Source organism: Bactrocera dorsalis, chromosome 1, assembly GCF_023373825.1.
Source record: "Bactrocera dorsalis isolate Fly_Bdor chromosome 1, ASM2337382v1, whole genome shotgun sequence".
NCBI lineage: Eukaryota > Metazoa > Arthropoda > Insecta > Diptera > Tephritidae > Bactrocera > Bactrocera dorsalis.
Window position 1 is genome coordinate 41,533,465 of NC_064303.1, and position 108,803 is coordinate 41,642,267.

At 37.8% G+C, this 108,803-nt stretch overlaps 4 protein-coding genes across 8 annotated transcripts; 3 read left to right on the plus strand and 1 right to left on the minus strand.

Moving 5' to 3' along the window:
- Window positions 1–15,104: 15,104 nt before the first annotated feature.
- LOC105232918 (Krueppel homolog 2) lies at window positions 15,105–37,171 on the minus strand. 4 transcript variants are annotated; one of them, XM_029553249.2, is made up of 6 exons: window positions 36,669–36,697; window positions 36,380–36,454; window positions 29,996–30,205; window positions 29,693–29,942; window positions 29,495–29,628; window positions 15,105–15,747 (listed from the first exon to the last, which is right to left on the minus strand). In XM_029553249.2, exons 1-6 carry the CDS (start codon window positions 36,680–36,682, stop codon window positions 15,516–15,518), a joined length of 915 nt encoding a protein of 304 aa, XP_029409109.1. In that variant the 5' UTR covers window positions 36,683–36,697; the 3' UTR covers window positions 15,105–15,515. The 4 variants fall into 4 exon arrangements, with proteins under 4 accessions (XP_029409109.1, XP_011213119.1, XP_011213120.1 ...); XM_011214817.2 differs by lacking the exon at window positions 36,669–36,697 and adding an exon at window positions 36,517–36,533; XM_011214818.4 differs by lacking the exons at window positions 36,380–36,454; window positions 36,669–36,697 and adding an exon at window positions 37,016–37,171.
- Window positions 37,172–39,230: 2,059 nt separating this feature from the next.
- On the plus strand, window positions 39,231–41,627 carry LOC105232919 (RNA-splicing ligase RtcB homolog). Its single transcript, XM_011214821.3, has 5 exons — window positions 39,231–39,688; window positions 39,745–39,796; window positions 39,858–40,652; window positions 40,715–40,879; window positions 40,935–41,627. The coding sequence occupies exons 1-5, from the start codon at window positions 39,408–39,410 to the stop codon at window positions 41,160–41,162; spliced, it is 1,521 nt and encodes a 506-aa protein (XP_011213123.1). The 5' UTR covers window positions 39,231–39,407; the 3' UTR covers window positions 41,163–41,627.
- A 579-nt stretch (window positions 41,628–42,206) lies between these two features.
- Window positions 42,207–98,129, plus strand: LOC105223899 (uncharacterized). Of its 2 annotated transcripts, XM_049462341.1 has the most exons (7): window positions 42,209–42,478; window positions 42,532–42,976; window positions 59,365–60,964; window positions 78,116–79,770; window positions 96,721–96,919; window positions 96,984–97,180; window positions 97,239–98,129. In XM_049462341.1, the coding sequence occupies exons 1-7, from the start codon at window positions 42,425–42,427 to the stop codon at window positions 97,793–97,795; spliced, it is 4,707 nt and encodes a 1,568-aa protein (XP_049318298.1). In that variant the 5' UTR covers window positions 42,209–42,424; the 3' UTR covers window positions 97,796–98,129. The 2 variants fall into 2 exon arrangements, with proteins under 2 accessions (XP_049318300.1, XP_049318298.1); XM_049462343.1 differs by lacking the exons at window positions 96,721–96,919; window positions 96,984–97,180; window positions 97,239–98,129 and adding an exon at window positions 82,348–84,054 and having other exon boundaries at window positions 42,207–42,478.
- On the plus strand, window positions 84,480–94,543 carry LOC125780347 (uncharacterized). The gene is made up of 3 exons (XM_049462567.1): window positions 84,480–85,938; window positions 85,993–86,488; window positions 86,559–94,543. Exons 1-3 carry the CDS (start codon window positions 85,399–85,401, stop codon window positions 87,257–87,259), a joined length of 1,737 nt encoding a protein of 578 aa, XP_049318524.1. The 5' UTR covers window positions 84,480–85,398; the 3' UTR covers window positions 87,260–94,543.
- Window positions 98,130–108,803: the final 10,674 nt, after the last annotated feature.

The window sequence follows — 108,803 nt, forward strand, 5'->3', positions numbered from 1 at the left end:
TCGGATTGTAATGTCGGATGAGCTGCATTAGCTGGTCCGGCTGCAATAGCGTAGCCGGGATCTATTATCTTGGTCGGGATGGGATGTCTACCTCTACTAGCCTGGCGGAGTACTCCTCCCCAAACCTTGACTATTGCGGCCTTATATAACTGGACCATTCGCTTGTCATCTCAGGCTATCATCTTTATTTGGCCCTGGTATTATCCGGCATCCAGACATGACAACGGCGGACCTGGATTGCTTAGTAGCACTCTCTCTCGTTCGGCTGCTACAATTGGCGGGTCGAGCCTAAAATTTAGCACCTATGCTCTCGCGCAGTCAATGATTTCCTGGAGCTCCTTTGTAAGCTCCTCCTTGATTGGCGGCCACAGCTGCACCTTTCTCGACATGTGGACAGCTATAAGCTAAAAAATTAAAAAAAAAATGACCCGCTTTCTACAAAATCTGATGTACATATCTCCTAAACCACTTAAGATACTGTGAAAATGTGAATGAAATCTGATGACAACCCCATCCACTCCTGTTCAAGCTCCCAGAACCGAATATATGGACTCCAGTACCAATGGCGAACATTTGATGGAAATTATCGGTCAAACTGTGAAATATGTTGCTGAATTTCGGAGCAAGTTCTTTCCTGATAACAGTATGCCTGTATGTCAAAAATAGATTGAATCGGGGGAAAACTTCTCTTAGCCGCCATATACCTAATACAAACATTTTGGAACTACCTTTGTGCCAAAAATAGATAGAATTGGTCGAAAACTTAACCTGGTCCCTATATAAAAAAGATAAAATCGGGGCGATATTACCGATTACTTCCATATAATCTATATAACAACTTTCGCTTTTCTAATAAAACACATGTCGTCGTATATGTCCTTCAATGTGCCAGTTATATATTTGAAAAAATCCTTGAAAAATTAGGTCCAAATTATTGCAATCAACCCGTCTCGACCAGTCGACTGTCCACCTGACTTTTAATCGTACATGTTAGTCAAAATGTGATTAATGGAACTAAATGGACAAGTTTTCTTAAAAATTATGTGATTTAGTGTTGAATTAGAATGGAAATGGTCTATACAACACCTTGGTATAAACCTCCCTTTCTACATATATTATACTATACGAGTATATTAAATTAATCCTCTTCGATCGAGTTAATATCACATATCACACATAGCTCATTTGAGGAAGTTTTTAATATAATTTCAGCTAACGCAAACTAAATCTAAGTTCATGGTTTTCAATATAAGTCTAGAAGATACCAAATTTGATTGTAACTTATTCACGATTTCGTCGAGTTATAGATGTTTAAAAGCAACGTGTTTTCATTTTTATATAAAGTTTTTACATAAAGTTTTGCCAGCATCTGGAGGAACCTCGCCGGCTTTTTTCGTACAAGTTGCAAGAGCATATACTTATTGAATTATGATTTGCCCTTTGCTCCAAAAATAGGCCACAATTTCGGTGAACACCTCCTCATTCGACGAAAAATTTTTCTCAGTGATAATTTTTTTGAGATCTGAGAACAGCGAATAGTCGCTAGGGGACAGATCTGAATAATAGGTAGTTTTGGTTCGTTTTGGACAATTTTTGATCATAAGGTGACATACTTCAAAGGCACTATTAGGGAAGAATTCTATGCCGACATTGGTGCTTGATTTTCATTCTGGAAAGTGAAAGAATCAGACAGAATATATGAAAAGTAGACGTAGGTGTAGTCCGATTTCGTTCGTTTTCGTACTGGAAGAGAGTAATCTCATGGTAACAGTATTAATCAAATTTGGTTAATATCGGTCGAGTAGGTCCTAGAATATGGCTATTTACCAAAATGTGAGCGGTAACACGCCCTTCGTCCAGTTTTAACTCCGGCTCCTATAAAGTGCTATTGTATCATCACAAGTGTAAAATTCAATGCCTCAGGAGTGTTTATATTTATATTGATTTACCGCGCTTTTAGTAGCATATTGGGAGTATTGCGGGCTTATCATCCAATTTCGATGTGGTCCAATTACGCCCATATACAAACTCGACTCACTTGTATGTCAGGAACATGTGTACCAAGCTTCATTAAGGTATCTTAATTTTTACTCCCGTTCTCACTTACACAGACGAACAGATGGACGGACGGACAAGTGAATAAATATTTATTTTTGAAGGGCTACATTAAATCGCCATGTAGTACTGAGGAAAAAAGAACTTTGGGAAAGCATAACTTAAAAATATATTATATGTATGTATTCTTTTGTTCAACAGTTTGGTACAAATACATATGTATGCAGACATAGGAATGTAATTTAGGGCATTGCAAAAAATATGTTACAGTTAACGGTTGCCACCCTCTCCAAATTGCCCATGCGCATATCAACCCATTAACCACCCCATTTCATTCCAGAGAAAAGAAATTTTCACTTTCAAGAAAATTCCAGGGTCATTGACCAGCATGACGCTACCGCAGTTGGAAAATAGAAAATCTACTCAACCACAACGTCAAACAATCGCAGTAAGAAACGAAAAAATATGCAATCACTCACCATAAGCTAAGAATGTCCAAGTAAGTGGGAACGTTTTTAAGGGTTCTAGTGATAATATTCTACAAATACATATACATATGTAGATAGATACATATTCATATATCCTATTTTAAGTGAAAACGAAAGAATATGAAACAAAGTTTTAATTTGGTCAATGAATTATTTTGTTTATTAAATAGCTTGCATGTTGTTTATACTACGTACATATTACATATACATACGTGTGTAGATAAAAGTTTTAAAAGTCTGAGGGTTTAATTTATTTACGTTATGTATAAAAGGTAGCCATAAGCAAATATTTGCACATTGCATAAATTTTATCATAGAACAAGGTGCACACAATGTACATAGAATTAATAAAAGTAGAAAATAATAGTGTTGTCTTAAAGTAAATATGCCAAAATAGTTTATCTTGTAATAGCCATTGCTCTAAATAAATAACAACACAACCTTTTAAACAATTGGTTGTCTCAAAACATTTTTATTGAGTACACAATATAATCAATAAATTTTGGAATTTGTGAATGTAAAGCTATAGTTTTTCTTCTGTTCTATGCTGTTTTGTTATAAGTGAATATATTATATTCTTACTTTTACTTCTTATTTCTTTGTTTTGAGAAAAAACGTTTCCTTAAAAAGACGCAATAGGGTGTGCTACAGTTTTGGCCAATACTGAATGTATTTCTGTTGGCTGTTAATTATCTGCTCCGAATTGAATCTAAAAATTATTAAGTAAAACTGATACATATTTACATATTTTCAAAAAAAACACAGAACAAATGGTTTTTGCGGCAAAATCAATTTATTTTTTTCAAAATAGCCTCCTTCTGCTTCAATACAGCTTTTTGCATGGCCCAAAAGCATGTCGAACGAGAGTTTTAGCTCGTTGGCTGCTATGGCCGCCAGTATGCCGGCGGATTTTTTATGAATTCATGCACAGTTTCAATGAAATTTGCGGTGTTCACAGATTTTGATTGACCCACATGTTGATGGTCATTTTTGTCCTCACGACCACTTTGAAAACGTTGAAACCACTCATGCACTCTGCACGGGGTAGGCAATCATCGCCATAAACTTGTTTGATTAATCGAACGTTTCGGTAAAAGTTTTACCAATTTTAAAACAAAATTAAAAAAAAACAAAATTAATAATTTAACAATATATGAAATGTTATGAAATTCTCACTGGACAATCAATAAAGATAGCAGATTCTAACGCACCAGTCGACATATAGATGGTGGTGTGGGATTCGTGGTGGGAGAGAGACTCCGTCGCCGAATTCTGTCATTCACCTCGGTGGATGAACGTCTAGTCCGCATTAAAGCAAAGTTCTTCAATATATCGCTGGTTTGCGCTCACGCCCCGAAGTAAGAGATGAACGATTTGACCAAAGACGCCTTCACTGAGCGCTTGAACCGCACCTATGAGACCTGCCCCTGCCACGATGTCAATCATGTCATCAGTGTGGGCAAAGAAGGTATCTTTGGCACTATGGTCGGTAAATTCAGCCTCCACTATGAAACATCCCCAATCGGGTTGAGGCTGATCAACTTCGCCGGTGCCCCAAAATATGGTTATCTGTAGTACTAGATTCCAGCATAAAAATATATTTCAAGCTACTTGGCTGTCCCCGCATCGAAAAGCAAACAACCAAATCGATCATGTTGTGATTGACGGAAGACACGTCTCCAGTGTTTTAGACGTACGAAAGCTGGTACGATGAGGAGTGCCGTATTGCAGCGAAGAGAAAATAATGAGATAGATACCGAGAACTGAAGAGGGAAGCCAGACGCTTTTGCAGGCTAAAAGAGAGGCCGAAATGAGCGAGTGTGAAGAGTTTGACAAGCTGGCCAATAGCGGTAATGCTCAAAAATTCTACAAAAAGATGCGGCGACTAACAGAAGGATTCAAGACAAAGCGATGGGGGTCTATGGATTCCAACACGGCGGCGAAGAACTGATAAGGAGCATGCATCAGCTTTTTTGTAAAATATAGTTGGACGAAAGCCTGCCCGACGATTGGAATCTAAGTGTGTTCTGCCCAATCCACAAAAAGGGAGACCCCATAATCTGCCAACTACCGTGGGATAAGCCTCCTCAACATCCCATATAAGGTTCTATTGAGCGTATTGTGGGAAAGATAAAGCCTATCGTCAACAAACTGTTGGGATCTTATCAGTGTGGCTTTAGGTCTGGAAAACTGACCAGATATTCACCATGCGCCAAATCTCGACTCAGACCATTTCGATTTGAAGGCCACCTTCGACAGCACGAAAAGGAACTGCCTCTATGCCTGAACTTGGTATCCTGACGTTGAGCAACACCAAAAGCTCCGTCAGGAGCGGGAAGGACCTCTCCTAGCCGTTCGATGTCAAGCGATGTTTCAGACAAGCAGACTCCCAATGGTGTGACTCTTCAATCTACTCTTAGAGAAAATATTTCGAGCTGTATAACTATACATAGAAGGTACCATCTTCTATAAGAGTGTACAGCTGCTAGCGTACGCCGATGATATTGATGTCATTGGCTTCAACACCCGCACGGTTAGTTCTGCTTTCTCCAGACTAGAAACAAATAGTCATCGCACCCGCGACTAGGCTTCAACGTCACTGTTGACAGACATAACTTCGAAGACGTTAATAATTTCCTGTATCTCGGAACCAGCATTAATACCAATGCCAATCTCAAAATCCAACGCAGAATATCTTTTGCCGTCGCATGCTGCATCGATTTTTTGTGAGTTTTTCTCAACATTTTCAAACAATACTGTGCCGCGACCACCGTATTCGCCTATTTAACGACATGTGATTTTTCGTTATTCGGCAAACTGAAACGATACTCCAGGGAAATCGTTTTGAGTCAATTGAAGCTATTAAATGTGAAGCCTACGCACATTGAAGACTATTCCGGAAACTGACTTTATCAACTATTTCAATCATTGGAAAAAAGTTGGCTCAAAGTGTATTGATGCCAAGAGGGATTACTTTAAGGGGGACGACAAAGATTTTGAAGAATAAGAATTAAAAAGTTATGTACAAAGTCTTACTATTTTTGTTCATCGTAATATCTTCCCATATTTCTTGAAGTGCTCTTGCAACCTTTTTCTACGGAGTGGTTTTGGCCACCTAACTGTTGTTTGCATCTCCTTAAGATAATCGAGTAAAATATAGGGATATACTATACATATGGGCGAGGCGCAGACCACATTTAGGAAAATACTCGACCGCTTTCAACCGAATTCGACACGCACCATTTGCCTGACATTTGAAATTTTATGAGCAAAAATTGTCAAACTACAACTGCTCAAGTTCCCAGATACTGAATATGTGCACCCCTGTTCCTACACCGGCCATTTTATCGAAATTAATGGTTAATGGGAGATATGTTATTTAAATTCGAAGCAAGGCCTTCACTGATAACATTATGCTTGAATGTATGTCAAAAGTGGGTTCAATGTGATGAAGACTTTCTTAAGGCATCATATGCCTAATCAATACAAAGATTTTCGAAATTATGAGTCGTCCCATCTTTCTCTCTATCCCCAATATAGCTCATATAATGATTTCTGGCTTTCACCTCATATTCAATCTTCTGGCTTAGGTTTATGTTTTCCACATCAACTCAATATATCATTTGGACCTACCGGTTAAGTTATATCACATAATTCTCATTTAAGAAAAATTTTAATAATATTTTCGTTGATGGGAAGTAAATTGTCAACATAACTTTGATTTCTGACCTACTTTGATGTGGTTTTTCCGGCTTCGGCTCACCTTTGCCACGATACTCGGCCGATTGATCGTCTGTTTCCAGGTCATAAGCATAGATCCAAACGTATCGCAAGTAATAATACGTTTTATTACGGTGTCAGAAAGCATTGTTTCACAGACGTTAACACGATGGTGCTTTCGAACGAATTTAGTGATTTATATCAAACACTAATGACTATTTTGGTGAAACATTTGGCTCAGATGCCACTGTTTTATGGTTATACAGATATCAATGGTTATATGGGGGCTAGGTCAAATTTTCGTCCAATTGTATCTACTTTAGGCACAAAGATATACTGTTATGACATATTCAGTAATTTTGTCCATTTTCACAATATGACATAGGAATATGAGAGAAATTCCATAATCCAAATTCAGTCAAAATCGGTCGGACAGATCCCGAGATATGTGATAGCACCAAAAAGTGAGCGGTGCCACACCCATCGCCCAATTTTCAGACCGGCTCCCACAAAGCTCTCACATACCATCTCGGAGGTAAAATTTATTTATTTGTTGTTTAGTTCTAGCGTGTATAATTAATTTTTTTGGTTCTCCAAGTTTCTCAAAAAGCAGGTGCACTTGGGGGATTTTGTCTCATACGTATTTTGATCAAAAAGAGAAAATTGTCCTCCAACACTTTTGCTATGCTCTGCGTATGCGCAACAATTTTCTACTTAAAGTTAAAATTAGACAGTCGATTATATATGTACATATTTTAGTTATACTCGTATACATATACATTTATATGTGAAACTTTTGTGTGTATTGCGATGCCAGAGAATTGTTTGTAAGTTGACTTGTTTGTCCATTGTACTCTTCGCTCTCTCTTCAAATTCACTGCGCATCACTGAATACAATTGTACATACATACATACTATATGTATGTATATAGAATTTTCACTACACATCTTCTTCCAATACACTTATGGTTAACTCTTGCCGCTGCGTAAATTCCGTGACCTATTTTCGATGTCTTTAAATTGGAGTTCAAAGACCTTTTATACGAAATTTCGTCTGCAAGTATTGCGCTGAATACTTGTTTTGGAAAAACCATAGAAACATGTACATTCCTATGTATATATGTACATACATACATATGTATATGAATACGTTTATTACTCACCAGTACGATAGATCAGCGAGAAACTAGTGAGTACATTAGTCAACACCTACCAGATTAATGAAAGTGCTGTTCATTCATAGATTTAATACTGGGGGCTATAGGTCGTAACCAATTGGTACTATTCACTAGGTGCCACACCACCTATCTCAACGATCTTTTCACTAGCTATCTCACTGTTATCACTACCAAGACTTACCACAGGACATACCATATACATATGTACATATGTATGTACATACATATAATTAAAAACACATTTTGTTTAAATATCAATATTTTTCTACAATTCCCTTTATTTTTAGTTATCCATTTGCCATAGGATTAATTCTGCAAAGCTCAGGTTATCTCTTTTATCATTCCCTTTTATGAACTCTCCTCTTCTGTTATAAATTCACTAGTTATGTACATTTAAAATATAAAATCACTATTTGTACCATACTTTCGGGATGTGGTTCCGCAACGTTGTACTGTAATTGGGAAAATAACCGCACCTTTATATAAATTCCTTTCATCACCCCTTTGCGTGGGCTTTTTCCATAATTAATTTTTTTTGTTGAGTTTTGTATTATTTGTTTTTGCATTATCGAAACAATGTTATATTTCTGGTAAATGTAAGATACCAGAAAATAAAATAAAGATCTGAATAATCGGTTGTAAGAAAAATAATAACTAGAATATCAAAATGCAACTATGTAATAAATTTCCTTTGGATGCGATATCGACAGTTCCGATAAATGAGCAGCTTCTTGGGAAGAAAATAACGCGTGCAAAATCGCTTGTATACAGACAGATGTACAAATCGACGCAGCTAATCACGCTGATCTGTTACAAACATCGTGACAAACTTAATATAGCATACCATGTTCAGCGTGCATATATGTACATAAATATGTACTTAGCTAATTTAAAATATTTTTGTATATCGCTTCCTTGTCGTGAACCCAAGAGGAAACAAGAGTCTGCTAGTAAATTTTATCGCTTATGCTGTGTGCCAAACGGTAGAAAAATGAAAATTGTGACAGATAGAAGTGAAAGTTTGATGTTTTTCGTGGTAAATCCGAATGTTAGAATTTTATTCAGCTCCTGAGCTAGGTAAAATGTTGACAACTTCAAAATATGAATACAGAGATGAATTCAGCAATAACGAACTGAAAAGAACCGTTGCATACAAATTAATAATTCGATTTGTGTTACGTGGGCAACTCCTCCATTTTATTTTAATTTCTCTTCTTAAATTCAATATTTTTCTTAAGCCTAGATACAAATATTAATCTTATCTACAATCCACTTAAGATAGTTCATGTGTTATAAGTGGAAAGGTTCATCTTACAATCTATGAATTGCATCTTGGGACCACTTAAGACGGACCATGTTAGCAAAGTACAATGTTTCAATACGGACCATATGGGTCGTAAGTGTCATATTTATGACAAATAAAAGATATGTTCGTGTAATATGAACTGGTGGTATTAACTTAGAGAATAAGTATGTTACAAAACATGGTATTAATTGTTTATATTATTATATATTTCATTCAATGTAGAAATGATATTCTATATAAAGAATGTTCTTGACTCCTTATGAATTTTTATTATTTAGCCGAAATATTGCTAACTAAAATTAAAATGAAAGAATTAAGTAAAAAATATATATTTGTAGTTGATTGAAAAAATATTAAAGTAAAGGTATTCATATACATATACATATGTACAGTGAAGATCTAATTAACTCATATGTACATATGTAGGTGTAACGAATGCAAGTAACGTCATAATAGCCTAGCACCTACTTAATTAACAGTTCATGGTTATGTAATATAATTTTATTATTTCAACTAAACAAATGATTGCTACATAAGCCAGAATTTATAGCTTTATTTTCATCTATGTATTTGTGTATGTATGCTAGTGTACTACAATGTTTTCATCAATGGCTACAATGATGGTGATGGTCATAAGCGCTATGGAGTTCATTGAACTATGCAGTGCTTTCTAATGCCGCCTATTCTCTTATCCGATTTTCCATTTCACGTTTCCAAGCAACTTAACGATTTTTGAAAATATCTATACGTTGTTTGTTTCCACTTGTACATAACTATTTTCCAAAGGGTGGTTTGAGAGTGATTAGAAGAAAAGTGAAAGTTTTCAGTTATTTCCAAATAGAACTAACGTACTGAAGTACATATGTATGTATATTTGCATGAACACTTGCATACACACATACGTATGTATGTGCGTAGGTATATAGTATTAGTGGAAGCAGGTATTTTCTTATTCTTTTACTCAAAAGGAACTTATTGGGGAATGATTTGCGGTGATACAAAAACCAAATACTCTACAAAATACTCTACAGGTATCTACTTTTCCTGTAGCTCCTTTCAGATTTTTTTCTTCTCCAGTAACTACCTCCCGGCTGCCGAATACGAATACTTACTTTTATTAACAATAAACAACTTACCTTAATTATTACACCACCACGTAAGTATATACATATGTACAAAGACTACATAAGACTATATTACTTTCAAAAATATGCCCTTACATAGAAAAAGCTCTTTTATTAAGGGCATTGATACTGATACAGTTATTCAAGACGAAAATAAGCTCACTAACTCTTCTTGTGTTACATAACTTCCCTGCTGGGATACCACAACTTACATATGTATGTACATATGTATCTATTTTCAGAACTAATACTATCTCGAATATGAACTACATCATTGGTAACTACATACTACAAGTGCATATTTTTTATGAGGAAACATAAGCTGCAATAAAGTATTAAATAAGATGACCTTTATTTTTTTCGAAACAGAATAAAGATTACTACCGCTATTTATAAAATATTATGGAGGATGAAGTCATGTGTAGAAGTTCACGGAAGTGAGGAAAGTTCTCTGATCGCCATTCACTAGGGAGTGGCCAGTAACGATTATTTTACATATGGCTCAGGCAGCTCACGACTTCCGGTATTTGATCAAGTATTCTCTGGGTAGCCTAAGAACATCCGTTTAAAGGCGAGATAAAGTGAGAAACGCCCCAAATGAAAAAGCGTAAACAGCCTCGGATGAGAGACCCCCCTTTTGATGACGACCATGACAAACGAAATAAGGATTACGATTTGAGGGCATGCACCTGGAATATCCAGTTCCTTAATTGGGAAGGTGCCGCTGCCCAGCTGGTTGATGTCCTCGTTAGAGAGAAGGCTGACATCACCACCGTCCAAGAAATGCGATGAATGGGACAAGGACTGACGCGAGTAGGTCTTTCTGGCATTAACTACAGTGCCCATATAATTGAACGCAAGTTTGGTGTGGGAATCGTGATGGGAGAGAGACTCTCTGATTTGCGCCCACGACCCGATGGAAGAGAAGGACAATGTAACCGAATTTTTATTATGGTTGCTGTTTCCAGTACGCAATAGAATGAGTCCTATCTGCTAATGTACCTACTTAATTCCTCATAAACATTTAGAACGTCTCTTTAATGTGCTTTTCTAAATTTTCTTTTAATATAGATAGATAAAAATATAGTATGTACATCAGATCACTAATGGGAGACAAGTCCTTTCATATACCACAGGGCCGACTCGTCCATTAGACAAATTAGACAATTGGCTAGGGCGCAAGAATTTTGGGCCGGAATTTTGGCTAACTTCTTTTACATATTTTTTTCAATATAATATAAAATAATTTACAAAATTACTTTATTTATTTCATTTATATATAATGTACAAAATCATAGTTGAAAGATCATTTGGTCACAAGAAATTGAAAGCACGATTGTTTCCAAAATCACTATTTTTTTTCCGAAAAACTGCGCGTCGTAAACGTCTGTGAAACAATGATTTTCGACAACCAGGATTCATTAAACGTATTATTACTGCAGGGAAAACGGGCCAAACTGTCAACATGTAATACTATTTAAGTGTTATGCGTCACTTTCGTGAAGCTATTTATAAAAAGAGGCCAGAATTATGGGCCGACAACTCTTGGTTTTTGCACGACGATAATACACTGTCGCATACTGCATTGATTCTTCGTGAGTATTCGCCTAATTCAGCTGAAGACATCATCCCTTATGTTGGACTACTCTACATACATCCTCAGAAGTAGGTAAATGGGTAATACAACGGCCATTGCAAATGAGGAGCATATCGCTGCAAAGAGGCAGCGCTCAAGGGAGCTTACAGGGGCGGTGGAAAATAGTGGAAATAGGGCAACGACAGAATCCGGACGGGCCAACTAGCGACGGGAGTGTGTTTAGAGTGGTGAAATCTATCAACGAAGATGGAGGCCAAAGCTACATCCTCCAGATCAATAAGGACGGCATCAAAAACACGGTAGAGACTGGTGAAGTAGAAAAGGATATCAGCACAGAAGAGATCATGGCTACTTCACTTGTCCTATAGGAGCGAGAATCCTGGGAAAACTTTTGAAGTGGTTTTGAAAAGGACAACGAGGTGTCGAGACCTACGAAACTAATTCGCTAAAGTAGCGGAGAGTGGACGGACAACTGCCAGAACTCATTAGAAGACCTAGTCAGTGTGTACTTTCCAAGCTGTTAGGACGCGGTAAGTCCTAACTACGAAGGGAGCAGTAATGCAAACGTTCCCGAACAACACATCTTTACGGAGAATGAAATAGAATGGGCAATCCGCTCATTCAACCCATACAAATCTCCCGTTACAGACACAATCATTCCAGCAATGCTACAGAATGCACTCTGTCTATCCGTGCCATGGCTAAACGCGATTTCTAGGGGGGAGAGGCTAGGGTGGCTTTCATACCGAAGGCAGGTAGAAACCACCCAACGTACTCAAAAGAGTTTTGGCCTATAAGCTTAACTTCCTTCCTTTTGAAAACGCCAGAAAGATTTTGGACGCGCACATTAAGGCCACGCCGCCCTCTAGTATCTTGTCCAAGTATCCAGTCAATAGGTATTGATCCCGCTATACAAGGCTAGATCAGAAGCCTTTTGACCTGTAGACGGATAAGAGCTGAATAGAACGATGACTGAACCTTGAAGGCAAAGCCCCTAGGATAGTGACATTAGCGGACGACATTTCCATCTTAATATCGGGTAGGTGTCTTTAGACCATTAACAGTATTATGACCACCACTAACAATACAGTCCAAACGGTAGTTCAGAAGTACACAAAATTCCTATTGGCTGACAGATCCAGAAGACTGCAGGAAATGTTTAGAGCAGGGCACCAAGGAAACAGTGGGACATCTATTGTGTATTTGTTCCGCATTGGCAAGACTCCGCTGTAAGCATCTCCCCACTGGAGGAGGTATCGATAGTGAGTCCACAGATCCTGTTAAAATTCACGTCAAGCGCAGGCATCGTTAAGGATGACTACTTCTCCTGCACGTAGAAACTGAACTCCAACTGATATCGCAAAAGATTAAAACTGGTCTATGAGTGGCTTATTGCCTACCAGTTTAACCTAACCTTTAAATTAAAAAATGCACATTTATTAAAATTTTGTGACAAAAATTCGTTTTATATCTCTTTATTAATTTGTGGTGACCTCCTTTAGTGTTTATGACACTTTCAACACATTTCGGGATGGATTCATATAAAACCCTTAAGTAGTTAAGTTTATTTTTAAAATATTATTACTAAATATTGCAGCAACGCTGCTTTAATCTCGACTGCATTTTTACATCGGTCTTGTAAACTTGTCCCTAAGTTAGTGCGGTCTTCTCTTACGCTAGGGTTTCCTTTCTTCCTTCTTCTCTAGTTTGCCAATTTTAGGATATTTCTCCAAAAAAAACATTACATTGAGCTGTCGTTTAAATGTATTTATGCTACTAATTTATTTGCATTTTTGATTAGCCAACAAAATAATAATAGCTTTTTGTGACAAAGAAAGCTGCATTTTCTTATGCCTGATTTTGATTTATTATAAAGAAAACGCGAATTACAATAACTAATCACACAACCGGATGCTTTGAAATTCATGGGATTTAAAGCAAAATGTCAAAAAAGTTTCTCTGCATAGCCGTAATACCGTTTACAATGAATTTGTAGAAAGCACTTGCTGCGGTTTTTTTGTTTCGCTGGATGTATGTAGGTCACACCGTTGGTACCGTCCATTCTTCTTTTTATTTGTCGCCCAATAAATCGTATTTTCTTGATCACTTGATCAGTCTAGCCCAAGTTCTGTAACAATAAAATATGATACGATCAAATGGCCTTAAACTTTGAGCCAGCTAGTCATAAGCACTGTATCGTATTTCTTTCCGTTTCATATTAGCTGTATATCAAAACTGACTTTGTTGAAGTGGAGCAGACCGTTTTCCAGCGATTTATTACGTAAAATGCAACGAATATAGTTCTCCATATGATATAATGGACCGGATAACATTTGCGTACAGCCAATAACCATATGTGGTCGAATGACTCTCAATCTTAGTTTTTATTAATGTTAACATCAAGATATTAAACAGAACGGTACCAAAATTAAACAGTGAGATTTTTGCCTGCATAGCAGTGACATTGACCTTCTTGCTGTCTCAGTTTGGTGTCTAGTGATTTTTACTTCCGAAATGTTCAATTTTCAAAGTGATCGTTAGGTCATAAATGACGATCAACTTGTGGACCAATCAAAATCCGTGATCACCGTAAATTCATCAAAAATCAGCCGAAATCATCATTAAAATTCATGGAAATGGAAATGAATATCTCCAAAACATCGATTTATCGCATTTTGACCGAATATTTGGGCTTACGAAAGGTGTATGCACGGTTTGTTCCGCACAAATTGACTGACGACCAAAAATTGCTCAGAATCCAACATTCGAAGGACATCATTAAATAGGTCAAAAAGGTCAAAAATCACATTTTAACGATTAACCACTCCCCGTATTCACCTCATATGGCACCTTGGTTTTTTCCTTTTCGGAAAATTGTATTTGCCCATGAAAGGAAAGCGTTATGCAGACGCAGAGGCCATTCAAAAGGCTTGCACCGGCATACTGGTGGCCATACCAGCCAACGAAGCAAAACACTCGTTCGATATTCTTTTGGATCGTGCAAAAAGCTACATATATTGAAGCGAAGGGGACTATTTTGAATAAAATAAATTTATTTTACCGAAAAAACCATTTGCTCTGTTTTTTAAGTCCTGTTTACTTTGGAACGCACTTTTAGTACTTTCCCTATGATTCATACCTTCTAATTGAATACGCTATACTATGTGCAATAATTTTATAATAATTCTAATTCTGTTCTTCTAATCATCACTATGACACCAATTTTAACAGTAATATAGTTATGGTTATTGGTTAAATTATAGGTGCCATAACAATAACCATATAAAATATATACGGGCAATACTGTGTACAATTAATGGTGCCCTACCATAATGTGTATGACGTTACGGTATGGCCCCTCTAATTGAATCCTATGGCATCATCGTTTTGGTTTGACACATTTTCATTATCTTTCACCAGGAGGTAAAAAAGCAGCACGAAAAACGATTTCAGGATTAATTAAAAGTAGAGTAAATTGAAAGTAATATCTATGTTTTATTTAACAAATCAGTGTTTAGACTAAGGACGGACTGATTACAAAGTTCGTTAGTATTTACAATATTTTCTGTGAGGTTAATCAGTGATTAATTCAAAACTTCAATAAAATGTACGCTTTATATTAAATAAAAAAGTTAATCCCATGATAAAAATATAATTGTTTATTCAAATTGATATCATTCATATATCGACATAATTGCACATTAACACCAATGACTACATAAAGAGGAAACTAAAAATAATTTCAAGAGGAAAAATCTTGAACAAATACCTGTTACATAATACCTTATAATATAATAAAAATTGTCGTACAATTTAAAACTCAATATGTTGTGTTCCAATTTACATTTAAATTATATTTGTTATAGTTATACATTTTTGTTGTTATTCATATAACCCTTGAAGGCAAATGTTTAGACGTAGCATGTTTAAGTTGCCTTTATTTCTTAAGGTACTTTTTTGTAAAATATACTATTAAACATATGTCTTTTTCATATTAGTGGAACATAATTTGAAAACAAAAGGCTGATGTACTAAAAAATAAAATGCTTATTGTGTTGCTGATGGTTGCTCCGGTTGCTGTTGCGGCGCTAAACGAGTCACAAAAGCGATGCCACTATGTATGATCTTACCAACAACCGCAGGAGATGAGGCGGCTAAAGCCTCGGCTTTAACGCGAAGTTCCGCAAAAGCGTTCCGGGTATAAGGATTGCGTCTGGAACTATAACGCATAACCAAGAAATGATAGTAAACTATCGGAGTCATTAGTCCTGCTTTTCCTCTGAAATAGATAAGCAAATTTGCAAATTATTAAAAATGCTTTTTACTGCATTCATATTCAAAAAAAGTTTTTATATGAGTAATTCACTTTTGATGTTGATTTAATTTAATTGCAAACAAATTTCAAAATGTTGTATACAATAGTTATAGAATGCTAGCTATCAGGAAAAAATGGAATGCGAAAATTGACAAGTTGTGACTGATACACATACAACTTTTGCATCGCTTTAGGAAAGCTATTGAAAGTATTGCCATTTTCAGCGACAGTCAAACGGCACTTAATGCGATCTCATCTTACTAGATTAAATCGCTATTGGTGCAGGAGTATATAAAACGTCTGAACCTTCTTAACAGTTTGCAACCGATTGCAGCTCATTGGGGTGCCAGATTCCTTACAGGATGGTCGGGCCGGAACCCTGTTTTGCGTTCGGTTGGTTTCCATTCCATAAAGGAGCTGCAAGAAGGAGAGAGTAGGCAGAGTGAGATATGAACACCTTACAGACTTGCGCCGGGCGAAGTTGTTAGCGGGTGGTTTTACCCGCGTTAAGTTGAAAAGTATAATACCCTCCCCAGAGACACAAGGCAGTCTAAGCTCAAGATGCTCCTGTTTAACATTGGTGCAAACTACCGGTTTTACGCCATGAAGTCGGAAACCTGAAAGATTGTTTTATGAAATTTATTTGTGGAAAACAATTTCGGACAAATGACCACCACGGCTGAGTTTACACTAGCTTATCCGATCCACCCAATTTTGGAGTACTTTCTCGATGATTTCAGGCCTTAGGCAGCTACAGCACCTTGAATCTCGTACTTTAGATCTTGAATTGTTTCTGGATGGTTGGCGTAACATTTATCTTTAACAGCTCCCCACAGAAAATAGTCCAACGGAGTTAAATCGCAGCTTCTGGGAGGCCAATTCACATTACCTCTTTTGCTGATTATGCGATTTTCGAAGACGTAAAAGATTGAGTGTAGCGTTTGCTGTATGGCACGTAGCGCCGTCCTGCTGGAACCAAATGTTGTCCAAGTCTTCCTCTTCAATTTGCTTGAAAAAAAATTCGGTTAACATTGCGCGATATCGCTCACCATTGATAGTTGCGGCGGTTCCTTCTTCATTTTCGAAGAAAAATGGGCCGATGATTCCACCAGACCAAAATCCGCACCATACAGTGATTCGTGCTGGGTGCATTGGCTTCTCGACGATTACGTGCCGGTTTTCTGTGCTCCAATTGCGACAATTCTGCTTGTTAACGTAACCATCGAGTTCGAAATGAGCCTCGTCCGAAAAGATGATTTTTTGGTAAAATTGACCATCCTCGGTCAAACGATCTTCTGCCCAATCTGCGAACTGTAGACGGTTCGGGTGGTCAAGTGGCTTTAGCTGTTGCGCCAATTGAACTTTATATGACTTCATAGCGAGGTCTTTTTTCAAAATTCGTCGCAAAGTTGTTCGCGGAATGTTTAATTTTTGCGATCGATGGCGAGTTGAGGTGGATGGATTCTCACTAACATTTTCAGCCACAGTCGCAATATTTTCGGTTGAACGCGCGGGAAATGAACGTTGACGTTTTGGTTTATCTACCAACGAGCCAGTTTGGGTTGAAAACTCACCAATTTGGAAAAAAGTTTTCAATATTTCCCAGTTTTCTTATAGTGAATAGCGACCCATTTCGTAAATTTTAGACTTTTTACTGAATATCTGTCACTTTCCGAATGGTATTTGACGTTTCATGGAGTCATGTGTAGAAGTTCACGCAAGTGAGGAAAGTTTTCTCTGATTGCCATTCACTGGGGAGAAACGATTATTTTACATATGACTCAAGCAGTTCACGACTTCCGGTCTTTGACCACGTATCCTCTGGATAGCCAGAAAACATACGTTTAAAAGCGAGCTAAAGTGAGAAGGCAAAACATCCACTCCACAGGGTTGTGCGCTGGGTTTGGGACCCGCCAGGTGAAAAACATTGCCAATAAAAAAGTGTAAACAGCTTCGCATGAGAAACCCCCCTTTTGATGACGACCATAGCAAACGAACCAAGGATAACGATTTAGGGGAATGCACCTGGAATGTCCGGTTCATTAATTGGGAAGGTACCGCTGCCCAACTGGTTGATGTCCTCGTTAGAGTGAAGGCTGACATCACCGCCGTCCAAGTATCTGCGTTGGCGGGACAAGGACTGAAGCGAGTAGGTCCTTTGCATGAACGTCTAGCCACAAACCGCATCAAAGCGAAGTTTATCAACATAGAACATAAGAGAAGGACGATGTGACCAAAGATGCCTACTATGAGCGCTTGAAGCGCACCTATGAGAGCTGCCCCCGCCATGATGTCAAAATCGTGTTTGGCGACTTTAATACATAGGCTGCTATATATATTTCTGGACTAGGCAACACTAAGTGTCGCCAGGTGTAATCTGACATTTCCATTGGAAAGTTTGACATTTTTTAGCATAACATCACTCAGAACGTTTTGTCATTTCACCGTGAATTGTTTTATTTACAGGGAATTAAAAAATTCATCTCGGCCAAAAAATGGAATTAACTCGTGAACATTTTCGTGCGATCATTTTTCACAACTTTCGACGTGGATTATCACGACAAGAGTGCATCGATGAACTAAAATCTTTGTATGGCTATGAAGCACCATCCTATAGCTCTGTGAAAAACAACGTTACAACGAATTCAATCGTGGCCGACGCTCGCTCAAAGACGAATTCCGTGAAGGTCGTCCAAAAACAGCCGTTGTGCCAGAAAACATCGATGCCGTACGTGAACTGATAATGCAAGACCGTCATGTAACATACTTTCAGATAGAGGCATGCCTATGCATTTCTCCCACCAGCATACATTCGATATTGCATGAACACCTGGCCGTAAAAAAGGTTTTTTCTCGTTGGATCCCGCACAATTTGACAATCGCTCAAAAAAAGGCTCGTGTGGATTAGTGTAAAGAAATGCTGAAAAAATACGATCGCGGTGCTTCAAAAGACGTTTATAAGATCGTCACAGGTGACGAATCATGGATCTATGCGTATGAGCCCGAAACAAAACAGCAATCGACCGTGTGGGTCTTCCAAGACGAGCCAAATCCAACGAAAAAAAAACCATTTTCGTTGATAAATATTCCTATTTGCATTATTAGGCCAGAAATATATATAGCAGCCCTCGTACTAGGGTGGGCAAGGAAGATATCATTGGCGCAACAGTCCGTAAATTCAGCCTTCACGAGGAAACATTCCCAAATGGGTTGAGACTGATCGACTTCGCAGTGGCCCGAAATATGGTTATTTGTAGTATTAGATTCCAGCATAGGAAAATTCATCAAGCTATCTGGCTGTCTCCGGATCGAAAAGCACTAGATCGATCATGTTAAGGCAGACGGAAGACATGTCTCCGGTGTTTTAAATGTGCGTATGCTCCGAGATCCTAACATCGAATCGGACCACTATCGCACCGAGAGCACTCATAACAACTTTGTATATGGGAACTGTTAGACTGCATTTCAAGCTCCTTACGCACAGCTGCAAACGAAACCACTGGTTTTCGGACAATGCAAAAGACGTGACGCAGCGAAGAGAAAACAGACTACCTACATCGCAACGTTACGATCGACCACAACACGTGCGGGATGGGATAGATACCAAGAGTTAAAGAGGGAAGCGAGACGCATTTACAGGCAGAAAAAGAGAGCGTGAGTAGGAAGAGCTTCATAAGCTGACCAACAGGGGAATTGCCCGAAAATTCTACGAAAAGATGCGGCGACTAACGGAAGATGTTAAGACCGAAGCATACTCTTGTAGAATCCCCAGAGGTAATCTCATAACCGATGCTCAGAGCATACTTAAATTATGGAGGCAACGCTTCTACAGCCTGCTTAATGGCAATGGAGGCATAACGCCAGGTGAAGGCGAACCCGATTCCCCAATCGATGACGATGGAGCAGATGTTCCTTTGCCCGACCATGAAGAAGTTTGAATAGCAATTACCCGTCTGAAGAACATCAAAGCGGCGGGGGCCGATGGATTGTCGGTCGAGCAATTCAAAAACGGTGGCGAAGAAGTGATAAGGAGCATGCATCAGCTCCTTTGTAAAATATGGTCGGACGAAAGCATGCCCAACGTTAGGAAATCTGCGCCAATTACCGTGGAATAAGCCTCCTCAACATCACATATAAGGTTATATCGAGTGTATTGTCTAAAAGATTAAAACCAAACTGATTAGACCTTATCAGTGTGGCTTTAGTCCTAGAAAATCAACAACCGACCAGATATTCACCATGCGCCAAATCTTGGAAAATACTCGTGAGAAGAATTTACGTCGATTTCAAAGCTGCTTTTGACAGCACGACTATCCCCGCACAACTATTACGTCTGTATAACTGACGTTGAGCAAAAGCTCCGTCAGTATCGGGAAGTACCTCTACGAGCCGTTCGATACCAAACGAGGTTTCAGACAAGGCGACTCCCTTTCGTGCGGCTTCTTCAATCTGCTCTTGGAGAAAATAATTCGAGCTGCAGAACTTAATCGAGCAGGTACAATCTTTTATAAGAGTGTACAGCTGCTGGCGTATGCCGATGATATTGATATCATTGGCCTAAACACTCCAGCTCTAAAAGTTTTCGACGCAGTACCCGCCTGGGGAAGCAAAGGAAGAGGAAGACCTCCACTCCTTTGGAAAGACCAGGGGAAGAAGGACCTGGCTTCGCTTGGAATCTCCAATTGACGCCACCTTGCGAAAAAAAGTAACGACTAGCGCGCTGTTGTTATAGTTTATGTATGTATAAATTTTTCATAGTCCTAAGCAGAAAGCTTGCAAGATGTTGCTACAGCATATAACTGCAACCTAACGGTTGTTTGTATGTTATCACCTAGAACTAAGCGTGATAGATATGCAGTTATATATACGAGTACATATGTATTAGAGATGAGCGATAATGCGATTTTTCGATATCTGTGATTTCAGTGATTGCTATTTTTAAATCACTGTGATTTTATATATTATATACGAAGACTTTTTTGTTGTTGGTGTAGCGGCAGATTCTGCCGATTTTACAGTGTTTGCCCGAATAAAAGTCCGGGTCCCTTCCAGTTAACAAACGACTATCGTGGGAACGACGGAACCTTTTGTCGTTATTGGCGGCAAATTCTCTTTTGGTTCCTGTAACTCGAGTCAAGTTTTTCCGCCTTTCTTTTCACTATATTTTCGCAAATGTTGGAGCGGTTCGGCGCCTGAAACTTAGAGCTTATTGCATAGTTCATTTGTATGTTGGTATGATCCGCTTTTAATATTTTCAAAGAAAAACTAATTACGGGAATTCCATAATCCATCAGAATGTTTTGAATACCCGCTAATAATATTTTCAAGACCAAATTAATAACGGGAGTTTCCTAATCTTTGGGAAAATTTAAAAAACCGTAATTTTTTTATTCCATATTTTTTTCTGAAATTAATTAATTACAATTCTTGCTTTAAATTAAATAATATTCGGTTAAACGAAATAATTATAAGAGCATCTTAATAAAAGAATAAATAAATATGAAACAGTAAAAGTAACTCCATTTTTATTAAAATTCATAAATGTTATTAAAAACTTAATTTAAATATTTATACTATATATATATTACCATAAAAAGAGTTTCAATTTGTACTCTAAGCTAATTTTTTAAATTCATCACAAAAGCTTTCAAATAAGTAAAATTAAAAATTTAATTATATAAAATTAAAATATTTCATAAGCAGTTAAAACTTCTGGTTGTTAAAGATGTTTTATATGAAATTTTTGTTTTGCAAATATTGCATTTTGCATATATTTCACATACTACTTCAAACATCTGCCATACTTCACTTCTTTTCCTTGATACATTTCTTGCCATTATTAAAAATTACATGAACGTTATACTCAAAACTTTAAACCGCTATGACGAAAAATAGCATATACGCATATTTATATACATATACAATACCCTGAAGAAAGCTGCTACTTTTCTGCTATTTGCTATTGTGATCGCATGTACTCGTACTATTCGCAGGTTCGAACTGCGATCGCAATCGCAGTTCATAGAAGCGAACTGCTATTTATAAAATGTGATCGCAGTTGCGATTTGTGATTTTTCAATCACAGTGAAAAAATCACCGGTAGTGAAATATCGCTCATCACTAATATGTATATACAAATGACTAGGATGACGAGACGAATTGAAATCCGGATGTCTATCTATTTGTCCGTTCGTCCATCCGTCCGTGCAAACTGTTACTTAAGCATAAATTGAAACCTTTATAAGGAATAATTTTTTAGTGTTATAACTTAACATGAAACTGAAATAGATAGATGTAATTTGGCACAGAGCATCGCAGTAGCAAGGTGCACTTTATATGCCTCAACGCAAATCCCTTCCGTGCGAAGCAATTAGTCCGGATCAGCCATGAAACGTGTGACAGGTGCTTAAAGTGCGGTTGGATATCACACACATGGCGCCTGGTCCAAAAGATAAATGTAACTATTTTTTGTTTATTTATTTATTTATAATGTTTATTTACGTATTTAACGGCGTGAAATATTGTTTGCTGAGACAAGTTCTAGTTAAACTATTACCTGCAAACAATATTTCATATTATATATTCATATTAGCGGAAGAAGACATATTACGAGCACTGGCAGGTCAAGATGATTGTGACACTGAATTACAACAAGAATCGGATGATGATGTGATCATATCAGTGCTCAAAGTAATACAAATATCCTACTTGCTGACATACCGTATTCGAACTCAAATTATGATGATGCTCACTTTGTCCTAGACAAAAAGATAGGACGACTAGCTACACTAATCAAAAAATGTGATAAGCCTATATGCATGTTGCAAGCAGATTTTAATTGTCTAAACCAGCGTTTCCCAAATGACGGGTCGCGACCCGGTACCGGGCCATCAAAATAAAATACCGGGCCGCAACATTCCCGCCTTGTTTTTAAAATAATACCTACTATCGATCGATCGGTGCATCGTAATATTCGTAAGCGGAGATAGGCGCGCGCTCGTGCTACTCACCGCTGATGACTGACCTGAAGTTGAAACAAAAGAGCGATGCGAAAGCTCAGCCAGAGAACTTAAAGATATAGAGTAGGTGCAAATTGAATTCTGTATGATGTTCGATTGGACGGCTAACAGAGCTTACGAGGTGTGTTCAAAAAGTATCGCGAATTTTTATTTATTCATGCATATCTACCTCATACAAATAATTATATGTGCATTTTTGATTTTGATTATATTTTTTGTTCACTGGTATTTTTTGAATTTTGGTGAATGTAGAATAAACGGCTGATATGTTGCCGTTAACATGCAACGAAAATTGTTTCATTCTGCTCTCTTTCGTTGTACCGTTACATTAAGAATCTGCTTGTGCATTGGGTATTGCGTAGTAAATATTTATATGTGCAAAATCAGTCTAGCTGATCTTTCTTGCTGATATTGTCGCGGATAAATCTTTTAGCGTGAAAATTTGTTTGCAAAACTATTGTAGGTGTATTCACTTGATGAATTATTTGAAATTTTAATACATTTATTTAACTTTAAGCCTAAAATGCCTCGTGGTACTAGTTTGTCAGCCAAGGAACAAGGAATAATTATAGGAATGCATGAAGGCGGTTCCAAAATATACGAGATTGCATCCAGACTAAAGCGGCATCGAAACTGTATATCAAGATTTGTTACAAACCCCACCAATTATGGTACAGTGCGACGCAGCAGAGGGAAAACCAACATTGATGATCGGTGCAAACGGATGATTCGACAGCTAGCAGTAGCGGATTCGATGAGTAGCAGTCAAATACGGACCAAGTTAAGACTGCAAATAACAAGGAATAGAATTGTTCAAATTATTCATGAAAATAAGTTTATCAAACACACCTTCATGGTACCTAAACCAAAGCTCTTGCAAAGGCATATTATAGCACGTTTGCAGTTTTCAAATAAATACCAATTCTGGGCCGAAGAGTGGCAGAATATAGTGTTTAGTGACGAAAAAAAATTCAATTTGGACGGCCCAGATCATTGCAAGAAATATTGGGGAGATTCGCGTCAGGAACGACGTTCCTGCTACAAGCGAGGCTTTGGAGGCGGTATCTTGATGGTATGGGCTGCAATCTGCTTCAATGGAAAGATACCTATATGCTATATATCCACTCAAATGAATGCTAGTATGTATGTAAATCTTTTGGACAGTGAGTTGATAGAATATGCTGGCAATATTTATGGCGATAACTGGACATATCAGCAGGATAACGCTTCAATCCACACGGCACAGGTTACGAAGCGATTCTTTAATGACAGGCAAATTCCCGTATTACAATGACCAGCATTAAGTCCGGACCTAAATCCGATCGAAGATCTCTGGGGGATCCTCTCTGCACATGTTTTCCAAAACGGAAGGCAGTTTGAGACCTTAAATTAGCCATAGAGCAAGAATGGGCCAATATTGACATAACTATTCTACAGTCATTAGTTAATTCTATGCCAAAGCGGCTTAATTTAGTTTTAAAAAATAAGGGCAAAACTATTGACTATTAAAGTAGAGATGTCTTTTAGTTGAACTCAAATGAATAAGATTTACAGGAAAAAATAGAAAAATGCACATATAAATATTTACTATAAGCATAAACTTAAATTTTGTTTTTTAGTTCAAAAAAATATTTGAAATTTGTTATTTTTTCTTTTTTTATATCTTATGTAATAATAAAAATTAACCAGAAATATTTTGCAATTTTATAATCTTTTCTTTTTTTGCAAAAAGTTGATGCACATATAATTATTTGTATGAGGTATTTTGTCCCCTTCAAAGTAATCCCCATGAGTTATTATACACTTGTGCCAACGGTTTTTCAAATCTTCGAAGCACTTCAAAAAACATTAATTTTTTTTTATCTTCTTCAGCTCCTCCTTCGAAGCCGTCTTTATCTCGTCAAGAGAAGCGTAACGTCGTCCTTTCATGGGCCTCTTCAGTTTCGGGAACAAGAAAAAGTCACAGGGGGCCAGATCTGGGGAATACGGTGGCTGCGGCATCATTAGTGTGTTGTTTTTGGCTAAAAAGTCGCGCACAAGCAACGATGTGTGAGCAGGGGCGTTATCGAGGTGCAAAAGCAAATTTTGTTCTTCCACAAATCCGGGCGTTTCGTGCGGATTGCTTCGCGCAAATTGCGTATAACTTGCAGGTAATATTCCTTATTGACCGTTCTTCCCTGTGGCAAGAACTCATGATGCACCACGCCCCTGCAATCGAAGAAAACTGTCAGTTACGATTCGCGATACTTTTTGAACACACCTCGTATAGAATTCTAGTACGGAATTCACCATTCCCGCTGCTATTTAGCGGAAATGAGCACGTTCAAAGGCAGAAATATATGTAAAACGAATGAATTCATGCGATAATGAATAAAGAGAAATGCTTTGAAGAAAAATATACGAAGTCACGCAGAGAATATAAAAAAGCATTCTCTGAGTCACATAAGCGTGATCTTGTATCATATGAACCATTTTTTCAGAAAAATTGTAAAAATTTTAATTTTTTTTACAAAATCGTGAAAAATTAGGTAAAAAATAATTTAATTATATTTTTTAATTTTTAAATAATCTAAACATGGCATTGCAAGGTAACAATGTAACAATATTTAAAGTTCCAAACAAAGTGGAAGCTGCAAGAAAAAAGCTTATAGTGTAGTTACAACGCGCGGAGACAGGGAACTTTAAAGCATTTAGTAATTTATGTGTAATACAAAAAGAGTACAACATTACTGCATTGCCACAAGACATCTTAACTAAATTTAAAGAACACTTATTAGAGCTGGAGAGGAATCTTCAAGAATATTTTCCTCCAATTGATGGCAACAAAGCTTGGATAAGAAACCCATTTACATTCAAGTTAGATTCCGAAACAAATTCGACAGGTTCAGATGTCGATTCGTTGATTGAACTGTCAACTGATACAGCACTCAAGGATACATTTGACAAAAGACCATTGATTGATTTTTGGTTATCTTGTCGTCAAGAATACACAATACTAGCTCATCAAGCAATGATTTTTTTAATGCCTTTTGTGACCACTTACAAATGTGAAGCTGGGTTTTCAACACTAGTTTACCTTAAAAATATATATCGAAACAGACTGTAAGTGGAACCCGATCTCAGAATAAAACTTTCAACAACTTCAGCAAAATTGAACTCTATAATTAAAAATAAGCCACAGCCATACTTCGCACTAAAAAGTGAGTACCAAAGATACCAAAATATTATAATTTAATATTAATAAAACATTTCTCTTACTATTATTAAACGTGTATTATTTAATCTCATGTAACCGTCTTGAGTTTAATATTATTAAGTGGGTCACGAAAGGACAGTGTGAAAATTACCGTGTCATGGCAAAACTAAGTTTGTGAAGCACTGGTCTAGACGGCGGAAACTTAGATGATTAAGGTCAGATTTTATTATTGTTTGATTTTACTAAATTATTAATGTTTAAAATTACAATACTAGATATATTTGAACGTAGTACTCAAGAAATGTTTTTATAGTTTATAGTTTGAGGAAAAAAATAAGTTTTTGTACTTCTCTTAATAAAAGTCTATTTTAATGTAAAAATTAAATTTGTTTTACTTTAATCCATTCATTATAAGATATACATATCTTCTTCTTTACTGGCGTAGACACCGCTTACGCGATTATAGCAGAGTCAACAACAGCGCGCCAGTCGTTTCTTCTCTTCGCTACGTGGCGCCAATTGGATATTCCAAGCGAGGCCAGGTCCTTCTCCACTTGGTCCTTCCACTGGAGTGGAGGTCTTCCTCTTCCTCTGCTTCCCGCGGCGGGTACTGCGTCGAATACTTTCAGAGCTGGAGTGTTTTCATTCATCAGGACAACATGACCTAGCCAGCGTAGCCGCTGTCTTTTAATTCGCTGAACTATGTCAATGTCGTCGTATATCTCGTACAGCTCATCGTTCCATCGAATGCGATATTCGCCGTGGCCAACGCACAAAGGACCATAAATCTCTCGCAGGACTTTTCTCTCGAAAACTCGCAACGTCGACTCATCGGTTGTTGTCATCGTCCAAGCCTCTGCACCATATAGCAGGATGGGAATTATGAGCGACTTATAGAGTTTGGCTTTTGTTCGTCGAGAGAGGACTTTACTTTTCAATTGCCTACTCAGTCCGAAGTAGCACCTGTTGGCAAGAGTAATCCTGCGTTGGATTTTCAGGCTGACATTGTTGGTGGTGTTTACGCTGGTTCCAAGATAGGCGAAATTATCTACAACTTCAAAGTTATGACTGTCAACAGTGACGTGAGAGCCAAGTCGCGAGTGCGACGACTGTTTGTTTGATGACAGGAGATATTTCGTCTTGCCCTCGTTCACTGCCAGACCCTTTTGCGTTCCCAGACCCATTTGCGTTGCCAGACCCATTTGCGTTAAGATATACATATACATATGAATAAACTATATATGTATTTCTTATTATTTAACAATTTTTCAGGTTCCTACCTTCTATTATTGGAATATGGCAAACTCCACCTACTAGTACAGCATTATTTTGGCGAAAAGTTAAGCACCCATATCGGCACTGTAAATTAACTATCCATATAACGGCTTTCAAAACTAGAAAATGCGCTATAAATCAATAAATAAATACGAGATTGCCCGAGGGAGCGCCAGGGCCGGGGAGTCAAGGTCATAATAAGACTCTGCCGATATCGGCAAAATTTGTGTGTAATATCATCTTTACATTCCTATGTTCCAGTACAAAAATGGGCGATATTGGACTACAACCTACTTCCCATTTAACACAATTTTAAATTCGATCCCGAAAAGTCCGCTTAAAGTAGGTCACCTTATGATCAATAATTTTCAAAATCGGAATACAATTGTTCAAACCTCTAGATACCAGTTAATACGGCGAACATTTTACCAAAATAATCGCAGAGGAATGTGATTGGAATTCGGAGCAGATGCTGATAAAAATATGCCTCTTTGTCAAAAATTAATTGAATCAGATACCATATACCTAATACAAAGATTTATGAACTTCCAATTTACTTTATACCACACTGTGATCAAATTCAAATTTTTAATTTATACTTCGCAAGTTTTTAGAATTTGTAAATTTTGTTTTTATAAGTTGGTAGTACTGTTAGAAACATCTATGCTAAATACGACACATCAAAATATTCATTACTATTTGATATACGCGTCGTTTTGTGAGGTTCCAAACGTGAATTTTCCGATGAACAAAGAAGTGCGATAATGCACCATCTCATACTGAATTGGTTATTTGTGTTTATTTTCAACTAACATCGTGCCGCAACCACTGCATTCACCTGATTTACCTTCGTGTAACTTCTGGCTGTTCAGCAAATTCACATGACCACTTCGAGGACACCGTTTTGACTCAATTAAGGATATAAAAGCTGAATCGAAGAAGGCCATCACGACGGAGGATTTTTCCAAGTGCTATGATGACTGGAAAATCCGTTGGCATAAGTGTATTGCTGCAGAAGGGGATTACTTTGATGTAGATGAAATGGACAAAATTCACCTTTCAATTTGATCACAGTAATATATCGGCCAATACGTGAGTTATCTTAGCGAAAATCTGATAGCATTTTTACTAATAAAAATATATCTATCAAAAATGAATAAAATCGCGTAGAAAACTTGTCCTTGTCCCCATTTAACTAATATTACCATTTTAGAACATGCGTCTGACTTTACTCCATATATATTGGTGATGTAAGTGTACCTTAATAAAACGCACGAGAGCATATTATTAGTATGTGGCATGTTAATGGTATTACCAAAAATATATGTATATGACCGGATCAATACATCCTTAGACCCCATCTACCTGCTACACAATTTTGAAACTTCCAGTGGGCTTTATACCTTATACTATAACGTTCAGTGTGTATATCGTATATGCATATAGATATACATATATATGTATATATGTATATAGATATACATATATGTATATGTATACATATATATCACAACTTGTTGAAAAATATTGCTCAAGTATACCTGCCCCTTTCTCTGTCCTCAAAATAGCTTTTATAATGATTTCCGATTTTCTATCTGACTTTAAATTGTACAGGTTGGTCATAATGTGTGATATTATAATGAAATTAAATGGATAAGTTTCCACAGAATATGAATAGAATTGTTCGGTTACATCTAACTTAGCCCTTCCTTACTTGTTTAAAAATTAATTTTACGTAAGCTCTCAGATACCTCTCCCTCATTTTCTATAAAGAGGTAATAGAGGGACTGGAATGTATTGCCTTGTAAGTATTTTTCCGCTTGAAACAGTCCTTTATTCAAACCAGGTTAAAAATGGGTCTTGCGTTAAAGTTCATCAAATATTTTTATTTAATTTTTAAGAAATATTAAAAATTAGGCCACTGTCATTGTTCCTAATTTTGTAGTAATTAATACTGTTGGTAGGGTTTTTAAAAATTTTTAAGTCATTAAATTATATCGTCGAAGACGAACTCTACGTTCATAGTATAAAAAACTATAACAATATTTCAAATCATGCTTCAGAAATACAGGGCTCGGAGTTAAGTTCAACAAATTCTTTGCATTAGGTTATTAAGAAAAATGGTATTAGATAAATCATGGTATAAAAATATCAACGAGGGGAAGTAAATTGATGTATATTTTTTCTCAATAACTTTGAAATGAAAAAAATTTCAACTTACCTGAATGTGAAAACAATAGCCAATGGCATAATAAAAATCTCAGCAAAAGCTGCAGCCTTCAAAATATTACTGGCTTGGAACTCAACCAACGAAATTAAGAACCTTGCTCCCCACCAAGAGTTTTGGCCAATAATCTATTTAAGGAATATAAAATCAAATATTTTTTTTAACATGTCTATAATACCGAAATTTACTCACGTCTAATAATTTTAATGAGTAACTGGATGCATGTAATACGGCGAACAAAACAATTGGAATGAGAATTAGCAATGTGGGTTGCACATTAAAAAATATTAACGAAAACATAAGATAATGGCAGGAATCTTCAATAAAGAGCCGTGCCAAAAATTCCCTCGTAAATGCAAACGAAGGTAAACGCTGATGTAGGCGTAGTGCTGAAGTCGCTGCATTCGATAATAATACTTTGTTAAATGAGCTCTGCTGATTACTGTAAATTAAACAGTTAAAATATTGAACCCAATTAATCAAAATTTATTTAACCTTATTAGCGGTACCAAGTAGCTGAATGTAAAGAGTACTGTGAGTATGCGTGTAGCCCACATAGCTACGTCGACTTTATTCGTTCGAATATGCTGTTGCATTTTTTCCAATACATTGCCATTACTATCTTGTTGTGGAGGCGGTGTAGATGAAGAGGTCGAACTGTTATTCTGTTGATTATTACTTGCGTCGTCACTCATTTTATTTGTTCTGTAAAAATTAGTTAATATTTAAAATTGTTTATATATACAGTAGAGGCCCGCTAATCCGGATCAATTAAAACCGACTCCTTTCCGGAATACAAGGGAATCCGGATTACCAAAGACATATCAGAACTATGTATTAAGAAAAAATATTTATAAATTTCTGTTTGTTTATTATAACAAATAATACACATGTTTCAAAAACAAACTTAAAACAATGCATTGAAAATAAACGTTAGAAATTTGTATGTATCAAGCGGTGTAATAAAATTCTAAATTTAATTGAAAAAATCGGTTAATTTTGTTTGGTGAACGTTTTTTTGTTTAGCCTCCATTGCTCACTGCCGTAGCGTTCTAAGAATACACAAACTGAGTTTGTTCCGAGTCAACGTTATTTTCCTCTGACCATTGTATACAGGTGCTGAAGCTTTTAATAGCGTCTTCATGTTTAGCTTTTGGTTCATTGTTTTCGACTTCTTCAACGGAGGAATCGTCGTCACTATGGAGGGGTAAATGGTCGTTATGTCCAATAAGCCATTCACTAATTTCAGATTGTCCCTGAATAGAGAAGAATTTTTTGCCAACATTTTGCTACTGTATCAGACGACAGCTTGTCCCAAGAATTCGCAAGCAAAAAAACAGCATCCTTTATTGTGAGATTTTTAATAACTTTGGAAACATCATTTTCTTCCAAAGACAGGATATGCACCAAGAGGCTTTTGAGATAATACAATTTGGTTAAACGTATTGCGTTTTGGTCCATTGGTTGGATAAGAGCTGTGTAGTTAGGTCGAAGAAATATGGTTATAATTTTACCATCATCGCTCATAAGCTGCGCAATCGATGCGTGACAAGAAGCATTATGAACTAGTAAAATAGCTTTTCCATCTGGGTTGTTTTCCGCTTGAAAATCCTTTACTTGTTTGACACACGACTCGTAAAACCATTTTACGTAAATAGTTGAAGTCATCCAGGCATTTTTTGTCGAGTAATATTCAACTGGAAGATCGCTACAGTTCTTAAAAGCTCTGGGATTTTCCGCTTATCCAATGACCACCATTTTAAGTTTATGTGTGCCATCACCGTTTGCACAAGCAAGAAATGTTACTCTCTCTTTAGAGGTTTTTCTCCCTGGAGCACTTCTTTCTACAGCAGACACCCATGTTTGATCAGGAAGTAATTTCCAGAATATTGCGGATTCACACAAGTATGAAACAAAGCGCACGTATAAGTAGCGAAATAAAGTGCGAAGCGAATAATAAACATGTGATCCGGATTAGAGAATACTGATAGAGAATGTCGGTCCGGATTACAAGGGACATAATAGAAATTTTGAATTTTTTAACTCTGTCCGGATTACAGTGAGATCCGGATTAGGCCGTGTCCGGATTAGCGGGCCTCTACTGTAGTATATGTTCATATAACAGACTTAATATTCGAAGCCAGAAACCAAAAAACGCTTAAGGTTTCAGTTCGTATAAATTAATAAGAAATAAAATTAAAATTTATCATTACATAAATGAATAGATGCACTTCATAATATGTGCTCACTGCACATACATATATTTATCTATTAAAATTTGATTGAGTTTATCAAAATATAAGTGAAAAACGGATATTGAATATAAGGAATACGCTCTTGGAGCATTCCTGAAGCGATCAACAACGTATCTACGAAATCTATTCTATCTAATAGTACTTAGTCAATAGGTGTTGATCCTTCTATATAACGCTAGATCAGAAGCCTTTTGAGTTCTAGAAGGATAAGAGCAGAATAGAACAACGCTAGAACGACCAAAGAAGTCGGTAAAGGTATTCCGCAATGTGTAGTGCTATCTCGGCTTCTGTGGACATTAGTGGTAAATAAACTGCTAAGGAACTTGGACGGCAAAACCCCTAGCAAATGCGGACGACATTGCTACTAGCAATATTATGACCACCACTCTCAATACACTCCAGAATTGGGCATCGCAAGCGGGCTTGTGGTTGAGCCTTGTTACTCCCGACCTTCACTCACCACCTGAGCCTAGCCACCAGCATGGATTCCGAAAAGTGCACAGCACCACCACAGCACTTAGCGTCATAAACGCCCAGATAGTTCGTGGCCTCAACCAGAAACCACCCTGCGAAAGAACGATCCTCGTAGCGTTGGACCTGTCAAAAGCTTTTGACACGGTCAATCACACAACGCTACTGCAACTATCTGAACGGTCGTCAGTCATCCGTACTATTTCGAGGTGAAACATCTAAGCTGAGAAGAATTAAACAGGGGGTTCCGCAGGGTGGTGTCCTCTCCCCGTTATTGTTTAACTTCTATATCTCGAAACTTCCTCAACCACCAGAGGGGGTTTCCATAACCTCATACGCTGATGACTGAACGATATTGACGTCGGGCAATGGAATCGATGGTTCGAAGGTAAACAACTACCTCACCGACCTTTTTCGTTTCCTCACTGCACGGAATTTAACACTCTGCCCCACCAAATCCACAGCGACCATATTTACGAACTGGACGAAGGAGTATAGACTGGAACGTAATATTGCAGTCGACGGCGTCAAAATTCCGACTGTCAATAACCCTAAGATTTTAGGTGTAACCCTCGATAATCTATGCTCCTTCTCTCCCCATACGACCGCGATTATCGCCAAAGTACAGAGCCGCAACAAGATCCTCAAGTCGCTAGCCGGCAGCACATGGGGAAAAAACAAAGAAACGTTGTTGGCAACATACAAGGCAATCGGCCGGCCGGTCGTCAATTACGCAGCACCTATATGGTCGCCTGGATGCAGTGGCACGCAGATGAGGAAATTACAGACCTGTCAAAATACTGCACTCCGGGCCGCAACGGGATGCCTTCTGATGTCTCCCATCGAACATCTACATAGTGAGACGCTTATGCTCCCAGTTAAGGAGCATAATGAACTCCTCTCCAGGCAGTTCCTGCTGGGATGTTTTCGCAGAAACCACCCCTGCAGCCACCTGCTTGGAGTGGAACCGCCTCCTAGGAGCATCAAAAGGTCCTTCCTGGACTACGTCGACGACATCGTACAGTACGCCGACCGGACTTCGGACGCAACTGACTTTCGACAGGTACTGACCGCCATTCACAGTGGAGCCATTAACATCTTCACCGACTCCCTTCCCGTGAATGGCGTTCTTGGAGTCAAACCACCACCTATGTATAGCAGATGAAGAGCTTCAGCTGACCCTTACGCAACTTCGTTCTGGATACTGTAGCAGGTTAAACTCCTACTTATCCAGACTAGACCCTGACATACCTAATGTATGACCTGCATGCAACGAGTCCCCGCATGACACTGACCACCTCTTTGCATGCCCCACAAACCCCACACATCTAACACCCTGGGCCTACCAACATGGTTCATAGATAGCTCGAAAATGAAGTTGGTGCGGGAATATAATATTCAGAGTTAGGCATAAGGCAGCCTTTTAATTTTCGGACCACTGCAGTATATTTCAGCTGAGATCTTTTGTTGCTAGAAGCAATCAGCTTCACTTCTACTAGGTGCCAGACCACAAGGGCATCGAGGGCAATGAAGTAGTGGACGAGATTGCCAAGAATGGTGTACGGCTAACAACCGAAAACATGATCAACATTGAGAAACCCATGCATTGTTTATATGACGACCTAAACAGAAGCTTGGTAAAGAAAAAACCCGATGGAATGACCTACGGCTGCAAAACTGCAAAAGTTATGTGCAAAACAGTTAATTGGAAGTACACAAATTTCCTATTAAAACTCGATAGAAGAGACTGTAGGAACATATTCGGAATACTAACTGGTCTCTGTCTGGTGGCCCGCACGCCCGCAAAATGGGGCTGACAGAAGAAACCGAGGAGAAACCTTTATTAGAAGTTTCCGAATATTTAACCAAAATTTACATATATCACGTGAATTATTCTCCCTTGTAAAAAAAAGAATACATGTAAATTCAACGACAAAGTTTTTGTGGGGTAATCGTAAGAGTATCCAAATACTTCATTAAAGTGGAACAGCCGCCATATTTAATGCTCTTAAGTTATGTTTTGCATATTTTAGATCGGTTTTACAATTATGAATGGTTTAAATGTCAAATGAAAATATAATTAAAGAGGTGATTTCCTTGTTTTTTATTTATTTAAGACTTAAAATCAAGTAAGGAAAGGTAAAGTTCAGGTTCAACCGAACATTTTATAGTCTTACAACTTGCAAAAATCAAAGCCAGGGAAATATTTTATGGTGTAAAACCAATAGATTAAAATCAGTCGGATATTCTAAAATCCTGAAATTAGCTATATAGGGGCTAGGTCAAGTTTTAGCTCAAATTGACAGTGGTCCGATTACGCCCACCTACGAACTAGAAATGTTGTTTGTGCTAAGGATCCCACATACCAAGTTTCATCTCAATTTTTACTCAAGGTACAGCTTGCATGGACGGACGGACGGCGAGAGAGACAGTCAACCGGATTTCATCTTTTCTATTATTTTATATATAAAACTATGAAATCGACAAAATTAATTGTGGCGCAAATCCGATGGTTTTGCGGGCCACTTTATGTATGTATTTGTATTTTACATAGAAAGTATTTTAAAATTATGGAGAAATTTACTTAAATCGGCAAGTGCAACTTCACGTTCACATATTCTTCATCCGTTGTAAAAAAAATCAAAACAACGATTAGGTGAAAGCGAAATTAAAACTTTGATAGCATCACTATCATATGAAATAAACGAAGATAGCATCACTATTATATGAAATAAACGAAATCCAAAATTAAAATTGACACAGAGTGAAATTACTGCGGCAGACATCTGCGTAAAGCAAAAAGACCATTAAAAAGCGGTATATGTACATGTTAACAAATATGTATGTAAATAACCTCCAACTGTTTTTATTTTTATTTATATTAATATAACTATTTTGTGTATGTATATTTTTCCCTCTTTATATGCTATATATTTTAACTCGATTGTATGTACATGACGCAGTAACTACTTATGAAACACGTTACAACTAGAGTAAAAAAATTTCCCTTCGTTCCCTTTCGCTTGCAAATTTTTTTAGTGCGCTCAATAATGTACAAAATGTCCAAATTAAATTAGTAATTATAAGAAATAAATACGTAAATAAAGTCTTTTTGTTATCGAGATGTTTATTTTCATTCAGGGCTCTCTAAATAATAAAATGTAGGAGCTGATTAGACCTGTTCGTTTTCAATACAGACGTTTGTGACGGTCCCGTACTGAATTGAAAATTGGACTTGTGACTGTATCACAGTACAGAATTCCGTTATAAATTACAGTTTTGTATCTTAGTATGCGGATTAGTTACGGCAATTTAAAGCCAATTTCATAAAGCCATATTAATTCTTACTTGTTACAGATTACCCGAATAGATGGACATGCCGATCATTTCTATTATATTTTGAAGCTACATGTTGCAAGAGTAGAGTAGTAGCTCAGAGATACGGTTACTTATTCAAATAGATTCCTGTTGTACGGAAAAATTCATAAGTTCAAATTTTGCTCAGCGATCAGGCGTTTTTCCGGCTCAATGGCTATGTAAACAAGCAAAATTGCCGCATTTTGGACGAATGGATGCAGTTGAGATTTCATCCAGAAGAAACAACGGTCTGGTGTCCATATTTCTTCAAAACTAATGCCGGTAAGAACGTAACCGGAACTGGCAACGGTTATTACGCTAATACCGGATTCCGAAAAGTGCACAGCGCCACCACACGACCACTTCGAAAGAGCAAACCTTGTGAAATATTTGAAATAGATAATCTTATAAAAAAAGAATGCCAAAGAATGTTCTTTCGAATGATAATAAATATTCTTTATTAAATTCGAAGTCCTGTGCTGTTTCTTTAAAAAGGGAAGGAACCTTGAAATGGATCACCCTATAGTTCTTGTAATATATTTCGAAATTTAGTAGATTGTAATTGGTTTGATAAATGTGTAGTTTACGCAACGAAGGAGGCCGCTAAAATTATCATTTTTTTATATCGTCTTAGTTTCCCGTGATACGAAAGTCAACTCTTTGTATACATATGTCTGTATATACATATACTTATAAATTATGTTCAACACTATACTCATTGAAATAGGTACATCAAAAATACTTATTTATAGTGCGTATTTAAACAAAATAATATATTTTAAAAATTACTACGCACACCCATACTGCACTGCCGGGCTTTGGCCTTAAAAAAACTCTAGGCGATCCAACACCGGTTCCATAGTTCCTTTGCCTACCATAAGAAAAAAAGGTTTCAAAAGCAATACCAAAACGAATTATATGTTTATTAAATACATATATTGAACACGTGAAACCTTTTCTTAAAATCCCAAAGCGAAAGGAATAAAAATATCAAAAACTACAGCCCAATTATCTTTTAAGATTTTACTTCTAAATTATTTTGCTTTTCTCTTGCACTACCTATTTAAACAATTAGTATTGCCTACCAACTGTTCCACATAACTGATTTGCTTAGGTCAGCAACAATTAAAGTCCAACGCACAATGTACATAGATTAATTTTTTAATAAAAGGTCAGTATACTAACAATCAGCTCAAACTAATACGTGTTGATTCTTTAATTTAAAGACTATATATAATTAACTACGGAGTATACATTTTGAAGCACAAGTCTATCCATATGAGTATGTATTATTTGATGAGTATTACACATGACATTCGAAATCAGAAAAAAACGAAGTAATCGCCCAAGTTAAATTGTCTTTTTCTCAATACGAAGTCTGATATGTTCAAAGCTAGTTAATTTAAATATTTTTTACTTCAACTTTACTCACAAATTTTCCAAACGATTTTAACTTATTTCTTCCACTAATTCACCTAGGACTGATTAAATTTCTACCTGTAATAAAAAAATTAACTCTCCTGCATCCATCTCTTTCTAAGGGGAGTCATCATATTCACTCACTCTACTAATTTCAGTAGTTCACGCTTAAAGATGACGTTGAACAGTGCAGGCAACTTAGTAGACCAAAATTTTGTAAAAAAATGCTACCAGACTTCACATAAGTTAAATAAATCATAATGATGGTGAACACCTCAATGGAGGGTGTTCTATTATGGTTGGGTAGTTTGCCTGATAATTTTCATGAACAGCCAAGTTTTAGCTTTCCCGTCTCTACATAGTAAGTATGGGCCGTAAAGAACCTTTTTTTAACCATAAAATAGATGTATACTAACTAAATAGATTTTTAGGAATCGGTCTTACTAAGTGAAAACCTATTATAAGTAATATAAGTATGCATGAATAGTGTATAAAACTTCTTTCTCTAATTTCATTATATAATAAAACATTCGCTACATACTTCCTTCTGTTATATAGTATGTTTAACTATTTTTAAAAAGTAATCATCTTAGTACTTACTTTTAAAGGGTGATATCAAACAAAAACACGCGTATAAAACTTGTACCCTTTGAGAGGACTATCCTAAAGCTTTTGACGCAGTCAATCACCCAAGGTTCTCATCTGGGATAAAGTGGTGGACCATGAATTATCTGCTCGGAAGAAAATAGTTACCTCCATGGCTATTTTTACTTCTTCACAACAAGGAGCCTAACAAGCTCAGCGATTCACAAACTGAAACTCAATATTTCAGTCGATGGCATTAAAATTTCGACTGGAAACAACTCTAAACAAACCCCATGGTTTATCAAAAATTTTGAAAATTAACAATTCCCTAGATATGCAGCGAAATTCTTGATTGGGCATTGCTTAAAATAGTTAGTTCATATTTTTATATATAATGTAAAGGAGCCTGTCACATGTCCACTTATTGTGATATATGGATCGTGATTTATAAGGGATGATTGATGGATCGCGGGTAAACGATACACGTTCATTAGATATAACGTATGTATTTTGTCGAAATAAATCGGTTTTTTGAAACAATGATTTAAAAAAAAATTGTTTTGTTTCCTATTTGTTTAAGTTTCTGCCCTTTTTTCCACAAAATATCGAAGGAAAGCTGAAGAAAACTTTATATGGTATTGAAGATAAGAATGCAAAGAAAGCATATGATCAAAAAATAGAAATAATTCACTAGATTTTTGAATATATATTGTTACGAATTTAGTCCTTGCTAGTTTTACTTTACTAGGTTCGTATCTCTGGATTGACAAATAAAACCAAAAGCCGTTTAATTAACTTCAACAAAATCTCTTTATTTTACAACTCGTCTACACTATATCAGTTTACTCTTAGCACTGGTTGACTACGTTGGCGCTGCCACGGCTTATATAGCCACGCACTCCTCGCTGATGCCGACGTGTCCTTCTCGAATATTGCGTCTGGAAACTACAAGAACACAATGCCATACGGCGCCAAATGCAGCTATTGTTTAGACAAGCAGACAGCCGTGGCGCCAGACTCAGCAATTGTTTAAGTAGATAAGCAGACCGCTGCGGCGACAGATGTCTATTGTTTCGACAAGCAGCCGCGGCGCCAGATGTTTACAACAAGACAAATGCTATTCCATATACCTACAGCTATTGTTCATAATAAGGGATGCATATAGCAATACAAATACAACTTAATACTACTTTTGTAACAATATGTTAATATAAATATAATTAATTACAAATAAAAAACTTACTTATTTTTATCTATATTTTTTTCCGTCGTATCGCCTATTTACATTTGTACAAAGTGTCGTGAAACGTGCGTTAAACGTTCAGCTTTGATCACAGGATTCACGATCCTCAATCCGGAGTTCAAAATATTTAAATAAATTGGTGATATGGATCCTAATTCATCAATATTGCATCCCCTAAAAGGTTTATTTTAATCAATGTAAACATGGTATAATTTTTATGTATGCATTCCCATCCCTTTTGTTAAATTCTCATTGCTCTTTGGGATGAACACATAGAGAGCAACAGACTTCAAGCGTCATTTGTCAAATATTAAAATACACATGTTCTTAACGGCACAGTTATTTAGACAGCTGCACGTCTTCATAATTGTGTCCTTTAGAACGTGTGTATTTTAATATTTGACAGATGTCGCTTGAAGTCTGTCGCTCTCTATGTGTTCAGCAGATTATCTACGTCTCCGTATTCTACTGTGTTCTACATTCTCTACCGGATATCTATAGCACCGGCGAGCAAGCATTTAATTAAATTTTATTGTACATTGTATTACTTTTTGATATTGGCACGGTAATTGGCAATATGGTTGTGAGACCTTATAACGAAGAATTGAAATATCTCGAGAAGATAAGCGATTGCTGCTGGAGGATTAAAAAAGAATTTCAACCCAATATGAAAGTGGAGGGGTGTTTCTATGTAAACAGCCGGTTAGAACGACTCATGTTAGAAGAGCTTAAAAACTCATGTAGGCCGGGAGCAGTTGGTGGTTTCTTGCCAGGAGTAAAGCAAATAGCTAATGTGGCTGCTTTGCCAGGCATTGTTGGACGATCTATTGGGCTCCCGGATATTCATTCTGGTTATGGGTAAGTAACAATCAATTAATTAAGAGTTATTAGGCATATGCAACTTTTTTTTTTAGATTTGCTATTGGAAATATGGCCGCATTTGATATGCTTGATCCCACATCAATTGTAAGCACAAAAAATAAAATTCAGGAATACTTTATATTTTTATACATATATAATTGTGCAGGTAAGCCCAGGAGGAGTTGGTTTTGATATCAATTGCGGTGTACGTTTACTGCGTACAAATCTCTTTGAAAAAGATGTTCAACCTGTTAAAGAACAATTGGCGCAATCCCTATTTGACCATATTCCAGTTGGAGTTGGTTCTAAAGGTATCATCCCTATGAATGCCCATGACATGGAAGAGGCTCTTGAAATGGGCATGGATTGGTCTCTTCGTGAAGGATATGTGTGGGCTGAAGACAAAGAGCACTGTGAAGAATATGGTCGTATGTTAAACGCGGATCCCTCAAAAGTAAGTTTGCGTGCAAAAAAGCGAGGTCTTCCGCAATTGGGAACATTGGGAGCAGGCAATCATTATGCTGAAATTCAAATTGTTGATGAAATTTATGATAAATGGAGCGCTAGTAAAATGGGAATTGAAGAAAAAGGTCAAGTATGTGTCATGATACATTCTGGCAGTCGAGGATTTGGACATCAAGTTGCTACTGACGCTTTGGTTCAAATGGAGAAAGCCATGAAACGAGATCAAATTGAAACAAATGACAGGCAATTAGCATGTGCTCGCATAAACTCACAAGAAGGCCAGGATTATTTAAAAGCCATGGCAGCTGCCGCAAATTTTGCTTGGGTTAATCGAAGCTCGATGACTTTTCTCACGCGCCAAGCTTTCGCCAAAATGTTCAACACAACTCCCGATGATCTTGATATGCACGTGATTTATGATGTGTCTCATAATATTGCGAAAGTAGAAAATCACATCGTCAATGGCAAGGAAAAACAATTGCTGGTGCATAGAAAGGTTAGCATTACAATAAAAAATAACTTTTTTTGATATGCATAATAAGGAAAATTAACTAATAGGGATCAACACGGGCTTTTCCACCACATCATCCTCTTATACCAGTGGACTATCAATTAACTGGCCAACCTGTTTTGGTAGGCGGTACAATGGGCACATGCAGTTACGTGCTAACTGGAACCGAAAAGGGGATGCATGAAACTTTTGGCTCTACATGTCATGGAGCGGTATGTCTACTAATTATATAGTTTTTCTTTATATAATTTTAATGATATTCTAAAGGGGCGCGCTTTATCACGTGCTAAGTCACGACGGAACTTAGATTACAAGGACGTTCTTGAAAAATTGGACGAAATGGGTATTGCTATACGTGTGGCATCACCTAAGCTTGTAATGGAGGAGGCACCAGAATCTTACAAAGATGTTACTGATGTCGTTGATACTTGTCACATGGCAGGAATTAGCAAAAAATGTATAAAATTGCGTCCAATTGCAGTAATTAAAGGGTGAATATTCAAAGTAAATTGCCTGCCCGGCCTGTGAGAACTGCACATGTTTATACATATGTACATATATGAATTGTTTTAGCAAATATTAATAATTTATTGACTTTGTTAAAATTTATTCGAAATTTATCGGAATTTGTAATATTAGAATTTCAAACCAATAATGTAAGCATATACAAATTAGAGAATTTTGGTTGAACAATGCATTTATAGAATTTGTAGATGCTGTTTGAAAGCAGAATGCCAAATTGCAAACAACTGGTTTTTCTGCTGCCACTTTGTGCACATACCTACATTGAATATCTCTGAAGAAAATACTTTATTTTTTTATTTATTTAAGACCTTTTCAAACTGCATACTTTATCAAAATTGTTCTTAAAAAATGACTATTAATGAATTAATATTATAATTCTAATAATTGTGCTTAAAGGCTGTATTTTTATAAATATAAATAAAAAATGAGTTCACACACAGAGATGTACTAATTTTCCGTCGAGGTACAAAAAAAATTAAACTTAAGGTTATCTGGATTTCAAGTAGCCTAGTTTCTGTAACCTTACGCACATAACAATCCTGTTATGGTATACAACACTAGCATAACGGCAACTATAATCTAATAGCAACAAAAGGTAATTTTATAAAAAATAAAAAGTCATGTATGTAAACAAAATACGAGTATATAAACCAATTTGTAAAAAATCAACGGTTTTTTAAAAATTATGAATTATGTAAGTATAAATAAGCATTTCCATTTTAAATAACTACACTTCTATCTAATGTACAATTACTGTCAGCAATGTACCTTACATATCACACTAGATATCTATCGTTAGCATTGTAAAAATCAGTTATTTGATAGCTTACTACTGCAATAAATTGTACATCTTAATGCCATTGTACACTAAAATTAAATAATTTATCAGTACCCTTTCTTAGCTAATACTATTACAAAGTTATTTAGAAATTTGAAGTCAATTGTTTCCTGCTGTTGTTCTATTTGCATACGTTCCTTCAATTTTAAGCAACCCTGTTTTTATGTCAGTTCGAAAGTGGGACTAAAGCGAAGTGTCAGTATTTTTTTTCAATAGCATATTCTTTTGCTGTTATAAATTTCTTGGGTGATAAGGAATGAAAAACATAAAAATTTAATAAATCTCAGTGAATATAGTAAATTAAACGATGTTAATATCAAAAGAATTATAATTACTGTGAATTTGGAACAACAAAAGTAGTTGCAATAAAAAATCTTTAGTTATATAGTTAGATATGCAAGGAAGAGGCGGAGTTGCAGAAATCCGAAATTCCGTTCATTTCTTTAAGGTGAGAATTTTGTTAAGGATATAAGTATGATATAAAAATGTCTTCTTTCTTAGCGGAATTCTGCACAATCCAAAAGTTCCAACGTCAAGTTACAACCAGAAACCCTTTATAGTTCAAAAGAAATACAGCAATGTGCGTCTTTATTTCGGGAGAAAAAATCCCAGGATAGTATAAACATTTGTGTAATAAGTGGTGATGGCGACATAAATCATATTAAAATAAGTGATTCAGAGAGTGAATTTGCTGGATTTGGATCCCTAACCAATTCAAGTGAAAGCAGTTTAGGAAAGCAACGAAAATTCGAAAAAAGTTTTTCAAAAATGTCAGTTAAAAAAAGAACAATGGAGTCAAAGCGTTTGAATATGAAGGAATGCGATTTTCAGCAAAAAGAACATTCGTCCCTGAAATCCATTTATGATATTGAATCAATGGAACTAGATTTTGAGGGAAATCCCGTGCCTGATAAACATAAAATAATAATGAATGCGAAAGAAGTGGGTAAGTAAGCCTGATACAAGAAAAGTTAAAAGTTATCAAAAGTTATTTATTAAAGTTTAATAATTGCAGGCAGAATAGTGTTTGAATAGGTGAATACATGATATAACTGAATCTAAAGTATTTAAAATAGCCGGAGACCGTATAATATTGTACATGTACATATGTACACCCAACTCTTTTTTTACACGGTAGAGCGAAGGGGGCAACGTCTTGGGGGCGGCAAAACGATCTTCGCTGTTTTTTAATATTTAGAAAAATACGTCAACATATTTTTTTTACAAAATTTATTATTAAAGATAAAGAGTTGTACACTCACAATGTAATAATCGGAATAACATTTTGAGTAACCAACGGATATGTCACAGTTGAAGCATAAGGCAAATTGTGAGAGCGACACATTGCGACGCAGAAGTGATAAAAAAACAGTATCTTTATTTCTTTTCTGTCGTCGCGACGTGTCACTCTCGCAGTTATCCTATGCTTTGAATGTAACAAATATTTCGTTTCTCCAAAGTTTCAAAAATGGTATTTAAGAACTCCAATTCGTGCAAAAACTCTTGCAAATTGTGTCAAAAGTGTAAAAGATATAGGGCGAAAATGGGTTTTTTCAATGGCTTTTAATAAGATGTCTTGTAAATTTACTATCAATTTCCTCAAAAACCGTATTGTGAGAATTTCGGAACTTCAGAATTTGCGTGGCTTCTAGTTCCTAAATTTTATATATGTACATACTTAATATCGAAGATTTCTTGTAAAAATTCACTTTAGTTCGAACCACCTCATGAAACTTGTAGGTAGGTAGAAAAGGGGAGCGGCAGAACATCCTTGGCCCCAGGCGCCCGAAGTTGTAGCTACGCCACTGAATATTGCCGCCTGTCGTTATTCCAAAATTTTTTCTTTGCTCCAAATGTTTTTTTTATCACTGCATGGTCACTATTGCACTCCTTATTGGTCACACGCACACTATTTATTTAAAACCTATAATGCTTATATTGTTTTATAATTTTATGATAGATCGAAATTAATGAGGTTTTGAATTCTGAGCTGTGGACTATTGTGCCCTCTTCTCTATCACATATGGTCACAAAGGGCCAGCACTCTGAAATTTCCCAGGCACTTTTTGTCTGCAAATGCGTCTCGCTCCCCTCTTCAACTCTTGTTATCTATCCCCAAGGAACCCAAGAAACGTGATGTTTCGTCGGATGAGTGAGAGTTGGTGGCAACTCAAGAGTTCGCATTCACTGCACGGCACTTTTCTATTTGTTTTGTTTCAAAAAGAACTATAAAAAATAAATTTTATTTATGTTGAAAACGCTTTTAACAAATATAAATTTATAATTCCCCAATATATTTTATTTCCTCGGTCCACGCCGCCAGATAAGCGCAGTGCCCGTGGACCACCAGTGGTCAATGCCGGATAGAACGTGTTAAGTAAACATAAAATGATTGATAATATTCAAATTGTTGAATATTGTCCGGAACGATCTAAATTAAGTTCTTGTATGAAAATTTTACAATTATCTTCACTTACTGTGTCATGGATTATTTTCAAAGGCAACGGTATAATCTGTGAACAAATTGCTCAGATCAAATATCTATAGGCAAGTCGGCTTTTATAAAGAAACTTTTGTATTTATAAAGAGTAATCTAGCTTCCCAGGATTATGCGCTGGGTTTGGAACCCGTCACGTAAAAACCGCACCCAATGGAAATGAAACAACAGCCTCGGAAGAGAAACCCCCTTTTGATGACAACCATGGCAAACGCTTTAAGGATAACGATTTAAGGACATGCACCTGGAATGTACGATCCCTTAATTGGGAAGGTACCGCTACCTAGGCTGACATCACCGCCATTTAAGAAGTCCAATGTACGGGACAAGGACTGAGACGAGTAGGTCCTTGTGACTCCTTCGCCGAGTCCTAGCATTCATCATTATCATGTTGTTGTTGTTGTTGTTTTAACGGATATGCTAATCCCCGTTAGGGTGGTAAGGGTCATCTGTGTTGTCGTCGAGGTCATCTAACGGTAGGCCCAGGAAACGCGCTGTTTCGACGGGGTCGGACCAAAGGGAGGAAGGTGTTAGATGAGTTGGGTTTGTGGGGCATGCAAAGAGGTGGCCAGTGTCATGCGGAGACTCGTTGCATGCAGGACATATATTGGATATGTCGGGGTCGATTCTGGATAAGTAGGAGTTTAACCTGCTACAATACCCAGAACGAAGTTGCGCTAGGGTCACTCGCGTTTCTCGCGGCAACTGGAGCTCTTCATCTGCAATAGGTGGTGCTTTGACTCCAAGAACGCCATTCACGGGAAGGGAGTCGGTGAAGGTGTTAATGGCTCCACTGTGAATGGCGGTCAGTACCTGTCTGAAGTCTGTAGCGTCCGAAGTTCGGTCGGCGTACTGTACGACGTCGTCGACGTAGTCGAGGAATGACCTCTTGATGCTCCTAGGAGGCGGCTCCGCTCCAAGCAGATGGCTGCAAGGGTGATTCCTACGGAAACACCCCAGCAGGAACTGCCTGGAGAGAAGTTCATTATGCTCCTTTACAGGAAGCATGCGCGTCTCACTATGGAGGTGTTCGATGGGAGACATCAAGAGACATCCCGTCGTAGTCCGGAGTGCTGTGTTCTGGCAGGTCTGTAGTTTCCTCATCTGCGTGCCACTGCATCCAGGCGACCATATCGGTGCTGCGTAGTTGAGGACCGGCCGGCCGATTGCCTTGTAAGTTGCCAACAACGTTTCTTTGTCTTTTCCCCATGTGCTGCCGGCTAGCGACTTGAGGATCTTGTTGCGGCTCTGTACTTTGGCAATAATCGCGGTCGTATGAGGAGTGAAGGAGCATAGACTATCAAAAGTTACGCCTAAAATTTTAGGGTTATTGACAGTCGGAATTTTGACGCCATCGACTGCAATATCAAGCTCAAGTCTATACTCCTTCGTCCAGTTTGTAAATATAGTCGCTGTGGATTTGGTGGGGGAAAGTTGGAGGTTCCGTGCAGTGAGGAAACGAGAAAGGTCGGAGAGGTAGCTGTTCACTTTCGAACACATGCCATCGATTCCATTGCCCGACGTCAATATCGTGCAGTCATCAGCGTACGAGGTTATGGAGACCCCCTCTGGTGGTTGTGGGAGTTTCGAGATATAGAAGTTAAACAGTAGTGGGGAGAGGACACCACCCTGCGGAACCCCCTGTTTAATTCTTCTCAGTTTAGATGTTTCGCCTCGAAATAGTACGGATGACTGGCGACCACTCAGGTAGTTCATGGTCCACCTCTTTAACCCTGGAGGAAGCGTTGTTTTTTCTATGTCCTGCAATAGCGTTGTGTGGTTGACTGTGTCAAAGGCTTTTGACAGGTCCAACGCTACGAGGATCGTTCTCTCACAGGGTGGCTTCTGGTTGAGGCCACGAACTATCCGGGTGTTTATGACGCTAAGTGCTGTGGTGGTGCTGTGCACTTTTCGGAATCCATGCTGGTGGCTGGCTAGGCTCAGGTGGTGAGTGAAAGTCGGGAGTAGCAGGGCCTCAAGTGTCTTCACTACTGGGGAGAGGAGAGTTATCGGGCGATAAGATTCCCCTTTGTTGGCGGGTTTCCCAGGTTTCAGTAGTGGCACCACCCTTCCGATTTTCCACACATCGGGTATTTGAAGGGTGGTTAGTGACAAGTTGAGGACGCTGGTGAGATAACCTACTCCCGCCGAGCCTTTAGCATTAGCATGTTGATTCCATCAGGGCCAATGGATTTGGATGATTTAGCTTTTGTGATGACACTCTGAACCTCCTCGCCGGTGAAAGTAAGTGGCGCGCAGTTGTTTGGCATTTTGCGCAGCCGCCGGTTAACACATCTCTTAGCTTTGTCTACCGAAGGGTGCAGTGTAAACTGCCGGCTAAAATAGCTCGCGCACTTCTTCGGGTCCGAAGAGGCATGACCATTGAATTGAACTTCAACTCGGTCGTCATGTCTCTTCGGATTAGACAAAGCTTTGACAGTAGCCCAAAGCTTACTCACACCGGTGGAGAGGTTACAGGACTTCAGGTGCTCTATCCATTTCGTCCGCTTATGTTGATTTACCACTCGCCGAATCTCCAAATTGAGATCCCTTATTCGGGGATCCCCGGGATCGGCATGGCGTAAGGTGTCGCGCTCATTAGCTAAGACAGCTGCTTCGGCTGGGAAATTGGGGCGGATTTCCGCTATTCTTCCAGCCGGGATGAAGCGAGCAGTAGCTGCTGCGATCACCTTGCGGAATTGACGTTCGCCAACGCATACGTCCGTAGGAATGGGTAGAGCGTTGAAGGTGCTCTCAGTGAATTCTGTGAAGCCGACCCAATTAGCTTTTTTGAAGTTAATGAAGGTACGGTTGTCCACAGAAACGAAATCGGGAGGCTTCTCGATCGAGATAATTATGGGCAGATGGTCTGATGCAAGAGTTAGCATAGGTCGCCAGGTTATGCTGTTTATCAGGCCACCGCTAGCAATGGTAATATCCGGCGAGCTATTACAGGTGCCCATAACTCTGGTGGGGGCTTCGTCATTCATTGTGCAGAATGTCGAATCGTCAATCTGTTCCGCCAGCTCCATCCCCCTACGATCATTTGACAGGCAGGAATGCCAAAGATCGTGGTGCGCGTTAAAGTCGCCTAGTACCATACGGTTTTCACCACGAAGTAGCGCACCTATATTCGGGTGATATCCTGTAGGGCAACATGTAACTGGGGGGATGTATATATTAAATATTTCGAGCTCGACATCGCCTGACCGGATAGCTATGCCCTGACATTCTAGGGTAGTATCCCTGGGGTCGATGTCTTCTTCGATTAAACGATACTGCACGGTGTTGTGCAATATGAAGGCTAGGCCACCACCACCATCTCGCTCGCGATCTTTACGTAAAACGTTGAAACCTGCACAACTCAGAAGATCTGAGCGGCTGTTTAGCTTGGTTTCTTGGACCGCAGCTATCGATACACGTTCCCGATTCATAAGTGCAACTATCTCCTCGATCTTGCTCTGGAGTCCGTTGCAGTTAAATTGAAGGAGTCGGGTTTGTCGCGGGTGTCCGTGGGTGATCCTGGGGGTGAGGGAGTGACGTGTTGGTGGTATTTGTTGCAGCTGCAGAACCCGCGGGGGCGGTTGTCGCACTGGGGTGTTGGTTGGCGACGCCACTGTTGTGAGTTGCGGGGGCAGACTCCTGCAGCATGGGGCAACGTAGGTGACACTCCACTCACGTGTGGTGCGCAGGCCGGAACACGTCGGGAAGTGGCACCAGCCGGTGCAGGAATTGCACTTAACTGATGCGACGTTCCGACGTATGACAGCCTGACACACGGAGCAGACTGTGCGAGGAACCAAGAGTTGCTGATTGGTTCTCGCACGAGGATTGGAGCGGGATGAAGGTTGGGGGGGGACAAGTCAGAGTGGGAGCTGTGTTGCCTGTTTGAGCTCCTGACCGTAGAGGTCCTTTGTTGGCCACTCTGATTGAGTGGCGGCGCTGCGCGCGAACAGTGTGCAGGTTGCACAGCCGTGGAGGCTTGTGTCGCAGTATTGCGCAGACAACACGGGGCCACGTAACGCGTGGTCCACTCCCTGTGGGTCTTAAGGCCTGAGCAGGTCTTAAGATGGCTCCATCCATTGCATGTATTGCACCTGACCGAGGTGGAGTTTGGATGGAGCCTTTTAGCGCAGACGCAGCAGAAAAATTCCTCCGGGCCCGGGTTGGACTCAATGCCAGCACGAGTCAGGAGGATACGGAGCAACCCTGCTGCAAGGCGTTGCTCTAATGACGACAAACATAGATTAATGCTTACCGATCCAAACGGGGTTAGATCGCCGAAAGGACAGCCCTTGGTCGGATAAAATCCGAGTCAATTCCGGTGCGTAGAACCGGCTGTCGTGGGAATCGATAATCATCATTCTTTTCATTCTAATCATAATTGGCATCGAAGCGAAGTTCTTCAACATATCTCTGATTTGCGCCCACGCCTCGACGGAAGAGAAGAACGATGTGACCAAAGATGTCTTCTATGACCACTTGGAACGCACCCCACCCAAAGAAGGTATCTTTGGCACAACGGCTGGTACATTCAGCCTCCACGATGAAACATCCCCAAATGGGTTGTAGTACTAGATTTCAGCATAGGAAAATTCACCAAGCTACCAGGCTGCCTCCAGATCGAAAAGCCTTCAACCAGATCGATCATGTTGTGATAGACGGAAGATACGCCTCCAGTGTTTTAGATGTGCGTACTCTTCGAAGTCATAACATCAACTCGAGCCACTATTTTGTTGCAGCTAAGGTTTGCAGATTAACAAGAGAGAGGCCGAAGTGAGTGAGTACAAAGAGCTTCCCGACATGGGTAATGCTGGAAAATTGCTGATTGGAATTTAAGTGTGCTCTGCCCGACCCAGTATCTAAGATATTTTTGGAACAATTTCAAGTCAGTTTAGTGAATATGGGACCAGCAGGTACACCTTTGTTGCCGAAGTCAAACGTTTTCTATAATTTGTTACGATATCAGACGTCATATGGAAAAACGATGAAAGGAAGGCAAACAAGTAAGGAAGTGTTAAGTTCGGGTATAAACGAACATTTCACATTATTGCAATTTGCAAGGATGACGACCATGGCAACCGAAATAAGGACTACGAATTGAGGGCATGCACCTGGAATGTCCGGTCGCTTAATTGGCAAGGTGCCGCTGCCCAGCTGGTTGATGTCGTCACGAAAATAAAGGCGGACATCACCGCCGTCCAAGAAATGCGATGGACGGGACAAGGACTGAGACAAGTAGGTCCTTGTGGCATTTACTATAGTGGCCATATAAAGGAGCGCAAGTTTGGCGTGGGATTCGTGGTGGGAGAGAGACTCCGTCGACGAGTACTATCATTCACTGCGGTAAATGAACGTCTAGCTACAATCCGCATCAAAGCGAGGTTCTTCAACATATCGCTTGTTTGCGCCCACGCCCCGACGGAAGAGAAGGACAATGTGACCAAAGATGCCTTCTATGAGCGCTTGGAGCGCACATATGAAAGCTGCCCCGCCACGATGTCAAAATCGTGCTTGGCGACTTTAACGCCAGGGTGGGCAAAGAAGGTATCTTTGGCACTACGGTAGGTAAATTTAGCCTCCACGATGAATCATCCCAAATGGGTTGAGGCTGATAGACTTCGCCGGTGCCCGAAATATGGTTATCTGTGGTACTAGATTCCAGCACAAGAAATACGGCAATCTATCTGACTGTCTCCGGATCGAAAAGCCACGAACAAGATCGATCATGTTGTGATAGACGGAAGACACGTCTCCAGTGTGCTAGACGTGCGTAAGCTCCGAGGTCCTAACATCGACTTGGACCACTATCTGGTCGACAGGGGTAATGCTCTAAAATTCTACGAAAAAATGCGGCGGTTTACAGAAGGTTTCAAGACCGGAGCATACTCTTGTAGAACCCCCAAAGGTGATCTAGTCACCGATGCCCAGAGCATACTTAAATTATGGAGGGAACACTTTTCCAGCCTGCTGATTGGCAGTGAACGTACAACGGCAGGAGAAGGTGAACCCGATTCCCCAATCGATGACGATGGAGCAGACGTTCCACTGCCCGACCATGAAGAAGTTCGAATAGCAACTACCCGCCTGAAGAACAACAAAGCAACAGACGCCGATGGATTGCCGGCCGGCTAAGAACTGATAAGAAGCATGCATCAGCTTCTTTGTAAAATATGGTCGGACGAAAGCAAGCCCAACGATTGGAATTTAAGTGTGCTCTGCCCAATCCATAAAAAAGGAGACCCCACAATCTGCGCCAATTACCGTGGGATAAGCCTCCTCAACATCGCATATAAGGTTCTATCGAGCGTATTGTGTGAAAGATTAAAGCCTATTCTATCGAGCGTATTGATTGAAAGATTAAAGCCTACCGTCAACAAACTAATTGGACCTTATCAGTGTGGCTGGCAAATCAGCAATCGACCAGATATTCACCATGCGCCAAATCTTGGAAAAGACTAGTGAAAGGAGAATCGACACACACCACCTCTTCGTCGATTTCAAAGCTGCTTTCGACAGCACGAAAAGGAGCTGCCTTTATGCCGCGATGTGTGAATTTGGTATCCCCGCAAAACTAATACGGTTGTGTAAACTGACGTTGAGCAACACCAAAAGCTCCGTCAGGATCGGGAAGGACCTCTCCGAGCCGTTCGATACCAAACGAGGTTTCAGACAAGGCGACTCCTTATCGTGCGACTTCTTCAACCTGCTGCTGGAGAAAATAATTCGAGCTGCAGAACTTAATCGAGCAGGTACAATTTTGTATAAGAGTCTACAGCTGCTGACGTATGCCGATGATATTGATATCATCGGTATCAACACCCGCGCCGTTAGTTCTGGTTTCTCCAGACTAGACAAGGAAGCAAAACAAATGGGTCTGGCAGTGAACGAGGGCAAGACGAATTATCTCCAGTCATCAAACAAACAGTCGCCGCTCTCGCGACTTGGCTCTCACGTCACTGTTGACAGTCTTAACTTTGAAGCCGTAGATAATTTCGTCTGTCTTGGAACCAGTGTAAACACCACCAACAATTTTAGCCTGGAAATCCAACGCAGGATAACTCTTGCCAATAGGTGTTACTTCGGACTGAGTATTCAATTGAGAAGCAAAGTCCTCTCTCGACGAACAAAAACCAAACTCTATAAGTCACTCATAATTCCCGTCCTGTTATATGGTGCAGAGGCTTGGACGATGACAACAACTGAAGAGTCGACGTTACGAGTTTTCGAGAGAAAAGTTCTGCGAAAGATTTATGGTCCTTTGCGCGTTGGCCACGGCGAATATCGTATTCGATGGAACGATGAGCTGTATGAGATATATGACGATATTGACATACATAGTTCAGCGAATTAAAAGACAACGGCTACGCTGGCTATGTCACGTTATCCGAATGGACAAAAACACTCCAGCTCTGAAAGTATTCGACGCAGTACCCGCCGGGCACTCCGTTGGAAGGACCAGGTGAAGAAGGACCTAGCTTCGCTTGGAATATCCAATTGGCGCCACGTAGCGAAAAGAAGAAACGACTGGCGCGCTGTTGTTAACTCGGCTATAATCCCGTAAGCGGTGTTTACGCCAATCAAGAAGAAGAATACCTTCAAGTACATAAGGCTTGTTAGTTATATGGAGTCTAAAGCAATCACTCGATTTTATATATTCTAAGCACAAATATGTTTATTAGACCAAGTAAGGAAGGACTAAGTTCGAGTGTAACCGAACATTTCATAATCTTACAAACTTACAAGGATTAAGGTTTGAGTAATACCGTTATAAATCACCCAGAAGTGAAAATTATTGTATTAAATATTTGGGGGCAAAGGGAAGTATTGACCTGATTCAACATACATATTATAAATCGTTATGATAATTGCTACTTGATGTGTACACAAGAAAGTAAAAGAATCAAAAGAAAATGAAAATTGTGTTATATGGAAAAAACATATTTTTATGAATGACAATTGTAAAACATATGCTGACCATAACTTTGCCATATACAGGGTGGCTGATGAATTTTGCTACATTAAGAAACTCAAATAATTTTTTTTTCAGTGTATGGAATTCATTTTTCTTTTATTCATGTTAAAGCTCATTCAATTTTATTAAATATAGCTTAATTAGTTTTAAAAATAATGGAATTTAAATGCCCCCCCTGCTCGTTGAGGCATGTGCGGCATCTTACCAAAAAGTTGTTCATTACTGCTTGGAGAGTTGAGACAGGAATAGCCGCAATTGTTTCTCGAATGGATTGCCTTAGTTCAATCAAATTTGTTGGTTTTGCTTTGTAGACTTCCTGTTTGCAATAACCCCACAAGAAAAAGTCAGGTCCAGTAAGGTCAGGCGACCTGGGTGGCCAACGGAATGTGGAGTTTCTGGATATCAGCTTATTGGGAAATTTTCGTCGCAATTCTGTCATAACAGGTTGGGCTATGTGAGGAGCTGCACCATCTTGCTGAAACCACACAGAGTTGAAAGAAATTCTCATTCGGCGTAATTCTGGATAGAAAAACTCTCTCAACATGCTCAAGTAAAGGTCTCCAGTAACCGTAACGGTGTGACCGTTTTCTTCGAAGAAGTAGGGCCCGACAATGCAGCGTGATGAAACTGCACACCACACTGTGACACGAAGTGGATGCAATTCCGTCTCATGGAGTATCTGTACGTTGGAAGCACTCCATGTTCGACAATTTTGTTTGTTTATGTTGTTTGTTGTTATGTTGTTTAAATCGAAATGGGCCTCGTCAGACATGAAAAGACAGTTCAACATGTTTCCATCCTCTTCCACCATTTGAAGCATCTTCTGGCCAAAATCCAAGCGAATCGGCAAGTCTGCAGCGTTCAGTTTGTTGGCCATTTGAATTTTATATGGGAATAAGTCCAAATCTGTCTGCTTACACCCATTTGAGCAGATAAGCTTCTTGTCGAAACACGTGGATTGTTTTGTATGGCAGAAGCTACAGCAGCGATTGTTTCCTCCGTTCAAACTGAAGGGTTTCGATGGTAAGGTCTTCTGTTGACTGTCCCATGCTCGGAAAAATTGTTTACAAGTCTCATTACGGTCCATCTGCTTGGAGGATTGCCGCTAAACGTGCGCCTATACTCTCTTCGAACCGAAACTACGGACTCCAGTGCGTGATAGCGGCGGACAATCCAAATTCTTGTTTCAGTGTCCCAGTTATCCATTTTTGTTAAATGTAAAAGTCAATCTGCAAAATAAAAAAAATTAACCAGATTCATTAAATAGAAAAAAAGTTATTTATTTTTTTTTTGGTAGCGGCTTTCATCAGCCACCCTGTATTATAATAAAATTGTATAAAAATTAAGCATTGACTGTGAAACGCAAACGACTACTCAGTCTGCAACAATGCTTAGCTAAGATTTTATTTGGGCACAACTAAGTATGGACTGTGAAACCGGGCATTAGACTCTGTGGCAACATATTGCAGTATTAGTATTAAAACTAATGCACAAACTCACAGTTAGTTATTCTTATACATTCTTAACAAGTTAATGGGAATGCTGTTGCGTTGGCTTCGCCCGTTTATAACCCTTTTGGTTACGTAAATCCGACTCTCGAGTATGCGGCCACAGAGTAGCTTGTAACATCTAAAACCAATCGAGATTGATAGAGTATGTGTGTACTCAATATTATCTAATGTACCAAAATTAACTTGATCAGAATTGAAATGAATGATGGATGTCGGTCTATCCGTGAAAGCGATAGCTTCAGTAAAAATTGAGATATTTTTTCCAAACACTCTTTTCTTGGGAAAGTTGTTAATGCACTCTTCTAAATTTAAAGAATTTCCCGAATTTAATTCGCCAAGGACTATTATTACATCGATTTAACACCACTTATATCAGTGAGTTGTTTAAACAAATTTTACAGTGTAATTGTATGTGTGACGTAAGCTGTCATAGTTGCGTTAGGAATAGTGTCCTCTAATTTACACGCATCCTTGCTTTATCAACTATTTTTACTTATTGCCGGTTCGTTTCTATTTGCTGCCTGAAATCAGGAATCCTGTTTGCTAATAAGAAATGTTATTAATTAATGTTAATGTTATTAATGGTTTAAGTTGACTTTATTGATTCCCTCAATGGTTGTGGATTTATTTATAGATTGCGACAGTAGCATCGTCGCACATACTATAGTGAATGCGAGAGTATTTTAAAATATTAATTGGGATGATAACCCCGCTCACAGCGCATATAATGGTACTGATAAAAATGACTGAGAAATGAAAAACTGAATACGCAAGACACCTTAAATTTTACCCCAGAAATGGTATGAGAGCCCTTTGAAGTAGTCGGGGTCAAAATTTAATAATGGGCGCGGCACCGCCCACTTTTAGGTGAAATCACAAATCTCAAAATCCGCCAGAAATGGGCGAAATCGGACTACTGCCACGCCTACTTCACACATAACACAATGCTAAATTCTTTTTGATTTTTCCACTTTTCGGTAAACAAATCAGGAAGTAGTTAAAATAACGAGATAAAACTTTGCACGAATAATGCCTTTAAAGTGTGCCACCATGTGGCTAAAAAATGTCCAAATTCAACAAAAACAGTTCAAGCCCCTGGGCATCGAGTATTTTGACCCCAGTATCCATAGTTGACTTTTAATCGAAAATATTGGTCAATGTGTGAGATAATTGAAATTATGTAATTATATACAATATATGTACGAGGTGTGTTCAAAAGTATCGCGAACACAGTTTTGACAGTTTTCTTCAATTGCAGGGGCGTAATGCATCATGAGTTCTTGCCACAGGGAAGAACGGTCAATAAGGAATATTACCTGCAAGTTATGCGCAATTTGCGCGAAGCAATCCGCCAGAAACGCCCGGATTTGTGGAAGAACAAAAATTGGCTTTTGCACCACGATAACGACCCTGCTCACACATCGTTGCTTGTGCGCGACTTTTTGGCCAAAAACAACACACTAATGATGCCGCAGCCACCGTATTCCCAGATCCGGCCCCCTGTTACTTTTTTTTGTTCCCTAAACTGAAGAGGCCCATGAAAGGATGACGTTACGCTTCTCTTGACGAGATAAAGACGGCATCGAAGGAGGAGCTGAAGATAAAAAAAAAATTATTTTTTGAAGTGCTTCGAAGATTGGAAAAACCGTTGGCACAAGTGTATAATATCTCATGGGGATTACTTTGAAGGGGACAAAATAGATATTCATAAATAAATAAATAATTTTTGAAAAAACACAAAATTCGCGATACTTTTTGAACACACCTCGTATTCTCTGATAATGGTTTGTCAGTATGTTACAAATGGGTTAAATGAGACAAATACTTCTCCTAGCTACCATATTCCCAATATAAAGAATTTCGAACTTCCGGGTGACTTATATAAAGTTTCTAGTTGACGTTTTGCACCTGTCTTTGGTTCTTGCAAGTTGTAAAGTATAAAATGATTGACGAAAAAAGTTTCCCAGCTACCATCTTTCATCTGAGAGCAGAAAATAGTCAGAGAGGCCCAATTCAGTGAAGCAGCACTTCCCTTTCCAAGCCCAGTTTTTGCTTCAATTTCCCTTCCCCTTCAAGAATCAATGTTTTATCAACAAGCGAAATTCCTTTTTATCCATTTTTTTTCATAATAAAAAAGTTGTTTCACTCAAAAAGATATGTATAATTCAAAAACTAATGATCCGGCAAATTTTTACACGTGACTTTTAAAGGTTAGAGACAAATAAAAATAATATGGATATAATTCTAGCAGCACCATCTATGTGACAGGCCGGGAAATTTTCAAATGATCTGTTCAATTAAAATGTCAAGAAAGTTTTTCTGACTAGCCGTATGCTAGCTATATGGGAATTCGGGCAATACCCAATACCGTTCCGGTCCTCACTTACGCAGCACCAATATGGTCGCCTTGATGCAGTGGTACGCAGATGAGGAAGCTCCAGACCTGTCAAAATACTGCACTCCAGACCACGACGGGATGCCTCTTGATGTCTCCCATCGAACACCTACATAGTGAGACGCTTATGCTCCCAGTTAAGGAGCATAATGAACTCCTCTCCAAACAGTTCCTGCTGGGATGTTTTCGTAGAAATCACCCTTGCAGCCACATGCTTTTGAGCGGAACCGCTTCCTAGGAGCATCAAGAGGTCTTTCCTTGACTACGTCGACGACATCGTACAGTACGCCGACCGGACTTCGGACGCAACTGACTTCCGACAGGAACTGAGCGCCATTCACAGTGGAGCCATCAACACAGCCTTCCCGTGAATGGCGTTCTTGGAGTCAAACCACCACCCATCGCAGACGAAGAGCTCGAGTTGCCGCGAGAAACGCGAGTGACCCTAGCGCAACTGCGTTCTGGATATTGTAGCAGGTTAAACTCCTAATTATCCAGAATAGACCCTGACATACCCAATGTATGTCTTGCATGCAACGAGTCTCCGCATGACACTGACAATTTCTTTGCATGCGCTACCAACCCCACTCATCTAACACCGTTTTCAACACGGATTATCTCTAAAGGGGATTGAGAAACCGTTAAAAGAACAACGAAGTCGTAGATCGCTCCAAGTAAAATTTCGTGAAGGTCACCCAAAATCAGTTGTTGTTCCGGAAAGTAACGGCGCTGTGCCCAAACTGATATTGTAAGATCGTCACGACCTATTGTAAGATAGAGACAACTAAAGACATTCAATATTGCATGAACATTTGACTGCAAAATAAAATTGCTTACGTTGGAGTCCCCACAATTAGTCAATCGCTCAAAAAAGGTTCGTGTTGAATGGTCGATTGAAATGTTAAAATAATACGATAGCGGTGCTTCAAAACACGGCAATATCATCGTAATAGTGATGAACCGTGGATTTACGCGAATGCATACGAAGCAGTGCCAATCAAATGGTTCCCTTTTTGGGAAATACTGGATTTATGTCGCAACCATACCACCTGAACAACTCAGAACAGTAATTTCTGAATTTACTCTTCTGAGTGGTATACAACCATTTGTTTTCTAGTTGTCTTTTACGAAATCGGGTAAACTAATGCCGTAGATGGGTCACTCTCCACCACGACAATGCGTGGTTTCACACATCGACTGAAACAACTGCATTTTTGTGCACTCATAACATAGTCCTGAATTGATACCGAATGACTTGTTTTTATTCCCGTACAGAAAAAATAAAGTAAGAAGTCAACTTTTTCGACACCTGAAGAGGTGGTTGATGTGTTTAGAACGCAGGCTTTGGGACCACTCAATTTGAGCGGCAAAAGTGTTTCGACAATTTGCTCAAGTGCATGCAAAAGTGTGTAGATCGTAATGGAGAATATTAAAAAAAGCGATTTTCGATGATTTATATTTGTTGTTGTTCTCGAATTCCGGAATATAAATGGCAACCCTCATATACAACAACAACAACCGATCAACATCAAGTTCTTGTATAGAAAATTTATTTATTTGAAGATCTTCACAAAATTTGGTATAGATTCCAAATCAACGCTATAATCCTCGAACAAAATATCGGAATGCTGATTCACATTCTTTTACTTGGAATGAGAATTTCTATACCAAGCCTTTCGATTTAACAAACGGGCTTGATTGTGGGGCAGATATTGGTTTTCGTATCATAACATTCTTCGTACATTCGGCGGCGAACATCCTTTGGGTAAACTGTAGTTGATGGGGCCCCATGGCTTCTCTCAAGCCGCTGATATGCGTTTTAAGTATGATTATGATTGGAATTGAGAATTGAAAAATTTCTTTTGTAATCGAATAATAGTTGTTTTGGTCGCCACCATGTTTTTATCATCGTAGTTGTTACAGTTGCCTTCATTTTTTCTATTATTTACTTTTATAAGTATTTTGCCGTGGGTTGCAACTTAAAAACTGTAGGGTATACCTTACATAACTACTGCATTATGATATACGAGATGTGTTCAAAAAGTATCGCGAATTTTGTGTTTTTTCAAAAATTATTTATTTATTTATGAATATCTATTTTGTCCCCTTCAAAGTAATCCCCATGAGATATTATACACTTGTGCCAACGGTTTTTCCAATCTTCGAAGCACTTCAAAAAATCACATTTTTTTATCTTCAGCTACTCCTTCGATGCCGTCTTTATCTCGTCAAGAGAAGCGTAACGTCGTCCTTTCATGGGCCTCTTCAGTTTAGGGAACAAGAAAAAGTCGCAGGGGGCCAGATCTGGGGAATACGGTGGCTGCGGCATCATTAGTGTGTTGTTTTTGGCCAAAAAGTCGATGTGTGAGCAGAGGCGTTATCGTGGTGCAATTTTTTTGATAGGTAAAAATCGAAGACGATCCAAAAGCAAAGCAGCTGTCAACAATTAAATGAACATTCAAAATGGCCGAGCTTGTCGGCATAAGTGAGAGACATGAGTACCAACATAACGCCACAAAAAATTCGAAATCCGAATATACGTAACACGCGAAAATTCAAAATTCGCGATACTTTTTGAACACACCTCGTATTCTTATTAATAATGTTTTAAACATCAAAGTTAAAAGAAAATAAACTGTATAATAGATAAATCATCGACCATTAAATCGAACTAAATCTTAATATTGTTGCTATCTTTTTAATGTTATATTGTACTATACATCAATATGTTTTGAGATCCGAGTGCAGCAAGCAGTTTTGACAAGTCCTTAGGAAAGCCGTTTAACAAAGAGATAGAAAAAATATAATTTTTCTAATTAATAAAAAGGGTGGCATCATATGCATCACGCCTCAGTTGCTACGTTTTGGTACATAATTCATAAATGTATAAATATGGCAAACACTATAATACATTTTAACGTATAATTTATCAACATCTGTGTATGTATTTTTTTAGATGATCACGTACAAAACCCTGTGAATGAAATTGTTGAAATTTGCTCAAAGTCGACAACTAGTTCGGAGGCATATAAGAGACAGAAAATTAATTCCAACCTTCAATTGCATTTACGTTTAAATCAAACAACTGTGAATAGCAACAGCAACAAAAACAAGTGTTCTACTGAAACCACCAGCGATTTTCCAGTTAGTTCTCCTTCGAATCCACGAAAACGGACTGCTCTTCAAAAAAATACATTGTCAGGAGACGTTTTTGAGCGTAACCTGGCATTATTAACAACGCAAAAACCACAAATGTCTTTGGATGAAAAAATTAACGCTTGGAAATGTGATATTGATTTCAGTGAAGTCGAAGATGTGGATAGTTTTGATGATCTTTTCAGAGAACATGAGGAATTACAAAAAAGAGTTATACAAGACAAGAAAAATAGGAATAGCGCTTTCAACAGCACACAGTATGATTTTAACGTATTTCGAAATGATATTCTGCCTAGGATTACAACAACGACTACTTTAATAGAGAAAGATGAAAAAACTAAACCTTCTGCTACTGGGACGTTTTCGGCACAACGTCGTATGCGAGCAGCTCTCGAATTTGAGTGCAAAAAACGTCAACAACAACATTTGTTAAGAGGAAGAAATACTACCCCTACATTTACATCCTCTTCTGAAAATGATTTACTTTTATGTCTTACTTCCAAACAAAAATTCAACAGCAATCAACAGAAGCTACGCCCTAGAAGTTCGGAGCAAGGTAATCAAGTTCTGAATGGAAAGTCTTCGTGTGATATTTTAAAATCAAAAGAGGCCACGTGTCGCCGTTCCCAAATGGCAATAGGCGGATATCCGTCGCTTGTATCTCGTCGATTTCGGCCATCTGCAGATGAGGAATCGGTTTTTAAGTTACGCCGACTGAATAGGGAAATTGATAAATTCAATGAAAAGAATGAGACAAATTCTCGAGGTCTTATTCAAATGCGTTTGGATTTTGCAATACAAAATAAAAGTCAACAACTCTATGAAAGAAGGAGTCAATTGTTTAAAACGCCTACATTGCCACAAAAACACATGCCGCTACCCGTCCCCACCCAGTTACCGACGCCGAACTCAACTGCCTTAAACGTTTCGATATTAATGTCAAAGAATACGCATAGCTTTAATCCTAATATGGATAAAAACACAGAATGTCCGCTACACCAATCAGAAGACAATGAGTTACAAACAGAAATAATATCTACATCGCCACATGAAGCTGCTCAGTCCTATTCTACACTTTCCCCAGTTTCGAAAAACCTTATATCTACCAGTGCATGTCATCAACAGCAAGAGTTTTGCAATTATTTGGGATTGACCGGCATGTCCACTGCCAATGCAGTAGCAAATGCAGTAGCGGAATTGGCCAAGTGTAATTTAACTAGACGTTCTTTGCGTGTGCGCCGTTTGAAGCAACAAGAGAAAAGTGAAAATAACCAAAAAATTACAAATTCAAAAGACATTGTATTAGACGATAAGTATGTAGAAACAACAATGGGCGAAAGGTTCAGTGCAGCCGAAATTATTGAAAAGAAGGAAACTACAGAAACGTCAGCAAATTTACGGTAAGTGAATTGTGGTTATTGTTATATAAAAATGCAATGTTAATATACAGTTATATTTACTTATTCAAGAACTAATTCAACAAAATATCTTATTATGCCTTTAAATATAAATACTTAATAAATATTCCAATCGTTAAAATATAAACTAAACAAGACTGGGATACTAACTTTTAAGGGATCAATGGTGAGAAAAATTTTCCAGGTGTATGAAAAATTTTGTATTAAACAAGTAAAGAAGACCTATGGAAGACATCTTGTTAAAAAAAAAAAACATTTCGCATACAAGAACATAATTTTGAGCGTTCAGTTTATATGGCAGCTATAAGCTATAGGGTCTGATATCGGCGGAGCAAGACTTCAGGTTATTCGATTTTTAGTATAAAGAGCGTTTACAAAGTTTTGGTTTTTAGACATTTAACACAATTAGAAAATAAATAGATGTTAAAAAGAAAACATTTATATGGACATGTTAAAAAATTAGTTACTTTCTTCAAATATTTTGATGAATTAAAATCGTCATTGATTGTAATGAATATGCTCTCTCTTATTAATTTTGACATGGTTAAGTTGAGATGGTATTGTTTCAAGCAAAAGTTTTAGCTTCGATTGAGGCCCATTTACGTTTGTGGTATTAAAGAGTCGTAGGGTAATCTGGGCTGTTTTTTGACATTATTTTTTTCATAGAAATTTTTATTCTACAATATATTTTTTTTTACATATCATAAGGTATATCGTGGAGCGTATAAACTATTGTTTTCGGAATTTTTTGATGACAACTGTCGGAGAAATGGCTGGGTGAATGAGATGCGTTTTTTCACTGGCGGACACGATTTCTGATGTTTGGATCATCTGAAACACAAAAATCCAATTTATTCTTAAAAAGTACGTGAATGGTTATCGTCCCTACTAGAATAATGAAAAAATGTTGATAGATAAAAAAGTAATTAACGTTTTAATTTTTCCCCATGTTTTTTACATAAATTTTGTCATAACATTGTCAATAAATTATAAAAAATTATGAATCTAGTAAGGACGATAGCCAGGCGTTTTGTGAACATTGAGTAGTTCGACCGGAATCATGGCTGCCAGTTTAAAAAAGTGCGTTTTGAGAAAAACGCATTTAAAGTTTGAAGTACTGAAAAAGCATACAAAGATGGGCATAAACATTGAAAAAAACTTCGAGCGGTATTATTATTTTTGGGCTTTTTTCAAAACCTTCCAATGGTAAAGTTGGTTTCTACATTAATTCTAAAGGTATAAGGAACAGAAAAAAAAACAAAAGTTGAAAAAAGATTACCCTATTGACCCCTTAGACTGGGATCCATTTTTTAAAGCTTTATCAGATAAAAGTCTCCACAGATCTTCGATAGGGTTTATATCCGTTCTTTTTGCTGACCTTTTTCTTGCTGGTAAAAATGCCTTACAAATTCTATCTATTTACTATCGAGCAAATCAAAATACATTGGGACATACATATTTGTCTTTATGTAGAATATTAGAGTTTTTGTGTTGGCTTTGAGCGTATATTTTTGGTTTTCCAGCATGAGTAGGATTTTTCGGAAATTACTAATTGTAGTTCTATGGCGGTTAAGTATTGTGCAAATTCATGTTATTCTCATATGACATTCACGCAAACTTAATGCTCGTCCCAGCTCAAACTCTGAAAGCTTTGTATCACGCGGCATATATGACTACAAATCCGAAAATATTGACTAGATTTTTATGTTCTCCTATATTCGGCGAAATACTTTATACTAACAATCTGCTATAAAAACAAGAGACCAGCGAGAGAAAAAAAGTTACAATACAAAATATGTATGCACATACATAAGTATAATTTCTTTACTAAGGTATTATTAATCAGATTTGGTATCAACTTACTTATAAATATTTTTCTTTGTTTTTTTCGTGTTCGAAACGCAGTGAAATTTCCTAATACGGACAGCCTCTTAATCTTACAAAACCAATTTAGAGGAAGGATTTGATTGTTTGTTTGTTCGAATTAAAAGACTCTGAAACAAACGGGGTTTTCAATAGGGATGCTACAAAAGTAGACTGATAGGGACAGCAAACGACGCCATATTTTTTCCCGTTCTTTTGACATTTCTTTTCAGCAAGGTTTGCCATTTCAACATGGAAATATATACTACATACGTAAATTCGCAGTCAGTGGCCTCAACTTTAAGAGCGGGTTTGTTCAATAAGAGCGCTACAAAAGTTTTTTTTTTTAATTAAACAAAAACGGTTTGGAAATCAAGGAAATTATTAATTTCTGTGAAAGTACATTCGTACGTTCTACAGTCACCATTGTATCCCGAAAAAATTACGGTTTGTGGGCTGGCGGCGCTATTGGGCCGTACTTCGTCTGTGATAATCGCTACTGCTCAATGATAACCGAATATTTTTGGCCCGAATTGGGTGATATGGGCTTGGTTTCAACAGAACAGTGCCACAAGCCACACTGCAAATGTCACAATCTTTTTATTGAAAACCAAGTTTGGTGAATGTGTTATTACACGAAATAGACTGGTCGATTGGCCGCCTCGGTCGCGCAATTTGACGTCGTTAGAAAAGAAGTTACAAGTTGACTGTGGGGCTACATCAGGTCTATGGTCTATACCAACAAGCCGGCGACGATTGATAAAGAAATCGGGCTCCATACTTAATGGCATCGAATGTACTTTCACAGGAATAAAGAATTTCATTGATATCCCAACCCGTTTTTGTTATATTAAAAAAAAAAAAACTTTCGGAGCGCTTTTATTGAAAAACCCGTTACTTGACAGATTTGAAAAAATCCGTCCGCTTTTGGGAAGCTACACTCTCTCCGCTATATTATATTTTTAAAAAATTTACCAAAACGACCATAATATAATCCAAGATGTAAAAAAATTACCTAAAGAATTACTTACATAGCCCTCTCAAATAATTAGAAGGAACAATAAAAGAATGTGGATTTTTTTGGCTTTTATAATTAAAAGAACTGAAAAATTTGTCAAAAACTATTTTGTAGTGGACAGCAAATATATTTTTTCGCAATGAATCAAGTTAACTTTTGAGGCGACAACGCAAACCAAACAGCCGATTGATGTTACCAAGTAACGAAAAAACTATCATGGTCGCCAGACGCCAAAACGCACTTAAAGAACTACCGAGTAACGACTAACGTATTAATAAAGCTGGTCTGAATACCCCTCCTTATAAAATATTTATATATGCAAAAAATTATTTCAATACAAGTACATATTTTTATAAAACAAATAGTATTGTTCAGTCATGAGTTCATCAGTTTTATAGCACGGACATACATATCAATTTTGTCCCATTTGGCTAAAACATGCAATGGAAAAATGACATTTTTTATTTTTTTAATTTAATTTCATTTAAACTATAATTGAAATTAATATTTTATTTTATTTTTTTTTTAATTGAAACACGAAGTTTAGTCGGTGTATCACTTTAAAAACAATAAAATCGGCTGCTTTTTTATAAGCACATAAAAGCTAATTTGTGTCTTACTCATTAAACGTAATAATATAAAAACTATAATTATAATTAGATAATATAATTTAGTTTACTTCTGCTTACTAAAAACATAAAAAAGCCAAACTGAAAAAAATCTCGAACGAACGAAAAAGACCGAAAAAAATTAAGGAAAGTATAGTGGTAAGGTATGTGTGGCCATGATTGTATATATAACTTTTCGAATTATTTGATTCGGGTGTTTCTCTTCCGAGGCTGTTTATTCCTTTTCATTGGCGGATCCCAAACCCAGCGCACAACCCTGTGAAGGGAGATGTTTCCTCTTCTCCCTTTAGCTGGATGTTTTCTGGCTACCCAGATGATACTTGGTCAAAGAATCGTTTCTGGCCACTCAGAAGTGAATGGCAATCAGAGAACTTTTCTGAATGAACAGGACGCAGATGGAGAAGATACAGACATGTCAGAGCACCGTACTTCGGACTATAATAGTATACACATCTCCCCAAGCAGTTTCGTCCTCCTATTTATCCAGAATAGACCCTGGCATACAAAACCTACAGTGATGTGCGGTAAAATATAGCCAATATTTCAAATCCTGGTATATTATAAAGCATCCATTGTACCCTCGATCATTATACTCCCGTCGCCAAATTGAAATTGTATCGTTTTTATAGAATGTTGTGGGAATGAATTGGTATTGAGCAGTCTTCGCACAGAAAGGCTGTCTTGGTCAGAGTTAAATAAATTTAATTTGGGTTCTTCTTATCAAAGACTTTGACTGTAGTCAGACCAGTACCTTCCGAGTAACTTAAGTATTCAACTTGTTTTTGATAAATAGTTTTAGAACTTTTCGTCCAGAGGACATTCTTAAGAGCAGAAGAGATCACAAACGGATTTGCTTTCACCTGAAGCAGGATTTATTCTTGCAAAACCGTTCTAATTTTTTTGTTCTAATACTTTTGCAACATGTATAATAGGTTTGTTCATCTAAACGTTGATTATATCATGTAAAACTAACTGAGATAGATATGGAGTTATATATACAAGGTGCGTTCCAAAGTAAACAGGACTTTGAAAAAAAAAAAACAGAAATGGTTTTTTCGGCAAAACCAATTTATTTTATTCAAAAAAGTCTCCTTCTTCTTCATATACATCTTTTTGCACAGTCTAAAAGAATGTCGAACGAGAGTTTTAGCTCGTTGGCTGGTATGGCCGCCAGTATGCCGGTGCAAGCCTTTTGAATGGTCTCTACGTCTGCAGAAAGCTTTCCTTTTATGGGCAAATGCATTTTTCTGAAAAGGAAGAAGTCGCATGGTGCCATATCAGGTGGTTAATGGTTAATGGGGAGTGGTTAATGGTTAAAATGTGATTTTTTGTCAAATAATTGGTCACAAGCGTCGAATCGAATGTTGGATTCTGAGCAATTTTAGGTCGTCAGTCAATTTGTGCGGAATAAACCGTGCAAACACCTTTCGTAAACCCAAATGTTCGGTCAAAATGCAATAAATCGATGTTTTGGGGATGCTCAAGTCCATTTCCATGAATTGACAATGATGATTTCGGTTGATTTTTGATGAATTCACGCACAGTTTCGATGGAATTTCCGGTGATCACGAATTTTGATTGGCCCACATGCTGATCGTCATTTATGTATGTCCCCACGACCACTTTGAAAACGTTGAAACCACTCATGCACTCTGCTACGGGACAGGCAATCATCGCCATAAACTTGTTTCATCAATTGAAACGTTTCGGAAAAAGTTTTACCAATTTTAAAACAAAATTTAATGTTTGCTCTTTGTTTTGAAGCTCATTTTCGCTCCTATAACATAAACTTACTGACACTTAAAACGCAATAACTTCACTTCCAATAGATGAAATGTCATGAAATTCTCAATGGACAATTGATACAGATAGCAGATTCTAACGCACCAGCCGACATATAGATCGCGCCACCAAGAGGCGCTAGATTCAAAAAGTCCTGTTTACTTTGGAACGCACCTTGTATATATATATGTAAAAGGCCAAGATGATGAGACAAATTGAATTCCGAGTAGTTATCAGTCCGCCCGTCTGTATGTTTGTGTGTATGTAAGCTGTAACTTGAGTAAAAATTAAGATATCTTAATGTAACTGGGTGCACGTGTTCCTTGGCAAAAAAATTGAGTATGAGCTCATAATGGGCTCAAAACGCCATTAACTAAGCAATAAATTAAGGTATAAAACTGTAATTTCGACTAAAGTTTTTTAAATAGTGGGCGTGGCTCCGCCCTCTAATAAGTTTAATGTACATAACTCTGAAACCACTAAAACTACAATAACCACGATTACTCAAGAAAAATCTTATAAAAACACATATGACAGTGTGAAAATGGATAGAATCGAATTACAATCCCGACCTCTCCCCACATTACGGTTTAGCTAAAAACTACTTAAAGCGCGATAAGTCAATAACCAAACTATAATTTTGTAACGAATATAGATAAAATGGAGCAAAAACAGACCTTAGCCACCATATAATTGATTTTGAAGCATCTAGCTGGATTTAATTCATATACAGTGCCGCACATAAGTATTGGCACAGCAATCATTTTGTGTTTTTCGGCTATTTTAAAAGCAGACTAATAGGTTTTTTAGTGTAAATATATTTTCCCTTGTTAAATCCATTCATTAACTACCACATACACTAATTTTTTTATAATAATTCATTTTTAATTATACCTTTTAATTCATATTCATAAAAAATAAGCAATTTCTGCGACACAAAAGTATTGGCACACCCGGTCTGTTAATTAAAAAATACTCAATCTGGCCACTCCTTTTCCGAGAATTCAACGCTTTCTTCTTTTCATTTATTATACAGGTTATTCAAATTGTCAATCATTTTGCTTTGTGAAATTCGTTTAGTTTGTGCTCAATAACGTGAAAAAGTAAATTTTTTTTTTTAAAAAATGTCTTCAAAACAAAAAGAAACCCAAGTATATCTCAGCGAAAAAATTTATTTTACATATGCACAACCAAGGCAAATCGTATGCTGAAATAGGTGGAAATGATGGACAGAAGCCGGTTCACAATTCGCAATATCATAAAGCGGTTTAAAGGAGCATCATGTTTGAAAAAGTGCTGAGCGTACCGGTCGTCCTCAGGTTTTTAAGCGATCGCGAAAAGGCAGCACATTGTTCGAAAAGTCAAAAAAGATCCGAAAATATCATCTACGCATAAAAAAGATTGCTGCTGAGGTGAAAAATGAATTTGGAAAGATATTCATGCGAGGACCGTTAGAAGAGTTACTACATTCGGCTGGCTATAATTCGCGTGTTGCTCGAAAGAAGCCATTGATATCTTCACGTAACCAGAAGAAGCGCCTAGACTACGCAAAGAAGTATAACACAAAACCAAACACGTTCTGGGACCAAGTACTGATTCTCAGACGAGAGTAAGTACAATATCTTTCGGAGCGATGGTCGTACTTCGGTGTGGAGAAAGCCAAACACTGAATTTGAAACAAATCTTTGCTCCAACAGTGAAATACGGTGGTGGTGGTGTGATGGTGTGGGGATGCATGGCTGCTGCAGTGTGAGGTGAGCTGGTATTTATAGAGACATTATGGCCAAAACGGTTTATTTAAATATTTTGAAGCAAAATTTGAAAAAAAAGTGCTCAAAACTAAATTTACCAGCTCATTCACATTTCAGCAAGACAATTACCCCGAAGCATTCGGCCCATATTGTAAAGAATTTGTGCAGTGTAACTTATAACACCGCACACGTCTTGCCCCATCCACCACAATCTCCTGACCTCAACCCAATTGAGCTATTTGTGGGAGGAGTTGGAAAAGGCGGGTGGAAAAGCGGGCAGTTTGCAAATCAAAATGGAGTTGAAGCATGGCTTTGTTAGAGGATATGGCACAATAACCCAGCAAACACCCAAAAGCTAGTACATTTCCATGCCAAGGCGTCTGGAAGCTGTAATCAAACAAAATGGACTACCCACCAAATATTAATTAAATTGCATAATGTTTTTTTTCTTTATAATTTACTGAGTGTGCCTCATACTTTTGTGTCGCAGAAAATTGCTTATTTTTATTTTTTTATGAATATGAATTAAAAAGTATAATTAAAAATGAATTATTATAAAAAAATTAGTGTATGTGGTAGTTAATGAATGGATTTAACAAGGGAAAATATATTTACACTAAAAAACCTATTAGTCTGCTTTTAAAATAGCCGAAAAACACAAAATGATTGCTGTGCCAATACTTATGTGCGGCACTGTATATATATTTATATTTATAAAACTGCTCAACGCTAACCAAGCAGCTATTCCATTTTTCTGTCTCCAATAATTTTAGTGTAATTTTCGGTGGCGGCAAATAAAATACATACATATACATAGTAATACTAATATTCTTATTATCTTATATACATCTTCTTATATATAAAAATAAATCGCAAAATGTGTTGGTAAGCGCATAACTCAAAAACGCCTGGACCAATTTTGCCAATTCTTTTTTTAAAATGTTTGTTGAGGCTCAAGGATGGTTTTTACGGCAAGAAAAATTCGAAACAGCCCTTTTCTTTTTCCCATACAAACGAATGAATGTTTGTTTATTAGTAACGCTCAGGGAACGACTGAACTAATCTCGATGAAATTTTCAGAGAATGTTCTGTATGGATCGGGGAAGGTTAAGAAATAAAAAAACCTGTATACTTTTGTAAGGAAAAGTCGGAAAATTGGACAATTCCAAAATATGAACTTTTTTCCATACAAATTTTTTTTGTTTTGTTTTTCAATTATTTGAATCGTTCAAATTTGTCGTTTGCTTCAAAATTTTTTGAAAATTAGTCAGTGAAAATGTTATGTGTGCTGCACACAAAGTGATTAATTCTTCTTCTTTACTGGCGTAGCCACCGCTTACGCGATTATAGCCGAGTCAACAACAGCAAAAGGGGGGTCTCTCATCCGAGGCTGTTTGTTGTTTTCATCGGGGGTGTTTTTTTACGTGGCGGGTCCCAAACCCAGCGCACAACCCTATGCAGGGGATGTTTCGCCTTCTCACTTTAGCTCGCCTTCAAACGGATGTTCTTAGGCTACCCAGAGGATACTTGATCAAAGACCGGAAGTCGTGAGCTGCTTGAGTCATATGATTAATTACAGAATGAAATTTGTTACGATGTCACGAAGAGGTCGCGCCAATATCGGTCGGCGTTTTGGTATCAACATACGAGTACATTAGCAGCCCAAGGCACATGACCGAGTACTCCCGTATGTCGATGATATACGTGCGGTATTATGGATCGCGGTCAATCAACAAGCGATCGTCACTATGTCACAGCAAGACTTTTCAAGCTACAGCTTCGATGGACTTTATCTTGAAGCAACGTATGGTATATGTGGTGCTATTAGAGGCTAGATGTACTCAGTTGAGTGGCAAAAGAGAGGTTTGTCGCACATACACATTCTTCTTTGGACGGTGGATGGTTGTTACACCGGATCAAATTACAATGAACTTTTTTTTCTGCGGAAATTCCTGTAGCAGAGAAAGATCCAGTCATTATAACGAAAGTGATGAAAACCAATATGGTTCATGGACCTTGCGGACACCAGAATCCCACTTCGGTTTGTATGAAAATAAATGCACGAAACACTATCCACGTTTCTTTCGGAAACACAAACTATAAATGATGGATATCCACTCTATCGGCGTCGCCCACCAGACGACAATGGCAGAACATTCAGCATTCAATTTAGAAGAGTGAATATCGAAGTTGACAACACATGAATCGTACTATATTCACCATTATTGTCTAATTCACATTCAAAACTCATATCAATGTTGAGTATTGCAGTTTGGTGATATCGATAAAATACTGTTACAAAAAGTAGTATTAAGTTGTATTTGTATTACTATATGCATCCCTGATTATGAACAATAGCTGTAGGTATATGGAATAACATTTGTCTTGTTGTAGACATCTGGCGCCACACTGTCTGCTCGTCTAGTTAAACAATTGCTGAGTCTGGCGCCGCGACTGTCTACTTGCGTCTGGCGCCGTATAGCCGTATGTTCTGGTAATTTCGCAGAAAGAAAAAGAAACGCGATATTCTAGAAGGACACGTCGGCATCAGCGGAAGTGCGTGGCTATAGCCGTATGTTCTGGTAATTTCCAGACGGCGATATTCTAGAAGGACACGTTTCGGCATCAGCGAGAACGTGCGTGGCTATATAAGCCGTGGCAGTGCCAACGTAATCAATCAGTGCTAAGAGTAAACTGCTATAGTGTAGACGAGTTGTGAAATAAAGAGTTGTTGATTAATTAAACAGTGTTAATTTATTTGTCAATCCAGAGATACGAACCTAACAAAGTAAGCTAGCAGAGTAAAATTCGTAACAATTGGTGTCAGAAGTGGGATTGTCAAAATAATCCAAATTCAAGATGGTTAAATTCGGAGAATTGAGAATTCAGCAATTAAAAAAGGAACTGGAGGAGCGTATTTGCCGATAAGTGGGCAAAGGCGGATCTGCAGGCACGATTTACGTGAAGCAATGGTGAAGCGATGGAATTAATGTGGACGAGTTCGAATTTGTTGGGCCAGAAACTTCTACAAAGGTAGAAGAAAAAGTAGAAGAACAACGAACATCATCAAGTGTGGGACATGAAACTTGCTGTTAGTGGCTATTAAGCAAATAGAAAATCGTCTGGCACAGCAAATAGCTGAAAATACAGAAAATGCAGTGCAACAACAGAAAATCGTCTGCACAGCAAATGACGCAAATAGCTGAAAATACATCACAGTTAGAGTCTCGCCTTACACAACAAATGAATGAAAATAAATACGCAGTTAGAAAATCGTTTTGGTACAACAGATTACGGAAAAATACTACACAACTACAAAAACAAGTGCAAGAGAAATTTTCAAAATTTGAAGACGAATTAAGCACTTTAAAAAACTGACGAAGAAAATTTGAAATCAGAAGTTCTTCATTTGTTAATCGGGTAATCGATGCGAGAACTGCACTGCATGGCCCTGCACCATCAAACAAATAATCCAAGATTGAAGGCAGGCACCCACATTCGATGGAAGTATTCCCATTTCGAAATTTCAAACTTCAGGTTTGAAAAGACAGCATTGGCCAATAACTGGAATGCAGCGGACAAAGTGGCGTCTTGTTTGTATCATTGAAAGGACCTGCGGCAGAAATCCTTCAGACTATTCCAGACTGTGAAACGGGACAACTATGAGGCATTGATGAGTGCGATAGAAAGACGATATGGTAGTGAGTCACCGGAAACAAATATAACCAGATCGTGAACTGCAAATAGGGTCAGAAAATGAACGAGTCATTGCAAAGAGTTCGCAACTGAAATCGAACGACTGGCTCATTTCTGGCAAATGCAGATGCACCTGGTTGGATTACATTGAGAGGGTAAAATTCAATGTTTCATAAATGCCGAATTCGTTGATGTGGACACCAACACGCGCCACATATGCATTGCCAAAAAGAACGTTGCTGCTGAAACGGTTTTCGCACGCCCTCACAACAGGAACAGCTTCCCTACTAAGTAAACCAGCACACAAAGTACAAGGGTGTGAACCATGGAACAACCGGCGCTGATGAAGAAATATTGAAGACTCTGAAGACAATTGCTGCACAGCGAGTAAATACGGACAGGCCACCCTGTTTTCAACTGTAGAAAAGCGGGTCACTTTGCCCGAAATTGCAAGATTAAAAGTAAACCCATCAAAAATGGAGAACAACCAACAGAACACCGAGAGAGGATTTCACCACAAAAATGCGGAGCATTATCACATCGCCCTTGTCCCTGGAATTTAAACATTGCTCCAAATCAGAAGGAAAAAGAAGGTATAATCGACGTGCGATCACTGAATATAGAACCTGAAGATGATTGGACTCCTCATCGCATCAGAATCAATCAGCTTGGAGGACCCTGATCTTGCAAAGCTGGTAATGGCCAAAGAAAAATTGTGGTACGACCACCAAAGGAACAAATTTAAGTAGCGAGAGTCCAACTGCAAAAGCCTATTGGGCCCAATGGAAACAGCATAAACCTCGTTAATGGAGATACCTTCATCGGTTTTTTAAAAAAAAAAAAACCTTTTTTTGGGAAAGTGAAAGATGGCAAACGGTCTCGTCTGCTGATCATAGTACCGAAGTCCATGATCCCGAAAAGTGTTGAAAGAATATCACAATGGACCTAGTGGAGGGCACCTTGGAATTACAAAAACTATAGAGAAGATTAAAAACGGTTCTTACTGGATCGGTTGTCGAGATTCCATAGCAGAATGGATAAGTAATTGCGGTAGAGTGCATGGACAGCTAAAGGTCCTAAAGCCAAAAAGTCGCGGTAGGCTAAAACCAGTACAACGTTGGGATCACCATTTGAACGAGTCGCAATGGATATTGCAGGTACCGTTCCCAACCAGTAAGGCCGGAAACAAATATCTACTGGTTTGTCATGGATTATTTTCAGTAAATGGCCAGAAGTATATGCCTTACCAAACCAAGAAGCGAAGACAGTAGCCGAAGCGTTTGTAGAAATTGGATAACACGGTTCGGAGTGCCCGTCGAATTACACTCAGATCAAGGCAGGAATTTCGAATCTTCCCATTTTCCAAGAAGTCTGTACATTATTGGGCATCCACAAGACACGGACAACAGCGTTACACCCACAATCAGATGGGATGGTAGAGAGATTCAACCGAACGCTCGAAGAACATCTGCGGAAAATCGTTGATAAAGACCAACGGAATTGGGACAAGTACATCCAGATGTTCCTGCTGGGCGTATCGTTCAGCGTTCAGCGAACACGAGACAACTGGTTACACGCCGGCAAAGATTATTTTCGGATCTGATCTGCGACTCCCTGCTGATCTTAAGTTTGGAACGAATCCTACAGCTGTAAGAAATGATGGAGATTATTGTTCTTCCTTAAGGAAGAAATGAATGAATTGCATCTATGGTAAGACAGCATACCGCCATCTGATGAGCAATAAGATGACAGGAGCCGTTCGATCAAGCGGCAAATTCAAAAGGTTTTGAAGAAGGTGATCTGGTCCTGTTGTACAATCCACTTCGAAAGAAAGGCTTGTCCCCGAAACTACAGACAGCCTGGAAGGACCCTATATGGTGATGAAAACGACTTAATGACGTGGTATACCGCATACAAAGAAATGGAAAAGCACGATGTAAAATGAAAGTAGTACATTTGGAGAGGCTCGCCCCATTTGGTTCAAGAGGATTTGTGCCTAATCGGGACGATTAGCTTTAGTGGAGGGCAGTGTTACAAAATAGTAGTATTAAGTTGTATTGTATTACTATATGCATCCCTGATTATGAACAATAGTTGTAGGTATATGGAATAGCATTTGTCTTGTTGTAAACATCTGGCGCCACACTGTCTGCTCGTCTAGTTAAACAATTGCTGAGTCTGGCGCCGCGACTGTCTGCTTGCGTCTGGCGCCGTATAGCCGTATGTTCTGGTAATTTCCAGACGCGATATTCTAGAAGGACACGTCGGCATCAGCGAGAAGTGCGTGGCTATATCCGTATGTTCTGGTAATTTCCAGACGCGATATTCTAGAAGGACACGTCGGCATCAGCGAGAAGTGCGTGGCTATATAAGCCGTGGCAGTGCCAACGTAATCAATCAGTGCTAAGAGTAAACTGCTATAGTGTAGACGAGTTGTGAAATAAAGAGTTGTTGAATTAAATTAAACAGTGTTGATTTTATTTGTCAATCCAGAGATACGAACCTAACAAAGTAAACTAGCAAGAGTAAATTCGTAACAATACGTTTGTTAGTACGATACCAAAGGAAGCAGCATGGCGGTTATTGGTCTTGAACGATATGGTCGATACGTGAACTGCAATAAAGCGCTTTGTAGGATATTTAATTTTGCAATTCATGAACGTTTTCCGACTGTTGTGGGTCTCGAAGTTAATTTGGAGAATGGCCAAAGAGTGTATTTCAACCCAGGGAATACAGTACAGCCAGTGGAAACATCGCCAGCAACAAAATTAACATTTACGAGTTTTTGTTCAATTTTCGTCAGAGATCCGTTTGCGAGGACATTCGGAAATACCTTGATATTATACATGGAATGCATCGTTGAAGAAATAATTACGCAGAAAGCAAGGCCAACCAGTAGATGGACATCCAGGTGTGTTATCAACTAATGCATTGGGACGAATTTACACAATCTACCCGAAAAACGACGATTGTTTCTACCTTCGGTTGCTATTGATACATGTACGCGGTTCAACTTCATTTGAGTCATTGCGTACTGTGAATGATACGGTGTGTGCAACTTTTTGAGAATCAAGTCAGCAATTACAATTGCTGGAAAATGATAATCACTGGAATGCAAATGAAGTTCGTTCACTTTTCGCGATAATCATTTCGACTTATCAGACTTCAAATCCGTGTCTATTATGCGATACAAACAAAAATGAAATTGCCGAAGACATTTTACATCGTGGTGCTTTGATATCAATTCCATCTGCAGTTTATCAACTCACGAAAGATAACTCACCACGAATGTTCGAACATTGGCCAAATTATCGTAACTACGATTCGTCTTGACAATTAAGATGACGCCGTGAATTATCCAGTGGAATTTCTAAATTCATTGGAGAGGCTTGGTATGCCACCGCACCATTTGAGTCTCAAAGTTGGATCTGTCGTTATTATGTTTCGCAATCTGCGTGCGCCGAAACTGTGTAATGGAACCCGACTGATTGTGACGCACCTATCGAATACAAGGGGCAGAATGCTTGATTCTACGAATTCCTTTGGGTTCTAACGATTTGCCATTTCAGTTCAAAAGTATTCCGTTTCCAGGGAAAATTGAATTTAAAATGACGATCAACAGGATATTCGCATAGTGTGTGGCATAAATTTGGAAATGTTGAGTGAGTTGATTACCGGATCGGATGTTATTAAAAGAATATGTAGTAAATCTATATTCGTGGCTATACGTGACTGCTTTCTAGTGTGGTGTTCGCAAAATCTACGATAGTCCTTATTACGGGCCTCTTAAGATCCCTCCGAGAGTTGCCCGATTGGAAGAATACAAGTTCTAATTACCTCCGTACTATGTACCAGGATTTTGTGCACGGTGACTGGCATATAGTACCACGAATATAGATTAAGACAAAGGGTTCTGGTTTTGGAAAAAAGATTTTCGAATTTATGGGAATGAATATCGTAGCCGGAGGTTAGTGCTCTCAATAAAATACTAAAATTTTTAATTAGATTATTTCCAATCCGGTAATCTCCCCACTCAGTTCCGGATTCATAAAGAACCTGCGGGCCGCATTTCCATCATTAGAATTCCCATATCCAGGAAATTGTTTTTCTGTTCCTTCCAACCAACTGCGATTTTTGTTTAAAAACCGTTCAATCATCACGTCAGTCCATTTTTTGGAAAATTTTGACGAAACATTCGGAATTTTTAACTGTATAGCCGTCTGTGTATCAGGCGTTACATCTGTACCACTAAATTTTCTCAAAACATAATCCACCAGCCGGGAATTTCGTTATATTTTATATTTTCGCCATTCTTCAAATAACTCCATTTTTGACAGCTTTGAGCGCCAATAAGGAGTCATTGAAGATTATATGCTTGCCTCTACTCTTTATTGATATCTGGCAAGCGTGAAGGATGGCTGTTGCTTCTGCTGTAAAAACTGAGGCGAAAGATAATAGTATAGCAGACATAATTGTTGCATAGTTATTAACAACGCTGAGGGCAACGATTTTATTGTGCTTAAAATCATGAGTGTAAAAAGTTTTCCAATTAGTGTAATTGCTTAAAATTTCCAAAAAGAGTTCTAAATAATCATTAAGTGGTGTGCTTTATTTTTTAAATTTGACCAAGCCCAACATAAGATAAGATGAATTTAAACCCTTTCGTTAATTTTTAATGTAAAATGTTATCATGCAAAAGTTGTTTAACTTCTCAGAATATTTGATTTGATTGTTTATATTTTAATGCCCATGCATTGACAAATAATAATAAATAATTACTTTCAAATCGCAATGGCAAAAATAAAAATTTACCGTATAGCTATCAAATCACTCTTATTAGTAAACGAAAGTAAAAATCAAGATACAACAATTATTTTGTGAAGCTGCTAAAATAAAAATGAAGTTTTTGACATACAAAAAAAAATTTCTATTACTACATCATATATATCCGACCTTTCCTAATGATTTTTTTTGGAAAATATTATGAAATAACTTTTTTTCTTTCCCTGACTTTAAATTAATTAATATCGTCGGCGATTGTGCGGCTTTATTCTATCACACATCACTGCATGTACTTCATTAAATGAGTAGGCGCATGACACTAATCACCACTTTGCATGTCCAATGAAATCAATTCAGTTAACTCCCCATTCCCTCTATGCTTTGAACCCGTCGAAACAGCTTGTTCCCTGGGCATACCGTTAGGTGAATTAACTAATTGCTTTCCCCTAAGCAGGGTCTGAATACAGCAACAACAACAGCTAGGCTGCTGCTACATAATATACGATGTAGGCGTCATTGGGCCAGCGGAGGGGGAAATGTATCATGAAACGAAAGTGCAGCAAGACTCACTTGCCCCCTTCCTCGCTATGAAGGGGTCGTGTGCAGAGTTCAATTTAAATAATATTAAAAGTTCGATGTTTACATCTCAGCGTCTATATGAGGACAAGAGGAATTGCAAATGAAGTGATCTGCCCATCTCTGATATAGACAAGACAAGAATTCATAAAAAGAAGAAGAAAATTGTATACAATTTGTAGTTCCCGTTTTGAACTTGATTACACAAAATGATCAAAGCAAACAAATTGACTTACACTGTCGCCGTCCGTTTCTTGGTTATGAGAAGCTTTCTTGAGCATATTAGTACTGATCCATTTTAGGTACTGCAGAGTGGATGCAAAATTTAGCGGTGAATTCCGGCGTTCTTTGCTGTTATATTATTTTGTTCTGCTCTGTTTCTTGTTCGTAACTGTTTCTTTTTACCGGAGGATTTAGTTCGAATATCATTTTATTTAAAACAAAAAATTAATTAATGAGTGTTTTGTGCGTAAAAGAAAGAAAATTCAATATATTAATAGCGGGTATTGAAAATATTGTTTTAACAAAATCTTGGTAATCCCTTGTAAACAAAATATGAGAACAACGTACAAATTAACTATGCAACACGCGGGTAGGTGCCAAAAAACGCTTCAAAATGCTTTTCTCGCATTGATCAGCTTTGGCATCGGCTCTGGTCAGCGTCCACTTGGTGCTGCCTGTGCGATTGCACTGAAAATGTACGCGCAGAGTTTTGCGAGATGCATTCGTCAGCTTTGCTCTCGACTCGGCTTTTAAGGTCCACTCTTCAGGCACACTTAGTTCAGCCACTTCGAAAAAACAAAGCGCAACGATGCAAAGTGAGGTCTTAGGCTGCCCGCAGAGTGGGCGCTTAAAGCCGAGCCGAGCGCATTTTCACATTTACCAAACACACGAATTTACGCTCAGCTCGGCCGTGAGCTCCCGCTCTGCGGGCACTCTTACTGTACTGCTGCCGGTGTATTTCTACAAATGTATATTTGTGAATATAAGCATATTTACCAGTTGGGATGAAAATATGTGTACTTTATACTTTCAGGATTAAAGAGCCTCAGCCTCCACCGAATCTGAAATGCTCGTGTACCTTAGCAGAAGGGAATGGAAAAAATATCAAGGAACAAGAAGAGATCATTTGCAATGTATCCTGCAAAACCCCTAAGGAATGCATAGAAGAGGATACTATGCACAATACGCTGCTACGCCATTTGAAAAATAATACAACAAATTCAAATGGTACTTCAACATGTCCCCGCTCATCGGTTAGTGATATTATTTACGACTATGAGATTAACAGCAATCCCACACCAAATGATTCACAAAGAAACAATAATGTATTAGACACTGAATATAGACCTTCACCAACACAAAACAGTGCGTGCTCATCATATAAAAATACCTTTACTTCGAATAGTATAGAACATCAGAATTCTATTAAACGACAGTTACATAACAAGTTCAAAAAATATTTAGAAGCCTCGCGTAAAATGAAGCCAAGTATTTACATCGTAGACACTTTACATAATCCTGACCCGCGGCAAGGTTTCCAACACGAAAATAATCGTATGGTGGACGTAGAAACTTTTTCTGCTGGGGAAAAAATAGCAAATAATGAACTTTCAAATGAAACAGATGTTGAATGCATTGAAAAAAATGTTAAAAATGCTAAAATTAATAATATCGAATCATTGGATGCACAGAAACAAGAAATGCCATTACTCTCAAAGCAAAAGAAAAAGGATCGCCTTCGAAAATTATTGACTGTCGCTACACCTTGGCATAAGATAAAAAATCATCGCCAACTTCGAAACCGTAAAATATTGTTGGTAAAAAGAATAAAAACAGCACCTAATAAAATTCAAAAGAGTGCAAAACCAAGTGCTAGTATTGTAAAATCTGAACATTGCAGTATAATTTCAACATCCAAAAGCAATCTATCTAAAACAAAGGGTACCACATCAGAAAAAGTAAAGAATCAAGGTTATAAAAAAAAATACAAACGTGTTCATAAAGGTAAGCTAACAAATAAAAGCACACAATCTCCACCCGACACGTCTACTGAAAGTCCAGAATTGTATTGCATATCATCGCCGATACAAAAAGTCCAAACTACATCGACTGGACGACGTCGACTTAGATCAAAATCGTTTCCAATGCTTTCATCAGTAAATTTAGCAAACAGCAGGAAAGATAATACCAAAATAAATCCCCCAGTATGCAACCTTGATAATGACACCGTTGTTGTTTCATCAACAACCAATAGTTATGACGAGGCGACGTTACTGAAATTAAATAAAATTGATAGTCCTAGTCAAATATCACACGAGCTTAAATCGGATCAAAATGATACGTCTTGTGTTATTCGAACCAAAGATAGTAGTACCCAAAGTGTTTTTCCCTTGGGTATTCATTTTCTCAGTGCACCCAGTCACCAATTAAATAATCCTGTTAAAACCGTAAATGGTGCAATTGATTATATATATTATGAAATGGATGTGCTCATTATAGTTCAAGAAAGAACCGTTAGCTTTTGGAAGTCTTTTAAACTTATTAACGTCTTAACCAAATCACAAAATTGCGAAAAATATTCGCATCGAATAAATAATGAAGACATGTATCGACCACCCTATTCTTCAGTTATGGATGATACCTCACCTCAATGGCTGCCTTTAGGAGAGTGTCGACGCCTTTCTGCCGGTAAGTTTATTATGATTAAATAAAATATAAATCTCGCATTTGGCAAGACTCAAAGACGGTGATAGATTTCCTGGAATATTTTCCAGGAATCTTCAAATCTTAATATGAAAGATGTAAGAAAGTCCTAAGTTCGAATATAACCGAACAAAGCTGAGGGAATACTCTTGGGCATTAGCAAAACTTTTTATTAAAATGGTTTCTTGAGAATTCAATAATCAATAAAAATTATAACTGCATAGTCTTTTTGGTGTAGCTTTGTCCGTATCTGTAGTCGGTAAAGTAGGTAGTATTAACTGTATTATAAAAACTATGACTGATATTTTCGTATTAGCTCACAAAATATACCTAAAATCAGGTCTAGAATCCTAGGCACCAAAATGAGTGTAGGCCAGTGTTATGTTCTTTAACCATAATTATACGGGTCTCACTGTCAAAAAGTTCGATGGAAGACATCGATAGGTATCCTAATATTGATATATGGAATTACTTCTAATAAGACTGTAGCTTCTTTGTCTACAACATACAACATCTATACACCAAAAAGATGCTGCGTAGTATAAGACCGCACGGCTTATTTCTGTGTACTTTGCCGCACTTTCTCTAGTTCTGAACATAACCCTTATATATGTACGTATGAGGAGTGGGTATCGTACTGATTGATTAAACCTATGTATTAGAGACTGAGCAGGCGAAAACTCTAATTTCTAAACTACGGATGTCTCTCCTTGCGGCAATGATTTGTACAATACTTAATTTTCATAGAATAATTCAGCTTTATTGACAAATCGATTAACAGAATTTTGTAGGCGTGGCTAGAATAGAAAAATTCTAATCCTTTTAAATTTATGGTATATACTGAAATGTTACAACAAAGTGTAAACACAGTCTTCGCATCCAGTTGACTGCTCATTTGATCGTCGATGAGATTGGTAAAAAGTCCTACGACTTAAAATTATAACTATAGCTTTTGTTATGTAAGGGTAAAATCACTAAATTCTTTGGTACTATCACCAATAACAGTGAAATAAAAAACAAAATTATTGTCAATATTTATGGGTGTGAAATAGAAACACTTATCACGTTGCCCAAAATCCAATTTTGTATACCATATTTTTTAAAGAGAAGAATTGCTGATTGTTCTTTGCAATAACCTTAAAGTGTTGTACGTTTTCCAAATATACTCTGTTGAGTTTTATATTAAAAAGACAAACATACAAAGACAACATATACACTGTCGCATTTTATAAGATTCAAAGGCGGCGAAATATTGTGAGGTGTTGACAAAAATTTATATTAAACAAGTAAGGAAGGCTAAGTTCGGGTGCTACCGAACATTTTATACTCTTGCATCTTGGAAGAGTTAAAGTCAGGGAAATACCTTAAGATGTAAAACGACAATCAGAGGATCGGAATCACAGCAATTTTATATATTGTATAACTCATACATTGACCGACATATTCAGCATAAGATTTGTTAGAAAAACGAAAATCATTTTACGTAGAGTATTGGTTTTGGGTAATATCGACCCGATTTAATCTATTAAATATTATTAACTGTTCACTGGGTTTCATTAAGGTGCCTTACATACAGTAACAAATCACATGGTGATATTAGTTATATGGGAATTAGGCGTGGTTGTAGTCTTATTTCGCCCATTTTCACACTGTGACATAAGAATATGAAATATCGCAGAAAAGTAGGCGATGCCACGTTCATAGTCCAATTTTCTCACCGATTCCCATAAACCATCTCATAGGTAAAATTTAATATCTCTGGCGTATTTAGTTATTGATTTATTACGATTTTAGTAGTTTTTACCAGTATCGTTATTACGTTATATTTTCGCACTTTCAGTAGGAGTTCTTATAATATTTGTGCTGGGCGAATTTGGTTATTGTGGCTTTAGTGGTTTGGGAGATACATATGTATTATAGGGCGGGACCACACCCACTTTTTCAAATATGTTTGCAAACATGTGCCCCTTGCTATTGCGATAACCCTGTGCTAAATTACAGTTTTATATCTGCGTTTAGTGCTTAGTTATGGCACTTTATAGGTTTTCGGTTTGTGGTGTTTTGTGGGCGTGGCAGTGGTCCGAACTCGATTTTTTTTTTGTTCTAAAAAACCCACGTACCAAGTTTCATCAATACATCTCAATTTTCACATAAGTTACAGTTTGCACGAATGGACAGACAGACAGGCAGTCACCCGGATTTCAACTTTTCTGGTCATCCTGATCATTTATGTATATATAACCCTATATCTACGAGTATCTCGCTAAGTTTTAGGTGATGCCTACGACCGTGAGGTGAACAAACTATTATACTCTGTAGCAACAGGTTGCAAAAGTATAAAAATGTTGCGCAAGAATTGAACATTCATTATGTAAATAAAGTTTTGAATGATTTGCAGTCATATAGGTATCTTATTACTATATTTAACTTCGTGCCGACGATAATACGTTATATCAAATAAGACTCAACCGAAGTGGCTAAATTTAAATTATTAAGTTAATGTGGAAAAAGTCAATCCGAGGATCGAAATTCATTATAATATTTCATCCGTTTTCATTTCAGTGATGTGGAAAGTAACTATTAGGGTAAAATGAGGGTAGAGATCTGAACTGATTGCATTAACTTTTGACATTGCTCAGGTATAGTCATGAATATATTTTCATGTGATTTTATAAATATTTATATCATAAACCACCATATTCCGATATACTTATTGGTTCTTGATTTGCATTAATTTAAATTTAAAATTGTGTTATATGCGAAGTAATCGTAGTTGTGGTCCGATTATAGTGCTACGTATTTGGTGAAATTGGTCTTGTAGATCCTGATTTATGGCTTTTCACCTAAAGGTGTATGGTGTCACGCGAATGAAATCTATGCTATTAGGCTGAGTTATGACAGAAATTTACATGGATGTGCAATAAGAATATTTTTAATAATAACTCACTTAAGTGAACCACCGCGGTTGGTCCCGTTATATAAGTGGGTTATGGTGAAGTCCCCTACTACACTCGGGGGAAAAAACCCACACACTCTACAGAGTGCTTTTATATAGCGCAAAACTTGGATTCATATTATTCTAAGCTAAACATTTTTCTTTGAGAGTCAACCACTTTTATTTAGTTTATGTTTTAAGCATTTTTATATAAAAAACTTATAGTTTAAAACTTATTTTAGTGAAAAATTTAAAAAGCACACACATAACAAACCACAGAAGTAAATTTTGTTATGAACAATAATGTAATTTTTAAAAAAGTTATTTACATATGTTATGTTTTATATGATTTTTATTTAGCAATAGAATACATAAGGAATCAATATAACATATTTTGTATAAAAAAATTCTTAGTATTTTGTAGAACACCCCCTCCTACTAATAACCTGGGATATTTGTTTAGGCATGGATTCAAAAAAGCGTTGAAGATAATTTTTATTGATTTCTTCATTCCGCACAGCTTCAATAATGTTTTCTGTTTCTTTTAAACTTTTTGGACTCTTTTCTCTTATCATTTTGCCCATCAATTTGCCCAAATAATGCCAGCAGTTCTCAATTGGTTTGAGATCTGGATTGTTTCCTGGCCACGTGAGAGACCCTATTGTATAAAAATCTTTTTGTTTTGAAACCTGTAAGTGGTTGTAATAAATTATTGAAAAATCGATTTCAATATTTGTATTCTTTGGTTACCGCTTTGGCTCTATGACAGGGGGTTGAAAAATCTTGAATGTTCGAAGTAGAACATGTCGATATATTAAATAAAATAAGATAAGAAATATCATATACATACATATTTATATACATACATATCCATATACAGTCCACTAATTTCAAATATGTAATCATTTCTTTCCCTCGGCAATATGTTCAAATATTACTCAACATGCTTACTTATCAGCAAAGCCAAAATTCTACTAAATATAATCTATATTCTATATAAAGGGTGATTTTTTAAGAGCTTGATAACTTTTTTTAAAAAAAAAACGCATAAAATTTGCAAAATCTCATCGGTTCTTTATTTGAAACGTTAGATTGGTTCATGACATTTACTTTTTGAAGATAATTTCATTTAAATGTTGACCGCGGCTGCGTCTTAGGTGGTCCATTCGGAAAGTCCAATTTTGGGCAACTTTTTCGAGCATTTCGGCCGGAATAGCCCGAATTTCTTCGGAAATGTTGTCTTCCAAAGCTGGAATAGTTGCTGGCTTATTTCTGTAGACTTTAGACTTGACGTAGCCCCACAAAAAATAGTCTAAAGGCGTTAAATCGCATGATCTTGGTGGCCAACTTACGGGTCCATTTCTTGAGATGAATTGTTGTCCGAAGTTTTCCCTCAAAATGGCCATAGAATCGCGAGCTGTGTGGCATGTAGCGCCATCTTGTTGAAACCACATGTCAACCAAGTTCAGTTCTTCCATTTTTGGCAACAAAAAGTTTGTTAGCATCGAACGATAGCGATCGCCATTCACCGTAACGTTGCGTCCAACAGCATCTTTGAAAAAATACGGTCCAATGATTCCACCAGCGTACAAACCACACCAAACAGTGCATTTTTCGGGATGCATGGGCAGTTCTTGAACGGCTTCTGGTTGCTCTTCACCCCAAATGCGGCAATTTTGCTTATTTACGTAGCCATTCAACCAGAAATGAGCCTCATCGCTGAACAAAATTTGTCGAACCGAACACTGTCGAACCGAACACTGATTTTGGTAATAAAATTCAATGATTTGCAAGCGTTGCTCGTTAGTAAGTCTATTCATGATGAAATGTCAAAGCATACTGAGCATCTTTCTCTTTGACACCATGTCTGAAATCCCACGTGATCTGTCAAATACTAATGCATGAAAATCCTAACCTCAAAAAAATCACCCTTTACATATATAAAATTAAGTGGCAAAACTTCCTGTTCGGATACTCCTCCTAGACGGCTTGCCCGATTTCAATGAAATTTTCAGGGGTGATTGGGGTCTGTTTGGAGGGTGCACATAAGAAATTTAATGTGTGTATCATTGCGCGTTTTGCAAAAAAAAAAATAAAATAAAATGATACATCCCGCCTATACAAATACTCATGAAATAATGTTTTACCGCAAGATTGGTAGTCCTGTCAAATGCCTTTTAATTCCTTTCTAATAAACAGAAACAACTGGCGGATGTTTACAACTAATAAAAAACAATGACATCGCATGTTGATCGTATTTGCCTTTTTGTTCTTTCTATTGACATATTTTAAAATTGTGTGTATTTTTCTCTGATTTCAACGTGATTAACATTCTGCGTACAACACAAAGCAAGTGAGTATTGTTGTTGTTTCGTATGTGATGCCATGCGGTTCGATTGTCGCTTGAAAATGCGCGGTGTGTGTAAAAAAAAAGTGTTTCAACATTGTGTGTTTTTTCCAGATTTAATTCCATCGATTTGCTACATTTATTCGAACCGATTTTGTGTGCAACACACACAAAGCAAGTGAGTATTGTTATTGTTTCGTTAGTGCTTCCATGCGGTTTGCAAATACACTGTTGGTGGGTCTTATTGCATATGCGTGTGTAGTTTAAGATGTAGTTTTAGGTTAATTTTTACATTTTTATTTATGTACTTCAAATATGCATACTCTAGAAAATGCCTCGACTGCGCCAACGTAATACGGTTGGCAGGCATAGGAGTGATCCACGTCGAATGTCAATATTAAGAAGAAATCACAGCGAAGAGCAACGCGCTCAAGTGAATGCCCGAGGTAGAGCGGTGTACAGAGAGCGGCGTGCACAGATTAGAGCTGAATTCGCGGACAATCAACGGCCAAATTACCGTCAAGGCCGAGTTCCGGTCCGCCTTCGCGATCAAATGGAACATGTTGGCTTTCACCACGATCCTGACTGCGACTACAGCCTGCATGGTGCCATCGGAGCAATGGATATTATTTGTACGCATTGCAATGCAGCGAAATTTCGAGGAGAAACAGCTGGCATGTGCTGCTTCAGTGGCAAAGTGAAACTGCTTGCATTGGAACCGCCACCAGAACCATTACATTCCTTGCTCACTGGAGAATCGCCGACGTCTAAGCATTTCTTGCCGAACATACAAGCGTACAATTCATGCTTTAAAATGACTTCTTTTGGTGCCACAAAGATCATTAGAGATCCATTTATGCCGACGTTCAAGGTGATTACTTTGCATGGAATTTCCAGTGTAACATTTGACATTTTTATTCTGCAGATTCAGGGACAAATATACCATCGAGCAGGCTCGCTCATACCATTTGTCGATGCCGACTATCAATTTTTGCAAATATATTTCATCGGTAATGAAACTGACCAACTAAATCAACAATGTAAAATTGCGACCGGCACAAGGCGAGAAATCGTACTAAATTTGCAAAGATTTCTCAATGAGCACAATGAATTGATTCGATTGTTCAAAATCGCATTGGACCGCATGCCGTCTGATAACCATCGAATCGTCATCAGAGCAGACAAAATGCCGATGGGGCAGCATGCTAGACGATTCAACGCACCAACAATCGATGAGGTGGCAATCGTCATTGTTGGTGAACAGTTTGAATCGCGAGATATTGTACTGCACCGTAGAAACGAACAACTTCAGCGTGTTTCCGAGCTACACCGTAGTTATGATGCATTACAATATCCGATATTATTGTGGAGAGGTGATGACGGCTATCACATCAATATGCGATTGATAAATCCAACTACTGGTAAAAAAGTACAATTTCTGAGAAGAAATGCTACTTACGATTCAATATTTTGTGTATTGTTCATTTATAGGCCAAGAAACACCGAAAAAACTCAGTGCGATGAACTTCTATTCGTACAGAATAATGATTCGTCCGCAAGAAGATAACTACATCCTGAAATGTCGCAAGCCTTTCCATCAGTATTTGGTTGACATGTATGCGAAGATCGAGACCGAACGTGTCAACTTTATTCGATTCAACCAAACGAAATTGCGTTCTGAAGAGTACATCCATTTGAGAGACGCCGTAATGAATGATGCAAATGTGAATAGCATTGGACGTCTGACAATATTGCCAGCCACATACATCGGCAGTCCGCGCCATATGCACGAGTATGCGCAAGATGCGATGTCGTATGTGCGCCATTACGGCAGACCGGTTCTGTTCATAACGTTCACGTGCAATCCCAAGTGGAATGACATCAAATGTCATTTGTTCCCCGGTGAATCAACAACTGATCGTCACGACTTGACACCACGTGTATTCAGGGAAAAGCAAAAAGCAATGATGGATTTAATTGTGAAACTTTGTGTTTTTGGAGAAGCTCGATGCTGGATGTACTCGATCGAATGGCAGAAAAGAGGATTACCGCATGCACACATCTTGATTTGGTTAGTTCGCAAAATACGACCAGATCAGATTGACAAAGTCATCTCAGCGGAAATTCCAGATGAAGCAATCGACCCACAATTGTTCGACGTTGTAACAAAAAACATGATCCACGGCCCTTGAGGCGCTATTAATCCAACTTCACCATGCATGATTGACAATAAGTGTTCAAAGCGCTATCCTAGTGCTTTAGTTGATGATACAATCACTGGAAATGACGGATATCCATTATATCGGCGTCGATCCGCTGAAGATGGTGGTAATTCAACGGTCATAAAAGTTCGGGATCAAGACGTTGATGTTGATAATCGTTGGGTCGTGCCGTATTCACCATAGTTGTCAAAAATTTTCGAAGCGCACATCAATGTAGAATATTGCAACTCTGTCAAATCGATTAAATACATCTGCAAATACGTAAATAAGGGCAGTGATATGGCAGTTTTCGGAGTGGCTGATTATCAGACAATCGATGAAATTCAGCAATACCAAATGGGCCGTTATATAAGCAGCAACGAAGCGGTATGGCGCATTTTATCGTTTCCAATACACGACTGGCATCCCGTTGTTCTTCATTTGGCAGTTCATCTCGAAAATGGTCAACGCGTTTATTTCACTGCAGACAATATACAACAGAGCGCAGCACGACCACCGCGGACAACACTTACTACCTTTTTCGAGTTGTGTGAAACCGATGAATTTGCAAGAATATTGCTATATTCCGAAATACCACAATATTTCACTTGGAGGCCATCATCGAAAACATTTCAACGACGAAAGCAAGGGGAGCGTGTTTACGGTTATCCAAATGTCCGTAAAACCGATGCATAGGACGCATTTACACCATCCATCCGAACAACGCCGAATGTTTCTATTTGCGTCTGCTATTAGTCAACGTGCGCGGACCAAGATCATTTGATGATTTAAAAACTGTTGACGGTTGACTATTGACACCAAAAAATGTACACGTCAACGAAATCAATTTTGCCATTCAAGAAAAACTGCCAGGAGAAGCTACAACATATATATCGATTGATAGCGTTTTGAATCAAGATGAAGTAGTCAATTATCCAACTGAGTTCTTGAATTCTTTGGATCCCCCCGGTCTGCCACCGCATCGTTTGGTCCTGAAAGTCGGTTCACCCATTATACTTCTACGAAATCTGAATCCACCGACTTTGTGTAATGCACAAGGCTTTCAGTCAAAAAATTGTGGCCAAATTTGATTGAAGCAACAATACTAAATGGCAAGGCAGCAGGTGATGTCGTACTCTTACCACGCATTCCCATGATTCCAACGGACATGCCGTTTGAATTTAAGCGCTTGCAGTTCCCAGTACGTCTTGCCTTTGCGATGACCATCAACAAATCGCAAGGGCAAACATTTCAAGTGTGCGGCGTCAATTTGAAAGAACCGTGCTTCTCCCACGGCCAATTGTTCGTCGCATGCTCGAGAGTGGGAACACCAAGGTGCTTATTCATTTATGCGCCAGGTGGAAAAACCAAAAATGTTGTATACCAATATGTTTTATAAATAAGTAACAGTTTTACAACAATAAATAAAACACAGAGTAAAAACCCTTAAGAGTTTTAATCGATTTAGGTGTAGCGAGGCACACAGGGTAACAGCTAGTTATCTATGTATTTATCTATTAATATACTTACATACATACATATATACATAATGCATTTACATGCAATGTACATCTAACAATAATAAAAATGCATGGGGAGACAAGTCATAAATTTACAGATGTGGTAACATTAAACACACACATACATGTATTAAATTGTACACTTGAAAACAATCCCATGTCAAGCAGCAATAAACAATATGCTATAATACTCGTACATACAAACATACACACGTACACATATACTTAGTTCTTTAAGATAGTTTTAAAGTTTTATGGAATGATAAATCTTTTTTGAGTCTTCTTCTTCTCTTCTTCTTTACTGGCGTAGACACCGCTTACGCGATTATAGCCGAGTCCACAACAGCGCGCCAGTCGTTTCTTCTCTTCGCTACGTGGCGCCAATTGGATATTCCAAGCGAGGCCAGGTCCTTCTCCACTTGGTCCTTCCACCGGAGTTGAGGTCTTCCTCTTCCTCTGCTTCCCGCGGCGGGTACTGCGTCGAATACTTTCAGAGCTGGAGTGTTTTCATCCATCCGGCCAACATGACCTAGCCAGCGTAGCCGCTGTCTTTTAATTCGCTGAACTATGTCAATGTCGTCGAATATCTCGTACAGCTCATCGTTCCATCGAATGCGATATTCGCCGTTGCCAACGCGCAAAGGACCATAGATCTTTCGCAGAACTTTTCTCTCGAAATCTTTGTTGAGTTCAAACACTAAAAATAAACTTTTTGGGCGTGTTCGGACAGCTGTTCAATAGTTGGCAAAACGCCTTCTCTCAAAATTCCAATTTATATTGGCTTGTCAAAAAAGTCTTGCGGTATTTTCGCTAGTTGGCGCTGAAAGCGCGTAGTTCTAGTTTTATTTGTCGCATCGGGTCATGCTATACCTTTTTAGAAAGCTCATTTCACGCGCTGCCCTTTTTTCGAGGTAATCAATTAAAATACGTATAATTTTTAATTATAATACGCACGTTCCATTCCCTTATGCCCATTTCACGAGCTATTTGACCTTTGCACAATTTATTTTATATAAAGCTACGATTTCTGCTTTCCTTTTTTGTTGACACCACCATGTCCAACTTGACTTGTTTTCACAACTTATTCAAAAGAAAATACCGCAAATTCTGTAATAAACACGTGCGGACGCTAACGGTATTAAAAATAAAGGTAAAATAATGTAGTCACATGACAAAACAGCTAAATAAGACAAATAGTGAATTTTGAGCAAATAGTGACAGTTCAAAATAGGAATATTAGAAAATTTTGGACTGCGTGGGTTTTTTTATTAATTACTTTTATGTGATACAAACAATCGTTAGGCGAACAAAATTAAAAAAAAACAGAGCAACGTGTTTCCAGGGAATAAATTATGGGCTATCAAGTAAACAGCTGTTAGCAATGAAAGAGTAGTTGGCAATAAATTTGGTAAAAATTTGTATGTCTTGGTAGAAAATTTAACAAGTGCTCAGCAACAATGATCCGTATAAAAAATAACACGAAAACAGAGGTCGCAGCTAGATTCTTTTACAGTTTTCCGGACAAAATATTGTCAAGTACGGCAAAACTAAACCAACAATGACTGCTATAGAGATCCCAGGCGATTTAAATTTAACTTAACTTTAAATCGTGGTGAGTGGTATATAATCTTAAGGGAATGTTTTTGTTCAAAAGCGTGTAACTGATCTGATGAAATAAAGTTTTATATAATAAACCGTTTACTGCATGTGTGAACTAAATTCTTATTTATTTAGAAACGTAGTGCCGAAAGGGAGTTTTACATTTGCAATGCAACCGGAGTCAAAACTATTTAAAATTGCTAACAATTATTACTATTTCATTGCTCGCAGCTGTATGTATATATGTTAAATAAGTTTCACATATCGAAATATTCAGAAATTGGTCACATGGAAAACTATTAACGAAATGGAATTAGCATTTCATTATTTCATAAATTTTTTCGTTATTTACAAAATATTATTTACAGCTCAAAGAATTTTTTCATTTGTGATACATTTCAATCATTATAGACAATTTTCAACTATGATCGATTTACTGTTCCGGTAAAAGGCACGAAAAGTATCAGTTTGTTTACATATGTATGTATATATATAAATAACGGGTGATTTTTTTGAGGTTAGGATTTTCATGCATTAGTATTTGACAGATCACGTGGGATTTCAGACATGGTGTCAAAGAGAAAGATGCTCAGTATGCTTTGACATTTCATCATGAATAGACTTACTAACGAGCAACGCTTGCAAATCATTGAATTTTATTACCAAAATCAGTGTTCGGTTCGAAATGCTTTTTTATCGACAAATTTTGTTCAGCGATGAGGCTCATTTCTGGTTGAATGGCTACGTAAATAAGCAAAATTGCCGCATTTGGGGTGAAGAGCAACCAGAAGCCGTTCAAGAACTGCCCATGCATCCCGAAAAATGCACTGTTTGGTGTGGTTTGTACGCTGGTGGAATCATTGGACCGTATTTTTTCAAAGATGCTGTTGGACGCAACGTTACGGTGAATGGCGATCGCTATCGTTCGATGCTAACAAACTTTTTGTTGCCAAAAATGGAAGAACTGAACTTGGTTGACATGTGGTTTCAACAAGATGGCGCTACATGCCACACAGCTCGCGATTCTATGGCCATTTTGAGGGAAAACTTCGGACAACAATTCATCTCAAGAAATGGACCCGTAAGTTGGCCACCAAGATCATGCGATTTAACGCCTTTAGACTATTTTTTGTGGGGCTACGTCAAGTCTAAAGTCTACAGAAATAAGCCAGCAACTATTCCAGCTTTGGAAGACAACATTTCCGAAGAAATTCGGGCTATTCCGGCCGAAATGCTCGAAAAAGTTGCCCAAAATTGGACTTTCCGAATGGACCACCTAAGACGCAGCCGCGGTCAACATTTAAATGAAATTATCTTCAAAAAGTAAATGTCATGAACCAATCTAACGTTTCAAATAAAGAACCGATGAGATTTTGCAAATTTTATGCGTTTTTTTTTAAAAAAAAGTTATCAAGCTCTTAAAAAATCACCCATATATATACTAATATTATAAAGAGGAAAGATTTGTACCTATTTTTGTATGTTTGTAATGAATAGGCTTAAAAAGTACTGAGCCGATTTAAAAAATTCTTTCACCAATAGAATGCTTAATTCTTCCAATTTGACATAGGCTACATTTCATTTTGAAAAAAGTTAGGGATCCTTGGTAAAATTTGAACAATGTAACCGAAGGTGTAGAAAAATGAGTCTTAAAATGTCTTTCGTCGAATGCGCTGCCGAAACTATTAGCGATAGAACAAAATAATGTACAACAATGTTGAAGAACATCATAATGTCTACAAAAATCTCCGCGGTAGCATGTGTCCAACTTTTTTCATTTTAAACATTAATGAAAATGCTAACCAAATTCAAACAATGCTATTTATGTGTTTATTTTAATCCTTATCCAGATTAATTATTTTATGGTCAAGACAATTTAACTAGCTATAAAATAGTTTTTAAATTATTTAAATTGGGCTTTCCATTCAAAAGATATTACGAATTAAAAAATTCAAACAGTAAACAATACCGCCATAGCGTCGTGGCCGTTGTTTGCGATGCAGTCTGAAAAGCGCGCCGGGCCAGAGAATGTAAAGTATAGAGAAGGCGCAAATTGAATTCTGTATGATGTTCGATTTGGTGGCAGATGATATCGGCAGAGCCGATAGAATCAAAGTAAGGAATTCGACGCTGTCGCTGCTACTTAGCAGAATTGAGCACGTGCAGTGGCAAAAATATATGTAAAACGACTTAATTCATGCCAAAATAAATAAAGAGAAATGCTTTGAAAAAATATACAAAGCATTCTCTGAGTCAATATGCGTGATTATTTTGTATTATATGAACCATTGTTTTCTGGAAAATGGTAAAAGTTTTAATTATTTTTACAAAATTGGGAAAAATTAGGAAACGTTATTTTAATTTTATTTTTCTTTAATTTAATTTTTAAATAAATTAATATTTCAAATAAGATGATGATGACCTTCATGAAATATGCATATTCGCATTATTTCGTTATCATTTCCATATTTGTACCAATAGAATTTCTATGACACATGCATATATACATATATTATTTCTTTGGCACATTTGCCTGTATGTTTATGAAAGCAAATGCGAGCCATATAAACATGTACATACATTCATAATAACAAGTGTCGCACGCTTCTTTCGCATCTCCGTTGTCAAAGAGTCAAGTGCTGAACACCTTAAGCACGACAGCCTGCAAGCGACATCTGTCAAATATTAAAATACACACGTTCTTAGGGACACAGGTATTGAGGCAGCTGCACAACTACAAAAACAAGTATACGAGACTTTAACGCAAGCGGTGGACAATAATACCGGTGGTCTATTCTTCCTGGACGCACCTGGAGGAATAGGGAAAACATTTTTCATGGCCACTATTCGATCAAGATGTGACAAAGCTTTGGCGCTAACAATGTCTGGAATTGCGGCGACTCTTCTAGATGTCGGTCGTACTGCACATTCTGTGCTTAAGTTGCCACTCAATTTAAACACAATTGATACTCCAACATGCAATATTTCCCGATCCAGTGCAATGGGAAAATTATTGATGCAATGCAAGCTCATTGTTTGGGATGAGTGCACAATGGCACATAAGAAATCACTTGAAGCACTTAACTTCACACTGAAGGATCTCCGGTGAAATAACAACATCTTTGGCGGGTTGATGATATTGTTGGCAGGCGATTTCAGGCAGACGTTGCCAGTAATTCCCCATGGAACGCCTACAGATGAATTGAATGCTTGCCTGAAGGCATCACTTTTATGGAATAACGTAAACACATTATCGCTAACCACTAATAGTTCAACTTAAAAATGATCAAAGTTCTGCACGATTTTCCAAAAAATTGTTAGCTGTTGGAAATGGAAAAGTCCCAGTTGATGCGACATCTGGATTAATTACTCTTACCAACGACGTTTGCCGATTTGTAGACTCTCAATTAGCTCTCATTGAAAATGTTTTCCCAAACTTTAGTGAGAATTATAAGAATTATGCTTGGTCAACGAGCAATTCTTGCCGCAAAGAATAATGATGTACACGCACTGAATTTCACCATTCAATCAAAAATTGCTGGCGATTTGGTGGCATACGAATCCGTTGATTCCATAACAAATCCCGATGATGTAGTAAATTATTCAACGGAGTTTTTGAACTCTCTGGAGTTATCAGGATTTCCACCACATAACTTGCAATTCAAAGTTGGTACAGTTATTATAATATTGCGTATTTTGAATCCATCGCGACTTTGCAACGGTACTCGACTTTCGGTAAAAAGACTTAAGCCGAATTTGATTGAGGCAACCATTTTTAACGGAAAGTACGCAGGTGAAAATGTACATATGTATTCCTCGAATAGCAATGATTCCGACTGATCTTCCGTTTGACTTCAAACGATTGCAATTTCCAGTTCGCCTTGCGTTCGCAATGACAATTACCTAGTCGCAAGGCCAATCGCTTAGTGTTTGCGGGATAAATTTGGAAAATCATTGTTTTTCACATGGGCAGTTATACAATATGTTGCGTGTTCACGAGTTGGGAAACCATCCGCTTTGTCTGTGTTAACGTCAGACCAAAAAAGGTTTCATTTTCATTTACTTAGAGAAGTTCAACTAAATAACACTTCATTTTTGTAATCGAAATGAATTCATTACTGTTGTGAAATGAAATATAATTTTTCCTTTTCAAATATAAAACAAAAAAAAAATTTCCTTCATCTTTTAATCACCAAACTAAATTTTACATAAAACGAAGCCATCTGGTGGCGAAACGGAGTTTGCCGGGTTTGCTAGTATATATATATATATATATACATATATATACGAGGGCTGTCCGATAAATAACCGACCTCAACGTGAAGCTAGCGGCACATCTGAAAAAAAAGTTTCAACTTCAAATTGTGCATATTATAATAGCTACTCGCCAAAATTTCAGAAATTTATCTTGCGCAATTATCTGTTGACAGTCGTTTTTGTAAGTCTATTTCGGTGATTTCCCCAAAATTGAAAAAATTGAATATCGAGCTGTAATTAAATTTTTATTTTTGAAAGGCAATACGCCTTCACAAATCAAAGATGAGTTGGACTCTGTGTATGGTGACTCTGCACCATCGTTTACCACCGTAAAATTTTGGGCAGCTGAATTTAAACGTGGTCGCAGGAGCTTGGAAGATGATGAACGTCCTGTAACCACTAACGATAACATCGCTAAAGTTCATCAATTGGTACTAGACGATCGTCGGATTAAAGTTAGGGAAATAGCTGAGATTATGAAGATGTCAAAAAAACGTGTTTGTCAAATATTAAACCAAGATTTAGGCATGAGAAAGCTGTCCGCGCGTTGGGTGCCGCGTTTGCGTACGCTAGACCACAAACGTGCGCGCATGAACATTTCCAGCGCTCTGTTTGGAAGGGTTGCAGAGATGGGAGCATCGCTGGGAGAAGTGTGTGGAGTTACAAGGAGAATATGTAGAAAAATAAAAAAAATTTTGAAAAAGTCGCGTGCATCATGGTTAGGTCGGTTATTTATCGGACAGCCCTCGTATATAATATGTATACATATATGTATATGTTTGTATACATACATATGTACCTTTATATATCTATACTAATATTATAAAGAGGAAAGATTTGTACCCATTTTTGTATGTTTGTAATGAATAGGCTTAAAAAGTACTGAGCCGATTTAAAAAATTCTTTCACCAATAGAATGCTTCATTCTTCCAATTTGACATAGGCTACATTTCATTTTGAAAAAAGTTAGGGATCCTTGGTAAAATTTGAACAATGTAACCGAAGGTGTAGAAAAATGAGTCTTAAAATGTCTTTCGTCGAATGCGCTGCCGAAACTATTAGCGATAGAACAAAATAATGTACAACAATGTTGAAGAACATCATAATGTCTACAAAAAACTCCGCGGTAGCATGTGTCCAACTTTTTTCATTTTAAACATTAATGAAAATGCTAACCAAATTCAAACAATGCTATTTATGTGTTTATTTTAATCCTTATCCAAATAAATTATTTTATGGTCAAGACCATTTAACTAGCTATAAAATAGTTTTTAAATTTTACTTTCCATTCAAAAGATATTACGAATTAAAAAATTCAAAAAGTAAACAAAACCGCCATAGCCATTGTTTGCGATGCAGTCTGAAAAGCGCGCCGGGCCAGAGAATGTAAAGTATAGTGAAGGCGCAAATTGAATTCTGTATGATGTTCGATTTGGTGGCAGATGATATCGGCAGAGCCGATAGAATCAAAGTAAGGAATTCGACGCTGTCGCTGCTACTTAGCAGAATTGAGCACGTGCAGTGGCAAAAATATATGTAAAACGACTGAATTCATTATTTTTTACTGTTATTTTAATTTTTTGATTATTATTATTTTTATTTTTTAATTTTTCAAAAGTGCCCGCCACTTAAACCATCAAAGAAATTGAACATAAATAGACTTACATACAAATATATGTAGCTGTGGGATTTTTTTTAATACAAATAAAAATATTTGTGAAAAAAAGTGTTTTATATCCAAATTTCCAAAAATAAATAATTGTCTACCCCGTGCGATGCCGGGACGGGCTGCTAGTATATATATATACGAGTACGTATACAAACGGCCACTTCTGTCTTTTTATAGTTAGTCAATTCCATATATCGATAATTTCGAAAGAAATGCAATTTCAATTAAGTGTTTGTTTACATAAGTTTTGGCACACTACCATGACACAAATTTTGCTCGTAAAATTATTTCAACTCTACTTGTTTTTGCAGGGTTATCAGATATATGTATTCTTAAGTATTAGTTTTTTGTCCATGCTTAAATAGTATTTATATGGTAATGATATTTGGTTCTTTTTATTCATAAAGATATGGAGATTTTAACATCATACGCAAATCGAATTTGCATACACAACTCTATACCCATTTACGTTGAAATGCGTTGCCGAGAGATACCGCATGAGAGACGTGATTGCAACCTTCTCTCATTGTACATTAATATATACTATTTCAATGATGAAGATATGGTTGCTAAAATACATTCAATTCAACTTGATGCCGTTCAGGGGTAAAAAATTTACTCTCTTATATTATTAAACATTTTTGATATTCCTAATTTACTATGTTTACAGTTTACCTGCGGATGTCGTGTACACCACAATAACTGATTCTCGATACTTTATTATGTCTTGGCCACAGCAAAATATATTAGGCAAACCACGATCGGGTCTCTGCAAATATTCATTAACACCAAATCTCGATACCTTGGCAAGCATACGTGACTTCAAGCATATTAAACATTGTGTTCGCTATCTAGAATGTACCACAGGTATAGGTGTCTTTCTTTACCACGTACTATATTTAAAAGTATTTTTATATATTAATAGATGATAAACTACTTGGCTTTGGAGATACACAACTAACGATATGGGACCATCGTAGTGGTGATGTTTTAATGAACTATGACTTTAATATGAAGCTGGGTCGAAACTTAGGTTCTATTTATTATCCTAGTCTAGAAATCGGTCAAAACAGCGTCCTGTTATTATGTCAATATAAAACAAAAATAAGCGAAAATGAATATGAACCAACCGAAATTATATTTATTGCTTGTAGTGTATCACACACAAATCCGTCACATCGAGTTCTGAGACATCTGAAAACACCTAGCAAAGCTTTTGATGCATTAGAAAACGCAATAAACACTGGTGATTATATTGTCATAACGGCAAAAAATGACGAGGAAATTTGGATAAATAACTCGGATGCTACTACGATAACAAAAGTACCGCCTCAATATACTAGACGATTCTATGCACGGGGAAGATCACAAATAATAGAATTAACATGTAAAAGTCTTACAGTGGACTCGTTTTCAAATCATGTATTAAAGTTGGCAGCGAATCCAGCTGTTAATGAAACAAAGTCTAATAAGGAGGAGTAATATGGTGATATATTTAAAATATTTGGGACATCTTTTTTAAGGTGAACTAAACTGTATAATTTGATTTTTATGTTCAACTCCTTAAAATATATTCCGGAATATGTAGTTATTGTTCTTTTCTTATATACGAATTAACTTTGAATTCAATTCATCCAAAATTTCTAGTTCCCAAAAGTAATAATTTTCTCCGCAGCAAAGCTGTATATACAAATAATTAAAAACGAAAATAGAATACCGTTAATTATGGAAAAAATATACGTATATTTAATACCACATTTTTTACTACATGTCAAAAGTTGTCCAACTTTTCAAATAAATTTGTTTTAGAAACGTATACAGATTCTTTCAATGGGCATTGAATATATTATTTATGTTGTTCATATCTTCTTCATAAAAAAATTAATTCATATCTGGTGAAAAATAAGTTTCTGGAAAATCACTTTAAATGGACTATCCTTGAGAGCTGAGAGTGCTGTACATAAGACGTAAACATTTTTTTACTAGCGATCAAAATACTTAAGGTAATTCGGCTTAAGCTGCCTTTAACTAATTGACACATACTTAAAGATGTCATTGCTAGGACAAATTGGTCTAACCTTGATATTTGATATGGTCATAAGTATAAGTAACTCACTATGTAATTTTGTTTGACTTTATTCACTTTATTTTAAATATCTTTTATGAATACGAAAATTGTAATATTTTAAATAATAGCAATAAAGTTAGTCTTATTGAACTTACAATTAAAAAAGAGTTTTTTTCTATGGATGGAAAGGGGATTAGGACATTCAATATTTTTATATTACACTAGCTGACCCCGCAGACGTTTTTCTGCGTGAAATTATGTGTTTTGAAATGAAAATAAGGTTAAATTTATCATTTCTCTTTTTTTTAATGTAATACAGCTTGATAAAGAAGTTCCGGTGCGTAAATGTACAGAGAAGATAGTTTTCCAACTCGTGAGTACGCCACGTATTTTTGGCCGTGTGAAAAACATAGCAGTTCCAAATTTATGCCACACATTTTTTGCGACTATCCTTGGGTCCTGATGATTGTCATCTCAAATGCAATTTTTACTGGAAACGGAATCTGTTTCAACTGAAATGGCAAATCGATAGAACTCAAAGGAATTCGTAGAATCAAGCATTCTGCCCCCTTGTATTCGATAGGTGCGTAACAATCAGTCGGGTTCCATTACACCAGTGTTTCCCAAAGTGGGCGATAACGCCCCCTTGTGGGCGCTGCAGGTGTCAAGGGGGGCGGTAAGAGACCCAGAAAGAAAATGGGGGCGATGTGTAGAGGCCTGGGGGTTATTCGTAATTTTGTTTAGCTAGGAGGCCTCTTAGACAACGACTACATGAGCTCTCGACTCTCAACAACAACTTGTGAACATCAACTAATTTGAATTAAAAGATTGCTCAAACTCGGTTCTATATTTCTCTCCGCGTAGTTCATATATCTGTCCTATTTTATTGAATATAGAAAAAATGAAAATCATGTCAATCGATCGCTCCGTTTCATAACGGGGCATCTCGACATCAACGACATTTATAGAATACGAACTGTCATACGTATTGCTCTTGCCATTGCCAAATCTGTATGTGGGCATTTGCTATCATAATATAATCATTTGCGCAAAGGTGTAGGGTAGGTAGGTTCGAGCTGATGTAGCGCATGCTTTGAGCTCTTGAAAAATTTATTTTATCACTTGCGAAATGACGTCGGGTAGGTAGCTGATGTAGCGCACGTTTTGAGCTTTTGAACTCCTTAAATATTTTATGTGGAAAATAAAAAAAGTATATTTATCCTTTTTTTTACAAATGTATTTCTAGGAAAAATAAGAATTCATATTTTTGGACTACTATATAATAATTGTGCTTAAGCATTCCTATATAAACAATGTAATATTTATTTCATATTCATTTGTGGTTTTGCGCGCAATAGATGAGCATTACGAGTACTTACGCCACCTTTACACTACTCGCGAAGTTAAACGTATTTCTCAAAGCAAAACAATGTCGGAAGTAAAAAAGAAGAGACGGCAATACTGTGCGGAATACATTAAATTCGGATTAATCGAAAATCCCACAAACCCATCCTCGCCTTTGTGTCTTCTATGTCTAAAAATATTTTCGAATAAAGCAATGAAGCCTTCAAGCCAATTCTCAATTCAGCTCGATGAGTCCACTTTGCCAACTATTGAAGCATTGTTGTTGTCTTACGTGAGGTTTATTAAAGATACAAAATATGTGAAGAACTATTATTTGCTAGAAATTTAGAGACCGATACAAAAAGCGAAACCATATTCAATATATTGGAAACGTTTTGCGATGAGAAAGAGATTCCTTTGAAAAATGTTATTTCAATTGCTACGGATGGCGCTCCGGCTATCATAGCGTGCCATAAAGGCTTAATAGCGCACTTAAAAAATAAAATTCCAGATGTCCTTGGTGTACATTGCGTTATTCATAGACAACATTTAGTTGCCAGAAACTTAAGTGAAAATCTATTTCAATCACTGCAATATGTCATCAAAGCAGTCAATAAAATCCGCAACAGCTCTTTGAATGATAGATTATTTCATCAGCTTTCTGTTACTAATGACGAGGATTTCAATCGTTTGCTGTTTCATATTGAAGTTCGTTGGCTATCAAGAGGCAATTGTCTGACTCGATTCTACAACCTGTTTGACTCTGTTATAGAGTTCTTGGAAACTAAAGATTCAGAATTTCAAGACAAGCTCATAACATCAAAGAATGATATAGCTTACATGACAGACCTGTATAAATTGTTCAACGACATGAATCTCCAACTGCAAGGCGATAAACTAAATTTAATTGAAACAAAAAACGTCGTTGCTGCTTTCGCAGCCAAACTGCTTCTACACAAAAAAAATCTGGGCAGACGTGAGTTTCACAATTTTCCGAATTTATCAGTATCATGCAAGAAGAAGGAAGAAGAACTTGACAACAAACGAGGAAATAAAACTCAAGTTCAAAAATGGTTACCAAGAATTTTGGCTACAAAACCCGATCTCGCAATTGTACCCTGGATTGTGGTCAATCGTTCAACGATTCTTGATAGCATTCCCATCGTCATATTTGTGTGAACGTGGATTTATTGCTGTGACAACACTGCTTACTAAAAATAGAAATCGTTTGCTTGTTACCGAACGTGGCGACTTGCGACTGTTCTTGAGTAAATTGGAACCTGATATTAACAAACTTATTAAACAGCATCAGATTCATTCTTCACATTAGTTTTTATATATGGATCGATTATTTTAGTTTTATTTTTAATAAAAGATTCTCTGTTTTAATACTATAAAGTTGTGTTTCAATAACCATTCTTATTGGCACGTGGAGCCCGTAAGAGTTAACTTGAGACCTAAGCGCCGTTGTATGTTACCTACTGCGCTCAGGTTTCAAGTTGCTGGTTATAGTAAAAGTTTCGTTTAGAATTCTCCGTTAATATACATATATTGGTCACAATAATTAATTTGAAGTTATAGCGGTTTTTAAATAAGTGAAAAAATGGGGGCGCTAAAAAAATATTTTTTCTCAAAGTGGGCGGTAGGCAAAATAAGTTTGGGAACCACTGCATTACACAGTTTGGATGCATGAAGATTGGAAAACGTAATAATGACAGATCCAACTTTGAGACGCAGATGATGCGGCGGTATACCAAGCCTCTCCAGAGAATTTAAAAATTCCATTGGATAATTCACGGCGTCGTCTTCATTGTCAAGACGATCGATCGATTTGTATGAGCGCAAGTCTCCCAGAGTTTGAAATGAATCTTCCTGTTTAAGTCATCAATATCGGTATTTTTGGAAACTATCATTGCACGTGCACTCAAGGAATCGTAGTTACGATAAATTACGTTAAAGCTGCATACACCTTATCATTCACAGTACGCAATGACTCAACGGAAGCTGAACCGCGTACATTTATCAATAGCAACCGAAGGTAGAAACAATCGTCGTTTTGTCGTCAGGTGGATTGTGTAAATTCGTGCTAATGCATTAGTTGAGAACACTCTTGGATGTGCTGGATCTACTGGTTGGCCTTACTTTCTGCCTAACCATTTCTTCGACGATGCATTCCAAGTCTAAAATCAAGGCATTTCCGAATAGAGCAATGTTCTCGTAAATGGATCATGAATTGCAAAATTAAATGTCCTACAAAGTGCTTTGTTGCAGTTCACGTATCGACCGTATCGTTCAAGACCAATAACCGCCATGCTGCTTCCTTTGGTGACTTATTTACAAACGTATTTTATCGATTACACCAAACTGCAATACTCAACATTTATATGATTTGAATGTGAATTAGACAATAATGGTGAATATAGTACGATCCATGTGTTGTCAACTTCGATATTCATTGAATGCTGAATGTTCTGTCATTGTCGTCTGGTGAGCAACGCCGATAGAGTGGATATCCATCATTTTTAGTTTGTGTTTCCGAAAGAAAAGCACGTGGATACTGTTTCGTGCATTTATTGTGAAACATACAAACCGAAGTGGAATTGTGGTGTCCGCAAGGTCCATTAACCTTATTGGTTTTTATCACTTCGTATAATACTGGATCTTTCTTTGCATCAGGAATTTCCGCATGATTAAATGATTTCATCAATTTGATCTGGTGTAACCACCATCCACCATCCACAATCCAAAGAAGAATGTATGCGTGCGACAAACCTTTCTTTTGCCACTCAAGAGAGTACATCTAGCGTCTAACAGCACCATATATATGTACGTTGCTTCAAGATAAAGGCCATCGAAGCTGTTGCTTGAAAAGTCTTGCTGTGACATCGTGACGATCGCTTGCTGATTGACCGCGATCCATAATACCGCACGTATGTCATCGCATCCTGGGAGTACTCGGTCATGTGCCTTGGGCTGCTAATGTATGTTGATGCAAAAAAGAACGCCGACCGATATTAGCGTGACCTCTTCGTGGCATCGTAACAAATTTCAATCTGTAATTGATTACTTTGTGTGCAACAGTCATACCATTTTCACTGAACATTTTTCAAACATGTTTGAAGCAAACGACAAATTTGAACGACTCAAATAATTGAAAAACCAAACAAAAAAAATTGGAAAGAGGAATTGTATGGAAAAAATTAACTTTTTGAAATAATCCAATTTTCCGACTTTTCCTCACGAAAAGCATACAGTTTTTTTTTATTTCTTAACGTTCCCCGATCCAAACAGAACATTCTCTGAAAATTTCATCAAGATTGGGTCAGTCGTTCCCTTAGCGTTACTAATAAACAAACAATCATTCGTTTGTATGGGAAAAAGAAAAGGGCTGTTTTTAGGGGGTTTCCGGCAATTATTCGAATTTTTTCTTCCCGTAAAAACCATCCTTGAGCCTCAACGAACATTTTAAAAAAAGAATTGGCAAAATTGGTCCAGGCGTTTTTTAGTTATGCGCTTACCAACACATTTTGCGATTCATTTTTATATACATACTAGCTGACCCCGCAGCCGTTGTCCTGCGTGAAATTATATGGTTTGTAATGAAAAGAAAGTTAAATTTCTCATTTCATTTTTTTTTTTCAATGTAACGCAGCTTTATAAATAACATTTTTCGGTTTCTGTTCTGTTGTACAGAAAAGATGGTTTTCCAACTCGTGAGCACGCCACGGCCGTGTGAAAAACATAGCATTTCCAAATTTATGCCTCACACTATGCGACTATATTTAGGTCCTGTTGATTGACATCTCAAATTCAATTTTCACTGGAAACGGAATACGTTTGAACTTAAAAGAGAAATCCTTAGACCTCAAAAGAATTCGTAGAATCAAGCATTCTCCTCCTTGTATTCGATAGGTGCGTCACAATCAGTCAGGTTCCATTACACACTTTCGGCGCTTGAAGATTGCGAAATATAATAACGACGGATCTTACTTTGAGACGCAAATGATACGGTGGCATACCAAGCCTGTCTAAAGAATTTAGTACTACCACTGGATAATTCACGGCGTCGTCTTCATACGACCGATCGATTTGTATGAGCGCAAGTCTCCCGGAATTTGACTTTAAATCTTTCAGTTGAAGTCAAAAACATCGGTATTTTTGGCAGCTAACATTGCACGTGCACTTAAGGAATCGTAGTTACGATAATTTGGCCAATGTCCGAACATTTGTGATGAGTTCATCTTTCGTGAATTGATAAAGGGAAGATGGAATTGATATCGAACCACCGGAAGTATCAACCGTTATTGTACCATTTCCAATTTTTAGCGAAGACGATGTAAAATGTCTTTGACAATGTCGATGTTTATATCGAAAAGTATGCGAACGTCATTTTCATTCCAGTGATTAACGTGTTCCAGCATTTGTAATTGCTGGCTTACTTCTCCAAAACTTTCACATATTCCCATATACCATTCACAGTAAACAATGACTCAAATAAAGTTGAACCGCGTACATTAATCAATAGCTACCGAAGATAGAAACAATCGTCGTTTTTCGGGTGGATTGTGTAAATTCGTCCTAATGCATTAGTTGATAAGACACCTGCATGTCAATCTACTGGTTGGCCTTGCTTTCTGCGTAACTATTCGACGATGCATTCCATGTATAATACCAAGGTATTTTCGAATAGAGCAATGTTCTCACAAACGAATCACTGACGAAAGTTGAGAAAAAACTCGTCAATGTTAATTTTGTTGCTCTCGATGTTTTCCACTGGCTATACTGTATTCTCTGGGTTGAAATACACTCTTTGGCCATTCTCCAAATTAACTGCGAGACGCACAACAGTCGGAAAACGTTCATGAATTGTAAAAGTAAATATCCTACAAAGCGCTTTATTGCAGTTCACGTATCGACCGTATCGTTCAAGACCAATAATCGCCATGTTGCGTCCTTTGGCGACGTACTTACAAACGTATTTTATCGATTACACCAAACTGCAATACTAAACATTGATATGAGTTTTGAATGTGAATTAGACAACAGTGGAGAATATAGTACGATCCATGTGTTGTCAACTTCGATACTCCCGCCTCTTAATTGAATGCTAAATGTTCTGCCGTTGTCGTCTGGTGAGCGACATCGATAGAGTGGATATCCATCATTTCTAGTTTGTGTTTCCGAAAGAAAAGTACGTGGGTACTGTTTCGTGCATTTATTGACATGAATCTTATTGGTTTTCATCACTTCGTATAATACTGGATCTTTCTTTGCATCAGGAATTGCCGCATGATTGAATGATTTCATCAATTTGATCTGATGTAATCACCTTCAACCATCCAAAGAAGAATGTGTGCGTGCGCAAACCTCTCTTTTGCCACTCAACAGGGTACATCTAGCATCTAACAGCACCATAGTATATGCGTTGCTTCAAGATAATGTCCATCGAAGCTGTTGCTTGAAAAGTCTTGCTGTGACATCGTGACGATCGCTTTCTGATTGATCGCGACCCATAATACCGTACGAATGTCATCGCATCCTGGGAGCACTCGTTCATGTGCCTTGGGCTGCTAATGTGTTGATGCCAAAAAGAACGCCGACCGATATTAGCGCGACCTCTTCATGGCATCGTGACAAATTTCAATCTATAATTGATCACTTTATGTGAAAAACACATAACATTTTCACTGTATAATTTTAAAAAATTTTTGAAGCAAACGCCAAATTTGAAAGATTTAAATAATTGAAAACCAAAACAAAAAAATTGAATAAAAAATTTGTATGGAAAAAATTAACTTTTTGGAATTGTTCAATTTTCCAACTTTTCCTCATGAATGACATACAGGTTTTTTTATTTCTAAACCTTCCCCAATCCACGCAGAACATTCTCTGCAAATTTCATCAAGATTGGTTCAGTCGTTCCCTTAGCGTTGCTAATAAACAAACATCCATTCGTTTCTATGGGAAAAAGAAAAGGGCCGCTTTTAGGGATTTTCCGTCAATTTTTCGAGTTTTTTTCTCCGCATAAACCATCCCTGAACCTCAACGAACATTTTAAAAAAAGAATTATCAAATTTGGTTCAGTCGTATGAAAGTGATGCGCGTACATACATTTTGGCGATTCATTTTTATTTATATAGATTATATATGTAGATGTAAGTATATAAGATTTTAGAAAAAAAGTGGTATGTTACAAATTTAATATTATGTTTTGCTTCTAAATAATCAGACAGTGACTAAAAGGAAGACACAAGACAACTCGCACGACAGCCGGTTGTACGTTACCGAAATTGACCCAAATTTTATCCGGCCAAGGGCTTTTTTAATTCGGCGATCTGACCCTATTTTGATGGGTCAGTTCTAGGTTAAGATTGTCATTATTGATGCAACTCTTAGCAGCAAGATTGCTCAGCAACCTCCTGACCGGCATTGAGTCCAACCCGAGCCCGGAGGAACTTTTCTGCTGAGTTTGGATGGAGCTATATGAAGACCTGCTCAGTCCTTAAGATATTCAGGGAGTGGACCATAAGTTACGTAGCCCCATGCTGCCAAGGCACTACTCGCGTACTGCACCACCTCCAGCCGAGTGTCCAACAAAGGACCTCTACTCTCCCTAGAAGCTTAAACGGGCAACATTACTTCCAATCTATTTAGACCGAGAACTCCTTCACCGCAATACCCATTCCAACGGACATAATCGTTAACGAACGTCAATGGGATCGCAGCAGCTCCCGCTCGCGGAAGTCGGAAGAGTGGTCCCTCTACAGAAACCTAGGAAACCTGCCAACAAAGGAGACTCTTATCACCCGATAACTCTCCTCTCGCCAGCAGTGAAGACACTTAAGGCCTTGCTACCACCGATATCCTCCGCAAAGTGCACAGCACAACCACAGCTCTTAATTAAATAAACTATGTGGCCTCAACCAAAAACCACCTTGTGAAGCCTTTGGCACAGTCAATCACACAACGTTACTTGAGGACATTGAACAATCCATGCTTTTTTCAGGATTGAAGAGGTGAACTATAAACTACCTGAGAAGTCGGCAATCATCCGGACTGTTTCGAGGTCAAAATTCCAAATTAAGAGAATTCAACAGGAGGTTCCTCAAGGTGGTGTTCTCTCCCCGTTACTGTTTAATTTCTACATTTCGAGACTCCCCCACCACCAGTGAAAATTGCTATCACCTCTTACGTCGATGATTGCACGATATTAACGTAAAACGACGTAAACGACGCGAGAAAGGTCGGCGTTTTCTCTGAACGGAATCTAACACTTTCCCCCACTAAATCCACAGCGACCATATTCACAAACTGGACAAAGGAGTATAGTTTAGTCGATGTCGTTAAATTTACGACTGTCAATAATCATAAGATTTTAAGTTTGACACTAGACAGTCTGTGCTCCTTGACTCCTCGTACAGCCGCGATAACCGCAACAAAGGAAAAGATAAAGAAAAGTTTTCGGCTATATACAAGGCAATAGGCCGTCCGGTCCTTAGTTACTCCGCACCAATATAAATGCAGTGAAACGCAGACCAAAACGCTTCAACGCGGCAAAGCACTGCTCCCTGGACTATAACGGGATGCCTCTTGATGTTCCGGTCGAACACCTACACAGTCAGGCACATATGCTTCTGTTTAATGAACATAGCGACATACAAGCAGTTTCTGCTTGTAGCGGATCCGCTTTCTAGAAACATCAAGATGTTTTTCCTTACCACGACGACGACATTGTACACCGAAGGAACAAAAAATTGAAAGAAGCCGCAGGTATTCATCGTAAAAAGCTGTCCTCAACCCTTATAAATGAAAAAAATGAATTTGACATAAATGGAAAGAAAAGTATATGGAAGAAATTTATTGAAAACATTTTTTCGGATGACAGTAGATTGAACCAGAACCTTTATCTCCATTACAGACCAACTGGCAATTATAGAATATTACAAAAGGCGAAATAGAGAGAGTTATACAATCAATGAAAAATTACAAAGCAACAGGTCCGGATGAGGTTCTAGCTGAAGTTAATTAATGACTAAAATATGACTCTCTTCTTCTTCTTAATTGGCGTAGACACCGCTTACGCGATTATAGCCGAGTTAACAACCGCGCGCCAGTCGTTTCTTCTTTTCGCTACGTGGCGCCAATTGGGTATTCCAAGCGAAGCCAGATTCTTCTCCACTTGGTCCTTCCAACGGAGTGGAGGTCTTCCTCTTCCTCTGCTTCCCCCGGCGGGTACTGCGTCGAATACTTTCAGAGCTGGAGTGTTTTCATCCATCCGGACAACATGACCTAGCCAGCGTAGCCGCTGTCTTTTAATTCGCTGAACTATGTCAATGTCGTCGTATATCTCGTACAGCTCATCGTTCCATCGAATGCGATATTCGCCGTGGCCAACGCGCAAAGGACCATACGTCTTTCGCAGAACTTTTCTCTCGAAAACTCGCAACGTCGACTCATCCGTTGTTGACATCGTCCAAGCCTCTGCACCATATAGCAGGACGGGAATTATGAGCGACTTATAGAGTTTGGCTTTTGTTCGTCGAGAGAGGACTTTACTTTTCAATTGCCTACTCAGTCCGAAGTAGCGCCTGTTGGCAAGAGTAATCCTGCGTTGGATTTCCAGGCTGACATTGTTGGTGGTGTTAGTACTGGTTCCTAAATAGACAAATTATCTACAACTTCACAGTTATGACTGTCAACAGTGACGTGAAAGCCAAGTCGCGAGTGCGACGACTGTTTGTTTGATGACAGGAGATATTTCGTCTTGCCCTCGTTCACTGCCAGACCCATTTGCTGACTACTAACGGCGCGGGTGTTGAGGCCGATGATGTCAATATCATCGACATACGCCAGCAGTTGAACATTCTAATAAAAGATGGTACCTTCTCTATTTAGTTCTGCAGCTCGAATTATTTTCTCCAGAAGCAGGTTGAAAAAGTCGCACGATAGGGAATCGCCTTGTCTGAAACCCCGTTTGGTATCGAACGGCTCGGAGAGGTCCTTCCCGATTCTGACGGAGCTTTTGGTATTGCTCAACGTCAGCTTACACAGCCGTATTAGTTTTGCGGGGATACCAAA

Excerpts from the sequence above, each read along its gene's own strand:
- LOC105232918 (XM_029553249.2), bottom strand. Across the intron at positions 30,206-36,379 it reads CCCGGCAGTGCAGTATGGGT|AACAAATAAAATGAGTGACG; the intron begins GTGCGTAGTAAT and ends TAATTTTTACAG. Across the intron at positions 29,629-29,692 it reads ACTCATTAAAATTATTAGAC|ATTATTGGCCAAAACTCTTG; the intron begins GTGAGTAAATTT and ends TTCCTTAAATAG.
- LOC105232919 (XM_011214821.3), top strand. The coding sequence starts at position 39,408 with ATGGTTGTGAGACCTTATAACGAAGAATTGAAATATCTCGAGAAGATA. Across the intron at positions 40,653-40,714 it reads AATTGCTGGTGCATAGAAAG|GGATCAACACGGGCTTTTCC; the intron begins GTTAGCATTACA and ends ATTAACTAATAG. Across the intron at positions 40,880-40,934 it reads GCTCTACATGTCATGGAGCG|GGGCGCGCTTTATCACGTGC; the intron begins GTATGTCTACTA and ends GATATTCTAAAG.
- LOC105223899 (XM_049462341.1), top strand. The coding sequence starts at position 42,425 with ATGCAAGGAAGAGGCGGAGTTGCAGAAATCCGAAATTCCGTTCATTTC. Across the intron at positions 42,977-59,364 it reads AATGAATGCGAAAGAAGTGG|ATGATCACGTACAAAACCCT; the intron begins GTAAGTAAGCCT and ends GTATTTTTTTAG. Across the intron at positions 79,771-96,720 it reads GTGTCGACGCCTTTCTGCCG|ATATGGAGATTTTAACATCA; the intron begins GTAAGTTTATTA and ends TTATTCATAAAG.
- LOC125780347 (XM_049462567.1), top strand. The coding sequence starts at position 85,399 with ATGCCTCGACTGCGCCAACGTAATACGGTTGGCAGGCATAGGAGTGAT. Across the intron at positions 85,939-85,992 it reads CATTTATGCCGACGTTCAAG|ATTCAGGGACAAATATACCA; the intron begins GTGATTACTTTG and ends TTTATTCTGCAG. Across the intron at positions 86,489-86,558 it reads ATTGATAAATCCAACTACTG|GCCAAGAAACACCGAAAAAA; the intron begins GTAAAAAAGTAC and ends GTTCATTTATAG.